Genomic DNA, 141,748 nt, shown 5'->3' with positions numbered 1-141,748 from the left:
TTACTATGCAGGGGAGAAAATTTGAGCCCTAGAGTGGAGAGCGACTTGCTAAAGGTGCTAGATCCTGTAGAGGAGCCCTGATCGGGGGCTCATTCATTTAAGAATAGAGAACCCCTCTTTAAAAAGGTACTTGCTTCGGGCTTTCCTGGTGGCGCAGTGGTTGAGAGTCCGCCTGCCGATGCAGGGAACACGGGTTCGTGCCCCGGTCCGGGAAGATCCCACATGCCGCGGAGCAGCTAGCCCTGTGAGCCGTGGCCGCTGGGCCTGCGCGTCCGGAGCCGGTGCTCCACAACGGGAGAGGCCACAACAGTGAGAGGCCCGCGTATCGCAAAAAAAAAAAAAAAAAAAGGTATTTGCTTCAGTCCTTCCAGCAACTGTCCAGGTTCTATTTTTCTCCAGTTAACAGTGGGAGAAACTGTGGTGCTCCAAGGACAATGGTGCTTCAAGGACAAAGAACGACCCTGCCTGAAAAAGTGTCAGCGTTACACCCCCTACTGGACTCCTAATCGCCCTCCCCACCATGTTGCGATGGTTACGAAATTTGTGAGACCACCTGGGCGATGCCTACCTGGGCAACGGGACCTGTCCCAAGTAATGAAAGGCATATGCCCTGTCCCACTCCCACCCTAAGAAGGAAGGTATATGTGCCTCGACCAATCAGTAAAGGAAATTTTCACCTCGGACCATTTCTTTTGTTTTCTGGCTATAAAAACTGATCAATAGCACATGTTCGGGCTTGACTCTCCCGGGCTATTAGGAAGTTGGCCCGCTGTTCTGGCAGTGACCTTTGCCTCTAATAAATTCTATCTTCTTTACATTCTGCCTTGTGTCTGGAAATTCTTTTCCAACCTGCGTTCGGACCTCGACAGAAACCTTATTAGACCAGGTGTTGTGAAAGTTAATTTCGAATCTTGTTTGATGGACTCCTGTGCGCCCGTTTGACCACTTAAAAGTTTTCTATTCCTCAAAATTTGTAAAAGAATACGTTTTAAAAAACGCGTTAAGTGACGTCTACCTATTATTTATAAAAACGCCTTTCTCAACTATTGATGTCGATTCCCTTTTCCTGCCCTTCTTTTGAGGAAGAGTGGGGATCCCAAGTTGTTTGTCATAACCAGAACCGTATCAGGAAAACTCAGAAAACTGGTTATTCATACTTCGTGGGTGGTGGAACCCTATTGAGATTCAACTGTAATGACTGAGATATGTCTACCTGGCAAAGACATCATCAATCTTGCTTTACCAGCCTAAAGGAAATAATAAAGGGCAAATACCGACGTTTAATTTGCATTTTTCATCTCACATTGTGAATGAAGATATAACGACTTCATTACGATTTTGTTGAGAAGTAGCACCTTGGAGAGCCCCAGGCCCTCCCTTTCCCTGTGAGCTTAATTGCTCCCTAGTTCTCTCGACTTTCCCCCCAAGGCGGATAAGGACCCACATTTGAAAGCCTGCCAAGTTTTATAAACTATTACACAATGACTCATTTCCTTCCTTTGAGACTTAAAAAAAAAGTTATTTTTTTAACCTCAGGGTCAGCCACTCGCTAACCACAAATTTTCATACACTTACCTTTAAGACAGCCTTTCATCTGGACTCATATCAGTTCCCTTGAATTCCCTTTTTTCACGGCTTGAAAGTATATTCTCTCGGAGCTCCTCTTCTGTCTCCTTTCATTTCCTGCCATCAATCTTTCTCCAGTGTTCTATTTCTTTTCCCTCCATGCTCTCTTCCTTGGAAGTCTTGCCTATTGTCAGGCTTAAATGTCTATGTGTAAGACATACCTATTTTTCCATCTACCTCATTCCTCCAAGGCTCAGAAATGGAATTTCAAGCTGCCTGAATAATGCCATTCAGGCAATACACGTTTGCTGAGGCAGTCTGCTATATCGGAGACGGTGCTAGGTGCTGGAGATAGTAAAATGAAACAGACACTCTTCCTATCCTAGAGGAGCTCACAGCTCAGTGAGAAATAAAAGTCCCAACAATTATGAGAGAGAGAGAGAGAGAGAGAGAGAGAGAGAGAAAGGTGAGATGAGATTAATACTTCCCTTGTGCCAGGCACTTTTTTTTTTTTTTTTTTTTTTTTTTTGCGGTACGCGGGCCTCTCACTGTTGTGGCCTCCCCCGTTGCGGAGCACAGGCTCCGGACACGCAGGCCCAGCGGCCATGGCTCACGGGCCCAGCCGCTCCACGGCATGTGGGATCTTCCCGGACCGGGGCACGAACCCACGTCCCGTGCATCAGCAGGCGGACTCTCAACCACTGGCGCCACCAGGGAAGCCCCTAGGCACTTTTCTAAGTGCTTTATAAATATGAACTCATTTAATCCTCACAACAATACTAGGAGGCAGACACTATTATTGTCTTCATTTAACAGATGCTATGGTGAAACTGAGGTACACTAATTTGCCAAAAGTCACTCAGCTAATAAATAGCGGAGCAGGATTCAGACTCAGCCAGTTTGGCCCCATTTCTTGTGCTCTTGAGTACTGCACCGTTCTGACTCTGCTAAGAGTGCTGTCTCTGAGTCCAACCTGAATTCAAATCTTGGTCTGTCATTTAATATCTCTCACTTTACGACTCTCTAAGCCCTAGTTTCCTCTTCTATAAAATAGGGTTAATAATAGTACTTGCCTTACATGTTTATTGTAAGGAAGAAAAGGAACTTAGTACACGCTTGGCACTCAGTCTGCATTTAAAAACTGTTAGGGGCTTCCCTGGTGGCGCAGTGGTTGAGAGTCCACCTGCCGATGCAGGGGACACGGGTTCGTGCCCCGGTCCTGGAAGATCCCACATGCCGCGGAGCAACTAGGCCCATGAGCCACAACTAGTGAGCCTGCGCGTCTGGAGCCCGTGCTCCGCAACAAGAGAGGCCACGATAGTGAGAGGCCCGTGCACCGCGATGAAGAGTGGCCCCCGCTTGCCGCAACTAGAGAAAGCCCTCGCACAGAAACGAAGACCCAACACGGCGAAAATTAATGAATGAATTAATTAACTCCTACCCCCAACATCCTCTTAAAAAAAAAAATTGTTAGACATCATCATCATCACTATTGTTGGTTGAGATACGAAATACTATATCTCAGTATTGGACCTGAGGACGTCAGAAAAGTTTACAGTGAGGTTGTGACGCGAGTTTTGAAGACTTAGAGCTCTCACTGAATAAAAACTGTCTCTTCCTCTGAGATCCTTAATCCTGCTCATGGCACCATTGTTTTCCTCGTTACCCAGGCTCCAAGCTTAAGCCATCCTTTTTTTTTTTTCTTTTTTTCTATCTAACATTGTTTACTTTAACACAAGCGAAATTAACACAAGTTGGATATTAAAATATCTCTGAGAACAATTTCTACCATTTATATTGTGAAAAATCAAGCAACCACTCTATAATTTGTAAAAATTTCACTTTCAGTTGAATGTTTTCTTCTAATAATTGTCTAAGAATGTCTAATTGGTCAACATTATGTGTTGAGTTTTCTCTTTTTTTAAATTAATTTATTTATTTTATTTATTTATTTTGGGCTGCGTTGGGTCTTCGTTGCTGCGCGTGGGCTTTCGCTAGCTGCGGCGAGCGGGGGCTACTCTTCGTTGCGGTGCGCAGGTTCCTCATTGCGGTGGCTTCTCTTGTTGCGGAGCACGGGCTCACTGCAGAGCACAGACTCTAGGCACGTGGGCTCAGAAGTTGTGGCTTGCGACATCTAGAGCACAGGCTCAGTAGTTGTGGTGCACAGGCTTAGTTGCTCCGCGGCATGTGGGATCTTCCTGGACCAGGGCTCAAACCCGTGTCCCCTGCGTTGGCAGGTGGATTCTTAAGCACTGTGCCACAGGGAAGCCCTTGCGTTTTCTCTTGAACAAAATTTGTATAGAGAGTATAAAACTTTAAATAAGTATGAATAGATATTAAGCTTAAAAATAAATCTGCCCTAAGTCTGTCTTCTGAGGTTTGTACAGAGGCCTAGAAGGTTTGTACAGGGTCAGTAGTGAGGTCCTCGTGGCAGTGTGTTCTCCTTTTTTTTTTTTTTTTTAATTGGAGTATAGTTGCTTTACACTGCTGTGTCAGTTTCTGCTGTACAGCAGAGTGAATCGGCCATATGTGTACATATATCCCCTCTGTTTGGGGTTTGCTTCCCTATAGGTCACTACAGAGCACTGAGTTTTTTTGGTTTGGTTTGGTTTTGGCCGTGCCCTGCAGCATGCGGGACCTTAGTTCCCCATCCAGCGATCAAACCCGTGCCCCCTGCAGTAGAAGAGTGGAGTCCTAACCACTGGACTGCAGGGGATTCCCCCAAACACAGTAGTTTCTACCTGATTTTTCTCCCCTAGCATTGAGCCTACTCATTCAGTGGTAAGTACCATTTCTTGAATGAATGGTGAATGGGTAGCTGATGCTGAAAGAAACGGGGACCTCCTAATAGAAATCGACTATCAACAAAAGAACACAGCTCTCAGACAAAAAGGAATATGATCACATCCTGCATTTTTTCTGTCCCCTTTGTTTTATGGACTTCATTATCTGCGGGGAGAAGAGTTCGTGACAGATGCTTGTATTCTTGTAACAGAGATATGAGGGAAAGTTTCCAAGCAGAAGCTGGAATCAGAAACTGTGTGAAGTCAGTGAAAACTTTACAGAGTCATCAAGTTCAGTATATTAACAGTGCTGACGCTTATATTCCACATACAGTTCCCGAAGTTATTCCACACTGGAACATTCCTATAAGGAAAAAACTCTAACTTCAATGATGAGTACTTTTTTCGGGGGGTGGGGGCCTCACCCTGTGGCATGCGGGATCTTAGTTCCCCGATCAGGGATTGAACCCAGATCCACGGCAGTGAAACTGCCAAGTCTTTACCACTGGACCACCAGGGAATTCCCCAATGATGGGTGCTTTAATAAATAGCTTTCAGTCATCAAAAATCCATCATTTCTTCAGCAAACATCTATTAAGTGCACACTTTATGCCAGGCATAATGTTAGAAACTGGAAATGCAAAGAGGAGCAAGGAGCTCACAGTCTATCAGGAGAGACAGACAACCAACTAACTGTGATATAACATACATGATATAGCAGCAATTGAAGTAGAAGTCTACGTAAGCCCAGAGAAAAGAGTTATTAATCCTGTTTGGCCTTGCAGGAGGCTTTAAGAAGACATGACATTTGCGATGGGTATTAAAGGATTAATAGAAGTTTGTTCAGAGGAGGAAGCAAAGGCTAATAGAACAGAAATAGTACTAATATCAAACTAAATTCAGATATTGTTTTCATCACAGTCAGCAAATACATCAACTTAGCCCAAAACTGACTAAACTATTTTGATACAGAATAATCAGGCATTTATGTTGATTTTATCTAGAGTTACCTGTATGCTTCTCTAGGGAAGAAATAAGCTGTGCTTATGCCTTTCTGTAATTTGAACAAGTACAGCATATGTCCAACAAGATCCGGTATAAACAGGTTGTTACCACACAGCCCTAGAAGACGTGAGAAATTCCATATGAGGCATAGCCGCCAATGCAGTTCTGGGTGTCTAAACTGAGCTATGTCTTAGCATCTGTGAAAATGTCTGAACAATAGTTACAAAAATCAGTTCTACTACCAAGACAAAAGAGAGAACAGAGGCAATGATCTAACCGAGCCTCAAAAAGTTACAAGAATTGTCACGGGCCTCCCTGGTGGCGCAGTGGTTGAGAGTCCGCCTGCCGATGCAGGGGACACGGGTTCGTGCCCCGGTCTGGGAGGATCCCATATGCCGCGGAGCGGCTGGGCCCGTGAGCCATGGCCGCTGGGCCTGTGCGTCCGGAGCCTGTGCTCCGCAACGGGAGAGGCCACAAAAGTGAGAGGCCCGCGTACCGTAAAAACAAAAAAAAAACAAAAAAAAAAAAAAAGAATTGTCACTGCAGTGACATGACTAAAACAAATGGTTTTTTCTCCTTTTTTCTTCCTTCCTGTTTTAGTTTGAATGAATGCACAGCAATTGTCTAAATTTCCACCAGTGAAAGGCCAGCTCATGTTTGCTCAACCAACTTAGATTCCTAGATGGGAGTGTTAAAGTTAAACCAAGTGTTTTGAAAAACATATTTGCTCTTGTCTTTTTCTGCCATATGCTTCTTGTATTAATTTCCTAGAACGTCCATACACATTACCACAAACTGAGTGGCCTAAAACAGAAAGTTATTCTCTCATGGTTCTGGAGGACAGCAGTCTGAAATCAAGGTGTCCACAGGGCCATGATATTTCTAAAGGCTCTGGGGAAGAATCCTTCATTCCCTCTACCTAGCTTCTGGTGGTTGTCCAAAATTCTTGGCATTCTTTGGCTTAGGGATACATCACTCCAATGGCTGCCTTCATCTTCACATGGCATTTTTCCTTCTGTGTGTCTGTATCTGCATCCACATTTCCCTCTTCTGATAAGGACACCAGTCATTGGATCAGTGCCCACCTGAATCCAGTATGACTTCATCTTAACTTGGCCATATCTGCAAATATACTGTTTCCAAATAAGGATATATTCACCTATTCCAGGTGCACATAAATTTGGGGGAGCACTATTCAACCCAGTACAGTTCCCTTACCAATTTGGGGAAGGAAATTTTGCTCTGCATAATAGTGCAAGCAGTTAGCAGCTAAAATTTTGATTTAAAAGTTAATTCTGGGCTTCCCTGGTGGCGCAGTGGTTAAGAGTCCGCCTGCCATTGCAGGAGACGTGGGTTCGACCCCTGGTCCAGGAAGATCCCACATGCCGAGGAGCAACGAAGCCCATGTGCCACAACTACTGAGCCTGAGCTCTAGAGCCTGCGAGCCGCAACTACTGAAGCCCGCGTGCCTAGAGCCCGTGCTCCACAGCAAGATGAAGCCACTGCAATGACAAGCCCATGCACCGCAACAAAGAGTACCCCCATTTGCTGCAACTAGAGAAAGCCTGCATGAAGACCCAACACAGCCAAAAATAAATAAATAAAATAAATTTATTTTAAAAATTAAAAATAAACATAAATAAATAAAAGTAATTCTGCTTGTCTGCATTCATTGAGGTGACGGCAGTGCAGTGTAATGATCGTATGTGTCCAGTCAAGTAATTGTTTTGTTTTTCCCTTCTTTATAAAAATGAACTCTGGGCTTCCCCGGTGGCGCAGTTGTTGAGAGTCCGCCTGCTGATGCAGGGGACGCGGGTTCGTGCCCCGGTCCGGGAAGATCCCACATGCCGTGGAGCGGCTGGGCCCGTGATCCATGGCCGCTGAGCCTGCGCGTCCGGAGCCTGTGCTCCGCAACGAGAGAGGCCACAAAAGTGAGAGGCCTGCGTACCGCAAAAAAAAAAAAAAAAGAACTCTAATTCTTAAACTATTCTACCAAAGATCTGATTTGAGTGTTGGATGAGAGATTTCTCCTGCACAACCTTTAGGTGACCTGGCATGACCTTGACCATTGTTCTTGAAATACTGATTAGCAGTTTGTCTCCACAGAAACATGTAATTACTTTTGCAGTTTCACTCTGAGTTCCTCAACATAACACTGTGCTTTTACTTGCAAAGCCTGTCAATGTTTCAAATAAAAGTCTTTAAGTAAAAATCTATTCATAATAGATCTTGAGGCTCCCTTTGAAGCTCAGGCAATGTCAGCTTCCTTTAGCTCTGGTAATGATTACATCCACAAGGGGATATGAATGAGCCTAAGGCATGTGACATTTTATGCAACCCTTAAGACTCTTGTGACCCACACGAGGCAAAAAGCCTCTTAACTTGTGGGAGTTAAGAATGCCATGGATGGCCAGTCCTGGTGTCTGAGTGATTCCCTGGGCCCAGCACAGGGACCAACTTTCCAGAGCCCTGAAGACAAGGGGTAACACCCCAAAATATGGACTCATTTTCCACTCTACCTTCATCGGCCGAGCAGCTGCCAAGAACAAAGGCCGCATCTCCCGACACCTGGCAAACAAGTGCAGTATCGCCTCACGAATTGATTGCTTCTCGGAGGTACCTACCAGTGTATTTGGGGAGAAGCTTCGAGAACAAGTTGAGGATCGGCTGTCCTTCTATGAGACTGGAGAGATTCCACGAAAGAATCTGGATGTCATGAAGGAGGCAATGGTTCAGGCAGAGGAAGTGGCTGCTGAGATTACTAGGAAGCTGGAGAAACAGGAGAAGAAACGCTTGAAGAAGGAAAAGAAAAGGCTGGCTGCGATTGCCCTGGCGTCTTCAGAAAACAGCAATAGTACCCCGGAGGAATGTGAGGAGACAAGTGAAAGACCCAAAAAGAAGAAAAAGCAAAAGCCCCAGGATGCTCCTCAGGAGAATGGAATGGAAGACCCATCTGTCTCCTCTAAACGCCCCCAAAAAAGAAATCTTTTTCCAAGGAGGAGCTGGTTAGTAGTGATCTTGAAGAGACAGCTGGCAGTGGAAGTCTTACCAAGAGGAAGAAATCTTTCCCCAAAGAGGAACCAGATAGTGACCCTGAAGAGTCAGGAAACAAGAGGGTCCCCAAGAAAAAGAGGAAATTCTCTTCCAGGGAGGAGCCTCTCAGCAGTGGACCTGAAGAGGCTGCTGCCAGCAAGAGCAGCAGCTCCAAGAAAAAGGAAAAGCTCCGAAAGCTGTCCCAGGAGAATTAGAATGGACATTTCCCTAGTAGGGCATAACTTACAGAGATATTTCCCAACCCATCCCCTATAGCCCAATAAAAATAAAAACAAATTCACGAGTCAAAAAAAAATGCCATGGAAAGAGGCTTCTTAAAGAAATCAAATTGAGAAAACTGGAGATGGGAAGGAGGGGAAGGACTGAGTGACAGAGATCAGAGACACCTCTCTGTGACATTAGACCTGAAGTATTTGCCCAGGTAAACAAGAAACCAGCTCAAGATTTCTGAAGTGGAGAATCTAGCAAATGCTTCTGTATTGAGTTTCTAGTGACTTGGAGATAGGAGGTGAGATCTGTAGTAGAGAAATACATGGGAAAATTCCAGTAGGTTCATTGAATCTGGTTGATTTAATGGTCAAAGGGATAGATTCACCTTGAACTTTTGCATTCCCACTGCTTATCTTGGCGCATGGCATTCAATATACACTTAATATATTTTTTTATAAATGAAATTTTAAAAAATAAATAAATTTATTTATTTATTTTTGGCTGCGTTGGGTCTTCGTTGCTGTGTGTGGACTTTCTCTAGTTGCAGCGAGCAGGGGCTACTGTTCTTTAGGGTGCGCGGGCTTCATTGCGGTGACTTCTCCTGTTGCAGAGCACGGGCTCTAGGCACACGGGCTTCAGTAGCTGTGGCACGCTGGTTCAGTAGTTTTGGCTTGTGGGCTCTAGAGTGCAGGCTCAGTAGTTGTGGCACACAGGCTTAGCTGCTCCGTGGCATGTGAGATCTTCCTGGACCAGGACTCGAACCCGTGTCCCCGGCATTGGCAGGTGGAGTCTTAACCACTGCCCCACCAGGAAGCCCCTACACTTAATATTTTTGAAAGAAAGAAAGCAAAACTGGGAATTTCTTTTCTATTCATTTATTTATTTATTTTTAATTAATTTTTTAACATCTTTATTGGAGTATAATTGCTTTACAATGGTGTGTTAGTTTCTGCTGCATCACAAAGTGAATCAGCTATATGTATACATATATCCCCATATCCCCTCCCTCTTCTGTCTCCCTCCCACCCTCCGTACCCCACCGCTCTAGGTGGTCGCAAAGCACCAAGCTGGTCTCCTTGGGCTATGCGGCTGCTTCCCACTAGCTATCTATTTTACATTTGGTAGTGTATATATGTCCATGCCACTCTCTCACTTCGTCCCAGCTTACCCTTCCCCCTCCCCATGTCCTCAAGTCCATTCTCTACATCTGCATCTTTATTCCTGTCCTGACCCTAGGTTCTTCAGAACCTTTTTTTTTTTTTTTTAGTTTCCATATATATGTGTTAGCATACAGTATTTATTTTTCTCTTTCTGACTTACTTCACTCTGTATGACAGTCTCTAGTTCCATCCACCCCACTACAAATAACTCAATTTCGTTTCTTTTTATGGCTGAGTAATATTCCACTGTATATATGTGCCACATCTTTGTCCATTCATCTGTTGATGGACACAGGTTGCTTCCGTGTCCTGGCTGTTGTAAATAGAGCTGCAGTGAACACTGTGGTACATGACTCTTTTTGAATTATGGTTTTCTCAGGGTATATGCCCAGTAGTGGGATTGCTGGGTCATATGGAAGTTCTATTTTTAGTTTTTTAAGGAACCTCCATACTGTGGAATTTCTTAACTTGTGACAAAGTGGTGTAGGTTATTTGCAATCACGTACTTATTTAAGGCTGGAGGTTGCTATGCTTTACACTTCAGTTGTTTTTGTTTTATAAAAGCAGCTTACCAGGCTTTTGTGGTATTTCAAGGAGGGAGAATGGTGGGGAAGGGAGCCTGCAGGAAACTTGTAGGGAGGATGTATAAGGGAGTCATCTTCAGAGGAGAAATTTTTTTTAGGGGAAGCAGAAAGTTATCCAAGAGGGAACCTTCAGTTGGATATTGCCTTGAGCTGTATTTCCATTACAAGTTTCTTTTTGCTTAGAGTTTTAGAGATTCTGAATACAAGTGAACAATTATTCCTGTTTAAAAAAATATACTTTGGGCCCTTAAAATTTTCTGGCAATATGAATAGCTATTGACAACACTGCATTTGAGTAAAATCTGTGAAGTAAGTGAAGTTTAGGAGCTTTTCAGTTAACTTCTATATGCCTCTCTTCTATTCTTTCATTCAATACAAGGTTTTGTGCTTGATATGACCCAGGCCTAGATACAGGAAATTGGACAAGGCCCTAACCTGAAGGAGCTCATAATCTATAATACGGATTTTATTAGTAATATATAGATAGTCCTATGGATGCACTGATAAAGGTATCACTAAGTATGCTTTGAAACCTTCTCAGAGGAGGGTTTCCTTGGTGGCGCAGTGGTTAAGAGTCCGCCTGCTGATGCAGGAGACACGGGTTCGTGCCCCGGTCTGGGAAGATCCCACATGCCGCGGAGCAGCTGGGCCCATGGGCCACGGCCGCTGAGCCTGCGCGTCCGGAGCCTGTGCTCCGCAACGGGAGAGGCCACAACAGTGAGAGGCCCGCGTACCACAAAAAAAAAAGCCTTTAACAGAGGAGATGAAATTTGAGTTGCCTTAAAGGATGAGCACGTGTTTACCTGTGAACAGCCTATGAACCTGGTCAGTTCTCTGACTGCATTGGGAGTGATTCCACCACTTCTCTGCAAATTGTTTCCTTCAAGACTGAGTTAAAGATCAATCTTTTAATAATGACAACAGTACACATGAAATTGCATGAGATATCACTAAAGTTGCACACAGAGAATGAGAAAAATATTTATAGCTTTAAACATGCTTATTAAACAGGAACAAATTAAAGTAAATTAAATAAGCATAACTCAACATGCTTTTTCCTTGCAGTTTCTGCAGGCCCCTCACTGCCGCAGCCCCTCCGCCTCGGAGCACAGGCTCCGGATGCGCAGGCCCAGCGGCCACGGCTCACGGGCCCAGCCGCTCTGCGGCATGCGGGACCCTCCCGGACCTGGGCACGAACCCGCATCCCCCGCATCGGCAGGCGGACTCCCAACCACTGCGCCACCAGGGAAGCCCCTTCCTTGCAGTTTTATTGAGATATAATTGACATAGAGCACTGTATAACTTTAAGGTATACAGCATGATGATTTGACTTACATACACTATGAAATGATTATCACAGTAAGTTTAGTGAACGTCTCATATAGATACAAAATTAAAGAAATAGAAAAAAAATTTTTCCTTATGATGAGAACTCAGGATATACTCTCAACAACTTTCATATATAGCATACAGCAGTGTTAACTATATTTATCCTGTTGTACATTACATCCCTAGCACTTTTTTATCTTATAACTGAAAGTTTATACTTTTGACTGCCTTCATCCAATTCCCCCTCCTTTCACCCCCCACCTCTGGTAACCACAAATTATTTTTGTGGTTCTATGTTTGTTTGGTTTTGAAATATAACTGACCTACAACACTATGTTAGTTCCTGTTATACAACATAATGGTTCGATAGCTTAGTATATTTCAAAATGATCACCACGAGAAGTCTAGTTAGGATCTGTCACCCTACAAAGATATCACATCGTTATTGACTATATTCCCCACACTACATTTCATACCCGTGACTCATTTATTTTGCAACTGAAAGTTTGTTCCTCTTAATCTCCCTCACCTATTTCTTTCCTCCCCATACCCTCCTCCCCTCTGGAAACCACCTGTTTGTTCTCTGTATCTGTGACTCTGCTTCCATTATATTATGTTTGTTCATTTGTTTTGTTTTCCAGATTCCACATATCAGTGAAATCATACAGTATTTGTCTTTCTCTGTCTGACTTATTTCACTTAGCATAATACCCTCTATGTCCATCCATGCTGTGGCAAATTGGCAAGGTTTTGTTCTTTTTTTATGGCTGAGCTATGTATCTATATATATCTATATAGAGATATCATATATGATTGACATATATATATATCTCACATCTTCTTTATCCATTCATCTATTGATGGGCACTTCCATATTTTGGCTATTGTAAATAATGCTACAATGAACGTAGGAGGTGTGATCTTTGCTAATTAGTGTTTCCATTTTTTCCAGGAGAGGAATTGCTGGATTGTGTGGTAGTCCTTTTTTTTTTTTTTTTTTGGCCACACTGTGCGGCATGTGGGATCTTATTTCCCTGACCAGAGACTGAACCTGTGCCCCCTGCAGTGGAAGCATGGAGTCTTAACCACTGGACGGCCAGGGAAGTCCCTATTTTTTAACTTTTTGAGGAATCTCCATACTGTTTTCCATAGTGGCTGCATTTACATTTACATTTCTACCAGCAGTGCATGAGGGTTCTCTTTTCTCCACATCCTCACCAACACTTGTTATCTGTTGCCTTTTTGATAATAGCCATTCTCACAGGTGTGACATGATATTTCATTGTGGTTTTGCTTTGCATTTCCCTGATGATTAGTAACGTTGAGTAAATATGTTCTCTGACCCTTTCTCTCTCTCTTCTCCTTCTGGGACCCCTATAATGTGAATGTTAGTAGGCTTGCTCTGGTCCCAGAGATCTCTTAATCTGCCTTCATTTATTAAAAATTCTTTTTTCGGGGCTTCCCTGGTGGCACAGTGGTTGGGAGTCCGCCTGCCGATGCAGGGGACACGGGTTCGTGTCCCGGTCCGGGGGGATCCCACATGCCGCGGAGCAGCTGGGCCCGTGAGCCATGGCCGCTGGGCCTGCGCGTCCGGAGCCTGTGCTCTGCAACGGGAGAGGCCACAACACTGAGAGGCCTGCGTACCGCAAAAAAAAAAAAAAAAATTCTTTTTTCTGTTCAGTTTAAGGGACTTCCAGTACTCTGTCTTCCAGTTTGCTGATTCATTCCTCTGTATCATCTAATCTATTGTTGATTCCTTCTGGAGTATTTTTTAAATTTCACTTATTGTTTTCTTCATCTCTATTTCGTTCTTCTTTATATTTTCTAACTCTTTGTTAAAAATTTCTAACTTCTCACTCTGTTCATCCTTTCTTCTCCTGAGTTCTTTTTGTTTCATTTTGTTTTATTTATTTGGCTGTGTGAGTTCTTAGCTGCAGCACGTGGGATCTTTGTTGCTGAGTGTGGGATCTTTAGTTGTGGCATGTGAACTCTTAGTTACAGCACGCATGTGGGATCTAGTTTCCTGACCCAGGATCAAACCCGTGCCCCCAGCATTGGGAGCTCGGAGTCTTAGCCACTGAACCACCAGGGAAGTCCCCCTCCTGAGTTCTTTGAGCATCTTTGAGCATCAGCCCGGGGGTACTGGGCTACTGCCAGCCTGCTGGTGTGTGGAGCTGGTCCTGGGGTCTCTGACTGCAGGGCCCTGTGGGTCCCAGAGTTGGTGTTGGCCCACTGGTGGGTGGGGTCAGGGCCCAGGGGTCCTGGGGCTGGTGCCTGCTCATGTGGTAGATGAGGCTGGTCCTGGGGCTAGTGCCGGCCCACCGGTGTCAGGGCTGGGTCCTGGGGCATCTGGGGGTCACAGGGTCTTAAGGAAGTTGGCCTGCTGGTGGGTGGGTGTATGTCTTCTTCTGGCTAGCTGTTTGGTCTGAGTTGTCCCAGTACTGGTGCAGACACGCTGATGGGTGGGTTGAGGTTCTAGTGCCAGTTAGCTAGAGAGAGGATTCCAAAATGGATCTTGCCAGCACTGGGGTCCTCATGGGAGAATGAGTTCCCAAAATGGCTGCCACCAGTGTCTATGTCCATGGGGTGAGTTACAGATGCCTCCTGCTTCTCTGGGAGGCTCTCCAGGATCAGCAGGTGGTTCTGACCCAGGCTCCTTTCAAATTACTGCTTCTTCCCTGTGTCTTGGAGGGTGTGAGATTTTGTGTGCACCCTTTAAGAGTGGCGACTCTATTTCCCACAGTCCTCTGGCTCTCCCAAAAGTAAGCCCCGTTGGTCTTCAAAGCCAAAATTTCCAGGGGCTCATCTTCCCAGTGCAGGAACCCTGGACTGGGGAGCCCAATGTGGGGCCTGGACCCCTTGCTCCTTGGAGAGAACCTCTGCAATTGTAACTCTCCTCCCATTTGTGGGTCACCCACCCAGGTGTATGGGTCTTGACTATACTGTGTCTCTGCCCCTCCTACCTGTCTCACTGTGATTCTTTCTTTATATATTTAATTGTAGAAGATCTTTTCTACTAGTCTTCGGGTCTTTCTCATCAATAGTTGTTCTGTAAATCGTTATAATTTTGGTCCACCCATGAGAAGAGGTGAACTCAGGGTCTTCCTACTCTGCCATCTTGGCCACTCCCCTCTCATGTTTTTAAAATTAATTAATTAATTAATTGGCTGTGTTGGGTCTTCATTGCTGCAAGCGGGCTTTCTCTAGTTGCGACGAGCATGGGCTACTCTTTTTTTTTACTCTTTTTTTTAAATTTACGTTTGGCTGTGTTGGGTCTTCGTTTCTGTGCGAGGGCTTTCTCTAGTTCTGGCAAGCGGGGGCCACTCTTCATCGTGTTGCGCAGACCTCTCACTATCGCGGCCTCTCTTGCTGCGGAGCACAGGCTCCAGATGCACAGGATCAGTAGTTGTGGCTCACGGGCCTAGTTGCTCCGCGGCATGTGGGATCTTCCCAGACCAGGGCTTGAACCCGTGTCCCCTGCATTAGCAGGCAGATTCTCAACCACTGCACCACCAGGGAAGTCCAGGGGCTACTCTTCATTGTGGAGCGTGGGTTTCTCTCTAGTTGTGGCGTGTGGGCTTGGCTACCCCATGGCATGTGGGATCTTAGTTCCCCGACCAGGGATTGAACTCGCATCCCCTGCATTGGAAGGGGGATTTTTAACCACTGGACCACCAGCGAAGTCCCTGTCTGGTTTTCTATATCAGCGTTATACTGGTCTCATAAAATGGGTTGGGAAGTATTCTCTTCTACTTTCCAGGAAAGATTATGTAGAATTGGTGTTAATTCTTCTTTATATGTTTGGTAGAGTCTCCACTAAAACCATATGGACCTGGATATTACCTTTTTTTTTTTTTAGACTTTTACAAAATAAATTTCTTTACAGTTATAGAGCTAGCCAAACTATCTATTTCATATTGGGTGAGTTCTGGTAGTTGGTACTATTTGAGAAATTGGAGTATGGAATATTTACTTAATCTCAAAATACCACGCTACAAAATACGCATGACAAAGAAGAAAAGAGTAACTTTATACTGGAAAAGTCTGAAAGACATCACCTTAACTGATCAAAGTTAACAGTACTAGCAAAAGGCAAATCAAAATTGTGTACCACCTGATAGGATACAATGAAAAGAACACAGCCTCTCTTTCATGCTATTCCTGCCGAAGGTAAAATCCAAAATCCAATCATGAAAAAAAAAAATCAGAAAGCCCAAATTGAATAATCTTGTGCAAAATAATTGTCCTGTAATCTTCAAAAACATCAATGTTATGAAAGTCAAGGAGAAAATGAGGAACTATTCTCGTGATTGAAGGAGACAAAAGAGATGTGACAACTAAATTCAAAGTGTGATCTTAGATTGGATCATTAAGCTATAAAGGACACTACTGGGACAAATGATGAAATTTGATAGGTTGCTGAAAACCAGACAGTGGTATGTATCAACATCAATTTCCTAATTTTGATGGTTGTACTGTGGTTATGTATCAGAATGTCCTTGTTTGTAGAAAATTCACACTAAAGTATTTGTGGGGTGATGGAACATCAGGATGCCAATTTACTCTCAAATGGTTCAGAAAAAAATAATCTTTTTGTACTTAAAAGAAACTTTTCTGTAAATTTTAAATAACTTAAAATTTTTGTAGGACTTCCCTGGTGGGGCAGTGGTTAAGAATCCGCTTGCCAATGCAGGGTACACAGGTTAGAGCCCCGGTCAGGGAAGATTCCACATGCCGCGGAGCAACTAAGCCTGTGTGCCACAACTACTGAGCCTGCACTCTAGAGCCCGCGAGCCACAACTGCTGAAGCCCGCGCGCCTAGAGCCTGTGCTCCACAACAAGAGAAACCATGACAATGAGAAGCCTGCGCACCGCAACTAAGAGTAGCTCCCGCTCGTCGCAGCTAGAGAAAAGCCTGCGTGCAGCAATGAATACCCAATGCAGCCAAAAATAAACAAATAGATAAATTTTTAAAAAAATTTTTGTAAATTACAGAAAAAAAGTTTCCAGATAGCCTCTTTCCATTTTGATCACTCTATTATTCTAAGGCTCTTAAACACTGATGGATATATCTTACTTACACTTGTGCTGGATATCATCTACTCATTTGGAAATCTTTATACTTCTTGTGCATCTGTTTCCTTAATGAGATTATTAAACACCCAAAGGACATAATTTTGCCTCTGTTTCCTTTATATTTCCTTGTGGTATCAAGTAGCTGCTCTTAATAACCACTTGTAAACACTAAAGGTTTTGGAGCATGAATTATCTGAATAGTTGAATTGCCTCTTTCAATTTAAGCCGATGCAAAAAAACTAAATCGTATCTCTTAAGTCATATGATGGATCCAGGAACCAAGTCTGTGCTGACTGCTCTTTCACACCAATCAATGGCCCCTGGGATTCAAAGAAATATGCATCTTGGTGGAAAAATGAGTCACTCCACCAACGCACAGATGGACTCTCACACCAGACCACAATGGAAATGTGGAAATCTGAGTGGAGCACAAGGAATCTACATGTAACAAGAGTTCACACTCTTCCTGTTCTGTTACATTGTGAAACGGAAACATTGTTTTCTGGGAAAAGAGCCAGATTCCACAAATGAAATGGTTTTGCCTAAATGTGCACAGCTGCTAAACACTTACTGTGCTTATTGAGAGTGTCTTGTTTTATAGATTTAGACTTTGTTCCAACTGCAATGTTTAAAGGAAGAGGGGTCCTATCGTGTGCAACAGAATGGGGGTTTTTTTGTTTCTTTTTTTTTTTAATTTTTTTTAAATTTTTGGATGCATTGGGTCTTCGTTGCTGCGTGTGGGCTTTCCCTAGTTGCGGGGAGCGGGGGCTACTCCTCGTTGTGGAGTGCGGGCTTCTCATTGCAGTGGCTTCTCTTGTTGCAGAGCACGGGCTCTAGGCGAGCAGGCTTCAGTAGTTGTGGCACACGGGCTCAGTAGTTGTGGCTCGCAGGCTCTAGAGCACAGGCTCAGTAGTCGTGGCACACGGGCTTAGTTGCTCTGAGACGTGGGATCTTCCCGGACCAGGGCTCGAACCCGTGTCTCCTGCATTGGCAGGCGGATTCTTAACCACTGCGCCACCAGGGAAGTCCTATCTATCTATCTAGATATCTATCTATCTATCTATTTATTTATTTATGCGACACGTGGGCCTCTCACTGTTGTGGCCTCTCCCGTTGCGCAGCACAGGCTCCGGACACGCAGGCTCAGCGGCCATGGCTCACTGGCCCAGCTGCTCCGCGGCATGTGGGATCCTCCCGGACCGGGGCACGAACCCGTGTCCCCTGCATCAGCAGGCGGACTCTCAACCACTGCGCCACCAGGGAGGCTCCTATTATTTTTTTTTTTTTAACATCTTTATTGAAGTATAATTGCTTTACATTATTGTGTTACTTTCTGTTGTATAACAAAGTGAATCAGCTATACGTATACATATATCCCCATATCCCCTCCCTCTTCTGTCTCCCTCCCATCCTCCCTATCCCACTCCTCTAGGTGGTCACAGAGCACTGAGCTGGTCTCCCTGTGCTATGTGGCTGCTTCCCACTAGCTATCTATTTTACATTTGGTAGTGTATATATGTCCCTGCCACTCTCTCACTTCGTCCCAGCTTACCCTTCCCACTCCCTGTGTCCTCAAGTCCATTCTCTATGTCTGTGTCTTTATTACTGTCCTGACCCTAGGTTCTTCAGAACCTTTTTTTTTTTTTAGATTCCATATATATGTGTTAGCATATGGTATTTGTTTTTGTTTCTGACTTACTTCACTCTGTATGACAGACTCTAGGTCCATCCACTTCACTATAAATAATTTCTTTTCTTTTTATGGCTGAGTAATATTCTATTGTATATATGTACCACATCTTCTTCATCCATTCCTCTGTCTATGGACACTTAGGTTGCTTCCATGACCTGGCTATTGTAAATAGAGCTGCAATGAACACTGTGGTACATGACTCTTTTTGAATTATGGTTTTCTCAGGGTATATGCCCAGTAGTGGGACTGCTGGGTCGTATGGTAGTTCTACTTTTAGATTTTTAAGGAACCTCCATACTGTTCTCCATAGTGGCTGTACCAATTTACATTCCCACCAACAGTGCAAAGAGGGTTCCCTTTTTTCCACACCCTCTCCAACATTTTAGCCAATGTTTTATAATTACTATACATGGAATATAACCTTTAAAAATTGTGAATCACGGGCTTCCCTGGTGGCGCAGTGGCTGAGAGTCCACCTGCCGATGCAGGGGACACGGGTTCGTGCCCTGGTCCTGGAAGATCCCACATGCCGTGGAGCGGCTAGGCCCGTGAGCCGTGGCCGCTGAGCCTGTGCATCCGAAGCCTGTGCTCCACAATGGGAGAGGCCACAACAGTGAGAGGCCCGCGCATCGCAAAAAAAAAAAAAAAAAAAAATTGTGAATCACTATGTTGTACACCTGAAACTTATATAATATTGTACATCAGCTATACCTCAATAAAAAAATAAATTTCCACAGAATAGCACAGGCTTAATACATATATCATCCAATCTTCTATAGTTTCTACATCTGTACTCCTAAATAATGAAAATTGTAATATTTTAGACTTCTCCCTTTCCCTCATTCTCTACATGTAATCAGTCACCAAGCCCTATTGATTTTCCCTCCTATAGAGTTCTCCCATCAGATCTCTTCCCTCTATGAACATTGTACTGCTTTAGTTCAAATGATCATCTTCTCTTATTGGGACTATTGCAGTAGCCTCCTGATAGATCTCCCTGCTTCTAGTCTCAGCCCCTTCCAAACTATCATTTACATTTCCTCAAATCAATTTTCTTCCTAAAATGCAAATCAGTTCCTCTCCCTCTTTAGGTTAAAGTCCTTAAATTGTGCCCTATAACCTTGAGGATAAAGTCCAGACCTCTTAGCATGATTTCCGGATGCTCTGTGATTGGACAACATTTCCTGTTCAGCCTCACCTTTAGCCTCTCTGCCTCCAAATACCTCATGCTCCAGCCTCAATAAGCTATTTTCCATAGGCACAGACGTCCTCATGCCTTTACCAAGATCTTTCCTCTGCTTAGAATCGTAACCCCCAGCTCCCTTTTTCTGCTTAGCAAATGCCTATCCATTCTTCAAGCCACAGCTCAACTCCTCTGAAATGTCTCCCGTGTCCCTTATGCAAACGTAATCACTCTTTCCCCTGACTGGTGCGAGGTGATATCAATGGGAGCTTAATATGAAATTAAGCTCCCATTGCTCCTTGTATATGTTGCCTTTTATGGCAGTTATCCCACTAAATTGTAATTGTTGAGCTACATATCTAGCTCCCATGTTACACTATAAGCTCCTGATGGCGAAGACCGTGTCTTTCCATCTTTGAGTCCCCAACTCATAGTACTAGAACTAGCAATTTACAGGTACTCGGTAACTAGTCGCTAAATGTTTGCTTGAATTAATGATGTTCAAAATGAACTTTTTCTAAAGTACTGTAAGATCCCAAAGGGCTTTCTGAGGTATCAGAGATTAGAATCACAGAGCCATAGAATATCAGAACTGGAAGGAATCTTAGAACTCCTATACAGATATCCTATATGGTATCCTAATAGATACTCCTACTTTTTTTCATTTGTAGATGAAAAAACTAAGAACTGAGAGAGAGGTGAAAGCTAAGAGAAGGAAAGTCATTCGCTTGAAATCACACCAATTTGGAGACAGATGTGAATAAATATTCTGTTCACCAGATGTGTAGTGTAAAATGGATTTCTCCTAGTCTAGCAGATTATGTACAATCTATTCTAATCAGATTATACATTCAATTAACCAATTATTAAATTAACAAGAGCCCTCCTCTATCTGTTTTGGATAAGTGGACTGTTTATTATAATTCAGTTTGAACTGGAATAAAGTTTTGCTGTTATCATGGTCAGGGAGGCTTATTTTCTTTAACTTGCTGGTAGCTCAGATTAAACTCGAGCAAGTCATTATCTCCAGTGTCTAGGAGATACTCATACTATGTGTTAATTAAATTTGTTAAACTCTCAAAGGATAGCTATATTTCCAAGTTATTTAGGAAAAACTCATTATTACCATCAGTTCTGCCTATAGATGACACTGGGCGCATTAAAAAAATTAAACCTGGGCAGAAGACCTAAATAGACATTTCTCCAAAGAAGACATACAGATGGCCAAGAGGCACATGAAAAGATGCTCAACAATGCTAATTATTAGAGAAATGCAAATCAAAACTACAATGAGATATCACCTCGCACCAGTCAGAATGGCCATCATCAAAAAGTCTACAAACAATAAATGCTAGAGAGAGTGTGGAGAAAAGGCAACCCTCCTAAACTGTTGGTGGGAATGTAAATTGGTAGAGCCACTATGGAGAACAATATGGAGGTTCCTTAAAAAACTAAAAATAGATCTATATAATCCAGCAATCCCACTCCTGGGCATATATCTGGGAAAAAAAAACATGGTTCGAAAGGATACATGCACCTCGGTGTTCATCTCAGCACTGTTTACAATAGCCAGAACATGGAAGCAGCCTAAATGTCCACCAACAGACGATGGATAAAGAAGATGTGGTGCATATATACAGTGGAATATTACTCAGCCATTAAAAAGAATGAAATAATGCCATTTGCAAAAACATGGATGGACCTGGAGATTATCATACTAAGTGAAGTAAGTCAGACAGAGAAAGACAAATATTATATGATATCACTTACATGCGGAATCTAAAAAAAATGATACAAATGAACTTATTTACAAAACAGAAACAGACTTAGAGAACAAATTTATGGTTACCGGGCAGAAGGGTGGGGGGAGGAATAGCTTGGGAGTTTGGGATTGATATGTACATACTGCTATATTTAAAACAGATAACCAACAAGGACCTACTGTATAGCACAGGGAACTCTTCTCAATATTGTGTAATAACCTAAATGGAAAAAGAATTTGAAAAAGAATAGATACATGTAAATATTTGTATAACTGAATCATTTCGCTGTACACCTGAAACTAACACAACATTGTCAATCAGTGATACTCCAATATAAAATAAAAATTAAAAAAAAACCTTTTTATAGAAGGATTTGTGCTAAGTATTGCTGTTACGCAAATAGATAGTTCTAATTTCAAATTCCATCTATTTGTTTATCACAGAAGGGTTAAGCATAATCTGTACTAGGAAAACTTCTGCGATCAGAGTAATTATACACAGCAGGAAATAATAAAGTTGAATTTCTTTTCAAAATTGTGTACTATTCCATAATTTAAACTCTACTAATTCATTTTCTAAAACGATTCACATTGAAGCAAGTTTCCATTTATGTACCCCACCCCTTCAGGCCTCAGTTTCCTCATCTGAAAAACATTTAATCAGATGATCCCTAAGGTAATTCATGATCCTGAAAGAACATTGTACTACTAAGATCCCTTACTGAGCCAACATTCCATAGTTCGCTGATTTCAAGCCATAATTCTAAACTGAGTGCCTTCTGAATATATCAAAATGTGCTAGGTGCTGCATAGATTTCAGAAAAGTCCAAGCCTATAAGAATTTAGTTGAAGAGAGCAAACAAACACAGAAAGAAATACTAATGCAAGAGATGTCTAAGGGGATGTTGCTCATGGCATGTCTTTGGAATAGGGTCTTTCAGGCAAACTGGAATAGCAGGAAGTTAATGTAAAGGAATAGAACGAATTAACAATAATAATCCACTTGTATTAAATTGTATAAAATCTGGCAGCCAAAAACGAATAAATCTCCACTATACTGAGTGGAGCCATAGAAGGTGATTGTTTTTTTGCCGTGCCACAGGGCTTGTGGGTTCTTAGTTCCCGGCCAGGGATTGAACCTGGCCCCAGCAGTGAAAGGTCCAACTCCTAACCACTGGACTGCCAGGGAATTCCCCATAAGGCTTTTTTTTTTTTTTTTTTTGCAGAGGGAAGACAAAAATCAAAGTAACTTTTTAGGGAGATTAATAGGCAGCGCTGTGCATGCCGGGTGAATTGGAGGGAAGAGATTAGAGACAAAGAAATGGAAATGACATGGACCTTGCTGGTGGTGCAGTGGTTAGGAATCTGCCTGTCAATGCAGGGGACACGGGTTCCAGCCCTGGTCCGGGAAGATCCCACATGCCGCGGAGCAACTAAGCCCATGCGCTACAACTACTGAGCCTGCGCTCTAAAGCCCATGAGCCACAACTACTGAAGCCCGCGCACCCAGAGGCCATGCTCTGCAACAAGAGACGCCACCACAGTGAGAAGCCTGCATACCACAACAAAGAGTAGCCCACACTCTCTGCAACTAGAGAGGGCCCACACGCAGCAAAGAAGATCCAACACAGCCAAAAATAAATAAATAGAATTTTTTTAAAAAAAGAAAAAAAGAATCCACCTGTCAATGCAGGGGACACAGTTTGATCCCTGGTCCGGGAAGATCCCATATGCCGCGAAGCGACTAAGCCCATGAGCCACAACTGCTGAGCCTGCTCTGTAGAGCCTGTAAGCCACAACTACTGAAGCCCATATGCCTAGAGTCCATGCTCTGCAGCAAGAGAAGCCACTGAAATGAGAAGCCTGTGCACCGCAACGAAGAGTAGTCCATACTTGCTGCAACTAGAGAAAGACTGCACGCAGCAACGAAGACCCAAGGCAGCCAAAAAAATAAATAAAATTTAAAAAAAGAAAATAGCATAATGAATAAAAATAGAAAAGAAAATAGCATGAATGTTCATAGAATTTTTCATAAGAGCCAAAAAAAAAAAAAAAGAGAAAGAAAACAATCCAACTGTCCATACAGACATGTAGCATAACTATACAATAGGATTTTATGCAGCCATTGTGTACTGATACACACTGCTTGTCCCCAGGGATCACTCGGAACAAAATGCTTATTATCAAAACTTTGCTTAATCTTATCTCCTTCCAGGCCCCTGACCTTTGGCCCACTCTGAGCCTGAGCCAACACACAACCCATCCTGAGGATAGGCTGGCTTCAGGGAAAAGCGTTCTCTGCTGTGCTCTCTCATCATGCCACCCTTTCATCCCATTCCCTCATCCTCGTTCTTTCTAGGCTTGTTTACTCCTCTCTATAAAAGAAAACCCCTTTTTGCCTACCCCCTGGGACACCTGCAGATCTTATGGTCACAGCATTCTCTTTATTACATTAGACCCCCTCCCCTGACTGCCATAGTCCCTTTCTTCCCCTGCAATAATCCTTTCTAATAAAGTCTCTCTTTACTAACTCTGGATTTGTTCTTTATTTGACAGGTTGTTTATTTTGGGGGTTATGAAACTGTTCTGAAATCGATTATGATTGCCACCTCTTCCTACTAAAAACCATTGAACTGTACACTTTACATAGGTGAATTGTATGGTATGTGAGCTATATGTCAATAAAGCTAGTCGTTGTCGTTTTTATTTTTATTTTTTGAGCGGTTTCAAAAGCTGGGGTTTTTTAAGACTATGAAAGAAAGAAAAAAAATGTTAGCAAGCGGGACGAGAAATACTGTAAATAAAAATAATACAGCCTCACAAAGGCCAAGAGGGAGAGTCTCAAGGGCAAATTGGTCAGCAGTGCTAAATCCTGTGGAGAGTTCAAGTAACTTTAGAAAAGGAGAGATAATTGGCAGAATATGGAGTTTACTGGTGATTTTTTAGTGCTCTTTTAGTAGAAAGGAAGCCACCTTTTTGGATTAACTGCAGAAATTTAAGGACTGAATTGAGGGTAAGGGATATGTAGCAGCAGTTCTAGAAAACAAGGAATCTGAACAGGAGAAAACAGGATGGACCCAGCCTTGGAAAGGCAGGAAGGTAAAACCAATTAAGACTGTAGTTTTGGTTTGTTTATGTTTGTTTTTTATTTTTAGGATAAGAGACCAGTGCATGCTGAAGGTAGAGGAGGAAAAGAGATTTTATGGCATTTCCATTCACTTATTTTCTTGACTTTTCTGTTTATCAGCCAGACTCACTGCTTCCCTGAGACTAAAATTCTCACCCTGCAGCAAATTCCCTGTGTTCTTTGAATGTTTTCAAGCACCACACTGTGCATAAATTAGCACTTAATAAATAATTCTGATTGTTTTCTGGTTCAGGAAAGCTACCTATATATTAATGTTTGAAGGAGAAGAAAGGAAGGGATTTTTGAGGAAGAGAAATATATAAATATTATAGGCACTTTTCCTATATGTCAGAGAAGCAAGAATAGTGCTTATAAATCTGGGGAGAAAAACATCTCTGCTGTCTTTGGCAGCTGTAAGTCAGCTGCTGAAGACTGGTTTTCCATTCGGGATGGTTTCTCTGATGTGACAACACATCATTCATCCCAATCATTTATTGTTAACAAAACACACTGTCTCCCTAGGGTCTCTTCCAGCACGAACCAAAACTGAATGGAACATACTGCACGCTGCACCCCTCACACCTTGTTGGAGGCTCCCTCAATGTAAGTTGGTAAGATTTAAGGCAGAACCTCGATAAGAGGTGAGAATGCCTGGCTGCTCTCCCACCCACCTGGCCTGTACTTTCACACCTCACGTCACTGCAGGAAGGGTAGGGGGTGGGGTGGGGAGGAAGGCTGTACCCTGTGAACCCTTCCCTATTCTCCCAGGAAGTAGTGGGAACCTTCCCAGAGCACCTTCCACTTTGTATCAGAAACTATTTGTGCATCTGTCTCCTCATGCTACGCTATGAACGTCTCAACAGGAGGGACTGGGCTTTATTGAAGTCCCCAGCCCAGTAGCTGGCTCCTGGTAAATAGTCACACTTTGCTGAACAAATGGATGGACAGAGGAACACGATAGAGAGCTGTGAGATTCCAGCTGCTGACAGGGTTGCATCCTGGTGTTCTTTTTCTGGGCCAAAGGGTTGTTTGTTTCCACCTCTCTATCCCTTTTACAGACCCTGTCTCACCAGCTGAAAGCACACAATGGAACACTGTGCCTTTCAGCAAATAGAGTGAGCAATGGAAAATGCAAAGCATCAGCCCTGAATACAAGCTATGGCATGCTGAACACAATTCCAAATGAAGAGAAACTGCTTATTTTCACTGAAATGGAGTGAAGTCCTCTGGGAAGGATTGTTTGGCTCCAGTTCTGGGTGTTGGTGTTGATAAAGCTGGTGCATCAAGGCTCAGCACTCCCCCTGTTGGATTTAGCTGGCATTTAGTAAGAAGAGGAACAGGAGAGAGACTTGTCTGGTGCAAACACTTCTCTTGGACATAGGCAAACAGGGAGGGTAGGGCTCTTTCTGCGAAATTCTTCTCTGTTAAAGAGGCATCAAATGAGTCAGAGACTCCACAAATACGGACATTCCTTTTTGAAGAATAGAAATACTTTCCTGATGGGAAAATCAGATGGCATGGACTTGATTCCTTTTAGCAAGCAAGCAACCACAAAAACAAATCAACCACTAAAACTCCTCTTCAGGACCCCTCCCCCACCAAGCGAGGTTTAAATTGTAATGTGTATATGTCCACTGATAGAGAACTGGTTAAATAAGTATAGTATCAATTCATCCCTACATTGGAAAACAAGGCAGCTCTGCATGCACTGATATGGAACAATCACCGAGATACATTAGTAACTGACAAAAAGCAAAGTGCTGAGATATATATATATATGTATATATATATATATATATATATATGGTGTGCAGAGACTTTATATGGAAGATTCCACAAGAAAATATAACAACTGTTGTCTCCTTGGCCAGAAAATAGTTTGCTGCAGGCAGGGATAGAAAGAAAACTTCTTTTCACTATATTTCTTTGTGTGCTATTTGCAATTTGTACCTTACGTGTCACCTATGAAAATAAATCTAATCAATTTTAAAAAGAACCTTATGAAGGTCCAGTAAGGTTCTCTACTGTCACTCTTCTTCCTCTCTAGAAGTCTTATCAATCCTCAGTGGAAGGAACTTAAACTGCTAAAACACATTTTCTCTCAAACTCTAAAATAAATTGGCAATCTGTCAGTTCTAGTATACAAATACATGTGATTTATATACCAGTTCATTCTATTTGAATCTCAGATAAGAAAGCCACCTGCTTCTGTGGAAACAGCTATTGAAGTGTCAGGGGAAATATTTTGTTCAATAGGTGTTGGGACTATTCCAGATGATCCCACGCTATCCCAGGCAGTGAGCTCTTCAGCACCTTTCTGGGTTGGTGGCTTCTCTGACTGGATTAATAGGGCCCAGGGTCCCCACCAAGCAGTTTTTCACTCTGCCTAATGATAATGCATGCCAGACTAGAACTGACCTTTTGCCAAGACCATCATCTATCCAGCTGGGGAAACCCAAGGTTGGTTTCCTAACCAGGGAAAAGGTTTGCAGCTTTTCTGGGGGAAAGGGGGCTGGTGCTGCTTCAGGGAACTCACAGCTCCAGTGCTGTGGGAGAGAGCAAAATGGGGGAGAACTGGCACTCTCTCTCCCCCGGACTTCTGAGCTAAGGGCCCTTCTTGATCCTGCTCAGAACTGCCTGCTCCTCGGTACCCATCATGGTTGAAAATATGTTTGTAGTTAAGCCTTAGGCCGACAGGCTGGCGGCACATTCGGGTGAGCGTCTGCTCCTCCCTGACCCAGTGAAAGATACAGCCTGCTAAGGTGGGAAGTGCAAGAGAGGAGTCCTGACACCTGGTTTGAGTGCCAAGCCAACGCTAACCTGCTGGTAACCTCCTGGCAAGTCACTTGCCCTCTCCAGGCCCTCGGTTTCTGGTCGTCAAGTGAGCAGGTGGCGTTTGATATCTCAGATTGCTGAGCGCGAGTCTCTGGGCTCCAGAGAGACGGATGACTCCCAGTCCTGCTCTCAGAGGTTAGTGTCAGCCAGGTCTCTGGGGCAGGCGGAAACACGGGGAAAGGTGATTTTTAGTGAGTAAAAAGCTTTAGCTTTTACTTTATTGCCCATCTTAATCTTCCTCTGTTAGAGTAATTCTAAGAGGAACCTAGAGGAGCTTGGCGGCCCCTCACCACCGCCGTGACTCTAACTTAAGTTCTCCCTTCCCTTCCGCAAACGACCCCAACCTTTTAGAACAGTGGTGGGTAACTTCATGGGGTGGGTAGTTAGAGGCCCTTTCGAAAAGATTGTGGAAGCCATGGATCCTTTCCCTCTCAAAAACTGGACACAGGCAAATACTACAATATTTTGCACGTAACTTCAGGATATCCTGTCCCACCTGACGACCTCATCTAGAACTTAAAAAGGGGGAGGTAGGTTAGCCGGGGAGCGAAAAGAGCGAGAGGGGAAAGTAGAGCAACGCTCTAGGACCTGTTTCCCTACCGCAGCTCACATTCCTCCGCCCCAGTCCCGCTCCCGCCGCCTCCGCTACCAGCGGACGCCCTAGCCTCCCGCTCCAACTATTCCAACCATCCTGGGAAGGGTGGGGCGCTCGGCTCCTGGGTCCCCCTGGATCGCCCCCCCCACTTCCCCAGCATCGGTCTCCCCTTCTGCCCCGGTCCCTCCCTTTCTGGGGCCGAGCCAGCCAATGGGCGACGAGACTCCGGGATTTGGCCTGGGAGCCGGGCAACTCACCGATCCCCCGCCCCACAGTTCTGGCCGCCATCCCGGTGCGCACGGACGCGGCTCGAATTTCCTCCGCTATCCGCTCTCTCTCGCTCTGCCCCCTCCCGCTCTTCCTCTTCTCCGGGTCTCCCGCTTCAGCTCCAGCTCCACCCGGCCGGCCCCGCACGGCTCCGGGCAGCCATGGAGGACACCCAGCTCCACATCATCGAGCAGCCGCTTCCCGGGTACCCCGACGCCGGGGACCAGGGGTCCTCCACCATGGGGGCTCCGGCGGCGGAGGAGCCGTCGGGGGCCGGCTCTGAGGAGCTGATCAAATCGGACCAGGTGAACGGCGTGATGGTACTGAGCCTTCTGGACAAAATCATTGGCGCCGTCGACCAGATCCAGCTGACCCAAGCCCAGCTGGAGGAGCGGCAGGCGGAGATGGAGGGCGCCGTGCAGAGCATACAGGGGGAGCTGAGCAAGCTGGGCAAGGCACACGCCACCACCAGCAACACCGTGAGCAAGTTGCTAGAGAAGGTGCGCAAGGTCAGCGTCAACGTGAAGACCGTGCGCGGCAGCCTGGAACGCCAGGCCGGCCAGATCAAGAAGCTGGAGGTCAACGAGGCCGAGCTGCTGCGGCGCCGCAACTTTAAAGTCATGATCTACCAGGTGAGCTGGCGGGCGGACCGCGCCCAGAGGCCCGCCGTCCCCCGCCCGGGGTTTGGGGTGGGGGGACCTACCCGAGGCGCGGCTCTCCCGCCAGCCTGGCCCGGCTCGGGGGACCCGCCCTCCTTCCAGCGAGCGTTCCTAGGGTGGAGTGGGGTGGGCGGCGGGCTCCTGGAGCGCACAGAGGGGCGCGCTCTGCATCCTGCGCTCCCTCACCCAGCCCCTCCCTCTGGTGTCAAACGCGTAGCGGAACCGAGTTAGGGGGCTGGACTCGGGGACACTGCCCCTCGCAGATCGCTCCCGACATGGCTCTGTCAAAAGTCTTCCTACTTGGAGGAAGTTTTGGGGAGAGCTGCGGTGCCTGGCGGCCGTTGGGGCCCGCTGTAAGCGGACACTGGCGGCGCGGCCCGTGTTTGGGGCCTCCGGCGCTGCCCGCCCGATATAGCGGGTGATTCAGGGCTCAGGCACGCACCGCAGGGGCTGCGCCAGGCGAGGGACGCGACTGCCAGCACGCCCCCGCGGACCCCGCATCAGCCTAGGCCGCCCACGCCGCCCCCTCGCTGCGATCTGCTCCCGCCTCGCGGCACTTTCGGCCCTTGTGGACACCCTAGCCCGCGGCGTGCCTGTACCCTCAGTCTGTTGGAAGCAGCCGGCGGGAGGGTGGCCCGCGGCCTGAGGAGTGCTAGAGGGTCTGGTGGAGGGGAGGGCCAGCCCCCCACACCCGGGGCCCCGCGAACTGGGCGCGGTGAGTCACCCCGCATGTCTGCGGGGGCGGCCGAGGAGCTGGAGGACAGGGGGCGGGAGGCTGGCGCGCCCCAGGCTCCGCCCAGACAGCTTGTTGCTTCCTTTGCACCTCTCCCCACTCCTCCCGCCTGGCTGAAAATGGAGTTTTTGTATCCTAACCCCACGTAAACCTGGGAATCTCAGCATTGCTGCTCCTCTCCAATCCCATTAGGGGTGGGTCTGAGCCGAGCGCTCCGTGACCTTTGATGGCGTGGGAATGTGCCCAGCCTTGCCTCCTCTCTGCTTCCCGCCGGCCTGGTTGATGTTCCCACCCAAGGAGGTGAGATCGTGGGGGTGGAAGCGTTAGTCTAGGTCCCCTCTTCCCCTTCCTGCCCCTACCGAAGGGAATGGAAAGAAAAGAAGGCCAGATTTCCCACATCCCCCCAGGGAGAGGACTTCTGTCAGGAAGCTGTGGTTTCACTGACTGCTCAGAGGCCCCGGTATGCTGGGTTCTGAGAGACCATCAGGGATGTGGTGAGGTCCTTGGCTTGGTCAGTGTGGTGGAGCTAAGAGACATGCAGACTGGGACAAGTTTGGGGGCAGCAGACATACTGAGCCGACACTTATCTGAGGAGGTGGTGGTGGGACAGAGGCTGATGTGGCGCTCCCCCAACCCGCCAGCGCCCAGGGACTCCTCCTGAGAGGTACTTGGCCTTTAAGCAGTTTGCTTCCCCCATATAGCACTACCTGATAGAAAATATTTGCCCAGAATTGTTTCTACTTAATTTAACTGCTCCGAGGAAGTAGGATTGGGTGTGTGTGTGTGTGTGTGTGTGTGTGTGTGTGTGTGTGTGTGTGGTGTAACTTTTAAAGAGAACTGCCTAGTGCTGGGGTACATCAAAGCAAGGAGAACAGGGCAGGGGTGTGGGGCAGCAAGCCAGCTCTGTCTTTTCTCCAGAGCCTGGTGTGGTAGAAAGGAGCCATGTAGGGCTTGGATGGGTGACCCTTCTCACTTGAAATGTCCCAGACCGCAGAACCTGGGAAAATTCTCAGCCTGGAGGTAAACCTCCTTAGGTCAAAGATGGAGATTCGGAGAGGACAGGTATGGAGAGAGACTTCTGTGCAGAGGCCAATGGCGTGTCTGTTACTGCCTCTCGGCAGTTGGCACAGATTGTGTGTCTGTATATTGTGTATCTGCCGTGGGGAGGGTGTCTAATCACAGGGTGGCTTTGACTGCATCAAGGCCAGTGGGGGACAGAGAGTTGAGGGAGAAGGAATGGCTCAAGCTGGGGACCCTGAGCCCCCAAACCACAGGAGAAATAACTAATACCTAAAGTGGTCCCAACCCACAGAGGAGCTCAGAGGTAAGGAAAAGATTCCAGCAACAGGGAATCTTCCCTGAGTTGCAAAGCAGATGTTCCAGGTGGGGGCGAGGGGGTGGCATACTCAGCTGCTGGAGGAAGTTGGAGGCTGCTCCTCCCTGAGATCTGCAGGCCTGGGAAGAGAATGAGGTAAAAATAGCTCTGGGCCTTGGCAGACCTAATAGGGAAGATTGGGGGCAGCAACATTTACGATAAACTCAGGCTGAGGGGGTAGGATGTTTGGGTGGCCAGGCAGAGAGATCTGGAAAAAGGCCTCCTGGGATGATGTGAGTTTTCCAGTGTGGGAGCAGGGGAGGTGGTACGGCATTCCCCACTGCAGATGTGGGAGGTGGTGATGTGGCAAGGCGGGGTGAGGTGGAGGGAGCATGAAAGGGTGGGAAGGCCTCAGCTGTGTGGATCACAGCCATCTGGCCTCCCACACCTTCTTCCTGGGGGATAAAGGAGGGAATCCCTTGTGTGACCCCACCCAGATTCAGGGAACTGCTAGACATAATGATTTCACGGGTTATGTTTGCATGACACCTCCCTACACAGACACACAGACACACGCACACACGCACACACACACACACACACACGAAATCCAGCCCTTCCCATCACAGGTTATCAGCGCCCTCACCTTGAACCCACTTCTGAGTCAGTACTGTCCTTCTTTGGCATTTCCCTTCCTGTCTCCCAAACGAAAACTAGCAGTTGGCATCCCATCCTGTCAGGCGACACCTCATTAGGCAACAGCTAGTGAACGAGAGAAGTGAATTCTACTAGTAGCTAGGGGTAGTGGCCTGAGAACTGCTGGGAAGATCAGGCCGGCTGTGGGCACCGTGCAATAGGAGGAGCTGTGCTCATTAAGGAGCCACTTCTCCCAGACGACGACTAATTTGGATATTGTTAGAGTTCTTCTAGAATCCAGAAAGGGAGGCTAAACATTTTCCGAAGTAGTTTTGATGAGGCGTGGGTCCTACCCATGGACCCATCAGACCTGCTCCAAGTGCTTGAGGACAGGACCAGGAAGCATTTAAGGGCTTAGGTGGCTCATGGGCATTAAAGGGGAGGATACCAGGACTGGAACGAGGGCCTGCTGGCTTCTCTTCCTCAAATCCTAACCCAACCTATAGCTCCTTCCTGGACTCAAAGCAAATCAGGGCTATCTGGTTCCAGAAGAACCCCACACTTTTGTCCAAAATTCTTCCCAACCTAGGGCTCTGGTCCCTCTCACCCCCTACCCCGGTGGCCTAGTGGAGAGAGTGTTTACCATACCCTTCCTCCAAAGAGCTAGCTTTGGGTTGTTTTTCCTGGTCACTGGATCCAAAGCAGGGAGCATGGGAGCATATTCTTAGACGTATTCCTAAGACCAAAGGAAATCATATTCTTCCCTCTGATTTTTTTTTAAAGCAAATAAAGTCTGACTATTGTAAAGGTCAAAATCAAAAAGGGAGGAGATGGCACAGAGTGGGCAACTGATAGGGAAAGGGAATATTGTTGCTAGGCAACCAACTGCAGAGATGAGTGGTGGTTTGTTCTATTATTTTGAACCATACCATTGTGAATATTTCATCATTCTGTCACTGTAGACTTTTTGAGCTGGAAGATGCCTTGGAGATAATCAACTTCAGCTCTTTTATTTTGTAGTGGAGGAAGCTGAGGCCCAGAGAGGGGAAGTCACTTGCCTACTGTCATTCAAGTGGCTGGGGGTCAAAGCTGGGGCAAGAGCCCAGGTGTACCCCTTCTTCTGCTACACTTTCTGCTCCCGGCCTCCCCCTTCTGTTCCCGGGCTGTGCAGAAGAAATCAGGGAGGAGGCTAGCCCTAAGCTAGTTCTGGCTCCTTCATCCTCTGAGGGAGATGGTTGCACAATCCTGGCACTGGGGCTGCTGCGTGTGTGTGTGTGTGCGCGTGCGCACGCACAGCGTTAGCTGAGTGGCTAAGGCTGGTGGCCATTAGCTGCTCAGCCTCGCAGTGCTGAAGCAGAGGCGATGTGTGGTCACCGATGGCAGTGGAGGAGAGGGGTGCAGGGTATAAGGGGTGGAGCTCCCTGGCCAGCAGGGGTGTCCCCTGGCTAAGAGAGGACCACATTGGCTCCTTTCTCCTCAGCCTCCCTGCCACTCACCCCTTCTCCCTGTACCCTACAGGGAAGGTGGGCACCTGCTGCTTTGGGTATTCGTGGCTGCACGCCTTACTCAACACTGCTGTCGCTGGAGTCTGGGAGTGCCCCTAAATATTCCTCTCCCCTGACATCTCCTGATTGTCCAAAGCAAGAGTGGCAGCTCAGCCACTCAGGAGGGAGAGTTGGGAGCCGCTGCTGGGTGCCTCAGGACATAGGCCCACTGGTTGTAAAAAGAGCTTGGTTTTGGGGGGCTTTTTTGGCCGTACCGCGCAGCATGCAGGACCTTAATTCCCCAACCAGGGATCGAACCCATGCCCCCTGCAGTGGAAGTGCAGAGCTCTAAGTACTGGACCGCCAGGGAATTCCCAAAAATATCAATAGCTTTGTCTTTGATCCTGATTTCTCTGTGCATCTGGGTGTCTGATGGCCTATAAGTGGGTGGGGGGATGGGTGGCAAGGGAGGCAGGAGGTGGGGATGCGGCCAAAGGGAAATAGCCAGGATGTCCCTCTTCCATGCCTCTCCCTCTCCTTATCCGGGGCGGCACCCATGCCCACCCTGCCCTGGGGAATAACGGGTCAGCAGCATCTGACTCAAGACAGTGAAGTTGTTTGCCTTCTCTTTTACTCCTTGGAGACTCCCCAGTTGGAGTCTAACAAGTGGCCTCTTAGAAAACTCCTTCCCCGCCCCCAGCAGCTTCTTTCCCCCATCACTGCAACCTCCAACAGCATCATCCCACGACCAGAGCAGGGTCGGGGTAGAAGGTAGGAGGCCAAGGATGGGACTGGGGAAGTCTCTAGAGGGAGGCAGGGAGGTGGTTCTGATTAAATTGTGGTTATTAATTCATGGGCCTGCGTTTGTCCCTCCCCTTGCGGCCCTGGGGCCCTCTTGTTGAAGCATTTAAACTGTGGTCTTTCCATCCTAATCCTTGTGTGCTCCCCTCCCCTCTACTCACCAGCCCCAACTCTGCATGCCAACCAAGGCTTCCTCCTCCCAACTCCGTCCACACCCACCCCAAGCCCCACTTAAACCCCTTTTCCTCATCTTAGCCCAAGAAGAAGCTGAATGTACCCTCAGACCTGGCCACATCCAAGATCGTGCCTTTTGACCTTCTGCCTGAGACTGAGCCTTTTGACCTGAAGCCTGAGACAGTGCCTGAGCTCCCACCCTTTGACCAGACACCTAGGACCCTGCCCTATTACCCAGAGCCTGGGCCTCTGCCCACCCCAGAGGAGCCAACAGCCGGTGGGAGTACTTAGGGTCTCCTGGGTCACATGGGGCTGTGGGCATGGGGTGTCACGCACCCGGTCCACCACCAGCTCACTGCTTAGCAGTGGCCAGTCCGGGGTGGCTGGTCTCTTCCAAGCCACTGCCCCTTGTGACTGGGTGATGGGTATTGTGAAAACACTCTCTCATTATGGGGAGTTCAGGCGATGGGGTGGGAGGTGATGGGAAGGGCCATCCCCTACGTCTTGGTTTCTGTCTTAACAGTAGATGCTCCAGACACCACACCTGAGCTGCACCCACTGCTGCCTGCATGAGATAGCCTGCAACTGCCCACACTTCTGATTCCCCCTCCCCTCCCCCTCTGCCTCGTCCTCAGGGACAGACCAGTTTGGCTCAAAGCCTCTTTGGAGAGGGCCCTCATGAAGCCCAGGCCTGGGGTCTGTGCTGTGCCCTCTCCACCCCCTCTCTACAGTTCGGGAAAACACTGACACTTATTTTTTTCCAGTTGTTTTTAGAAAATGTTTTGCAAAGAGATCCCTTATGTTTGCCAGATCCTGCCTTGGGTGGGGCACCCAAAAGCTGCCAACTCAGAGAGGCCAGAATGGGGTACATTTTCATTGGCTCTGGCCTCCCTATGGCACAGTGTTTCTCAACCTTTTTTATGTTTGTTTAATATCATTCTCCTAAGGAGTCCTTTTAGACATTTTTTCCCCTGATTGTCCTCTCCCCCATGAAATTTTTTTTATTTGAATTTTATTTTATTTTATTTATTTTATACAACAGGTTCTTATTACTTATCTATTTCCCATGAAATTTTAACACTACAGATATACTATATATCAGGACTCTTTGGAGCCCCACCAACTATTGCAGTATCTAAGATTTGTGCCCTCCCCTGCAAGAACCAATTTCCACCCACTTGGGGGCAACATGCCCCCTGTTGAGAATCATGCTATAGCAGAAAAGGAGGACCCTTCTACCTTTAGTGTCTTTCACCCCCTTGTCCTGGCAACCTGAAGTAGAGGTCCTGAGTTTCTAAGACTGCCCTCTCTTTCACGTCTCCCCATGTGCACCCTCCTCTAACATGGTCTCTGAGCAGATCCAGATCCTGGGTCTCTGAATGACCTCTGCAATGTCTTCTCTGGCCATTCGCAGGCAGTGGTTGGGGACAGAACTAAGTCAAGAGAGGCTCTACCCAGAGCCATATGACACCTGTCCCTTCTCCCTGACAAATGTGAAGTGCCTGGCCAAGGACCAGGCAAATAGTAGGTACTCAATTAAATTATAATAATATAAAAATCTTCCTAAGCCAGAGGATCTTAAGTTTATATAGCAGAGTTGGGGAGTGGAGAGGAAGGGGCCGGGAGCCATCCTAGGGCTCCTCTAAAATTCATCCTGGACTGGCGCTTTCCTGGGTTGGGGAGCTGTGTGTGCTTGGTGGGGGACAGGGGAAGCTGTGCATGCTTTTGTTCAGACCTGGTCATTAAAGGTAACTCTGGAAACCAAGCCTGTTGGGACTGGTGGTTTTGTTTAATAAAAATGTAGAAACAGAACAAACAGAGCGCTCTCTCCTTGCCACCCTGAGGCCCCTCCTTTAGCTTAGGAGCTCTACCAGGGAAGTAGGGGTGGCACAGGGGTGCCCAGCCTCTGTGCCCAGGGTTGGGGGAGGTGCTTTGGAATTGTGTTGCTGGTTGTTGTAGCAACAGGCCAACTGGGTGGGCCCAAGACAGCACTCCAAAGCTGTGAGTCATAGGGAAAACCTGGCTTGGAAACGGGGAGAAAAGACAAAATCCATTAATGGAGGCAAAAAGCTAAAGTCATGGTGGTATATCCTCTCCAGCGCCAATCCACTGGTTATTATCCAGGACGTAGGTCAAAACAGTTTCTTCCCCCATCCCCTGACCTTCCACCGAGAAGGCAGCTCCTCCGGTATAAGCCATCACTCTGGAGGAAGCCTACAATGAATGGCGTCCAAGTACCTTTCTGGACTGGGGGGAGACAACCTCAGATCCAGGAATAAACCTCCCCTCACTGGGACTGCTCCCTGATGTTGTATTTGAGACTTTTCATCAGGCACCAGGAAGACACGATTGGCTACAAGAAGTCTGGAACTCTCTCCCCAGCCTTGTTCACGTTCAAACTCAGCTGGCAAAGACCTTTATCTAGGAAGCCAGAGGCCAGGAAAACCAGCCAGCTCAGCCTTTACGGGCTGGAGTGGAGGAGAGGGGAGAATCACGGGTGCTGGGGTGGGGCCGGGAGACAACGCGGGTCTGTTTTCCAGCAGCAGGGACTGTTTCCTGACGATTTCCCACCCATCACGCTTAATCCTTCCCTTAATTCATCCACAGAGTCTGAGCTTAGTGAAAGAAGGCATTCTCCAAACGTCGGGGAGCGTGGGTGGGTTTTTAGACTAGGAGGCTATGAAGGAGAGATCAGAGCTGACATTTTTTGATACTAGGGCTGCCGGTAAATTCTGGGTGGAGATGGCTGAAGAAGTAGCCGGGAGTTTAGATGACAGAGAGTCCTAAAATGGTGTGTAAGAGAGAGCGCTCGGGTAGCAGGCAGGGAGAAGTGATTGCAAAAGGGAGACCCAAAGGGTACAACTGGGAATCAGAGGGACTGCTAAGAGAGATTGGGACCCTCCTACACTCAGGGCAAGGAAAACACCCCTTCAATGCCTCCATGAGTGATAAGAAGCAGAGGATGGACGGACTGCCGCAGGATGCCCGTGATAGTACCCAGCCAGCTGTGGCAGGTGGAGACTACAAGTCCCAGCATGCCCTGAGCCCTGGTCACCTTGCCTGCTGGGAGATGTAGTTGAGGAACGAGAGCTTGAGGTGGCTTGGTGCCCAGCAGAGCCGGTGCCCAGTTTGGGAGAAGAGGTGGAGCCAGCATTCCCTCTTTGTCCTTGCTAATAATATTGACAGGGAGGGAAGGAAGTTGGGAGGAGGTGTTCCTAGTTTTCAATGTAAACCAGGAAACTCTGTGGGGATGTGGATGGGAGGGAAGAGGAAAGAGGTTGGGGGCTGGGGAAGGAATTTCTGTAGCAGGTGGTACAGAGATACCAAGGAGTCAACGTATACGTGTATGTGTGCGCGTGTGTGTGTGTTCGCGGGACGGGTCAGCTCGTGTTGCCTCATTGTTTTCAGATGGGGTTTTCTTACAATTCTGCGAAACAATCTTCAGAAAACCCTTTAGAAAAACTACTGCCTATCATGCCTTTGCAGGAAGTCCCTAAAGAGAGTCTGGGCCAAAGAGGAGAGCCTGTCTACATTCTGGGTTATGTCCCCTTTTCCTGTCTGTGCTCAGTCTCCCCTACCTTCTGGTGAGAGGTGGTCCTGAGATTCTGAAATGTTGGTCCAGAGTCAGGATCTTGGAAAATCTTCCCGGAATGGAAAACGGTGCTGGCGCTAGGTGTTCCCAGGGGAAGAGGGAAGAACTGGCTCTGAGCTCCAGGATCTCTTGCCTTCCTACTCCTGGTCCCTTGAGCTCCTGTTTGGGGGGAAAAGAGCAAGAATGGAAAAGCGATTTCTCCCTTCCATTCCAAGGCAGGGACGTCAGAACCAGAAAAAACGTCCAGGTTGGGAAGAAAACATGTCCTTGGCTCCCAGCCAGCTTCCTCCTCTTTCCTCAATTTCTACATGAGGGTGGAGAATGTCCACTGGTGGAGCCAAACAGTATGAGGCGGGGGAGGGAGATGGGGCCACAGCTCTGCTTCCCTGATACTGGTTCTTCTGAAATGATACGAAGTCTGGGAAGCGGACTCCCTTTATGGTAAACTTGCCTTCAAGTTACCCTACTTGGGGGCCGCCTGAGATTGGCTGTGAGCTCATCCCCCTACCCGCACCCCTCAACCTAAACAGACTCTGCCCTTTGGTTTTTGGCTTGGCTTGGGCAGTGTGGGGCTCAGTGCACCAGAGGGCGCTCTGCCCATTTCCAAACTTAAGTTGTGGTCCCTGGGACGCAAAGGGTAAGGACTGGTTTAAAATGGGTGGTCGCAGGGCTCAAGGAGACGGTTGGAGGGCCGCAGAGATACTTAACTGAAGTGCGAAAACATAGGCCAGACTCCGATCCGAAGCTCGGTTCCCTCCTCGTCCTGTCTGTATAGTTACTATTCATTCAATACATATTTCTTGAGCGCCCACGAGGTGTCCAGCTCTGTGCCAGGCGCTGGGGATACAACGGCGAGCAAATCCAGGCCGATTTCACGGGTACCACGCACTCCGCAGGATCACGGGTGCCACCGCCCAGCCCCGGGTTCGCCCAGCGTCCCCCCAAGTCCCCGCCCAGTTCTCCGGCTCTGCCCCCTCATCTGTTCGCTCTGATCTCCCTTTAGGATGAAGTGAAACTGCCGGCCAAAGTGAGCATCGGCAAGTCGCTGAAAGAGTCGGAGGCGCTGCCCGAGAAGGAAGGCGACGAGCTGGCCGAGGGCGAGCGGCCCGAGGAGGACGCGGCGGTGCTCGAGCTGTCGTCGGACGAGGCGGTGGAGGTGGAGGAGGTCATCGAGGAGTCGCGCGCCGAGCGCATCAAGCGCAGCGGCCTGCGGCGCGTGGACGACTTCAAGAAGGCCTTCTCCAAGGAGAAGATGGAGAAGACCAAGGTGCGCACCCGCGAGAACCTGGAGAGGACCCGCCTCAAGACCAAGGAGAACCTGGAGAAGACGCGGCACACTCTGGAGAAGCGCATGAACAAGCTGGGCACGCGCCTCGTCCCCGCCGAACGGCGGGAGAAGCTTAAGACCTCGCGAGACAAGCTGCGGAAGTCCTTCACGCCCGATCACGTGGTCTACGCGCGCTCCAAGACGGCGGTCTACAGGGTGCCGCCGTTTACCTTCCACGTCAAGAAGATCCGCGAGGGCGAGGTAGAGGTGCTGAAGGCCACCGAGATGGTGGAGGTAGGCGCCGACGAAGAGGAGGGCGGCGCGGAGCGCGGCGAGGCGGCCGACCTGCTGCGCGGGAGCAGCCCCGACGTGCACACGCTGCTGGAGATCACCGAGGAGTCGGACGCCGTGCTGGTGGACAAGAGCGACAGCGACTGAGCGGGGCGCGGGGCTGTGCCCGGGAGGCCGCGCCGCCCCTCCTCTCCCCGCCCCCGCCCCGATTCCTTTCTCTCTCCGAACTTTCTCTTTCGCATTCTCTCTCGGCCCCATACGGGCTGGGATATTTCTAAATTGAGAACACCTCCCCTCAAGTAGCACCCCTCCGAGTCTTACGGCTGTTAAGACGGGAGGGGGAGGCAGCCTGCCCCATGGACAGACCCAGTTTAGGCATATGCTGGGTGGAAATGCAGAGGGCGGTGATGCACGTCCTGGGGATCCAAGTCGGGGGATCTTAGAGGAACTTGCTGTCGTTTCCATGATTGGGCCCCCCTTGGGCAAGCTGCCTTCCCCGCACTTCTCCGTAACACTCACACCCAGCTGCTGTCATTCCTGCTCACTGAGCTCTTCTTTCTCATCCAGATCCCTGGCGGCTTCAAAGCCAAAATTACCGTGAAAGGGAAGAGTGAATCTTGAAGAGACCCCTTGCTCACATGGGAGACCCCAGACTGGAAGGATGTGAAAGCAGCTTTGGGGAGCATCTGGGGCAGTGTCGGGGGAGAGAGGGCAGAGTGAGCCGTGACCCTGGATGAGGGTCTAGTACAGGCTGTATCTGCAAAAGGTCCCAATAAGGAAGGCTGGAGCCAGGCAGAGCCCTTGGGGAGCGGGGGCGGGGGTCACTTACTGTTTATGCATCTGCACCCAGGAGCACATGGCTATGGCTTTGAAAGAGAGCAGGAAATAGTAGAAGGTGGAAATGGGTGAAAAGAGAATGTCCATTAGCAGCGTGAGAAACACAGCACAACAATCCCATCTTACTGGGGTTCTCCGAGGACAGCAGGACCATTTTCAGGATAAGAAGGGAGGGCAATGTGAGAAATCCGAGATCCAAAGGAGAGGTAAGCCTCACGCCATGCCTCCACTGGGCATGGTGCTCCAGGGGCAGCCCATTTCTCAAAGCCCAGAAAATTAGGGTCCCAGAAGAGGGCAGCACCAGGCTGCGGAGAGCTGGTAGTTAGGGGGGAGACGGACTAGGAAAAGAACTAGGTGCTAAAGGCCAGGCCACCAAGCTGAGAGCTGGAGGGGAGGGGAGGAGAGTATAGAATTCCTGTGTGTAGAGCAGCCCAGACTTGGCTCACTCCTGGCAGTGTCTTCTCAAGATCCTTCCCTAGAGCTAGTTATAATAAAGCTGCAGAACTTGCCAAGACTTCCTTGGCCTTGTGGGTTCCTCTCCTGACTCTTTGGGATGAGAGGGGTGCTGCTTCCAGTCCAAAAGCCTGATTTCTGATCAGGTTCTCCTCAGGACACTTTAGTTCCCCTGTTCCTCCCCAGTAACGGTGGCTTGTCAGAAGCAAGGACAGATCCCCTCACCCCCAAGTCACAGCCGGAAGAGGAGGGCTGAAAGCTCCCTCGTTAGCCCCCTACCTCCTGTGCTTTATCTTCTCTGCTCTGCATTATAGAATTGCAGCTAATTGTTTTTAAGGGGTGGAGGGAGGGAGCCTGGGGACACATCTTTTTTACAATACAAAGCTTTGCTTTTTTTTTTTTTTCTTGTTGGTCCCTTCTTTCTTCTGGATGGTTGGAGACACATTGGCTGAGGGAGGATGGGGATTGTGGGACGAGGTCCCTTGGTGCTGATGGGCTGAAGGGGCCTGAGTTGTGGGCAGATACAGTTTCCTGTGGGCTCTGGGGAGCCTCTCGTGTTGCTGTGTCCTGGTGAGCAGCCCGACCAATAAACCTGCTTTTCTAAAAGGATCTGTGTTGGATTGTATTCTCCGAAGGCAGTTACATAGGATGAGTTCCAGAAGACAGGAGGGAACCAGGGAGGGAAAGAGAGAGAGAGAGAGAGAGGACCTTGGGTTTAAACGGGCCTCACTTGCCTGGGTGGGGAGTGGGGGTGGGGTATTGTTATCATCCCCGTTTAGAAATGGAAAAAGACACACACACACAGTGACTGGTCTAAGGTCATGTAGCTGGTAAGTTGTGCAGCTGGGATTCTAAGTCAGGCAGCCTGGCTCCAGTCTCTTTAACTGTGTCTGTAATCTTGTACTGTCTAGATCCGCTTCTCGCTGTCAGAGCTTTAGTCCTCCAGACCCACCCAGTTAACTCTACTCAGCCTGAGCTTCCCCCAGATTCACGCTGCCAAATCAGACCTAGAGGAGGCCGTCTAGGGGAGAGGAAAAGCCAGAGACCCTGACTCAGAGGCCTGAATGTCATAGAGAAGGGATTCCAGTGCATGGTATAGATGCCAGTCATAACCACACAGCATATTTAATTCTCCCCACAGCCCTAGGATGGGCACCGTTTTGTTTGTTTGTTTTTTAAGATTTATTTTATTATTTATTTATTTATTTTTGGCTGTGTTGGGTCTTAGTTGCGGCACACAGGATCTTTGTTGAGGCATGCAGGATCTTTTTGGTTGGGGCGCATGGGCTCGTTGTGGTGCGTGGGCTTCTCTCTAGTTGTGGCGTGCGGGTTTTTTGTCTTTTCTAGTTGTGGCATGTAGGCTCCAGGGCGCGTGGGCTCAGTAGTTGTGGCGCGCGGGCTTAGTCGCCCTGCGACATGTGGGATCTTAATTCCCTGAGCAGCGATCAAACCTGCGTCACCTGTATTGTAAGGCGGATTCTTTACCACTGGACCACCCCGGAAGTCCCTGGGCACCTCTTTCATTGTCTGTACAGCCTGTCTTCCCCATGAGCAGCCTGCCCTACCTGCCCACAAGTTACGGATTTCGTAGAGCAATGGACACACATCATCGTGTGGGTTCTGCCAGCATCAGAATCACCTGGGGAGTGGTGTCCCTAGTAAACACAGTGTCATTCCTGGGGCTGTATCCCAGCCTCCTGTTGCTACCTCGAACAAGCTGAGTCCTTCCTCGGGAGCCATACGTTTCCTTTGGACTCCCCTGCTGCCGCCCCCAGCAGCAAGCACAGCAGTCTCGCGTTCCAAATCCCCCAGAAAGAGTTGGCTTTCCTCCGAAAAACATGAAAACTAACACAACATTGTAAAGCAACTATACTCTGATAAAAATGAATTTAAAAAAAGAAATGAAATTATACTATACTATACTCTGATAAAAATTAATTAAAGAAATGAAAATTGAGGCTGAAAATTCAGAGCCTGGGAGCCAGGAAAGCCAGGAAAAACCCACTAAGGATCCTCCTTCCTCTGGGATGTAGAGGTGCAGCTGTGAGAAGCAGGGAATGACGTCAGCACCCCAGCAGCGGAGAGATAAGCCTGAGGGAAACGAGGAAGGGCCCTGGGATAGCAAGCCATTGTTTACTTCTCTCACCCACAGCAACAAGGCTCCTGGCCCCTCCCACTTTGTTTCTACAAGCTACCCCCCTCACTGGTCCACCACACTTTCAATACCAGCCAAGTTACTTTGCTGTAACTTCCCTACCCAGTTCTATGTCACAGCGTGGGGCCTCAGCCCCAGAAGCTCTCCCCACATCAGAAATTATTCCTTTTCTTCTCTTGCGACTGAAGGGAGTAGGAGGCTTTAAAGAAATAGCTGCCTACCGTCGACCGTTCCAAGGTCGCACTCCCACAAAGCATCTTTTTTACCAACCGGTCATGAACTTGCCCATCCATCATTAACACTAGTTCCATGGGTTAGAATCAGACAATAAACTAGGGGTATTTTCTCTCAGAGGATCCCATCAAATGTTACCTGTGTTGACCAAAAAAAAAAAAAAAAAAAAAAGCACAACCTAAAAGTTGAGTTATGTTTTATTCGGCAGACACAGTGAGGGCTTCAAGCCTGGGACACAGCATCTCAGATAACACTGAGAAAGTGTTCTGAAGAGGCGAGAGGGAGAGCCAAGATATACAGGAGTTTTGCAAAAAGGCCAGGTACTTGGAACATCAAAAGGTTATTGTTAATTAAAGAAATCCAGTCATCTCAAGTTAATGAAATTAGCGCTGTTTTACGTATGGGAAGATGCAAAATCTGGGCTCATTAAAATCATTCCTTTGATATGCACCTCAGCTATTGGGGCCAGTATCCTGTGTTTTCTCATCCTGAGTCTCCTCAGGGTGCACCATTGGGCGTGGCTGTAGCAGTTGACTGCAGGATGGCGGGCATTCTTTGTTTCTATCCTGAGTTCCCTCAGGGCTCACTGTTGGAGCAGCTGTAATATGGTGGCTTGATGGCTGCAACATCCTTTGTTTACTGATAATGGCAGGCAACGTTCTTAGGTCACACCGGGGATCTAAGGAAGTTCCTCTACAGCCTCAGATTGAGTTATCAGGTCTCTAAATGGTGCCTCCAAAGTCCTTATCCCTAAGAGGTAACTTTCCATTGGGGTCAGGAGAAGACAGCTGCAGCCAATCTTGGACTGGTCCAGACCTCATTTGCTCTCACTTGGAGTATTTGAAATGACTTTAGATTCTCTTTCCAATCCATTCCCCACATTACTGCTAGTTAGAGATGGAGATAGAGATAGATACAGATATAAATATAAATATAGACATAGATATTTATATAGATTTTTTTAAATGAAAACATACTTTACAGTTTAAATGTCTTCCTTTGACCAAAGGGTTAAACTCCTTGGCATGGCTCACAGGATCCCTTGAGAGTTTGGTCCCTGCCTTACTGTTCTTCAATATACTCTTTAAGAGTCTGCTGGTCAGAAATGGACCACAAGGACTTCCCTGGCCCTCCAGTGGTTAGGACTCCACACTTTCACTGCCGAGAGCCTGGGTTCAATCCCTGGTTGGGGAACTAAGATCCCATAAGCCGTGTGGCGCGGGCAAAAAAAAAAAAAAAAAAGAAAGAAGGAAATGGACCACACACTCTGAGGCCCGTGGGCCTTTGCTCAGGTTGTTACCGCCCTCTGGAATGGCCTCCCTCTTTCCACCTCCCTGCGTAAACCAACCTCTTCCCCAGCTCCACCGAAGCCATACTGATCATTCCCTTCCCAGGGCTTCCATAGAACTCTATGTCAATAAACATTTGTTGAATGAATTATAAGACTTTACTGCAAGTGTCATAAACTCACCTTAAACTGGCTTCAGCAGAAAAAACAAAATGAAACAAAACAAATGGCACATACGGTCACCTTATTTTTGATAAAGGAGGCAAGAATATACAATGGAGAAAAGATAGCCTCTTCAATAAGTGGTGCTGGGAAAATTGGACAGCTACATGTAAAAGAATGAAATTAGAACACTCCCTAACACCATACACAAAAATAAACTCAAAATGGATTAAAGACCTAAATGTAAGGCCAGAAACTATCAAACTCTTAGAGGAAAACATAGGCAGAACACTCTATGATATAAATCACAACAAGATCCTTTTTGACCCACCTCTTAGAGAAATGGAAATAAAAACAAAAATAAACAAATGGGACCTAATGAAACTTAAAAGCTTTTGCACAGCAAAGGAAAACATAAACAAGACAAAAATACAACCCTCAGAATGGGAGAAAATATTTGCAAATGAAGCAACTGACAAAGGATTAATCTTCAAAATTTACATGCAGCTCAATATCAAAAATACAAACCCAATCCAAAAGTGGGCAGAAGACCTAAATAGACATTTCTCCAAAGAAGATATACAGAGATTGCCAACAAACACATGAAAGGATGCTCAACATCACTAATCATTAGAGAAATGCAAATCAAAACTACAATGAGGTATCACCTCACACCACTCAGAATGGCCATCGTCCAAAAATTTACAAACAATGCTGGAGAGAGTGTGGAGAAAAGGGAACCCTCTTGCACTGTTGGTGGGAATGTGAATTGGTACAGCCACTATGGAGAACAGTATGGAGATTCCTTAAAAAACAAAAAATAGAAATACCATACGACCCAGCAATCCCACTACTGGGCATATACCCTGAGAAAACCATAATTCAAAAAGAGTCATGTACCACAATGTTCATTGCAGCTCTATTTACAATAGCCAGGACATGGAAGTAACCTAAGTGTCCATCAACAGATGAATAGATAAAGAATACGTGGCACATATATACAATGGAATATTACTCAGCCATAAAAAGAAACAAAATTGAGTTATTTGTAGTGAGGTGGATGGACCTAGAGTCTGTCATACAGAGTGAAGTAAGTCAGAAAGAGAAAAACAAATACCGTATGCTAACACATATATATGGAATCTAAAAAAAAAAAAATGGTTCTGAAGAACCTAGGGGCAGGACAAGAATAAAGATGCAGATGTAGAGAATGGGCTTGAGGACATGGGGAGGGGGAAGGGTAAGCTGGGACTAAGTGAGAGAGTGGCATGGACATATATACACTACCAAATCTAAAATAGATAGCTAGTGGGAAGCAGCCACATAGCACAGGGAGATCAGCTCTGTGCTTTGTGACCACCTAGAGGGGTGGGAAAGGGAGGGTGGGAGGGAGATGCAAGAGGGAGGGGATATGGGGATACATGTATATGTATAGGTGATTCACTTTGTTATGAAGCAGAAACTAACACACCATTGTAAAGCAGTTATACTCCAATAAAGATGTTAAAACAAAACAAACAAACAAACCAAAGCGGAAAACAAACATAGAGGGAATTAATGTAATTGAAAAAGTTCCCAGTGATAGGTCCGGGGTGTCTGGTTGCAAGTTCTGATGTAATGTCATCAGGAATTTCTCTCTCTTCCTGCCTCCTCTTCTCTGCTGTGTTTGTTTCATTAACAGTCAGATTTTCCCCATGTGTTGGCAAAGATGACCATCCATAGCTGCAGGCTTATGGCTTAACAGTTCAACAACCTCAGTTAAGAGGGTTTCTTTCCAAATCTTTCCAGAATCTCAGATATGGCCCTGATAGTTCACATATTCAAATCACTGTGCCTCTGACAAAATCTAGGTCATGTACCATTTCTAGAACCCACCTGCAAGGTGGAACCGAGAGTGGAGGAAGACTGATTTCCCAAAGGAAAATTGGGTTGCTGTCAGAGGAAGGAGAGAGGCTAAGGGGCCCGACAAAGCGACAGGTGTTCTTTCCGGATGATCTGTTTGTGATGCTGTGCTAGGAGCTGAGAGACTATGAAGACGACATATCTAGCTCTTGATCCGAAACAGTTTGCAATTAGTGGGAGAGGTAGATATTCAAAATAACTCCAAGTGATGACTGTAAGAGAGGTAAAACAAAATGCAACATCAGTACACCAAAGACAGATTCATCCGCTTGGGGCATATGGGGAAACTTAAGGAGAAAGGGGGCTTTTGAGTTACAATCCTTAACACAGGGTAGGATTTCAAATACTTGTTGCTGAAGGGCAGAGACCATATTTTACTTGATTTTTGTGTCACCAGAGCCTGTGTCTCATATACGATTGCACTGGTTAATGTTATTTGGTTGAAAGCATAAGAAAAGAACATTGGCCAAAAGAGCAAAAAGGAACTTATATGGGAAGGCTGCCAAGTTATCCCATGGACTCCAAGGCTGGGAAGAGTAGGAATCAGGGGATCTCCAGGGACTTCTGAGAGGGAGTTGATGGATGGCCCTCTTGAAAGTGCTGACATTAATGCAACTCAGCTCTAAGGGCTCCCAGGCTCTGTGTCTCTCAGTTTCAAATTCCAAATTCCTGGCATAGAGAATCTGATTAAACCAGTTCACCCCAGATTTAATAATCTATGGCCAGGAGGACAGGACCATGGAATACAGACATGGCTAAAGGGACCCATTCCAGCATATGATTGGGGAGTGAAGGGGGCAATTCCCACGAAAGGAGGGCTTATTGTGAGCCAGGCAGGACCCAAGAAATATCTATTGACATAGCAGGTACTCAATACATGTTAATTAAATATAAGTAGTGATGTGGGACAGGGAAAGTCCTCCAAGCAAAGGGAACAGTGTGTGGAAAGGCAAAGAGGCAGGAACGCTGAAGGCATGATTGAGGAACAGTTAAGAGAATTATGGAATGTTAGACCAAAAAGGGTTTTGTTTTATTTTTAATTTATTTTTTGGCTGTGTGGCTTGCGGAATCTTAACTCCCTGACCAGGAATCGAACCCAGGCACTCGGCAGTGAAGGCACGGAGCCCTAACCATTGGATGGCCAGGGAATTCCCAAAAGGTCTTGTTTTATAGATAAGAAAAAGTAGGAGTTGTTTTACAGAGGAAGTTCCTGTGGACCTGAGAAAGTAGTTTATCTGTACCTTATAAGACTCAGCATAAAAGAGTTATCAGAAGAGGGGTGGTCTTTGAAGTGCTAGGAATAAATGAGTTTGCCAAGGGAGGGAGGGAGTTACGGAGAGAAGAGGATGGATTTTACTTTATTTATTTATCTTTGTTTTTTAAATTTTTTTGAGGATGGATTTTAGAATTAAAGCAGGAGCACCCGCCTTTAGAGGATGGAGGGGGCTGGGGGAACAGCAAAGTAGACTGTGGGATGGTTGGAGAGGGAGAAGAACATCTTACTGGGTGCAGGGCACTTTCATAAACATTATCTCACGTAATTCAGATGTGTATTGGATGTCCCTCTGCTTGGAAAACACCTGCCCCCTCCCTCCAGGGCTTTGTCTCTGCTGGGTGACCAGGTCCCCTACCCCTGTCCATAGCTGCTTTGTAAAGGATGCCTGTCTGGGCCAATGCAATCCTCTCTGCCAGCAATTTAGAATTTTGAGCCTACATTTACCAGGAAATTGAATATTTAATTTCAGTCAGATGAATCAAATGAAAAAGAATGCTTGAAGTGGTAGCATAAAAACACAGGTGATTAAAAACATTTGGAACCTTTGCTTACCCTTCAAAGGCATTTGTTGCCATAGTTAGAGACTGAACATTTCAGTAGGAGCCTCAAGTCAAGTCATGACAGGGGAAGGGCAGAGTTTAGTGGGACTTCCACTAACTCCTTCTGGTGAGGTTCCTGGAATTGTCCTTTATAAGGTGTGGTTGTTCAAGTCATTATTGGAATTTGAGAGAGATCTCAGATTCTTTCCAATAAGTTTCTCCCACACTGCCCTTGTTTTTTTAGTGGTTTTTTTTTTTTGCATAAGATAATAATAGCTAACATTGTATTGAACGCTTTGCAGGTTACCTCCTTTAATCTCACAACAACCTGTGAGGTAGGTGCTCTCATATTCTCTGTTCTGTCGATGAGGAAACTGAGGCTCAGAGAGGTTAAGCAACTGGCCCAGGGTCACACTGCTGTGTAGGTGGGCTGCCTGAGCAGTGGACGCTGCCATGACCTGGCTCTTATTTGCCATGTTGTACACTTAATTTGAGAGTATCATCCAATCAAGAATGCTTTAATGCAAACTTACCAAGGTCAGAATTAGGTTCTCGGTTTGAAGATGAGGGTGCTGATTGCCCAGGGTTGCACTATTTATTCTGTGTCAGAGCCAGGATTCAAACTCTGTGTGTCTCACTTCAGCTTCCATCAGCTTTCTAGTTAATGCAATTGCTTCTGTTAACCATTGTGATGGTTGAGGGAGGAAAGAATGTCTAGGAGGGAGGAAGGGGGATGATCGGCAGTACCAGATTCTACAGCAAAGTTAGATAAAATGAATGACTGAGAAGAAGACATCAGCCATGATGGCCATGATGGGAAAGGAGGGGTAAGTTGAGGGTCAAGATGGGAAAGAAGGAGCATCTTCAGAGACAGAAGAGAGGGAATAAGTGGAAAAGGTCCGGAGGGAGAGGAGAACGGATAAAGCTCAGAGGGGGAGGGGTGGGACCAAGAGGACTTCCATTTAGTCCATGTGATTTTTGAGTACCTACTATGTGCCATGCACTGGAGAGATAAGGGAGCAGTAAACAGTCAAGATCCATCTCCCTGGAACTGACAGTATAATGAGGAAGACAGATAAGAAACTGTTAACAGGGACTTCCCTGGTGGTGCAGTGGTTAAGATTCCATGCTCCCAATGCAGGCAGCCCAGGTTCAATCCCTGGTCCAGGAACTAGATCCCACATGCATGCTGCAACTAACAGTTCACGAGCCGCAACTAAGGAGCCAGTGAGCCACAACCAAGGAGCCTGCCTACCACAACTAAGGAGCTGGCGAGCTGCAACTAAGGAGCCCATGAGCTGCAACTAGGGAGCTTGTCTGCCACAACTAAGACCCAACGCAACCAAATAAATAAATAAATAAATAAATTTAAAAAAGAAACTGTAAACAGATAAATAAAATGAGAATTATGATAAGAGTTCCACAGGAAACAGCACATAGAGATAGAGACTGAAGTTCCTAGGAGTAACCTTAGGTAGAGGTAGTTAGACAAGGTCTCTCTGAGCAGGTGAGACTAGAAGGGTGAGAAGGAACTAGCCACGCCAGAGCTAGAGAAGAAACAAGAAGGTCATGTGCGAAGGCCCTGAGGTGGAAATGGACTGGCTAGAATTTAGTAAGCAGGAGGGAGTTTGGTGGGGTAGGTGGGGCCTTGAAGGGGATGAGAAAGGAGAACTCCTTTTTCGTAAGCTCCATGGGAATGACATGGTAAGAATGATGTTTTAAGCAGCATAGGAAAAGCGCTTAGCCTTGAAAAATAGTGAGTAGGGAGGACGGTTGTTCAGACAAGAGGGAAGAGAGCTGCTTGCATGATGATGCCTGAGAAGCGTTTTTGCAGAGAGAAAGTAGGAGTCCAAGGAATTCACGTTGCACAGACTTGCTCTTCCCTGTGATTTGAGTGAGGGTGAGTCGAGCAGCCCTGTGTGAGCCTTTCTATTGCTGAGTCCCATGGGGGTCTCATCACCCACACAAGTTGCCCATTGCCCCCTTTGCCACCCCTGAGAGTCTTCTCTAAACCTTCTCTTCCTTGCCAGGCCTTCTTCTTTTTTGTTTTAATTTAATTTAATTTAATTTATGTATTTTGGGCTACATTGGGTCTTTGTTGCTGTGCACAGGCTTTCTCTAGTTGCAGCAAGTGGGGGCTACTCTTCGTTGCGGTGCACGGTATTCTCATTGTGGTGGCTTCTCTTGTTGCGGAGCACAGGCTCTAGGCACGTGGGCTTCAGTAGTTGTGGCATGAGAGCTCAGTAGCTGTGGCTTGCAGGCTCTAGAGTGCAGGCTCAGTAGTTGTGGTGCACGGGCTTAGTTGCTCCATGGCATGTGGGATCTTCCCAGACCAGGGCTTGAACCTGTGTCCCCTGCATTGGCAGGTGGATTTTTAACCACTGCGCTACCAGGAAAGCCCCAGGCCGCCTTCTTTTTTTTTTTGTGGTACATGGGCCTCTCACTGTCATGGCCTCTCCCATTGCGGTCCAGACGCGCAGGCTCAGCGGCCATGGCTCATGGGCCCAGCCACTCCGTGGCATGTGGGATCTTCCCAGACCGGGGCACGAACCCTTGTCCCCTGCATCGGCAGGCAGACTCTCAACCATTGTGCCACCAGGGAAGCCCCCAGGCCGCCTTCTTGAATTAGAGTTTTACTGCTAATTCATCAGTCTCAGTTCCTAATCTAGATTATAGTTCCTAAGTCTCTCTGAAGTGATAAATGGACACTTATCAGTTACCTATTGCTGTGTAACAAACCATCCCCAAACTTAGTGGCTTAACAATCCTGAGGAAAGAAATAACAAAGCTGGAGGTATCACACTTCCTGATTTCAAACTATATTACAAAGCCATAGTAATCAAAATAGCATGGTACTGGGGACTTCCCTGGTGGGCCAGTGGTTAAGACTCCATGCTCCCAATGCAGGGGACCCAGGTTCGATCCCTGGTCAGGGAACTAGATCCCACATACCACAACTAAGTGTTTGCATGCCGCAACTAAAAATCACACATGCCGCAACTAAAAGATCCTGCACACCAAAATGAAGATCCCGTGTGCTGCAACTAAAACCTAGCGTAGCCAAATAAATAAATAAATTAATTAATTAATTTAAAAATAGCATGGTACTGGCAGTAAAACAGATACATAGATCAGTGGAATAGAATTGAGAGCCCAGAAATAAATCTACACATATATGGACAAATAATATTCAACAAAGGAGTAAGGACATACAGTGGAGGAAGGACAGTCTCTTCAATAGATGATGTTGGGAAAACTGCACAGCCATGTGCAAAAGAATGAAACTAAACCACTATCTCATACCATATACAAAAATCAACTCAAAATGGATTAAAGACTTGAATGTAAGACGTGAAACTGTAAAACTCCTAGAAGAAAACATAGGAAATATGCTCTTTGACACTGGTCTTGGCAATATCTTTCTAGATATAACTCCTCAGTCAAGAGAAACAAAAGCAAAAATTAGCAAATGAGGGAATTCCCTGGTGGTGCAGTGGTTAGGGCTTGGCACTTTCACTGTCAGGCTGGGTTCAATCCCTGGTTGGCAAACTAAGATCCCACAAGCTGCATGGCATGGACAAAAAAAGAAAAAAAAAAAGAAAAGAAAAGAAAAGAAAAGAAAAACAAATGAGACTACATCAAACTAAAAACTTCTGCACAGCAAAGGAAAACATCAACAAAATGAAAAGACAACCTACAGAATGGGAGAAGATATTTGCAAATGATATATCCAAGGGATTAATATCCAAAACATAGAAAGAACTCATACATCCTTGTTGTACAACAGAAATTAGGACAGCATTGTGAAGCAATTATACTCCAATAAAGATGTATAAAAAAAAGAATTATGGAATCACAGAACATTGTAAATAACTATACTTCAATAAAATTATATATATATATATATATACATACATATAAAAAAATAAAAATGGGCAGAGAAGATGAATAGACATTTTTCCAAAGAACACATACCTGTTGATGGCCAATTGGCACATGAAAAGATGTTCAACATCACTAATTATTAGGGAAATGCAAATCAAAACCACAATGAAATATCACCTCATGCCTGTTAGCATGGTTATCATCAAAAAGGCAAAAAATAACAAGTGTTGGCAAGGATGTGGAGAAAAGGGAACCCTCATACACTGTTGGTGGGAATGTAAATTGGTGCAGCCACTATGGGAAAAAGTATGGAGGTTCCTCAAAAAATTAAGAACAGAACTAACATATAATTCAGCAATCCCACTTCTGGGTATTTATCCAAAGAATACAAAAAGACTAATTTGAAAAGGTATATGCACCACTATGTTAATTGTGGCATTATGTACAATAACCAGGATGTGGAAACAACCTAAGTGCCCATCAATGGATGAATGGATAAAGAAGATGTGGTATACACACACACACATGCTCACACACACACTCACACACACACTCTATGGAATATTACTCAGCCATAAAAAGATGAATTATTGCCATTTGCAACAACACGGGTGGACCTTGAGAGTATTATGCTAAGTGAAATAAGTCAGACAGAGAAAGACAAATACTAAATGATTTCCCTCATATGTGGAATACAATAAACAAAGAAAGAAACAGAATAAATGAACAAACCAAATGAGAACAAACACGCAGATACAGAGAACAGAGTAGTGATTACCAGAGCGGAAGGGAACAATGGGTAAAGGGGATCAACTGTATGATGATGGATGGAAAGTAAATTTTTTGTGGTGAGTAGGCTATAGGGTATATAGAAGTAGAAATATAATGTACACGTGAAACTTATATAGTGTTATAAACCAGTGTTACCTAAATTAAAGAAAAAACCAAACAAACAACTTAGTGGCTTAAAACAATGACAATATTTATTTTGCTTATGAATTTGTAATTTGGGTAAGGCTCAGCAAAAATGGCTCATTTCTGCTCTGTTTGGCCTCCATTGGGGTGGCTTGAAAAGTGGGGGCTGGAATCATCTGGAGTCTGGCTGACTCACAGTGGATGCTTGCTGTCAACTAGGCCTTAGCTGGACTGTTGGCCAGAACACCTTCACATGGTCGCTACATATAGCTTGGGCTTCCTTACAACATGGTGGCTAAGTTCCAAGGGTGAGTGTTCCAAGAGAAAGAGTCAGGTGGACACTGTATCACCTTTTATGACCTAACCTCAGAAGTCATGTAGCATCAAATCCATTGTATTCTATTTATCAGAAGGGAGTCACTGCTGATGTGGAATGAGAGTCTACCTTTAGATGGGAGAAGTGTCAAATGATTTGCAGACATGTTTATAAACCACCATGGGCTCGAATGGGCTGGGCTTCTGCACTCTGCCTTTATTCACTTGGTGGGTAGAGGGTGGGGGCATCATCTTTTCCCCTCCTTTAGACTCTTCCTTCTTTGGGGATCCAAAAGGAAGTTTGAGCCTGGAGATGAAGTCAAGGAAGAGCAGCTATTCAGGCTCTCCAATGAAACACACTTGGGGGCTTCCCTGGTGGTGCAGTGGTTAAGAATCCGCCTGCCAATGCTGGCGACATGGGTTTGAGCCCTGGTCCGGGAAGATCCCACGTGCCGCGGAGCAACTAAGCCTGTGTGCCACAATTACTGAAGCCTGTGCGCCTAGAGCCCATGCTCTGCAACAAGAGAAGCCACTGCAGTGAGAAGCCCGCGCACCGCAACGAAGAGTAGCTCCTGCTCGCTGCAACTAGAGGAAGCCTGAACGCAGCAACGAAGACACAACACAGCCAAAAATAAGTAAATTAATTAATTAATTAAAAAAGAAAAAACACTCTTGGATTTGAACCCTGACTGTCATTTACCAGCTCTGTGTTCTTGGGTAAGTCACTTAACCTTGGATAAGCCTCATTTTCTTCATCTGTAAAATCAGAGTATCCTCCTCATGGAGTTATTTTAAGGATTAAATGAGTTACATAATACATGCTCAGAAGCAGGGACGTGTGCATAGTAAACACTCCATGTGTTAGCTGTTGCTAATATGATTATTCAACACGTTTATTAATATTTCATTAACTCAGGCTTAGGTGAGTTCTGGGCTAGACGCTGGGATTACGAAGTGAGCATGAAAGGGTTTAGGCTTCCAGGAACCAGAAGCTTAGGGGAAGTGTTTTCAAGCATATATGGGCAAAGAGTCCAGGCTCTGGAGGCAGCCAGACCTTATTCTCATTCTGAGTTTGCCTGTAGTCTCTATCTGTGGGACCTTGGACTGGTCTTTCAACTTTCTCGGCCATAGTTTCCTAGTGGAAAATGAGAATTATAACAGTACCTACCTCAATGGGTTTTGGTGAGGATCAAACAAGATAATCTATGTAAAAAGCTTAGCACAGTTCCTGGAAAGTGGTGATTGTTTTATGAATGTTAATCATTAATTTTATTTATCAGGAAGTAGGCTAACAAGTGGATTCATTAGACTCCAATGGGGAGAATGCCAAACTGGATGGGGAAACAACCTGCTAAAGGAGTCCAGCAGAAGAGATCAATTTTGCTAGGAAGAATCTCAGAAAGCCCGGAGGCGGTGATGTGGGAGCCCGGCTTTGAAGACTGAGTAAGAGTTTTCAGGTAGGGAATGAGGAAAGAGAAGATATTCCGGGTGGAAGCAAGGAGATTTGCAAAGGCATGAAGTTACATAAGGCGTTGACATGTTTGGAGGAAGGTGATAAATTCAGTGTGGGAGCTTCAGGTGTGTGGGATGGAGGGGATGAGACTGGAAAAGGGAGTTCAGATCAAAGCATTGGCTCAAGTGAGAGAAACTGCTGAAGCCAAGGGCAGCCTTGGCGGTACGGAGAAAGACCAGTGGCTGGGCTGGAGGGAGGTTTTGTAGGTGGAACAGATAGATTCAGGGCTAGATGTTCCATGTGAATTGAGCGGAGGGCAGTGAGGGAAACAAAGGCCAGCTGCAGAGGAGTCAGGGAGGAGGGCAGGGTTTGAGTGGATGGAACAAAGTTACGAGATGTGGACTCTCAAATCCACTGCACCACCAGGGAAGTCCCAGACCCTATATTGTTAAGGAGATAGTCAACTGCATGGGAGAGCACAGCTAAAGCAGAGTTTAGGTGAAGTGGAAGGTGGGGGATATCTGTCCTGAAGTGAAGATTAAGATAAATGCAGCCACCAACACACACACACACTACGGACACATATAGCAATTTCCACGCTGGGCTGGGTCTACAGGAGGGCAATAGGAAACTCTCAATCCCACCATGAGTGACCCTACCATTTGCCCTATAGATGCTCTCACCTCTCACTTGCATATAAGGTGGTCCAAGGGTCTAAATTGGGGAACCAGGAGAATTTGTGAGTAAAAGCTCATGCTGAATATTTCTGGGACTAGACTCCATAGTCACCAGCAAACCCTCAGAAGTATCTATGATCCCCCAACGGTTAGGAGTCATTGGTTTTCTCATCAGAAATTAATAAGAATAGCTATCCTTGGGGAGAAGGATTGGTGGGGGAAGGGGGGAGATTTTCAGTTTTAATTTTTGACTTTTCTTAACTGTCTGAATTTTCTAACCACAAACGTGTGAGTTTCATTGAAAAAACTGTCATCAGGGTTTATTTGGGTGGTGAGATAACAGGCCCTTTTTAGATTTCATCTTACTACCTGTTTGTACTAAACAAACACAACAAACACAAACAAACACTAATAGCTGTTATTTTTTAAAAACCCTGATAGTCTTAACACACACACACACACACACAATCACAATATTATGCAAAGTACATCCTCTATTATGTAAGGTAAAATGTCTACATTTCCTATAAACTACTTGTTTTAATGCAGTAAAACTGGCATTCGAAGTAGATAAGGCGAAAAAGAAAAAGTCACACAATTTCAAGTATTTCAACTCAGACGCATAAAAACAATGTGTATATGTGTCATTCTTCATCTGTACTGTCTCCTCATTCCCTTGAACCGGCCAATGTGCGAGCCGTTGGCCTTTGATGCTCGAAGCGAGGACGGAACGCAGGACTGGGTTAAATCCACTACCCTCTCCCCACGCACTCTAGTAATTACTCTATTTCCACGTCATGTTTCCGGGTGTGTGTGTCCCGACTCACGCAAAAACTGAAGTTCAAAGCAGGCAGGAGTCACCCATGTTCTTTTTGCTGTCCCCAGAAACCCAATTCAGGCGTTGGGCCCCTAGAGGATCTGGCGATACCTGGGGACCGTCTAACTGGCTGATTCCCACGTGGTAAGTGGCTCCCGACCTCGCCCCCACGTGGTGTCAAGGGCCGGGAAAAGGGAGAGCAGGCAGAAGACAGCCGCATCAGGGGCATTTAAAGTGTCTTGACGTCACGCACTGCCAGGAACTCAGCTGAGTTTTCAGCAGGACATTCCGGTCATCTTCCCTCCCTCCCCCCGGGCCTCTCTGCCCAAGGCCTTGGTTCTTCCCCTGCTGTTGCGGAGGGAGGAGCACTAAGCCCTCGGAACAGCCAGGACAGGGGCGTTCCCAGCCTTCTATTGGCTCCGCCCTTTCTCCAAGAGGCTCTTCTTATTGGCCGGTGGGTGGGGCATCAGTTGTACAGTACACTCACCAGGGCCTCTGGGTGGCCGAGAAAACTGGCAGTCGCATGAATTATGCATGAGCGGCATGTCGCGGCCCGGCGGGGCTGGGCGGGGATTGGCTGGAGGGACTGTAATTCAGCGGTTTCCGGAGCTGGGGCAGCGTAGACTGGTAGGGGGAGCCTGGGGTTCCGACGTCGCCGCGGAGGGAGCGAGCCCGAACCGGATCCTTGACAAGAACCCCAGCTCGGCGCTCACCCCACATCTGCTAGGCGAGACTCCGCGGCCTGAGGGACCCCGCGGCCCGCACCCCGGCGCAAGCGCAGCCCCGGCCAGTCGGGCCTCAGCCCGAGCAGCAGGTGAAGGGGATTAAGGGTGGGGCTGCCCCCCGACGGCCTCCAGGCCTGGGCATCCCCGGACGGGGGCGGGGGGGTGGGCGCTGGGAGCCTCTGGGGTGTTTGGGGGAGTAGTGGATGGAAACTTCAGTGGGTCGGGGGGATACGAGGAGAAACGGCGGGTCGCTCTGAAGGGACAACTCCCCGGGATGACAGGAGCCGGCCTCTGAAGGGACAGGGTACGCTGGAAGGAAGTTTCGTTCTTTGGAGAAAGGGGAGACGCCGAGGAAGAGAGAGAATGGGCTGGAGGGGGAGGACTGTGGGGCGAGGGCACTCTAGGGTGGGGGGGGCAGGAGTGAGGGACAGCCCCCCAACTTCCTGCTCCCTCGGGCTGTGGGGACGTTCCGGCCACAGGAGCGACTGTCACGCCGGCGGAGATCTCCACAGAGGTTGGTGGGGCGGGTTGGCAAGCGCCTCCTCCCCGCCCCCCGGCGGGGCCCGGCGGCTCCCGGCTGAGCCACTTCCTCCGCCTTGCCCTGTTCGCGCTCCTTTAGGAGCCAGCTGTGCCTCCCTGGAGGAGATAGGAATAGGTGTCTTCCCCCTACAGCCTCATGGACTGGTTGGTTGTGGGTAGGATTATTGCATAAGAATCTAGTTTCCTGTAGGGAAATTAACAGCCTTGTACTCTTTCTAAATTCCCTCCCGTCTTTTTCCAGGTTAAAGTCGTGATTCCCTCCTCCCCCTTCTAAAAATACAGAATAAAACCCCATCAAGCCAGCTCTAGAGGGAAATAAACCTATTTCCTCCTTGACATTGTTCTTTTATAAACACCTGGTAGACTTGGCCAGAAGATAAATAATTGAGCCCTTGCGTTTACTGGATTGTGGTGTTGCTTAATTGCATAGGACGGAATGAACCAATCCAGAGTGGGAGTTTTCTGTCTCAGAGCCAAGATCTTGGGTAAATGCAGAGGAGAGGGAAACGAAGACAGGCTGGCCTTGGCAAAGTCATGTGTGCAAACTTTACCTGTGTTTGGGGGTGTGGTTGCACTTAAGTTAGCAAAATTCAAACCATCACCCAAGTTGTTTTTTCCATGTTTAGTCCACATCCCTCTGTGTTATATCAGGTGGATGTATGGTACTGACACACTTATTCTTATTAAAAATGTATGTAACGTGTCCCTGCTGGTTTTTATTGTGTGTGCATCTAAAGGATATATTTATTCTTTGTGTGGGTTGTAATTTTTTGGCTGGCTGGGCTGATACAGCATTGGTTTGAATAAATCAGAACAGTAAATTATCTCAATCTTTTATATGTGGATTTAGAATGTGTTATGACTTGATTCATCCAGTTTTCTGTTTTATATTAAATATATCTATTCCCTGAGTCAACACATTTATTTCCTTATTACATGTGCCAGACTGGGGTACTAGTAGAATTTTTGCAGTGACATTTGCACAGTGGGATGGAGGAAAGAAGTCTTCAAAACAAAACAAAACAAGACAAAAAATGTAGATGTTAGAGACTTGATCTTAATCTCTATATCTGCTAGCGTATCCACCACAAAGAACCACTAGAAAATTCATAAATCTTTTATATGTAGTTCTTTTGGGAAGAATAGCCATCTAGAAATATCCACAGTTATGACTTGACCCACAAAGGGTAGATAGTTCATATAACCATAACTCTGTTTTGTAGATAAGGAAATTGAGATCAAAGGAACAAAACACTTGCCTGGGGCAGCAGAGTGTCATAGTGGTGGAATTTGTACCTTCTGTATATTTTGTTTGCTTTTGACTATCTGTGCTTAAGTATTAGATCTTGATTTAAAGTGACTAGGCTCTGCTGGGAAAGGTGTCAGTGAAATTCTGACATATACCTAGACAATGAAATACCACCAGTAGTCTGTAAGACTCCAAGGGAGATATTTAATAAACAGGTGAAAAATGATGTACAGATGGGGTTTCCTTAGGTTTTTGGGTTTTGTTTTGTTTCCTATCTAACTGCTATGTCTAACTGGGGAAGTAACTTTTTAAAAAAATATTTTATATTGGAGCATAGTTGATTAACAGTGTTGTGTTAGTCTCAGGTGTACAGCAAAGTGATTCAGTTATACATATACATGTATCTATTGTTTTTCAAATTCTTTTCCCATTTAGGTTATTACAGAATGGTGAGCAGCATTCCCTGTGCTATACAGTAGGTCCTTGTTGGTTATCTATTGTAAATATAACAGTGTGTACCTGTCAATCCCAAACTCCCAATCCGTCCCTCCCCACAAGTAGCTAACTTTTTAGTGTGCATAATTTACCATCAGAATTTAGCTGTTAGCTAATGGAAAGAGATATTTATTTAGGCAAATTTGTAGGTGAAGGACAGTCATGACCTAAATGTTATTTAAACCAAAGTGCCTTGTGTCTTGATCAGTGGTCATTTGTGTCTCCAGAAAGTTGCTTTCTCCTCCCTGCCTCTGCACGTCTTGACATTCAGATGGTGAGATGGGGCAGAGGTGGTGGCCATCATTACAGATGCCGAGTCTGGCACCTTTTAATCTTATGGCTTTCTCAGAGGTGATGTCCAAATCAACAAATATTTACTTTTTACAACTTTGTGAAAGTTGCTATGAGGAACAAGACGCCTTGTTTACAGAACTTGAGGTCTACTGAGGCAGCTTTATAAATGCTTTATCCATGTAGTGCAACATGTTTTCCTCAAAGAGATGGTGAGACATTAAGCCTGTGCTGTCCAACAAGGTAGCTATTATATATTAAAAAACATATAGCCCAGATATAGGACATTTCCATTATCTTAGAAAGTTCTGTTGGACAGTGCTTCACTAAGCGCTACAGGTCTTCAGAAGAAGGATTGGTTATGAGGCTTGCAGTTGTCTAGAAGTCTTCTTGCTAACTGAGAGCTTTGATCTGGGGCCCAAATAATCGTTGGCATTTGACAGATATAAAGAATTTGGGGTGAGGAGGTATGGTGATATAACACAAACAAAATCCTGGTAGATTAGGAAGGTAAGTAGGGGAGAAGGGAGTGCCTGCATATAAGAGGTCTTGAATGCAAGACCAAGGAATTTAAAGATTTTTGAGGCTGAATACTGGTGTTTAATTATGGAGTGCCTACCCCATGCCTGACCTTGGTTAACTTGTACAAAGTAAGTTGGTACATATGGCCTCTGCCCTAGGGGAGTTGTCACTGAAGCTGACCTTATACACTGGGCCAGCACTCAAAAAGAGGGGTCCTGGGTGTCCCTGGTGGTGCAGTGGTTGAGAGTCCGCCTGCCGATGCAGGGGACGCGGGTTCGTGCCCCGGTCCAGGAAGATCCCACATGCTGTGGAGCGGCTGGGCCCGTGAGCCATGGCCGCTGAGCCTGCACGTCCGGAGCCTGTGCTCCGTAACGGGAGAGGCCACAACAGTGAGAGGCCTGCGTACCACAAAAAAAAAAAAAAAAAAAAAAAAAAAGAGGGGTCCTGACTTATCAGATTTGTGTTGTTAAGTGCAGAAGTGCTCTTTGAGGATTTTTAATTGGCTACAAATGTCCACTCACATTTTCTGTCTTCCATATTTAAAAAAAATTATCATAACTTTTGGGTCATGTGTAACAACCAGCCAAAGAGCACTTGAAGGACATCCCCAAATCCTGGAGAACTCCTGGTGTCCTGGAGCAGCCTTGGTGAGGTCCAGCAAGATGACATCCCTGGGCTACTTCACACTTCAGTCTTTGTTGGTTATGGTGAAAAAAATTAATATTGTGGTTACACATTTGTTGCAAGGAACCTTGGCTTACTACACGGGGCACTTTTGTCAGGAATGCTAGATGGTACTTTGGTGGTAAGTTGTTTGAAATGTCTCCAGTTTTTAAAAGGAATAGCATATGCAAGAAAATTTCTGTTACGGTCAGTTCTCCCTATATCAGTATTATCACAACTCAGTTCAGATAAGCAAGCATATTATATATTGAGAGCTAATTATTGTGCTAGGCAGGATCCAAGGATAATGCACTATGGTCCCTGTTTTCACAGAACCGGAAGTGGTGGTGTCGGGCTGGGGTATGTGCTGCGTCAGTATGGACTTAGGGTTGGGAAGATGACAACACAGTGGTTCAGAGGTCAGACTCTGGAGCCAGACACATCTGGGATTGGATCTTGGATCTGCCACTTGCTAGTCAGAATCTGAACCTCAGTTTTCTTATCTGTAAAAGGATAGGATAATAGTACTTATCTCCTAGGGCTGTTGAAGACTCCAGGAGAGAATGCAGGTAAAATACTTAGCATAATGCCTGGTACACATTACCAGGAGATTAACTCTTTTTAGGGGTGAGAGAAAGGCTTTATCACAGAGGGGTATTCACATGGGAACACCTGAAAATGGTTTTGTAGGATCGGTAGGAATTCTCCCAACAAAGCTGAGTGGTGGATAGTTGCATTCAAGGCCGAGGGAACGTGAGCGTGCAGAGGCTTAAAACAGCATAGTGTGTTCAGGGAGCTATAGGTAGAAGTTCTTAATTTAGGAGAACTGGGGGGAAAGGAAGCTACGGCTCTTAGCCCTTCTCTTATAATTGGGTTAATAATAATTGGGTTCAAGTGTCATTAAGTTGTTTTGTCCTGTTTATGAAAGTAATGCATGCTATTGTAAATAAATTTATATTTGTAGAAATATAAACTGTATATTTTATATATATGTCTTATTAATTTGGTGTATGTTTCTCCAGCTTTTTTGCAGCTTTTTCTACTTACCAATTTACCTTGGACAATTTTATTGCAAATGCCTTTTTAAAAAAAAAATAAATCTGGGCTTCCCTGGTGGTGCAGTGGTTGAGAGTCTGCCTGCCAATGCAGGGGACACGGGTTCGTGCCCCGGTCCTGGAGGATCCCGCATGCCGCGGAGCGGCTGGGCCCGTGAGCCAGGGCGGCTGAGCCTGCATGTCCGGAGCCTGTGCTCCGCAAGAGGAGAGGCCACAGCAGTGAGAGGCCTGCGTACCACAAAAAAAAAAAAAAAAAAAAAAAAATCTATTTATTTTTATTTTTTTTGGCTACGTTGGGTCTTTGTTGCTGTGCAGGGGCTTTCTCTAGTTGTGGTGAGCAGGGGCTACTGCTCGCTGTGGTGCACAGGCTGCTCACTGCGGTGGCTTCTCCTGTTGCAGAGCACGGGCTCTAGAGCGCAGGCTCAGTAGTTGTGGCGCACGGGCTTAGTGGCTCCGTGGCATGTGGGATCTTCCCGGACCAGGGCTTGAACCCGTGTGCCCTGCATTGGCAGGTGGATTCTTAACAACTGCGCCAACAGGGAAACCCCGCAAATTCCTTTTTAACAGCCTAATAAAAGAATAATAAGGAAGGCAGATCTGTCCCCCAAATAAAATAAGCTTGAGATTGTCTGGCTTTCCTTTCTGCTACCCCCCCGCCCCATCCATATGAATAAATGACTTTCCTAATCACTGAACTTTTCCCTGACTTTTTAACTACATCAAACAAGGAACTTATGTTTTGAGTTTTCCTAAGGTAACTGTAACTGTAGTGTTGAAATGTTTGGGCGGTGAGTTTGAGGGTTTCATGGTCCACAGTTGCAATAAGAGTTAAAAGAATGACGATGAGATCAGACTTCCTGGGCTTTAATCCCAGATCCAGCGCCTCTTAGATCTTGGGTCAGTTGCTTTAACTTCTCCAGGTTTCAGTTTCTCTGTCCATAAAATGCAAATGCCAGGTCCAATTGTAAGGGATTTGTGAGGATTGAGCAAGATTTGAAGCAACGTATATGAAGTACTTTGTACAGTGCTTGGGAGATAGCTAAAATTGGAGTGCTTAATAATTACTATTATTAAAAACTGCAGTATCTATCTAACTATAAAGTCGGGCCAGTTATGATTCACAGTAACCTTTAATGACCCAGAGGAAAGAAGGAGTAATCAGGAGATTCTAACCTAATAGGAAAAAAGCTAAATGAATAGGGATGAGGGGGATTTACACTGTGGTGGAGGAAATGAAGTCTATCACGTAAAAGGAATAGACAAGGCCAACCGTAAATTCCTGTTTACACAGATGCCCTTGTCATACATATGTCTCTTTGCATCTTCTGATTGGCCCATTTTTTTGAAGTAATATTCAACACATTAAATTTTTATGACCACTTAGGATTTGAACAGTCCCTTGGAGTTCTTCTTGATACCAAAAGTGCAGATAATATGAAAGGTTTCAGGGGTACGGGAGTCAGGCAAGGACGGTGGGACAGCATGCAGCTTGGGGGGGTGAAGCAGCATCCTAAGTAGAGTGAGTGATCCGTACGAGGCTGGGAAGTGATTTGTCCCTTCACATCTGTGTGTGTGTGTGTGCGCGCGCGCGTGTGTGTTTTCATTGGAGGAGTTGAGCTTTGCTTTCCTGTCTTGTAACTTTCTTTTGCAAACAAATACTCAAAACAGCCTTGTGGTTTAAGAAGAGCCACTCAGCACTTCCATGAAACGGGTTCTCTCGCACCAGCTCTCCAGTTTGGGGTCAGAGAAGGCTGGAGAGGAAAGGCCTCCCCGCTGTTTCTTGGCCGAATGTGGGGCAGGAGGAAGCCAGCAGAGTTTGAAAGAGAAAGTAAACCTTCTGGTAAATAAATGGCTTCCCTATTGTGGAAGGGGAGTGCAAATTATTAGGGGGATGTTTGGGTAGTTTTTGTTGAAGCCGTTTCTGAAGACTGATTGAGATTATTGAAGGTGAGCCCCATTTAGGAAAACCCTGCCTGGTCTGCTGTGAACCGACTGTTTTCCCGCTTTGTTGATTGATTTTATTAGTTTGTGGCAGCCTGACCTCTCATTCTTGTTATGAGAATTGGAGGATTTGAGTGTGACCTTGAGCACCTGCTTAGGTGAAAGCTTCTTAAAATGCATGTTTTCGCTTCTTTTCTAATGTTAATTTTGTTTTTACTTCTGAGCAAATGCTTTTCCTGACAGAGTCTAAAATCAGGAGACTTTCCTTTTGTTCTCTCCTCACCCCCACCCCGCAATTCACCCAAATGTAGTCCTCAAAACCTCAAACCCCAGATGTTAGCTGTGTAATTACCTCTCCTCTAAACCAAGCAAAGTGCAATCATCCATCGAATTAGCATTAAAATCGTTGGCCTTCGAATTTCTTTCTACTTGTGGTTTAGACACAATAAATATTTAATCTCAGACCGACTTTGCCTTTGGGCCTCTTTTTATCAGTAGGTTTAGGGAAAGCAAGTTTATTGAAACATTAACCAAAATAGAACGTAATTAGGATGGTCACTGTCTTGTGCACAGGGGCAGGTGGAATAATCAAAGCATTCTGAGGCCATATCTCAATATTTATTCTTCTGGGGATTTTTTTTTTGCGGTACGCGGGCCTCTCACTGTCGTGGCCTCTCCCGTTGCGGAGCACAGGCTCCGGACGCGCAGGCTCAGCGGCCATGGCTCACGGGCCCAGCCGCTCCGCGGCACGTGGGATCTTCCCGGACTGGGGCACGAACTCATGTCCCCTGCATCGGCAGGCGGACTCTCAACCACTGCGCCACCAGGGAAGCCCCACTGATCTTTTTTAATATCTGCATAGTTTTATCTTTTCCAGAATGTCATACAGTTGGAATCATACAGTATGTAGCCATTTCAGACTGCCTTCTTTCACTTGGCAACATTCATTCAGATTCCCCATGTCTTTTCAAGGCTTGAGAGTACATTTCTTTTTATTGCTGAATAATGTTCCATTGTCTGTATGTACCACGGTTCGTTTATCCATTCACCTATCGAAGGACATCTTGATTGTTTCCAAGTTTTGGCGATTAAGAATGAAGTTGCTCTAAGTACTCGTGCAGGTTTTTGTATAGACGTAACTTTTCAGCTCATTAGGGTAAATATCAAGGAGCAATATTGCTAGATCCTAATTGAAGGAAGGAGTAAGGATGGTGGGTTGGGGGGTCACCGAGTTGAGGGGATAGTGCTGTCGCCACCCTGCTCACCCTTTTCGTGGTATTGGACACAGCTGAGCATCTTTTTTTTCTTTCTTAAAACATTCTCTTCTCGGCTTCTGTGACAACATTTCCCCTGGTTTTTCTTCAGTCTTGCTGGTCTTTCCTGCTTGCCTTTCCTGGTTCATCTCCCTGAACACTAATGTTGAAGTGCCTCAGGCCTCTGTCTGGGGCTCTCTTTTCTCCTCTTTTTCTATATTCTCTCCATTGGTTATCTTATCCATTATTTTGACTTTATCATCTCCATCCTGGTGACTGACTACCAAGGGCGTATCTCCAACCCAGGTGTCTCCAGGCTCCCAATTCCTGTGTCCTGATGCTTAATTGACATTTCCCCTTGGACAGTTGTAGTTATCTCCTATATATCTTGTCTAAAACATAACTCTTTTTTAAAGAATTGAAGTAGTTGGGGACTTCCCTGGCGGTCCAGTGGTTAAGACTTCACGCTTCCAATGCAGGGGGCACAGGTTTGATCGCTGGTTGGGGAACTAAGATCCCACATGCTGCATGGTGCAGCCAAAAAAATAAATTAAAAAAAAATGAAGTAGTTGATTTACAGTATTGTGTTAGTTTCAGGTGTACAGCAAAGTGATTCAGTTAAATATATATATAAATATTTTCAGATTCTTTACTATTATAGGTTATTACAAGATATTGAATATGGTTCCCTGGGCTATAAAGTAAATCCTTGTTGTTTATTTTATATATAGTGGTGTATATCTGTTAATCCCATGCTCCTAATTTAAACCTCCCCCCAAGAAACAGAACTCTTAAGCTTTCTGACCGCAAGCTTGTGCCCTTTTCCCCACTCAGCTTTCCCCATCTAAGTAAATGGCATCATCACCTAGCCCATGGTACAAGCCAAAAACCTAGGAATAGCCTTAATTCCCCCTTTCTCTCATACCTCTGCTTCTCTTCAAATCATCAGCAAGTCCTGCTGCTGGTTCTACCTCTAAAGTTTTCCTAAATTCCTTTACTTATCTCGTCCTGACTTCTGGTCCTGCTCTATGGTAGACTAGATACCCTGAAAACCTCCCCTACAAAACACCAAGAAATGTTGGATACACTGAGCTCTCCAGGAAATTAGGGAAATCTTCAGAGGCAAAAATCAAATGGAATCGCACCAAAATAAGGGAGAAGTCAGCCTATGATGGGTGTGGGTGTGGGGGGCATTTCCCTATCTCCATTGCTAAAGATTTTTAGTTTAACAGCCCCTCTAGGCAGCAGACAGGGTCTTGCTCTTGGTGAGGAGTCGGCCAAGTCTAAAAGAATTCCTAAGCATAGGCCTGTCCATTTTAAGATTTGAATTTACACTCTCTTTGGTCCTGGAAACTCCAATCTGAGATTTTTAACATAATAAGGTTCCTTTTCCTTTAGGAGTCAGAATAAATAGCTTACATCCTTCCAGATGCCATATCTGAAGTATGACCCCAGTCACTCACTATCCTACATCTTTACTGCTCTTATCACAAGTGGTAATTATCATCCTCATTTACTTGTCTGTCTTCCTCCATCTCAAGGAAGGAAGAGGCCCGTCTGTCCTGTTCACCACTCTATACTACTGAAGGGTTTTTTTTTTTGCAGTACGTGGGCCTCTCACTGTTGTGGCCTCTCTTGTTGCGGAGCACAGGCTCTGGATGTGCAGGCTTAGCGGCCATGGCTCACGGGCCCAACCGCTCCGCGGCATGTGGGATCTTCCCAGACCGGGACACGAACCTGTGTCCCCTGAATCGGCAGGTGGACTCTCAACCACTGCGCCACCAGGGAAGTCCCTGAAGGGTTTTTGTATTTTTTTTTTTTTTAATGAATGAACAAATGAATGGGTCAGTGATTCGAGTAAGTAGGCTTCTTCTGAGAGAACATAAAATGATGTTGCATCAATTTTATTTTATTTTGGTACTAAGCATTTCACCTTAAAACACAGTTTAAATTTTTCTCCAGAGTAATGCATACAAATAATTTAGAACCTGAAGAGTATTGAAAGACTCATGTTGAAAACAATGGTCACCTGTCCCATCCATTCTCGTTTCCAAGTATTGCTTCCCAGAGACAGCTGCTTTGAAAGCATTTAGCTTTTTGGGGGGGGGGTATTTACTTCTATGCTTCTAGGCAATAAGCTTATGCTGCTATTTAAAAAAAAATTTTTTTGGAGTATAGTTGATTGACAATGTTGTGTTTCCGATGTACAGCAAAGTGCTCAGTTGTACATGTACATATATCCACTCTTTTGAGGATTCTTTTCCCATATAGGCCATTACAGAGTGTTGAGTAGAGTTCCCTGTACTCTACAGCAGGTTCTTTTTAGTTATCTATTTTGTATATAGTAGTGTGTATATGTCAGTCCCAATCTCCCAATTTATCTCCCCATCCCCTGATACACTACTCCTTTTGAAATATCAAATCTTAGACACCTTTTAACTTCCTTTTACCATTGGTGAAGGTTTTCTTTCACCACCGCTCTTCCTTCCCATACCTCACAATGAAATAATAATTTTTATTTTTTATTTTTATTTTTTTATCATCATAATCTTTAAACCACTTTAGTTAAACCACTAAATCATGCATTTTATTTTGACTAAATAAGTATTGTTCACTGATAAGCCAAGTAGTGTACTATGATTACATTTCCTTTCTCATGTAAATATTTGTTTTTTCTGGAGTTAATGTTTTTATCTTAAAAATTGGTTTAGTTTTCTTATACTTATTGCTAACTTTCCCCAAATGTTCCAGCAGTTCTCTCAAATGCCTGGCAGTTTACTTCAGATATTTAAACACATTGACAATCTACTCATCATTTTCTTGACATCCCTCTCACCCCATCATCCTGCTGCAATCTGGGTCTCCTTTTATTACTCTCCTATGTCAGATTCCCTTTTTCCTAGATCTCGCGTCTTCCTCTTTCTGGCTTGATTGCTTCATTTGCTGAACCACAAATTCTAGTAACACGCCATCAGGAAAAGGTGCCTGGGAAGTAAATTTTCTTTTGAACATCTGAAATCTCTTTATTCTTTCTTCACACTTGAATGATCGTTTGGGTGGGCACTGAATCATTTGTTCATCATTTCGAAGGCATTGTTGGCTCAGTTGGCTTTGAATCTTTCAGTGTCTGTGTTGAAAGTTTTTTTTTTTTGGCTGTGTTGGGTCTGCGTTGCTGTGCGTGGGCTTTCTCTAGTTGCGGCGAGTGGGGGCTACTCTTTGTTGTGGTGCGCAGGCTTCTCACTGCAGTGGCTTCTCTTGTTGTGGAGCACGGGCTCTAGGTGCACGGGCTTCAGTTGTGGCACATGGGCTCAGTAGTTGTGGTGCATGGGCTTAGCTGCTCCACAGCGTGTGGGATCTTCCGGGACCAGGGCTCAAACCTGAGTTCCCTGCATTGGCAGGCGGATTCTTAACCACTGTGCCACCAGGGAAGTCCCTGTGTTGAAAGTTTGATGCTGTTCTGATTTCTGATCCTCTCCAAGAGACCTGGTTCTTTTCTCTGGAAGTTTATATGACTTCTTCATTCCCACTGTTCTGAAATTTCACAGAATGTGCCTTCATGCGGGTTTATTTTCATTCATTGGATTGGGTTCTAGATGGGTCCCTTTCAATCTGGAAAGGGAAATTCGTATTATTTCTTTGATAATTCCCACTTTACCATTTTCCCCTTCTCTTTTTCTGTGAATCCTCTTGGTCAGATATTGGATCTTGTGGACAGATCATCTGAGTTGTGTTTTATTTCCCCTCTGCTTCTGTTTTCCATCTTTTTTGTTGTGGATTATATTCCAGGAGGTTTCCTTGGCTCTTTCAACCCATCTATTTAGTTTTAAATTCTGGGTGTTATTTTCAATTTCAAGAGTCCTTTCTCAGTTGCCATTTTCATCTTCATTTTTATCCTATTCCTGAGACATATATAATTTGTCTCTTTGAGGATATTATTTATAGTTTTGTGAAATTTTTGTATACGCCTAGTATTTTCTGATTCCTGAATTCCTCTTTTCTTTTGTTCATCTCTCTCTCTCATGTTGGAGGTTTTCTTCAAAAGTATTCTTTCTGTCTTCTGCTGGGTTCGGGGAAAGGTAGTTATCTGGAGGATCTAAATGTTTTTTATACAGATTTTTCAACCAATTCTCCTATTTTTAGCCAAACTTCTTATCCGTCCCTTCAACCATACCTACCGCCTCCAACTTTGAGCTTTTTCAGGGTTATACAGCATACACTTACTGTTCAGTTTTCTCAGCTGTGCTAGGCAGTTACCATCAGTCTGCTTTCTGGATTCCAGAATTTTACTGACATCTTTTGTCCAGTGTCATCTCATTTCCCATTCTTTGTCCTTGTGGGTTTGTACCCATTGCCCCTGCTTTACTGTCACTTTAGAAGGCCTGTGGGTCATGTTTAACCAGAAGATCTGTGTCATGTCCTCTTGAGCACCCCTGTGTTTGCACATGCTGGTCCCTCTGCTTGGACTGGCTATCCCTTCCTCTCTAGCATTACCAGCTCTCCTGCAGAGCTACTGTACCTTGGAAAGCCAGTGTACCTTGTAAAGTATAGCACCACTCCATTTCCATGTAATTACCTTGTTATTTGTCTGCCTTTCTTTCAAAACTGTATCTTCCTTGACAGAAGGGACGAGTTTGGACAAGTCCCAGGAAAACCATTCACCTTGTTATATGTACTCCTGGAGTTATCTTCCAGGAGTACACCCTGGACCTGTGCATTCCTCTCACTCTGGCAGAGAGACTATGAATTCTCCAATTCTGTGTTCCTTGGGGCTTAGCAAAGCGCCTGGGAAAGAGGCACTCAAATGTTCAGTGAACCACTGATACCTCTACATGTGGCCTTCTAAATGTCACAAGTTGGCTAGAAAGCCTCTGAGATGGAGATGTAGTGTATAGCATGATGACCATACTTAACCACACTGTATTGTATGTTTTTTTTTAGTTTGTTCATTTTTTGTTTGTTTTGTTTTGTTTTTAATTTTGGCTGCACTGAACAGCTATGCGGGATCTCAGTTCCCCAACCAAGGATTGAACCTGGGCCATGGCAGTGAAAGCCCAGAATCCTAACCACTAGGGCACCAGGGAACTAACTCCCTTGTATGTTTGAAAGTTGTGAAGAAAGTAGACCTTAAAAGTTCTCATCACAAGAAAAAAAAACTAACTTTGTGAAGTGATGGATGTTAACTAAACTTACTGTGGTAAGCAGTTCACAATATACACATATTTCAAATCACTGTGTTGTATACCTAAAATGAATACAATGTTATCTGTCAATTATAGCTCAATAAAACTGAGGAAGAAAATAAAAGAAAACCTCTGAGAAAATGATATATTTTGTTTCGGTGCATTTTTGTCTACTGAGGTCACAGTTATGTGATAAACTTTTTTTTCAGACCCCAACATATTCTTCAGAAGAATAGCAACTGTGACCCTTTTTTTCTGCCTGGATAGAAGATTTTCTCTTTGTAATCAGACTTTTCCCCACCATTCTAGTCGTATTTTTCTAGTTGTAAAATTGAAGGCTTGACCTACTCCTTGCCCTGTTTTGTGGTGGAAACAACACTAGACTGATTATTGGATGTTGTTCCCAATGGTCATGTCAGTGGTCTATTTCCATGCCTGTGAAGTGAAGAGGTTGGATTTTATATATTTTAAGAGCTCTTAAACAACAACAATAACAGTAACTATCTGCTTTTTGTTACTGAGTTGGAGCCCAAGTGTCTTGAGGGTACAGCGTTGAAAAGCAGGCACTAGATTTCCTGTGTAAAGAGGTTTACTACTGATTCTAGGTTGGGTCTTAGACCTTTCACTTTGGGAATATCTCAAAATACACTTACTCATCCGAGTGGTTTTATGTTTTATGAGATACCTCATTTCAGTGTCTATATGTCAGTATTGAGTTATATAATTGCTTCAGTTCTCCGGTACTACCAACAGGCTCATGTCATGTAATGTCCCCTTTTAGATGGTGGCAGGGAGCTAAAGTCTCATTATTGCGATTTAAGGAGTAACAGCTCTACTGTGTAACAGTTTAGCTTGATGGGAAAAGCCTTATAGTAAAAGAAAATTTTTGTGATGCTTACATTTTCATATAAATTCTTCTGTTGGGAAACTACATGTCTGCTTGGTCACTTACAGAAAATTTTTATGAATTATTGTACCTATTAGCTCATGCTTAAGGAAGACTAGCTTATGCCATTATGTGAAGTTAGTTAGCTGCTTACGGTATTTCAGTCTTTGTGCTAAAAGTATGTTACAGATTTTCTTAACTTATTAATTTTCATTCCTTTATTCAACAATTATTTGAGCATTCTCTAGGTACTGGGGAAGTAGCAGTGAACAGAAGAAAGTCTGTTCTCATGGAGCTCATATCCCTAGCAGGTGGTGATGGAGGAGAGAAACAAAAAAGAAATCTATGGCGTATTGGATGGTGATGAGTATGTGAAGAAAAATTCCGCAGGGGTAGATGTGCTGTTTTCGATAGTGGTGTCAAGGGACCTTTGCACAGAGACCTGAATGAAGTGAGGGAGAGAGCCAGGTAGCTGTCCAGGGGAAGAGCTTTCCAGGAGAGAGAAGAAGGTACAAAAGGCCTAGGGCAGAAATGGGTGTGGTGTGTTCCAGAAGCAGAAATGAGCAGTGGGAGAGGTCAGAGAGGCACCCAGGGCAAAATGGACTGGCTCTCTGGTGGACCATGGTGGGAGTTTGAATCTTCTTCTGAGTGGGTTTTGAGCAGAGGAATGAAATGATCTGACTTATATTTTGAAAAGATCTATAATGTGGAGAATAGACTGTAGCGGGACAGGAGTGAGAGCATCAAGCATCAGTTAGGAGTTTAGTACAGTAGTTTAGGTGAGAGCTGATGGCGGCTTGGATTAAGATTGTCGCAGTGGAGGTAGTGAGAATTGCTCACATTCTAGATATTTTTTTTTGTTTTTTAAAAAAATTAATTAATTAATTTATTTTTGGCTGTCTTGGGTCTTGGTTTCTGTGCGAGGGCCTTCTCTAGTTGCGGCAAGTGGGGACCACTCTTCATCGCGGTGTGTGGGCCTCTCACTATCGTGGCCTCTCTTGTTGCAGAGCACAGGCTGCAGACGCGCAGGCTCAGTAGTTGTGGCACACGGGCCTAGTTGCTCCGCGGCATGTGGGATCTTCCCAGACCAGCGCTCGAACCCGTGTCCCCTGCATTGGCAGGCAGATTCTCAACCACTACGCCACCAGGGAAGCCCTCTAGGTATGTTTTGAAGGTAGAGTCCACAGGATTTGTTAATGGATTGGATGTTGGGGGGAGAGAAGCAGAGAGGAGGAGGAAGAGGAGTCGGCTTATATTAAAGGTTTTTAGTGTGAGCACATGCAAGAGTGGAGGTGTCATTTGCTAAAATGGGGAAGATTGGAGGGGAAGTTGGGTGGGAGAGGTTTGTTTAAAAAATAAATTTATTTATTTATTTTTGGCTGTGTTGGGTCTTCTTTGCTGCACGCGGGCTTTCTCTAGTTGCGGTGAGCGGGGGCTACTGTTTGTTGCGGTGCAGAGGCTTCTCATTGTGATGGCTTCTCTTGTTGTGGAGCACGGGCTCTAGGCTTCAGTAGTTGTGGCTCACGGGCTCAGTAGTTGTGGCTCACAGGCTTCAGAGCACAGGCTCAGTAGTTGTGGCTCATGGGCTTAGTTGCTCCGTGGCATGTGGGATCTTCCCGGACCAGGGATCAAACCCGTGTCTCCTGCATTGGCAGGTGGATTCTTAACCACTGCACCACCAGGGAAGTCCAGGGAGAGGTTTTTAGTGAAAGGGTTAGTTTGGGGTACATTAAATTTGGGATGTTGTTAGACACCCAAGTGGAGATATTGAGTAGGCAGTGAGATAGAGGACTCGAGTTCATGGGAAAGGCTAGGGCTGGAGATGTAAATTTGGGGATTGTCAGATGTTATTTTGAAGGAGTGAGACTGGATGAATCATTTAGAAAATGCTTGCATAAAGGAAAGAAGAGATTAACTAGTGAAAGAGTTTTAAAAGCAAAGCCTTTCCCTTTAAAACTCCAAATTCCTTTCTCACGGAAGTTGGACTCTATCAAGATGGTATTCCATCACTATGTTAGTAAAAATGTTCTAGTCACCAAGTGCCATAAACCAACTGAAATTTAGTAGCATAAAGCAGCAACCATTTTATTGTGCTGACAGATTCTGTGGGCAGGGATTTGGATAGCACGGCAGAGATGGCTTGTCTTTGCTCCACAACGTCTGAGGCCTCACTGGGAAGACTTGAACATCTGGGGGCAGTTATCTTCAGGAAGCTGCTTCACTCACATATCTGATGGCTGGGCCAGGATGAATCAAAGGCTGATCTCAGCTGGGACTGTACACCAGCTGCCTCTGTGTGACCTCTCTGGCCTTGGGTTTCTCACAGGATGTTGGTTGGTTTCTGGAAAATGAGCTTTCTGAGAGAATTAGGCCTTTATAGTTGCATATCAATACTTCTGTTGGTTGGAGCAGTCATGGGTTTAGCTAGATTCAACGAAAGGGAACAAAGACCCCTTCTCCCAACAGGAGTAGTATGGGAGAATTGGGGGCATTCTAATGTGTGTGGCAACCACCACAAATGCCCTTTGAATTTGAGGTTCTGCCCCCAAACCATAGTTACTTTGAAGGAAGGAGTTCTAACACAGGATCCATGGATATGGATTATACGATGCTCCATGCTAAGTGACCAAGATTACCTTAATATCTCTTACAGGGAAAGTGACCTGAATAAATTGAAGAAAAGGTTCTTCCTTCTCTTCAATAAGTGTTGAACTATATTGGGGGTCTGTGACACTGAGATTTAGAAATTTAAGTTCCCTTTCTCTGCTTTATTTGTCTGTCTTAAAAGAATTTATTTCTAACTTACATAGCATTCTAGATCAATGGATGCTTTTTGACTCTTTTATTTGGGCTTTGACCAAAGATAACAGTACTCACAGGCTTTTTTTTCCCCAGCAGCTTGCCCTCCTCCTCCCTTTGTTGCCTTTAAGCCTGGAAATTTTGACATGATGGTTTGCTTGCCCAACTTAACAGTTGTTTCTCAAAGACTAAACTCCTGTTTGTAAAAGTTGGTAGCTTGCCTCTGATTCCTGTGAGGGTGAGTCCCTCAGCATTCAAAGCTCATTGGAAGGATGCTTTGCTTCTCTCTAGAAAACCCTCCAAATTCTAGGTAACCAATCATACAGGGTAGAGCTAATCTTGTTTTCCTAGATGCGGTTGCGTATTGGTGCCATACTTTTCAGTATTGTAGCCATCGGTGAGTGTTCAGTAGGAACTTTTGCAGTGGAGGTGGTGTTTATATGTGTGAGTAAAGGAAGCTATAAAGGAAATGCTCATTTGGTGTCTTAAATTTGGTATCAGAATGATATATGTGAGGGTCAGATGGAGGAGATGGAATCAAAACCAAAAAAAAGCCTCAGCCACATACCTAAGTACTGTGGGCATTCCGAGTTGAAGCAGTGGTTGGACTATGGGTAGGGTTAGGGAATGCCTCTCCAGCGGAGACAAGAAAGGGACATATAATGCCACCAAGGGGAAAAACATTTTAGGCAAGAGCATCTTTGAGAAAGGAGCAAAGTCTGTGGGGGTGGAGGCGAGGGCGAGGGGGAGATGAGTTGACTTGACATTTTGAAAGTCATCTTGAGGCTGGAGAGAGGAGCTGGAGGGGCCAAAGTTGGCTGAGGAGTTGGGGAGCCTTAGCCTGCGGTAAAGATTTTGGGTGGGACAGTGTGAAGCTGGTGTATGTATGTTTTTTAATTTTATTTATATATATTTTTAAATTTATTTATTTTATTTATTTATTCTTGGTTGTGTTGGGTCTTTGTTGCTGTGCGCGGGCTTTCTCTAGTTGCGGTGAGTGGGGCCACCCTTTGTTGCGGTGCGCTGGCTTCTCATTGCAGTGGCTTCTCTTGTTGTGGAGCATGGGCTCTAGGCATGTGGGCTTCAGTAGTTGTGGCACGCGGGCTCAGTAGTTGTGGCTCGCGGGCTGTAGAGTGCAGGCTCAGCAGCTGTGGCACACGGGCTTAGTTGCTCCATGGCATGTGGGATCTTCCTGGACCAGGGCTTGAACGTGTGTCCCCTGCATCGGCAGGCAGACTCCTAACTACTGCGCCACCAGGGAAGCCCTGGTGTATGTTTTTGAACTGGGAGAGTTGCTGTGGTTTTACTCTTATTGAAAGGTCACTGAAGGGTCATCCTTGAATTTTTCAAACAGCAAAACTGAGAGAGTTGGTCTGCTTCTCGGAATACTTCTTACTGGACACAGTGTCCTTGCCTGGGAGAACCTGGTGCAGTCACTGTAGCTGTAATTCATACCAGTGGTTTATTCATTCCATATGTTTTTTTGAGTATCTGTTAGGAGCTGGGCATCCTGCTGGATGCTGCAGGAGTGAAGGGGAGGACACACTGGTGATCAAAAGTCCAGGCTCTTCCTGTCTTCAGGCTGGCAGGCAGTCTGGCATAGAGGTTACAAGTGAAAGTTATGGAGTCACAGTGCTCAGGTCCAAGTAAGGAGAACATCGGGATCTTTCCCAAAGCAGTGTCTCCCCAACAGCAAAATCGGGGAAGTTTTAAGCTAAGGGTACACGTATATTCATGAAGGGGCTTGGGCAGAGAGGAATTCAGCATAGAATTAGGGCAAAGGTCCTCAGAGTCCAAGCTTTAGTTGATTGAAGTCAGGAGGGTCAACATCATTGTTCTATCCTTCACCTGGATGGGGGCCTTAGTTCCTGCAGAACTCAAAGATATATTGTCATGTACATCTCTTGAGGAGGAACTAGGACTCTGCCTTATTACTTCGCTGTTGTTTGACTGCCTTTTCTCAGTTCGTGCACTCCTGTGTTCTCTTAAAGATCATTAATTACTGAGACCTGTTCAAGGGCAAGCATTGCAGCCAGGCGTAGATCACAAAATGGCTTAGGCCAAAATGGCTTCTCTTATGTTGAGAAAGCCATTCCTGGTTCACTTTCTGCAGGGACCCCCTAACCCATCTGCTTACAGACTTGTCACTTGTCTGCTTAAAACCCTACTCCCCGTTACCCTTGGGCGAGAGTTCCTGTTTCTTCTTTTTTTTTTTTTGTTTTGCGGTACGCGAGCTTCTCCCTGTTGTGGCCTCTCCCGTTGCGGAGCACAGGCTCCGGACACGCAGGCTCAGCGGCCATGGCTCACAGGCCCAGCCGCTCCGCGGCACGTGGGATCTTCCCGGACCGGGGCACGAACCCGTGTCCCCTGCATCGGCAGGCGGACTCTCAACCACTGCGCCACCAGGGAAGCCCCCTGTTTCTTCTTATGGCTTACACCAGAGCCTTCTCCAGCCTCATCTCATGCCATAGTTCCCTGATGCAGTGTCCACAGGACTCTGCTTCATTGCAGCTGCCTGGACCCCATCCTTGGGGATGATTATTCAGTACATGTAGAGTAAGGACCAGCCTCCAGCATCTCAGAACCTCTCAGGTGATTGTGATGTCCATCCTGGGTGAGACCTGATTCTGCTCTTGTTCCAAGGTTCTCAGTCTGGCCACACCTTAGCATTGTCTGAGGAGCTTTAAAGTATTGAAACCTGGTTCCCACCCTCAGCAATATTCCCATTTGGCATCTGGTTTGGTTCCCGGGCATCTCTATTTTATTTTATTTTGTTTGTTTGTTTGTTTGTGTATTTTTTGCGGTATGAGGGCCTCTCGCTGTTGTGGCCTCTCCTGTTGCGGAGCACAGGCTCCGGACGCGCAGGCTCAGCGGCCATGGCTCACGGGCCCGGCCGCTCCGCGGTATATGTGGGATCTTCCCGGACCGGGGCACGAACCCGTGTCCCCTGCATCGGCAGGCGGACTCTCAACCACTGCGCCACCAGGGAAGCCTTCTATTTTATTTTTAAAAAAATATCTGCCCTTGTAATTCTGATCTGCAGCCAGGGTGGGGAACCTCTGCATACAGAGGGCAGAATCCAGGAGTAGATGTTGTGGGAAAACAGATCCTGATTCTGGAGTGATTCACCCTTTCAGATCTCCAAGTATTTGAAAAGCCACTCTTCCGTAATTTATATTTTTCTCTCCTAACCTCACTTCCTGCTCCCCAAGTCTTCTTCCTGGGCAAAACGTTCAAGTTCTTGGACTCCTCACACCCTGATTGCCCCTGCCTGAATGTGTTTGTTTTTTAATGCACCGTTTAAATTGTGATCCGATTAGAATATCACTAGGTGTGGGCCAGTTACAGCTGGACTGATAGATCCTTTCATTCAAATGCTATATGTGTCTGTTAAAATATCATTAGATCACGCTGGCTTGGTATTATGGTTGACTCATGCATTACTTAAAATCAGTGAAAACTCCCACTGTAACATTAAGTTCAGGAATTCTGAAAACGGACTTATTTGGGTTAGGATTCCAGCTTCATGCCTTTACTACGTGTCTGACCTTGGGTGAATCACTTAAAATTCTGTGCCTCACTTTCCTCCTCTGTAAAATGGGTATAAAAATTGTGTCTATCTCATAGGGTTGTCGTGAAGATGAAATGAATAAAGAAACATGTCAAGTACTTAAAAGAGTGCCTCGCACATAGTAAGTGCTATATAAATATTAGCAATAACCATTAGTTCTTTGGACTGCTCTTAAACCAAGATTCTTATTTTTCATCTTTTTCATTCATTTGCATAGCACTTGGTGTTTTCACCTTTAGTCTTTTTAGGACCTGGAGCTATCCTTAGGTGAACTATGGGTGGAGATATTTGATCAGGGCACCAACCTAACCCTCTCTCCCCTTCACTCACACCAAATCACAGCATTACTAACTCCTCCCTCAGGATGTTACAAAGACCCATTAAAATGCATGTAAGCAGGGAAAGCTGACTTTATCATTTAACAGGACTAATCCGATTAATTAATCTATGTTTCCCAGGGCATTGAGGAAATGGATTTAGTATAAGAAATGCTGATGAAAGGGATGCCATGAGGGGAAGGAACAATACGGCAGTGAGGTGTACCCAGCACATATAGGAGGGATGCTGTACATCTGTTATTTTTTTATTTTTATTTTTATTTTTATTTTTTTGTTATTTTTTTAAAACCTATATAACAATCCTTCAAAAGAGGGATACTTCCCCATTTTACTAAAGGAGAAGCCTGTTACGTAGTCAAGTAATATCTCCCAAACAAACAGCTGATAAATGGTAGGGAGGGCTTGCACCCAGGCCCATCCAAGGTCAATCTCTTGGTCCTTGGCTTTACACCACACCACTTCAGAGGAGCGTGTCTGGTTGGCGGAGGGGACGTGTGACAAAGTGGGGGGCCTCGTGATGCTCAAATTTGGTTTCTTTTGTGGTCTTTCTCTGGAGCTCAGACCTGTTCTCAGGCAACTTTAACCATGAACTTCGCACTCAGTAATTGACAAAGCGCATCTAGTTGTGTTACTTGAAGTTTAGAGGGAATTGTGTTTGTTTGTTATGCTCTTTTTTTTTTTTTCTTGTTCTTTTAATCTGAAATATTTGTGATCAAATATGCTGCCTATCCCAAATGAAGTTTGGAGAATATGTCCGTTTTTGTTTTTGTTTTTTAACTCCATAACACTATTAGATTTGAAATAAGAGGCCTTGACAATTCATAGTTTTCAGAATCTTTTTCTCAGAGGTAGCTGCGTGAGCACTAGATTTTGGGTAGTGCTTTTGGATTTGTTTTTAACATCCTGAATGTCCTTCATGGATCAAGGCACTAGGTTTTCCTTCCTTTTCGCTGTTAGCATTCCTGGTAGTCTCCACCTCTTACTCTTAACTGTAAACCTGATACATTTTATTCTCTGTGTTTCTGGATTTAAATTAGATAACTACACAAAAGTAGTGCTAGTGATAAGACTTTACACATGTCAGGATTTGGAATGGAAAAAATCATGTGCTCAGCACAAGATTCTTGAACTTTTCCAAGAATTAAAGTGAGATAAGAAGAATGAGGGATAGTAGAATCTGGGGGGTTGAGTGTGCTCCAGAGGATCATTAAAACTGTTCTTTCGCTTACTTCTCCGAGCTCTGCTGCCCAGTAATTTAGTACTTCTTCCTTGTATTCAGTTTTGCCACCTTAGTAGGGAACTATAATTCAAGTTCCCTTATATCTCAATGTCCATTTTTTGCAAAGAAGTGTTGGTTTCTGACATGAAAGCAAATCCTATTATTTGTAATTGAATATATTTGAATATTACAATGAGGATAGTTCACATTGGGCACTCAAGTGTTAATATTTTGTCTTTTTAGGAAATCAAAACTAGATCTCTGCAAAGACTTTTTATTGTTAAAGGCAAACATCTAGTCTTAAACTTTACAAAGGAACTATTTGGATTTGTAAGCAAGGAAATTACATATTTACTATACAAGTGTACTTATTTCGAATTATCTTTTTAAATTTGAAATTCCAAAGTCTTAATGTCTAGGGGAATTATCAATGGTGAACTAGTTAAGCTATAATATTTAAATGTGGACTCCCTGTCATCCGTTACACCTTTAATCCAACAGTGAAAATGTCATGAAGATTGTGTCTTTGTCTAGCATTAATTGCCTTTTAGTTTTTCTCATTTTTTTCTCCTCCCTAATTTAAGGAGTTTGCAGTTACCTCATATTATTTTTGGAATGTGGTATGGCAAGAACAAAAAAATTGGAGCTTATAATTATAAATAAATTCTGTGACCCTTAATGGAATTTTCAGGATTATATTGAAAACACTAATAGAAACCAAACAGTTGTTCTCTGGGCTTTAAACAGACATCCCGTTGTATAGAACATGTTTACTATAAAATAAGAGTTAAAAGAGAATAGAAAGCTGTAAAAATCCTATGATCCTAACTTCCAGAAAGAAATAAAAAATATATATACATACCCTGAGATAGATTAAGAGGAATTATATCAACATGTCCAACATGTCAATTGTAGTTCTAGATAGTGTGATGATACGATATGGGTGATTTTATCTTTTGGTTTTTGTTTTTGTATTTCTCCAAATCTTCCACAGTGAACATTATTACTTTTTTTTTTCCTTAGGCCATACCATGAGGCATGTGAGATCTTAGTTCCCCAACCAGGGATTGAACCCATGCCCCCTGCAGTGGAAGCGCAGATTTTTTAAAAAATTAATTTATTTTATTTTATTTTATTTTTGGCTGCATTGGGTCTTCACTGCAGCTTGCGGGCTTTCTCTAGTTGCAGCGAGTGGGGACTACTCTTTGTTGCAGTGTGCAGGCTTCTCATCGTGGTGGCTTCTCTTGTTGCAGAGCACGGGCTCTAGGTGCGCGGGATTCAGTAGTTGTGGCACACGGGCTCAGTAGTTGTGGTGCACGGGCTTAGTTGCTCCACAGCATGTGGGATCTTCCTGGACCAGGGCTCAAACCCGTGTCCCCTGCATTGGTAGGCGGATTCTTAACCACTGCACCACCAGGGAAGTCCCAAAAACATCTTCTTAAAAGGACTGGTTTCAGTAGAAATTAGTACCATTTCTATGTTATTTTATACTTTGGTTGCCTTAGTCACTGGACCTTTCCTGACGGCAAAGAGGAGCTTAGTGTAGGCAACAGATAATATACAAGTATGAATAAATATATTCTATTTTAAATGTAGGTATTTCTAATATAGAGTATGGCTAACACCCAAAGAAAAATCTTGGGACTTATTGCAAGGTAGAACAGAAATTATCTTTAGATTGCTTTCTGTTCTGGATTATTGTATCCACCTGGTTTTCGTCCCTCTCACTTTCACCCCTGACTCACTCACCCCTGTTGTAAATCCACTGGTGCTTGCATGTGAAGAACAGGTGTTAATTTAAAGAGATGTTTTATGGAATGATGTAATGAAGCCTTTTGTAAGTCGTCTTGACTTGTGGTTCTCAACACATCCCTTGTTTTCTTTAGATTGAAGTGTATAAATGAGAACTGTGACTTGGACAGACCTTTTTTTTTTTTTTTGTGATCTTTACAGTAATAAGTTCCCCGTTAGACAGTTGTCATTTGCCTTATGACTTCTTGTTCGTAAGTTATCCCCAAGAGGTTGAGAAATTCCTGTTTTGAAAAGTCCAGAAAGTCTTTGGTGACTTGCTGTTTCATTTTTATTGTCCTTTTCTTTTCGGTTGTAGAAAACAGGATCACACTCACCTTTCCTTTATCTGCCAACATTTACTATCTGCGAACCTTAAACTGAGTAAACGCCTGGAGAGAATTAAGAGAATGTATTGCCCTAAGCCAGCCACTGTATGGAATGAATTGACTTCTCTCCTCTGCACCCAGAATGGTGCTGGGCACTCACGTTGTTGTACAAATCGCTCTCTGTGTTCTGGAGTTCAGTGAAAGTGGTTATTAGGTCAGGCTTAGAATTATTCCACAGTTAAGAAATACTTCCGTTAGAATTTAGTAGAGTCCTTCAGATTAACTTGTAATTTGAAAAACCAGAATTGAGATTGTGAAATAAAGTGGGCTTAAAAAAAGTTTTTTTCCAGTAAGACAATTACCACAAAGCCAGTTGGCAATGGTTTTCCTAGACAATTTGGCTTTTGATCTCTTGAGAATCTAGGGTTCTTATGAAGAGCAATTGGTCTGATTGCCCTGTGGTTCCTGTTAGTTAAATATGGTTTGTAGCTAAGCAGCCGGTAAGGAAATCACTGACTGTTTGCCCATGTTCCCCTTGAAAATACTACCTGCTCTTTGGCTTTAATTTAGAATGATTTTTAAAAAAATATAGAATAGCTATTAAGTATTACCTACACTGATTAGACTGAGAAGTAGAACATAACATCAGTCATTTTTGGTCCCTTAATTTTATGGAAAATACTGTTAGCTGGTTTCTGGTTTAAGAAATAGCCCGATTATTATACTACTTACTAAAACTAACTAAAACCAAAACAACAAAAACTCTCTGAGTAATGGACTAGAAACAAATTGGCAAATTTTCAAAAACTTGTAAGTTTTTAATGGTATAGGAGTTTGAAAATGCAAATATTCATGCATGACTACATTGTTAATCCATAATTGAGCAGGTATAGTGTGATGCTGTTTTATAGTTTTAATTTGGAACTTCAGGGAGCAGACTGTGATGGCTCTACATTTGTATCCAAGATCAGTAATTAAATAATTAGTCTATTTTTTTTCTTTTTTTTTTTTTTTTTTAATGCGGTACGTGGGCCTCTCACTGTTGTGGCCTCTCCCGTTGCGGAGCACAGGCTCCGGACGCGCAGGCTCAGCGGCCATGGCTCACGGGCCCAGCCGCTCCGCGGCGTGTGGGATCTTCCCGGACCGGGGCACGAACCCGTGTCCCCTGCATCGGCAGGCGGACTCTCAACCACTGCGCCACCAGGGAAGCCCTATCAGTCTATTTTTTAATTGATTTATAACACGGGAGTTTATTATGAAAAGTAGGTGTCTATTTCTTTAAATCCTTTATTAGAACACGGCTTTTGGGTTACCTAATCTAGAGCAGTAGTGTCCAATAAAAATAGAATGCAAGTCACATATGTAATGTTAAAGTTCCTAATAGCCACATTAAAAGAAGTAAAAAGAGATGGGTGAAATTCATCTTAATATATTTTATTTGGGGAATTCCCTGGAGGTCCAGTGGTTAGGACTGGGCACTTTCACTGCCGGGGCCCAGGTTCAATCCCTGGTCAGGGAACTAAGATCCTGCAAGCTGTGTGGTGTGGCCAAAAAAATATATATATGATATATATATATATATATTTATATATATGTATGTATATATACACACACATATATAAGTAAAGTGTATATATATATAAAATTTAATCCAATATATCTAGAATATTAACATTTCAGTATTAGCGAGATATTTTACTTTTTTTTTGTACTAAGTCTTCAAAATCCAGTGTATATTTTACAGTGTATTTCAGTTTGAAACCAGCCACATTTCAAGTGCTCAGTAACCACATATGGCTACTGACTACTGTATTGAATTATGTGGGTCTAGAGTTTCCTACATTCACATGCAGTAGAATCTACATAAATTGGCATATTACGCAGATGTCTATGCAAATCAAGTCCTGAGAAACACAAGGCAGATCCTGATGCTTTTAGCCTAGGAGGCAGATTTTTTTTTTTTAATTGGGGTGTGGTTGTTTTACAATGTTGTGTTAGTTTCTACTGTACAGCAAAGTGAAGTAGAGTCCCCTGGGCTATACAGCAGGTTCTCATTAGTTACCTGTTTTATACATGTTAGTGTTTATATGTTAATCCTAATCTCCCAATTCATCCCACCCGCCCTTTCCCCCCTGGTGTCCATACGTTTGTTCTCTACATCTTTGTCTCTATTTCTGCCTTGCAAACTGGTTCGTCTGTACCATTTTTCTAGATTCCACAAATATGTGTTAATATACGATATTTGTTTTTCTCTTTCTGACTTACTTCACTCTGTATGACAGTCTCTGGGTCTGTCCACGTCTGTACAAATGACCCAATTTCGTTCCTTTTTATGGTTGAGGCAGATTTTTAACTTGGCCCTAATGTGGATATTGTAAGAGAGTTCTAATGGCCTTTGATTTCTTTTTTTTTTAATTTTATTGGAATAGAGTTGACTTACAATGTTGTGTTAGTTTCAGGTGTATAGCAAAGTGATTCAGTTATACATATATTTATTCTTTTTCAGATTCTTTATCCCTATAGGTTATTATAGAATACTGAGCAGAGTTCCCTGTGCTATACAGTAGGTCCTTGTTGGTTATCTATTTTATATATAGTAGTGCGTGTATGTTAATCCCAAATACCTAATTTATCCCTCCCCTCCACGTTTCCCTTTTAGTAACCATAAGTTTGTTTTCCAAATCTGTGTCTGTTTCTATTTTGTAAATAAGTTAATTTGTATCATTTTAAAAAATTAGATTACACATATGAGTGATATCATATATTTGTCTTTCTCTGTCTGACTTCACTTAGTATGATAATCTCTAGGTCCCTCCATGTTGCTGCAAATGACATTATTTCATTCTTTTTTATGGCTGTGTAATTCCATTGTATATATATACCACATCTTTATTCATTCCTCTGTCGATGGACGTTTAGGTTGCTTCCATGTCTTGGCTATAGTAAACAGTGCTGCAGTGAACACTGGGGTGCATGTATCTTTTCAAGTATGGTTTTCTCCAGGTCTGTGCCCAGGAGTGGGATTGCTGGATCATATGGTAGTTCTATTTTTAGTTTTTTAAGGGACCTCCATACCGTTCTCCATAGTGGTTGTAGGCCTTTGATTTCCTGTTGAGAGTAAAATTCGACATGGTTACAATGCTTCAGCGTGTAGCATGAGCTTCAGTTACTGCTTTCATTAGCCAATGTTTAGCATACATGTACCACTGCCCAGGTAGCATCGCATTGGTCCTGTGGCAGGTTAATCTTGGGGGTGGAGATGGGGGGCTGGGGGTGTGACTGCAAGAGAGTGGTAGCTGAAAATGCTCGGGAGGTGCCTAAGACATTGTTAAAAAAAATCCCAAGCACCTAGGAAACTTAACTTATTCCCCTCTAATGTTGTTGGAAGATTTAGTTTATTTATGGAAACATATTGGCCTGACTGGGGCAAATACCTCATCCTGACATTCTCATCTCTTTGCTTTACTGAACTTTTTCACCGGTGGAACTTAAGCCCTTGGTACTTGAGGAGGGAAATACTTTAGATCTGTGGCATAAGTGTAAAGCATACACTGGTTTAGAAAACTTAGTACAAAAAGAAGAACGTAAAGTATCTCATTAATAGTTTTTGTATGATCACATGTTAAGATGATAACATTTTGGTTATATTAGATTAAAGAAAATGTATTATTAAAGTTAATTTACCTCTTTCTTTTTACTTTTTAAATATGGCGCCTAGAAAATTTAAGATTACATATGTGGCTTGTATTAGATCGCTATTGGATGGTGCTGCCTTCGTTTTTTTTTTGCTGTTCGCGGGCCTCTCACTGCTGTGGCCTCTCCCGTTGCGGAGCACAGGCTGCGGACGCGCAGGCTCAGCGGCCATGGCTCACGGGCCCAGCCGCTCCACGGCATGTGGGATCTTCCTGGAACGGGGCACGAACCCGCGTCCCCTGCATCGGCAGGCGGACTCTCAACCACTGCGCCACCAGGGAAGCCCAGTATTTTTTTTTTAATTAATTAATTGATTGATTGATTTTTGGCTGTATTGGGTCTTCGTTGCTGCACGCGGGCTTTCTCTAGCTGTGGCGAGCAGGGGCTACTGTTCGTTGTGGTGCGCGGGCTTCTCGCTGTGGTGGCTTCTCTTGTTGCGGAGCGTGGGCTCTAGGCACACGGGCTTCAGTAGTTGTGGCAGGTAGACTCAGTAGTGTGGCTCTCGGGCTCTAGAGCTCAGGCTCAGTAGTTGTGGCGCACAGGCTTAGTTGCTCCGTGGCATGTGGGATCTTCCCAGACCAGGGATTGAACCCGTGTTCCCTGCATTGGCAGGCAGATTCTTAACCACTGCGCCACCAGGGAAGTCCCTGCCTTAGATTTTTAATTGTTCAATTAAAGACTGCCATGAGGGGACTGACCCTGCTTTCCTGAATATGTGCTTGAAAGCTTGATCAATTGATGCCATCTTTGCAGTAGCAAGGGTGTATGCTGTTTCTGTCCCCCCAAGAAAGAGAAGGAGAACAGCAGCACAGCCCTCTTGAATTCTGTAAGGACCCCAGATTCTGAACAGCTTGGTGATCATTTAACTTGCTGCTCTGAAAACACAAGACCTGTCGGTTTTGTCACCAGTTCGCCCAGTCCTTTTTATGAAAGGACCAGTAATTAGGTGTTTATTCATGCCTTCTCCAAGAAATAAATCAAGCACTCTAGTAAAGTGTACGTATTTGTATGTATTCTACCTTTCCGTAAATGTTCTCACTGTCCCAGAGAACCATCTCAATATACTTTGATCCATATATACTTTAGTCTTTGACTCCTACTCATAGTTATTTTTTACAGCTTCTTAAGACTACTTGGTCTGTATTGCTATTTCCATGACCCCAAGCTATTCAGAAAGAGGACTCAAGGTGGTTAGCTGGCTTGGCTTCTCCTTGAGCATTTCCCTGGGGTGTTTATGAACCTGGGGACAACCTGAATGCCTGGTTTTTAGCTTCTCTTCTTTCTCATCCCAGACTGAGGAATTTTAGAAACAAAATTACTCTTTTTTTTTTTGAGTGGGAGAATCCCAGGCAGGTCCTTGCTTATGTGTTTAAACCTGTAGTCTTGGAATTAGCTCTCTGCCTTCCCTGAACACCCATATCCCACATTTTGTTCTTAAAGATCAAACTTAGGTTTATTGTGTTTCTACCTCCCAGTCCACCTAAAAGGAGTGTAAAGTGGAAAGAAAGGAACTCACATCTGTTGAGCATGTGTTGTGTGCTAGACCCTGGGCTGGGTGCTCAAGAAATACTATCTCAGTAACCCTGAGGGGTGGGAATTATGACCTCTGTTTGATAGAGGAGGAAATGGAAATCTGGAAGTTAAGTAATTTCTCAGCTTCACATACCTCTGAGAGATAATGGATTCTAGAACGTGACGTCATGCCCACATTGTCATCCTGGTTTAGGAGAAAGAAGCTGCGGTGTGGTTCCAGAGGTAGAGATTTGAATGTATATGTATTGTTCTGAACTGGGAGAAACATGGAAGATCCTTTCCAAAGCACCTTTTATCCCCAATCACAGACCCGATGCCTGTGTTGGATAGATTGTTTCCCCTTACTGGGGCTTGTAGTGACCATATAAACCTTCGGTTTGCAGTTGTGACCCCTGATTCCAGCAGAATGGCCCAATGGAATCAGCTACAGCAGCTGGACACACGGTACTTGGAGCAGCTTCATCAGCTGTACAGTGACAGCTTCCCGATGGAGCTACGGCAGTTTCTGGCCCCTTGGATCGAGAGTCAAGATTGGTAAGTCCTTCTTGAGAAACTCCCCGAATTGTTAGGTTTTAGTTTGAGACAAGAGACATGATCTGCTCTAAGTTAACTCTTTGCTAACTATTTCATTGAAAAGCTTATGGGTACAGGTGATGGGATAAAAGAGAACAGAAGATAGAGAGGTCATTTTAGTCCTGTAACAACATTTTCTACATTAGAAGGGCATCTGGGCAGCTGTCTTTTGGCACATTGAAGCAGCCTGCTTGGTGGTAGATGTTTTGAAGCCTGACTTTAATCTCATTTGCTTGATGAGATGCTCTGTGTGTCCTGACACTTCAGGGACATGCTATAGATATACATAGATATATAGATATATATATTTTTTATTGGAGTATAATTGCTTTACAGTGTTGTGTTAGTTTCTGCCGCACAGCGAAGTGAATTTTTTTTATCTGAATGAGAATTCTGTCGTGGGGAAAAGTTTGGGTTCGTACTTCTGATTCCCCTTTCATTAAGGGAAAGAAACACAGAGTCAGAGAAATAGACTCGTTCATAGAGGAGATAATGGTACAGAATCCCAACAAGTATTTCCTTCACTTTTTTTTTTTTGATATTTATTTATTTTATTATTTATTTATTTTGGCTGCTCCAGGTCTTAGTTGCGGCACACGGGATCTTTAGTTGCAGCATGCGGGATCTGTTCCCCGACCAGGGATTGAACCTGGGCCCCCTGCAGTGGGAGCATGGAGTCTTACCCACTGGGCCACCAGGGAAGTCCCTCCTTCACTTTAATGTATTCAGATCCACCTATTATTTTGGTTTAATTCAGGCCCCTGACCTAGTTTTTCCAGAATTTGGTAAGGGGCCAGAGAGGTGATTCAGAGATGTCAGAAATAGGCCACCCTAGCTTGGGATTGCTTATTTGCTACTAAAAGTCTGACCAGAGTTGACTGAGAATTTAAAGCAAAACAACATACCTGTTCACTCAAGTATTTGATAAATATAGAACTATGACAGTGGCTAATAGTATCTGGAATAATTGTTGATAATTTTTAAATTGATGACATTTATGGTTGCTGAGCAAGATGCATCTAAAATGATGAGTGGGTTATAGCATCAGGTTTGCCTTGGGTTTTTTCCTCCTTGATGGTGATTTCTGCGTGCATGCATGTGTATGTGTGTGTGTGTAGGTTTCAGAATCATCATTCTTTATCCTCTTCCTTTTCCTAGGGCATATGCGGCCAGCAAAGAATCACATGCAACTTTGGTGTTTCATAATCTCTTGGGTGAAATTGACCAGCAGTATAGCCGCTTCCTGCAAGAGTCCAATGTTCTCTATCAGCACAACCTGCGAAGAATCAAGCAGTTCCTTCAGGTGTGATGAGAAACTGAACCCGCAGAGGAGGGTTTTATCTTTCTTTCCTGAAAGTCTCTTTTCTCATTTGGCTAAATAATGAGAACGTATCTTGTACTTTAAATCCAAGGAGAAGTAACTAGCCCTTTGAGTATCGTTGCCTGAAATTCACTTCTTTGGTTCACTGAAATAATAATGTGATTGCTATGTTAATCTTATTATGTTAGCATGTTAATAACATGGTTGTGATGAGGGCAGGTGACTAGGAAGAGGACTCTTACTTTTCAGTGTTAAAGGTTCGACCATAAATGGATACTCCTTGACAAAGTCAGTTGCCTCCCTGTAAGACTGGGATAACACACTGTCCAAAGACACACGACCAAGCCTTCTCTCAGTGAAGTACAGCTCCTCATGACTGCCTTTCTTCCTCTTTTCTTCCCTTCATCTCCCACTGATTGCAGCCAGGCTCTGAGGCCTTTGCTGTGTTGTTTCATGTAGTAAATGTCATGCTTTCCCTAATTTATGAGGAAGTTAGCAAAGTGCAGTCCACATCTCCTTAGTCTCCTGCCACTTTTCATTCTCTTTCTCTCCTACGTACAGAGCAGATACCTTGAGAAGCCAATGGAGATTGCCCGAATTGTGGCCCGGTGCCTGTGGGAAGAGTCCCGCCTCCTCCAAACTGCAGCCACTGCAGCCCAGGTGAGGCCTGGGAAGAAACAAAGCACTGTTGAAATGTGCTTCCTTCGTGTGTACAAAGATGTGCTTGCTCTTCCAGGGTCTTTAGGACGTGCACTGACCTATGGGGAGAAGTGGGTGTTTGGGGTTTTTGGGTTCTTTGGTTTTTGTTGTTGTTTGGGGGTTTTTTTGGTTATTTTGGCCATGCCACGTGTGGCATGTGGGATCTTAGTTCCCTGACCAGGGATCGAACCCACGCCCCTTGCGTTGGAAGCACAAGAGTTTTAACCACTGGACCACCAGGGAAGTCCCTGGGTTTTGTTTTATACAATGAAAATAACTTTTTTTTCTTGCGTATAAAATGCATTCTACTTTTTAAGAAAAACTAAAACATTACAGAAAATTACAAGAAAGTTAAAAAACAAAGATCTGAAATGTCCCTCACTCTTTTTTTTTTTAACATCTTTATAGGAGTATAATTGCTTTACAATGTTGTGTTAGTTTCTGCTGCATAACAAAGTGAATCAGCTATATGTATACATATATCCCCATATCCCCTCCCTCTTGCGTCTCCCCTCCAGCCTCCCTATCCCACCCCTCTAGGTGGTCACAAAGCATCAAGCTGATCTCCCTGTGCTATGCGGCCGCTTCCCACTAGCTGTCTCTTTTACATTTGGTAGTGTATATATGTCCACGCCACTCTCTCACTTTGTCCCAGCTTACCCTTCCCCCTCCCTGTGTCCTCAAGTTCATTCTCTATGTCTGTGTCTTTATTCCTGTCCTGACCCTAGGTTCTTCAGAACCTTTTTTTTTTTTTTGATTCCATATATATATGTGTTAGCATACGGTATTTGTTTTTCTCTTTCTGACGTACTTCACTCTGTATGACAGACTCTAGGTCCATCCACCTCACTACAAATAACTCAATTTCGTTTCTTTTTATGGCTGAGTAATATTCCGTCGTGTCTATGTGCCACATCTTCTTTATCCATTCATCTGTCGAGGGACACTTAGGTTGCTTCCATGTCCTGGCTATTGTAAATAGAGCTGCAATGAACATTGTGGTACATGACTCTTCTTGAATCATGGTTTTCTCAGGGTATATGCCCAGTAGTGGGATTGCTGGGTCATATGGTAGTTCTATTTTTAGTTTTTTAAGGAACCTCCATACTGTTCTCTATAGTGGCTGTATCAATTTACATTCCCACCAACAGTGCAAGAGGGTTCCCTTTTCTCCACACCCACTTCAGCATTTATTGTTTGTAGATTTTTTGATGATGGACATTCTGACTGGTGTGAGGTGATAACCTCATTGTAGTTTTGATTTGCATTTCTCTAATGATTACTCACTCCTCTCTTCATTGTCTCTTCCCAGGAATCCAACATTAATAGTCTGATATATATCCTTTCATACCTTTCTCCAGGCTCCCATAAACTATAGAAAATACACACACACACATTATATTTAAATTGGTTTACTTTTCTGCATCTTGCTTTCTCATTTAATTATGTCATGTAAATCCTTCTAAGTCAAGTAGTATAAAGCTAACTCACTTTATTTGCTGCATAATATTCTGTGGTATAGATCTGCTATAATTTACTCAATTATTACCCCTTTGATAGACAGTCACTTCTTTCCGGGTCTTTTTTTTTCCTCCACTGTAAATATTAGTGCAGTGCCTTCCTATATATCTTTATATATTCATGCTTTGATTTCTCTACTATGGATTTCCAGGCATGGACTTGTTAGGTCAAGGGGTGTGTGTGTGTGTGTGTGTGTGTGTGTGTGTGTGTATAAAATATATATAAATTTTTTATAGATAGTTCTGGATTGTTTTCCCCAAAGGCTGTAACAGTTCACATTTGCACCAGAAGGATATGACAGTGTATTATTTTTGGGAGCCACCTGGGGGGATGGTTTGGTATTGAATCATTCAGGTTCATACGCATTTCTCTTTGTGGTTAAGTTTGAGAATAATCTCACTAGAGCTAGAGATACAATTAGTTTAGGGAATAGGGATTATGTGATGCTAACAGGCCCATCGGGGGAACACATATTGATATATGATAGTCATATCTATCTATCTAGATCGTCTAATCTATTATGTGTATATGTGTATGTGTATCCTACTGTGTGCTGGTTGTTATGGCCCCCTGCTTTAGAGGAGGTTGTGGTCTGGGAGAAACAGAAAATCAAACAACTTTATAATGCAGTAAAATACAAATTATTAAAATATACTGAAAAAGATGAAAAAACTTAATTAGATCAATAACCATAAAAATATATTGAAAAAGACTTTAAAAAAATTACACACCCAGGGCCCAAATCCCACCAAAAAAGCCAATAGGCCAGATGGTTTAAAAGTTTTAACAAACTTTTGTGGTACAAATTGTTCCAGTATCATTTAAACTCTTCCAAAGTGTAGGGGAAAAAAAAGAGATGTTTCCAGCTTATTTTATGAGGCTAGAATAATGCTAATATCAAGACCTAAAAAGACAGTGTAAGTAAAGAAAAGGTTAAGATTTTTGCATCCTGCTTAGTATACAAAGCATGGTTTATATTCTAGGAATGCAAGGGTGGCTTAACATTAGGGATTCTATTAATGTAATTCATTAAATTAGTAAGTTAAGAAGAAAAGTTGTATTTTTGTTAGATGACAAAATTTAGTGTCCATTCTAGATTTTAAAAATAAGGAACTTTCGGGCTTCCCTGGTGGCGCAGTGGTTGAGAGTCCGCCTGCCAATGCAGGGGACACGGGTTCGTGCCCCGGTCCGGGAAGATGCCACATGCCGCGGAGCGGCTGGGCCCGTGAGCCATGGCCGCTGAGCCTGCGCGTCCGGAGCCTGTGCTCCGCAGCGGGAGAGGCCACAACAGTGAGAGGCCCGCATACCGCAAAAGAAAAAAGGAACTTTCTTAACAAAGAAAGAATATTTGTCAGAAACCAAAGGGAACATGACATACAGTGGTGAAGCACTAATCTCATTAAAAACAGTTACAAGATTGAGGGTGCCTGCTGCCATTGATATTTTTCTGACAGATCCAGCCATTGTAATAAGACAGAAAAAGGGAGTGTTAATGTTGGAAAGCAAAAGACAAACTTTTAAGAAAACAAAACACAATTATTGGAAGTAACAAGGGTTCAGAAAAGTGATTGTGTTCAAGATAAATGTTTTAAGAATCAGTAGTTCTCTTATACAATAGCAACAATAACCCTCCATTACATGACACTGTAATGGAAGCAAAGATTGGATTCATAACAGGAAAGACAAATGTATATGATACGCATATATTATTGACATGTATGATAAAATGTCTAGAAGGATATATACCGAAGCATTAATGTTGTTGATTACAGGAGACTTCTTTAGTTTCCCTGAGGTGTTTTCTTTAATATCCTATAATCAGGGAATTTTTTTTCTTTTTTTTCCCCCTTCTTTTAATAAAAATATGGTAGAGTACACATAACATGAAATTTACCATCCCTTTTTTTTCTTTTAGCTGTGCTGTGTGGCTTATGGTTGGGATCTTAGTTCCTCGACCAGGGATCAAACCCATGCCCCCAGCAGTGGAGGCGTGGAATCCTAACCACTGGTGCGCCAGGGAATTCCTGCATCTTAACCATTTTTAAGTGTACCATTCAGTAGTGTTAAGTTCATCACGTTGTTGTGAACCAATCTCCAGAACTTTTTTCATCTTGCAAAACTAAAATTCTATATCTATTGGACTGTAGCTCCCCATTCCCCCCGGACGCTGGCACCACCATTCTAACTTCCTGTCTCTATGAATTTGACCACTCTATGTACCTCATATAAATGGAATCATACAGTATATGTCTTTTTGTGACTGGCTTATTTCACTTAGCATAAAGTCATTAAGGTTTATCCATGTTGTAGCAGGTGTCAGAATTCCCTTCCTTTCAAAGGCTGAATACTATTCATTGTGTGGCTCTGTCACATTTTGTTTATTCATTCATCTGTTGATGGACACGTGGGCGGCTTCCACCTTTTGGCTATTGTGAAGAATGCTGCTATGAACATGGGTGTACAGTTTTTTCTTTTTTTCTTTTTTTAATTTATTTTTGACTGCGTTGGGTCTTCATTGGCACCGGCTTAGTTGCTCCGCGGCATGTGGCATCTTCCCAGACCAGGGCTTGAACCCGTGTCCCCTGAATTGGCAGGCGGATTCCCAACCCCTGCGCCACCAGGGAAGTCCCCAATTTTTTCTTTTTAAAGACAAAAATGTAGCAGGGACAAAGAAGAAAGAACACCTACGTCTAATTGAAAGAGTCAGGAACGGCATCATACAGAAAGGAGAGGTACTGTTTGAGCCGAGACTCAATGCTTATTGTATGGGCATCAGGCAGATGGTAAGGAGACCACAGTGTAGAGAGAAAGAAGATGGTGTTCAGACAGAAACAGGACTGCATGTCTTCTTGGGAGCCAAGTGTAGAAAGTTCAGCATCTGACTGGGTAAAAGGAAGATAAGGTGGTCAAGGGCCACATCATGACAATCTTCCTAGTTACTCATGCCTGGCAATTTGGCCTTGGAAGAGCGGTTTACCACAAGGGCCTTGGGCCCAGACCTCCTGGGTTTGAACGCCATAGATCTGCCGCTTGCTGTGTAACCTCAGGCAAACTGTTGACTCTCTCTGTTCCTCCACTGGGAATAATAATAGCACCGACTTCATAGAATTAAATTAATTCCTGTGTGTAAGATGCATAGAACAGTACCTGACACATAAATGCAAAATAAATGTTAACTGTTTTCTATTGCTGCTATCATCCTCCTCCTCCTCCTCCTCCTCATCATCCTCCTCATCCTCGTCCTCACCACATCTGTAGGAAATGGGGACCAACTAAAGAATTTTAAGCAGAAAGCTGATAGGCTCGGATGTGGATGAGGGGGTAACTGATAATCCTCACTGTTCAAGACTCGGGCGTCAGGGAGGTTAGCCAAATGGCACTTGTCTGTGTATCACTAGAGTTTGCTGTTGTGGAGAACCTTTATGTTTGCATCCTGTTCCATAAGATAAAAATAATCAATTTAAGCCCATTTGGATAGAGACACCAACTTTGCCATGAGAGTTAGAAAAGCCGTTAAGTCCCAAGAATGGTCCCAATCGTATTGATCAGGGGCTGGCGAACGACACGCAGGGCCCAAATCCCGCCTGCTGCATGTTTTTGTAAATGAAGTGTTTTTGGAACACAGTCGCACACATTCACTTATGCACTGTCTCTGGCTGCTTTCATGCCGCAGTGGCAGGGCTGGGTAGTTATACAGTCATACAGACTGTATGGCCGACAAAGCCAAAAAATACTTACCACCTGGCCCTTAGACAAAAAGTTTGCAGCCCGTAATGCAGAGCTACCTCAACCCAGGCCTCACTGTTTTGTCTGTTTACATCATCTGGCATATTCCCACCTGCCTTTCGTGGGTAAAGCCCGAGGAAACAGGAAGACAAGTGAGCGTGATCCCTTGTCTCCCAGGGCTCTCAGTCTAATTGGGTGGTAGGTGCACAAACACTTCAAGGGAGAAAGACGTAGAGGAGGAAGTGAGTACTTTTGCTTAGGGAAGTTGAATAAGGTTTCACAGGGGAGCAAACATTTGCGCCGAGTTTGAAGGTGAGTGAGTTCCGCTGTGCTAGGCTGAGTGGACGGGGGTGGGGAGTCAGTGTGGAAACACATTGTGTGTGGGGAAGGGTGGGTAGTTTGCAGTGACTCAAGCACAGGGAGGGAAGGTTTCAGTTGTTGGATTGTCTGAAACATCTGTCTGTGCTGGGCTGAGACGTTTATACCTGGAAGCAGTGGGGAGTCAATAGATTTGACTAACGTATCAGAAGCAGGTTTCTGTGGACAATGACTGATCACATCTATTTTCTCCCTTTAAGTGCAGTACCAATTTAGAAATAGACATGGGAGTTGAATACAGATTAAAATATCAGCTGTATTGTTGGTAAACAAGACCAAATACATGACTTGGATGGGTGACCATGGAGGCTTTATTTATCTGTCTATCTACTTATATTGTAGTGTAGTTGATTTATAATGTTTCAGGTGTACAGCAAAGTGATTCAGTTACACATGTACATGTATCTATTCTTTTTCAAATTATTTTCCCATTTAGGTTGTCACATAACATTGAGCAGTGTTCCCTGTGCTATACAGTAGGTCCTTGTTGTTTAGATACCTGTCCCCTGGGTCAGGTCTTGGGGTGACAGACTGAGTTTGCAGGGGCAGCACTGCCCCAGTCATCCTTATGGAACTTCAAAGACCACTCACTAATGCCCACTGAAGAGAGACATAGGTCCCTAGAACTGCTTCTAGAAACCAAGCCCTCGCTTCTGCCCCAGGAGTGCCCCAGGAAGGCAAGAGTGGGAGGAGAGAGGCACCAGCTTAAGTGCTGGGCCCTTCGAAGATCTCCATGTGCTAGAGTCTTTCTCCCAACCTCACTCATCCGATGAATCACTCCCCCTGTGAAGAGAGTAAGGGTGGAGGTCGCCTTCCCAGAACTTCTAAGGGAAGTCTGTATTCTGTGGGCTTGGACAGGGTCCACTGGAAAAGGAGAGTATGGTTCCCTCTAAAGCTGGCATGTTTAGATCTATTTTGGAGACTTCTGGCAGCAGTGTAGAGAGCAGATTGGAAGTGAGCGAGATTAGAGGCAAAGGGATCAACAGTCGGGGCTTGAACTGAGCCAGTGGGGCTAGAGATCAGTTGGAGAGATTACGGAATATAGAGCCAGGAAGATTTGGTGGCTCAGTGTGAAATCAAAGACAACCCAGAATTTCTAGTTTGGGAAACTGGGTATATAATGTCTTTCTTGGACTCTCAGTTCTGTTCCATTGGCTGATATCTCCATCCTATGCCAGTAGCACACTGTCTTGGTCACTTGCAGCTTTTACATGGTCTTTTTTGTCCGAAGACGTCCTATTACTTTGACAAAACTTATTTGTAAGTTTCATGTGCAATTCGACCTTTTCAAGGCACCAGCCTCCCCCTTCTCCCCTGAGATAATATTTCTTTCTTTCTTTTTTTTTTTTTTTTTTTGCGGTACGCGGGCCTCTCACTGTTGTGGCCTCTCCCGCTGTGGAGCACAGGCTCCGGACGCGCAGGCTCAGCGGCCGTGGCTCACGGGCCCAGCCGCTCCGCGGCATGTGGGATCTTCTCGGACCGGGGCACGAACCCGTGTCCCCTGCATCGGCAGGCAGACTCTCAACCACTGCACCACCAGGGAAGCCCTGAGATAATATTTCTTGATAGGGAATTTCACCCTGGGACAGACTGTTTTTTTTATTATCCCACAGAAATGTACTGGACACCCCCGTGCTTTTTTTTTTTTTTTTTTTTTTTTGGCCGCACCTCCTGGCGGGCGGGATCTTAGTTCCTCGACCAGGGATCGAACCCCTGCCCCCTGCAGTGGAAGCATGGATTCTTAACCACTGGACCACCAGGGAAGTCCCCCTGCCCAATGCATTTATTTATTATTATTTTAAAATTTAATTTTTATTTTATATTGGGATATAATTGATTTACAATGTTGTGTTAGTTTCAGGTGTACAGCAAAGTGATTTAGTTATACACATACATATATCCATTCTTTTCCGGGATCTTTCCCATATAGGTTATTAGAGAACACGGAGTAGAGTTCCCTGTGCTGTACGGTAGGTCCCGCCCGATGCATTAAAAGAGGCATCTAGCATCTGCTGTCATAAATTGTTCTGAATTTTCTTATATATATACTTACCTAGAATGAGTTTTCTGAAGGCGGGCACTGTGTCTTAGCTGAACATGTGGTCTCCTAGTGCAATACGTAGAGTGGGTTTATAGTATGACCTAGAGGTAAAAAGCCAAGGATACAGGTAAAAGTGGGAGAGCTTTCTTGGCACCAGACGGACAGCACCTGGAGAGCACCGGCTGCCATGTAACCACCTTGCCCCTCACAAGGGCAGCAGCAGCTCAGGCCAAGCAGGAAGGGTAGTGGGGGTGGATGGGGACTAGACAGAGCTGTTTTTCTCCCCGTACCTCCAGCATTCACGTGTACATCGGCTCCCTTTTTTGGCAGCAAGGGGGCCAGGCCAACCATCCCACAGCCGCCGTGGTGACGGAGAAACAGCAAATGCTGGAGCAACACCTACAGGATGTCCGGAAGCGTGTCCAGGTGAAGCAAGTCTAGGGCAGGAAGACTTTCCTTGGGGAAGTTGCCTGTGGGTCCTGCGTGTATCTTCTGTGAGGTTTTTAATCCTATTCAGAAACTTCCTTTTCCCTCTCCCCAGGGAAATCCTTTTTACTTCTGTTTTGGTTTGTTTTAAACAGGATCTAGAACAGAAAATGAAAGTGGTAGAGAATCTCCAGGATGACTTTGATTTCAACTACAAAACCCTCAAGAGTCAAGGAGGCAAGTGAATATTAGAGACGTTAAAATCTCCTGTAGAAAGTGAGTTTGTACTACTTGAGTCTCAGGACTTGCTTGTTCAGACTCGGGGGAGTGGGTGCTCAGGCGCTGCTGGCACTTAAGGGAGCCTCGTTACTGAGGATAGGAGTATTCCGTCAGCTCAAGGAGTTTCTCCTTCCTTCTCAGATATGCAAGATCTGAATGGAAACAACCAGTCAGTGACCAGGCAGAAGATGCAGCAGCTCGAACAGATGCTTACTGCGCTGGACCAGATGCGGCGAGTAAGAGCAGTGGACACCTCCGCCTGCCTGTCGCACTCACGTGCAGGGCTTGGGCATCTCAGGGAAGAACTTGCTTGTTTTCTAATGGGTTCCTTCTCTGGAATTGACTAAAGACTGGTGAGAGACGGTCTGAGGAAATGTTTTCTGACTTTGTTTTTGGTTTCCAACCAGAGCATCGTGAGTGAGTTGGCAGGGCTTTTGTCAGCTATGGAGTACGTGCAGAAAACTCTCACGGATGAAGAGCTGGCGGACTGGAAGAGGCGGCAGCAGATAGCTTGCATTGGAGGCCCTCCCAACATCTGCCTAGATCGGCTAGAAAACTGGTAAAACAGAAAAGAGAAGTTTTTCCTTTCTTTCTAGAAAGCTGTGCTAAATTATGGTCAGAACTGCAGGCCCAAAGAGTTGCTACTACATTTCAGAGGTGGGGACTTTAACATACTCAAATTTAGTCTAAGGGTTAAAACTTTTACTTTATTTGGACAATTTTTTTTAATGAAAATGTACTTATATTGCTATATTTTATTTTTTTTAAAACAAATTATTTATTTATTTGTTTGGGGTTTTTTTGGCTGCATTGGGTCTTCGTTGCTGCACGCGGTCTTTCTCTGGTTGCAGCGAGCGCAGGCTGCTCTTCGTTGCGGTGCTTGGGCTTCTCATTGCGGTGGCTTCTCTTGTTGCGGAGCCCAGGCTCTAGTGCGTGGGCTTCAGTAGTTGTGGCTCACAGGCTGTAGAGCGCAGGCTCAGTAGTTGTGGCGCATGGGCTTAGTTGCTCCGCAGCATGTGGGATCTTCCCGGACCAGGCCTCGAACCCGTGTACCCTGCATTGGTAGGCGGATTCTTAGCCACTGAGCCACCAGGGAAGTCCCTATATTGCTATATTTTAAATATATTTGACTAATTGAAATAAAGCTTTTGGTTTAACTGTATTTAACACGTGGACTAAATTTTAAATTTTAGTTACTTTAATACTCTCAAATGACATGCTTTCTATAAGGGAAAAAAGTTCAAATACAGGATATTAATAAAGAGGAGAAAAGACTTTAAAGATCAAATCATGCAGAGGTACTTAGAATTAAAATTTTGGTCACTGTCACTCTAGACATCTGTTGTATATATAAAGATAGAAATCTATACATTTCACATTCGTAGGATCATTCTTTATATGCTCTTCTATAATCCGCTCTTTTACTTTCATTCATTCAGAAAATCTTGATGGAGCACCCTTGATGTGCAAGGCCCAATGATGAATATGCTGCACCAGCTTAAACTGGGAGAAACTTAATATGAAAGGGACCCCAGATACACAGAGCGTGAAACTGGAAATTTAGGACAACTCTACATGAGATGCCTGTTTGTTCATATCCTCACTAACCCTGAGCTTTGCTGATTTACTGAGAGCAGTTTTAAATGCTTCCTGATCAGGGAACCAAAAAACTTAAGTTCTGGGAATGGAGAATGTAGATGCCAGAAGGGAGTCAGCGAGCTCAGAAGTCCTGGTGCCGTCCTCCCCCGCCCCTTGCCTTCCACCTTCTCTCTTTGGAGTCTTTACTAAACTAGTGGGGGGCCATCACAGAGAGACACTGATATTCTCCATTCTTGGGGACAGACTTAATCAGCCTTTGTCTCCCTGTCTACTTTTTCTATTGCATGGTATCAATATTTTGAAACATAATGTCACATCCTTTGATCCATGGTAGGTGAGGTTGAAAGGGCTCCTGGGGATCATGCAGTTCAACCCCCCATCTCTCAGGCAAGGGGACACCAAGGCCCACGAGAGTGAAGGGACCTGGCCAAGTTTGCACAGATAGTGAGGGACAGAGCTGGCTCAAACCCATCTTCTTGGGCTGTCTGATGTCCTGTGCTTCCCCAGGCCTCACATTTGGGTACAAAGACAAGTTAGGCTGAGGAAAAGTGAGCATCAAATTCCTTATTTCATGTTCTCCATATCTGGGTTCTAATGTTTGTCACTTTCCAATGGTAACCCGATTAATGCCTCCTAGTGGCATAAGTTTTGACACTTCTTCCTCTATGCCTGCCTTCCTCTTTGAAATGTAAAATTTTAGGAAGGCACTGTTTTAAAAAGGCAAAATAGGGGGCTTCCCTGGTGGCGCAGTGGTTGAGAGTCCGCCTGCCAATGCAGGGGACACGGGTTCGTGCCCCGGTCCGGGAAGATCCCACGTGCCGCGGAGCGGCTGGGCCCGTGAGCCATGGCCGCTGAGCCTGCGCGTCCGGAGCCTGTGCTCCGCAACGGGAGAGGCCACAGCAGCGAGAGGCCTGCGTACCACAAAAAGAAAAAAAAAAAAAAATTAAAAAGACAAAATAGGGAATTCCCTGGCGGTCCAGTGGTTAGGACTCATCACTTTCAGTGCCAGGGACCAGGTTCAGTCCCTGCTCAGGGAACTAAGATCCTGCAAGCCACACAGCATGTGCAAAAAAACCCCCCAAAAAGGCAAAAATAAGTTTCCCTTTTCTAATCTAATGCTGCTGAACTGTACATTTAGAAACGGTCAATTTTATGCTATGCATATCTTCCCACAATGAAAAAAAATGCCCCTTTCTTATGTCAGGGGACTGTGTAGAGGTGTTTATACCTGTGGTACTCCCTTCCCCACCTCACCTGTGTACACCCACTTAGGTAACTGGTATCTTCCTTATTTTATTGGCAGGATAACCTCATTGGCAGAATCTCAACTTCAGACCCGCCAACAAATTAAGAAACTGGAGGAGTTGCAGCAGAAAGTTAGCTACAAAGGGGATCCCATTGTACAGCACCGGCCAATGCTGGAGGAGAGAATCGTAGAGCTGTTTAGAAACTTAATGAAAAGGTAGCTTAGAGTCCCTGTCCCTTTCCCCCATCACCCCCGCCCTCCACCCACCCTCCGCAAAATGTCACTGAACAAGAGATTGGCTGACTTCCGAGGAACAGGACAGGGACTGGCCCACTGAGTTGTGTGTGAACCACTACCCTTCTCTTTCCCTTCCAGTGCCTTTGTGGTGGAGCGGCAGCCCTGCATGCCTATGCATCCCGACCGGCCCTTAGTCATCAAGACCGGTGTCCAGTTTACAACTAAAGTCAGGTGGGCCACAGAACCTCCACTTCTGGCAGATATTGTATCAAGGGTCACTCTCAGGGCCAGAACAGAGTTGGTGGCCAGGGTGGTTCTGTATAGGCGTCGCAGGCAGTACCATGATGGATATGGAATTTGTTGGCATAATATCAGCTTGCTCTTTGATTCTCCTGTCAAAAGCTAAAGAATGGTAATCTCTTTGAGGTTACCTGGGCATATTCCTATGATTCAGGCCCATTGTATTCCTAAGATTCCAGGCCTAAAGTCTTAAGCCATAGAATCTCCATCTCTCCTGCAAAAGAGGCAGAATAATGCCAGTTATTTTTTGTTCTTTGAGCCTACTTTTCCCTGAGGATCTTAAGGGAAAGAATAAAGCTTAGTGATAATAGAAGCTAAGAGGCCACCGGGCAGATGGGTGAGGGGCCTGCAGGTGGAGCGTTACTTTCACATTCAAGTCAGAACAGGTAAGCTGGGGTTTGCCGGTCTGCAGTGAAATTTCCCTCCTCAGAAAGGTAGTATGGTGTTAGGTTTCAGGTTTAATAGAAAGAATACCACCTGCAGAGCACGTATTCCTGTAATATTTTTCATGAAATGGCTTTCATTATCCTTTGGTGAATCTCTCACAACTTTATCTAAGTTCCTAGTTCTTAGGCTTTCTTTCAGTCCCTTTTGGCCTGGTGCTTGACTTAAGGTCAAACCCAGCACCCATGGGAAGAGGAATTTGGGATTATGACTTACCTCTTTAGAATTGAAGAGTTAACGAATTTTATATTACTTCAACTAGAAGTTGCTGGGGGAGCCTAGTGACTTTTTTTTTTTTTTAATTGGATGTTTTTTCTTTGCTCTGAAACTTTTTTTTTCTTTCTTTCTTTTTTTTTTTTGAAATAGATTGCTGGTCAAATTCCCTGAGCTAAATTATCAGCTTAAAATTAAAGTGTGCATTGACAAGTAAGTACTCCTTATCTTAGCTCTTTTTTTCTTTTTTTCAATGAGGGACAGAGAAATGGGAACTTTGACAGGCATCATGTGAACTTAGAGGCTTTATCTTCGTTCAGAGATCTTCGTTTCTTTAAAAAGTTTTCAGAAGCCTTGCTGTGCATTGTCATTTATGTGCCTGAACAAAACCACGAAGCTAGCGGTACAGATTTGAGTTGCGATTGCTATTGTGACCTCGAGTTCCTCTTTTTCTTTTTTCATTTTTTTACTTATAAATGTAATGTATGCATATTATATGAAACTGAGACTATATGGGAAAATTGATTTTTGTTGCTGTTTCGCACTTTACCACATAATGGAATCCTCTTCAGAATTTGACAGTACCTTTAAAAAATTAAAATACACTTACCCTCTGAAAAGATTAAAAAAGAGAAAATGTAGGTGATATAATTGTTTATCTGGAAATTTCATGAAAATGAATTGGAAAATAGTTACTAATGAAATTAGGGACTTAGGACGGTGGTAAGTTTAATAAATAAATAAATAAGCAAAAATTGATTACTTTAACCATAAATTAGCATCAACCAGTTAGAAATTATAATAGAAAAATGATCTCACAATAAGCAACAAAAATAAAAAATATATGGTGATAAACTTAACAGAAATATTTAAGACGTACTTGAAGGACACTGTGAAATTTTAGCAAGGAAGTGGCTTTTTAAAAGTGAGGCGATAAGTCATACTTCTGGATTGAAGACTTTTAATTTTATTATAAAGATGTTGATTCTTCCCAGTTAATATAGAACCAACCAAAACATGAATAGGATTTTTAAAAACTCTTGACTTGCTTTTCAAGTTATATCTTAGATGAAAAAAATAAGCAGAGATAGTTTTTAAAAAGGATTTGTTTATTTTTAATTGTGATAAACATAAAATTTACCATCTTAGCAATTTAAAATCTTGCCCCAAATGCTTCTTTAATATCATCAAATAGCCAGTTACTGTTCAAATTTACCTCATATTTTTTCTTTTTTCTTTTTTTTCTTTTTATTTTTTTATTGATGTATGGTTGATATCAACCGTTTGTAAGGGTGCAGTTCAGCAGTGTGGAGTATATGGACATTGTTTTGCAAGAGATCTCCAGAACTTTTTCATCTTATAAAACTGAAACTCTATATCCATTGAAGAGCAAATCCCCATTTACCGCTCCCTCCAGCGCCTGACAACCACCAGAATGGTGGTTCTTTTGCTATTCACTTTCCAAAAGAATTCTTTTAACAAATAAAAATTATGGGGGGTGTTATGGGAAGCTGCCTTGCCCAATATTAAAATGTATCACAAAGTTTCAGTTGCTAAATGAGTGTGTTACCAGGGCAGGAATAAACTGATCATTGAAGCAAAATCTAAAGTCCAAAAATAGACTTCAGGTTTATATAAGGAATTAATATACTTTTTTTTTTTTTTTTTTTTTTTTGCGGTACACGGGCCTCTCACCGCTGTGGCCTCTCCCGTTGCGGAGCACAGGCTCCAGACGCGCAGGCCCAGCGGCCACGGCTCACGGGCCCAGCCGCTCCGCGGCACGTGGGATCCTCCTGGACCGGGGCACAAACCCGTGTCCCCTGCATCGGCAGGCGGACTCTCAACCACTGCGCCACCAGGGAAGCCCAGGAATTAATATACATTTTAATTGATATCTTAAATTAGCGAGGGAAGGGTGGATTATTCAGTAAGTCGTCTTAGGGAAACTTGGTATTGGGGGGATTTGAGTAAGAAGTTAACTTTTCACTGTCCATCAGAATAAATTCTAGATATACCTTAAAAGTACAGGCAAATGTATAATATAATGGTGGTAAAAATGGCAACCAGTTTTGGAAAACAATTTGGCAGTTTCCTAAAAAGTTAAACATGTACCTACCCTATGACCTAACCATTCCACTCCTAGGTATTTACCCAAGAGAAATGAAAGCATATGTCCACACAAAGGGTTGTACAGGAATCTTCATTAATAGACGAGTGTCCATCAACAGGTGAATAAACAGTTGGTGGTATATCCATGCAACGGAATATTATTCACCAACAAAAAGGAATGAACTATTGATACCCACAACACAAGGATAAATCTCCAAATTAATACACTGAATGAGAAAAGCCAGACCAAGAAAAAAACAGTACATACTTTACATTGTCATTTATATAAAATTCTAGAAGTGCGAATGAATCTGTCATGACTGAAAGCAGATCATTGGTTGCCTGGGGACAGGGGTGGGCGGAGTGTGGGATTGGGGAATGGGTCACATAAGGGCGTAGGGAAACTTGGGGATGCTGGGTATGTTCATTATCTTAATTGGGCTGATGTCACAGGTGTGTATAGTATACATATATCAAACCTTATCAAATTGTGCATTTTATATATGCAGTTTATTATTTGTCAATTACATCAAAGGTATACCAAAAAAAATAATGTGAAAAAAGAAAGTAAATATAGGCTAGACATGAGGGAAAATTTTCTGATAACGAGGACTTTAAGTTCTCAAATGTGATATATGGGGAATTCCCTGGCAGTCCAGTGGTTAAGACTCTGAGCTTTCACTGCCGAGGGCCTGGGTTCAATCTCTGGTCAGGGAAGTAAGGTCCCACAAGCTGCATGGCCAAAATAAATAAATAAATAAATAAAAATGTGGTATATGGAAAGGTATCTTCTGAATGGTTTAAAAGTTGATCCATTTTAATCTGTAAACTCCCACAGAATGTACTGTTTAATAAAGAGTAGCTGTTTTTCTAAAAGCATAAGTGAGTATATAGCAATGAGAAGGACTTTTTAAATGGAACTAAAATAATTTTAGAAAGAAAGGAAGACACTGAGAAATGGTGACTATATAAAAAATGAAATATTCAAAAACACAGGGAACACACTGGGAAGAATATTTCCAGCGACATCAGTGGGATGCTCTGAGTTACAGGTAACAGTAAACCTCTGCAGAAAACCCAGTGTGGCTTAAAGAATAAGGAAATTTGCAACCCAGTTTACTGGAAATGCAAAGTTAGAACAAGTGTCTGACGGTGAGATCAGTGACTCAATTGATGTCATCAAGGACCCAGAATCTTCCGTCTCTCTTCTCTGCCACCATAAGTGTCACTGGCATTCTAGGGTTCCCTTCTGGGTTGCTGCATGGTTGCTTGTGGTAGTTAAGGCCACATGCCTCCTTGCTCATGTTCAGCTGAAGCTATGGAACGTAAGTACAGCCTGAGAGAGAATCCTTCCCAATCTGATTGAGACAGTGAAGGTCCTGTCCTCACCCCTGGACTGCTGCCCTGTGGGCATGCTCTGTTCTGGTGAGCTTAACGATCAGGATCCCCTGGAGGTGGGGATGGGAAAGATCCCTGACAGAGTCAAGGTTCTGTTAGGAAGAGGGTAGGCAGCCAGCTGTGTCTACTACTTCAGCATGTATAGGATTGTTAATTTCACATATAAAATGTAATTGAGTCACTTACAGAAATCCCCAGGAGAACAGCAGTTCTTCCATCAGAATAAATTATAGGTGTTCAAAGTAGACTTCTGAAGAAACTCAGGGCCTTTTTTATTACCACTGGTTTGTGTTCTTAACAGAGACTCCGGGGATGTTGCAGCTCTCAGAGGGTAAGTGCAGCCTGGAGGCTTCCTTGTGTTCCCGTTTAATCTAACTTTGTCCTCTGACCACTCGCTCACCTATGTGGTTGGTTTTTTTCTCCTGTGATTCAGATCCCGGAAATTTAACATCCTGGGCACAAACACGAAAGTGATGAACATGGAAGAGTCTAACAACGGCAGCCTCTCCGCAGAGTTCAAACACTTGGTACACGGGAGAAGCCCGGACTCACCTGCTCCCAGGGTCTCTGGCAGGGGGAGGGGTTAGGGGAGAGCCTCAGGTGACAGGGGATGCTCTTTGCTTTTCTTACAGACCCTGAGAGAGCAGAGATGTGGTAACGGGGGCCGAGCCAACTGCGACGTAAGTTTTGTTGGGGATGAAAGCCAACTATAGGAGAGTTTTCTTTGAGCAGGAGAGAAAAAGAGCCTTCTTACTGCCCAGAAGTAGAGACACCTGACCAGCTGCAGTCACCACAGGCCAACAGGACACATCAGGAGTCACTCATGCCTTGGAGTACTCGGGCTCGGAGCATTTCCTTGATTGTCCTGGGAGTTAGCGCATCATTAAGGAGTGGAAAGTCCCTTGCCCACACCCACGTAGTGGAAAAGAAGCCTTCCACCTTGCCTGGGACTTTCCAAATTCCCCTTCCAACTTCTGTGCGCTGACATGGCTTGGCTCAGCTTTGGGTGACCTGTTTTGGTCACTGAGGTGGGATGGAAGGTTTCAACAAATCCGAGTTAAACATTTTACCAAAAGAAAAAGAACAAAACAATACAAATCCCCTTATTTCTCCTCTGCCTCCCATTTATTCAGATTATTGGACTCTTAGTGTCAGGAATAAACTTAAGGGACTTCCCTGGTGGTCCAGTGGTTAAGAATCAGGGCTTTCACTGCCATGGGCCTGGGTTTGATCCCTGGTTGGGGAACTAAGATCCCATAAGTCATGTGGCGTGGCCAAAAAAGAAAAAAAAAAGAACACACTTTAAAAAAAAAAGGTAAATGTGACCAAAAACTAGTTTTAAATATTTTTTATAAAACTGTGACACCCTATTCTTTTTCTGATATTTGTCCCCTGAGCTATTCTTACCCTCTTCTCTAGAACGTAGCAGGCCTTTTGAAAAAAAAAAAAAAATTGAATTTATAATACTTGACAGCAGTTAAAGAGTGAGGTATGCAATGATACAAGAAAATGTATGTGGCATATTTATTTAGGAAAAAAAGATGCAAAATAATTTGAGTAGTATATTAGTATATTTGTTTAAAAAAACTTACACTGTATTTTGTCTATTCATGTCTGCATTACAGAATTCTAGAGGAATATCTACCAAACAGTGCTGCTGTTCTTATCCAAGGCTACTCTGTACTCTCTCTGTAATATTTGCATTTAAACTGAACGTGTATTACTTTTGTAATTAGAAAAAGAGCATTTAAAATATGAATTGGAATTTCTAATAATTCATTGGCAATTCTCATTCAAAATAATGTCACTATATTGCTGGTGGGAGTATAAATTTTTACAGTCACTTTGGAAAACAATTGGGCATTTTTTTTTTTAATTTTTTTTTTATTTTTTTTTTTTTTGCGGTACGCGGGCCTCTCACTGTTGTGGCCTCTCCCGTTGCAGAGCACAGGCTCCGGACGCGCAGGCTCAGCGGCCATGGCTCACGGGCCCAGCCGCTCCGCGGCATGTGGGATCTTCCCGGACCGGGGCACGAACCCGTGTCCCCTGCATCGGCAGGCGGACTCCCAACCACTGCGCCACCAGGGAAGCCCAACAACTGGGCATTATAAAAATGAACATACCCTGTAAACCAATAGTGCCACTCCCAGGATTTAACAATAGAGGAATCATTGCACGTAGGTAGCAGGAGATATGTACAAAATGTCAGAGCAGCCTGATTGTAAGCCCTAATACAAACCAAATGCCATCAGCACTAGAGTGGATAAATGGTCTGCAGTATAGTCGGGTGATGGAATACTATACAGCTGTGAAAATGGAGAGATTGCAGGTGCACACAGCTACGTGGATGTGAAAAGCGAGTCACAAAAGCACACACAGCGTGTGATTCCATATGTATCAGATGGAACTAAACAAACCAAATCACACATACATTGTTGAGAGGTGTAAATGTGGTAAAACCATCAAGAAGAGCTAGGAAATGATGAACTCAAAAGACAAAATAGCTGTTACTTCTGAGGGAGGAGGCACAGGGGTGGATGGGGTTGGGAAGGTGCCCAGAGAACCTCAGTAGTGACTGTCTTTCCCTTAAACTGGGTGGTGGGTATGCAGGTGTTCACTGTTTGGTCATTCTTTGTGCTTTACCCATTTTATACATAACCTATTGGATCTCCTTAGTATCATAATAAAGCTAGTAGGAGGTCAGGTTGAGGACTACAGCACTGGAGAGTGATAGGGTTGAAGAGACCATGTGCTCCAGTTGTGTCTGTGGCCACCTGGTGGATTGCCCTTCTGGATGGCGTAGTGGTGGCGTCAGGACGGAATACCATCCTCTCTGAGGAATAGCGTCCTTCTCCTTCTTGTAGGCCTCCTTGATTGTGACTGAAGAGCTGCACCTGATCACCTTTGAGACTGAGGTGTATCACCAAGGCCTCAAGATCGACCTAGAGGTGAGTTCTGTGACAGAACTGGGTAGGGCTGCACGCAGTGGTAATTCAGGACAAGACTTCTTCTAGTTGAGGTTTTTACTCCAGAATGTGGAATGGTGACTCTTTGCTAAGCACTGTGTTTACTTTTGCTTCTCTTCCTCCCCCAAATCCTTAGTATCCCACCTGAGAGTAAAGTCTTGCCTGAGTGCTTAGAAGATACATGTCTACTCAGCTTTCAGCAAACTTGATATAAAAACTCATATTTAGACATTGATCAGAGCCGACTTTATAAAGTTTGCGCAAAACAGTCTTTCAACAACCAATGTCTTTAGTATACAGACAGTCATGGCATTTACATGCTCTTTCTCCAACCTTCTTGATCTTTAAATTAAAGATACACCGGAAAAAGCAGGAACCCTAGTCTTTGATCCCTGGGACCTATCTGCTTAATGGGCAGGTTCAGCTTCGATTAGTGGAGGATGCCTTGCAGGTGTTATAAATGGGGAATCCATGGACTGTGAGTCCACCGTGAGCAAGTTAGCTTTACAAGTTCCTGGTGATGTTCAGACAGCCGCCGAGTTGGGCATTCTTTCTGCTCTGGGTGTTGAGCTGACTCGGCCCCACTCCTCCCTGAGGGCTGGAAGCAGGTGTGCTCCACGGCCTGTCCTTTATTCCAAACCCTGCGAGATATGCGTGAAGAGGTTTTGGAAGCCACGAGGGCCCTCTGCCTCCCCAGCTCATCCCACGCTCCCTCCACAGACCCACTCCTTGCCAGTTGTGGTGATCTCCAACATCTGTCAGATGCCCAACGCCTGGGCATCCATCCTGTGGTATAACATGCTGACCAACAACCCCAAGGTGAGTCGGGCCCCCATTTTTCCTGAGGCTTCTCGGTGCCTCGGGGCTGTCACGGTACCTAGCGCAGCTCATCAGGCACCGCCCTCTCATCTAAAGGAGCAAATGTGTCATTTCCAATAGAACGTGAACTTTTTCACCAAGCCCCCAATTGGAACGTGGGATCAAGTGGCCGAGGTGCTGAGCTGGCAGTTCTCCTCCACCACCAAGCGTGGGCTGAGCATCGAGCAGTTGACAACGCTGGCGGAGAAACTCTTAGGTCAGCACTTTACCTCTTCTCCCCTCACCCTCCTTGGAAAGGAATCTGGCCCATGGGGCTGTTCATTCAGAAGAGTTTACTGAGCAAGATGCTGTGCCGGGGCCAGAATACATGTGCTCCAGCAGGTCAGGGAGTCAGGATACAGAGGAGGTGTGCATCCTGGGGGTCGTTTTTATGAGGCGGGAGGCAGATTTCTTGTCTCTTGGTGGCTGTCTCCCTCACCCTTCCAGGGTACTACTTTATCCAACCATCGGAAGATATTTTAAGTGCGTGTTAGAGCTAAGTAAAGGCTTGGTATCCCTGTTTGTTTCTTCAAGAAACTGTAGGCTTGTTTTTAATTTTCTCCCTGGAAAAAAAGCCTTAGTAGAATGTTTTGCCTGCTACCTATGCTGTGTCCTATGCTGCCACCAAATGTGACCCTGTAACTCAAGCTGTCAGCTTCTTAGTGTGTGCTGCTGGTCCCCGGACCACCACACGAGGCTAGAAAGGGCAGCTGGGCTAAACAACAACTCGGGGGGGGGGGGGTCAAATGATGGGGTCGGTGTGGGGCGGACGGGTGCACCATATGCACACAACAGTGGCAACATTCAAATACATGAAAACCAACGGTTTCAGGGTCTATCGTGGGGCAGTTGTGCACGTGTTCTGTCTGAAGAAATAAGATCTTGATTCAAAACTGAAAATTATACTACTTTATTATTTTTTTTCCTTCAGGACCTGGTGTGAACTATTCAGGGTGTCAGATCACGTGGGCTAAATTTTGCAAAGTAAGCAACTGTGTGAACTCCGTGTGGCTGCCTCCCGGGAGGGGGAGGGGGAGGGGTGCTTACCTGCTGGGAGGTCGTGGAGGACGCTGGGCCTGAAGGCCCTAGGCTCTTGGTCCAGCGGCCAGTAGCACCTGCCTGAGGCTAGATGGGCCTGAGGATTTTGGTGGCACCTCACCCCTAGGAAGGAGAAGCCTGGGATGGTGGCGGACTTGGCTTTCTCATTATTCTTTTCTCCAGGAAAACATGGCTGGCAAGGGCTTCTCCTTCTGGGTCTGGCTGGACAATATCATTGACCTTGTGAAAAAGTACATCCTGGCCCTTTGGAATGAAGGGTAGGTTGGAACTCTTGTGTCTGGCAGGGTGCGCAGGTGTGACAGGTCCCCCGCTCTCCCCGCAGGCCAATAGCAGGGCAACCCTCAGCCCAAATCTTGCTGTTGCTCCTCTCTGCCTCCAGGTACATAATGGGCTTTATCAGTAAGGAGAGGGAGCGGGCCATCTTGAGCACCAAGCCCCCAGGCACCTTCCTGCTGAGATTCAGTGAAAGCAGCAAAGAAGGAGGAGTCACCTTCACCTGGGTGGAGAAGGACATCAGCGGTAAGCTTGGCTTTTCCCCACCCCACCTGGTGGTGAGCGCCGCTGCCGCCGGCGCCTCTGCTGGTTTCAGACACGTGCTGCCCCCTCGTGGGCAGAGATGGCCTCGCACCCCCCTGCCTCAGACTTGTAAGGCACATTTGGGTGACTTCTTTTCTCTAAATTCTACCAGCTGGAGGACTGGTTTGCCAGTTTTGTTTTGCTGGCTCCAGGGACTAATATTTCCCTATTTAAATTTCATTTTCATCTCCTTTCTTTCCTACCCTGTTGATATATCTTATGTAAATAGTTATCCAAGTGTATTACCTGTGGCCCAGCTGGATAGCCTCTCCCGAAGCCAGCTGAACATTTCCCCAGTGCCAGGCGACTGGGCAGGATATTGAGGGTATCGAGCGCTGGGTTGGCATAAGCCTTTCCCCCTTGCGGGAAAATAAATCAGGTAGTTTTCTCTGAGATCACCTGAGTCTTCCCTTCCCATTTCCCCTGACAGGTAAGACCCAGATCCAGTCGGTGGAACCATACACCAAGCAGCAGCTGAACAACATGTCGTTTGCTGAAATCATCATGGGCTATAAGATCATGGATGCCACCAATATCCTCGTGTCTCCGCTGGTCTATCTCTACCCTGACATTCCAAAGGAGGAGGCGTTCGGAAAGTACTGTCGGCCAGAGAGCCAGGAGCATCCCGAAGCTGACCCAGGTAGTTGTTGATTTTCCACGACAGCCATTTAGTTCTGGGGAAAAGTGGGAAATTGTAGGATCCTGGGAGGACAGATAAGGTAAATGCCTGAAGAGCCTGGTGATCTTTATTCCTCTTTCTGGGAAAGAACTTTGTCGTGAGTGCCTTTGGGGGTGGCTGATGGGGTTAGAGAGAGGAGAGGAATCAGTCACCAGGCTCTGCCCTACAAGAAGCACCAGTCTCAAGGGGGAAGCAGCATGCACACACCCAGCCATACCTAAAACACCGTGGAAAGAAAGCGAGGGCAGAATTCTCTAGAAACAGGATGCCCAGCCAGCACAGCACCTCTTACAAAGCAGATGCTGGAAGGTTTGCGATTCAGACTTCAGTCCAGCGTGTTTCCTTTTCCCCATCACGGAACAATGTGAGCAGCGCCAAGAGGGATGAAGAAAGGCTTTCTGGAGGAAATGAACGTTAGCAGCGCTGGAACATGGTTTAGGAGCACAGGAGTGGTGACTGAAGGGGAAGCCAGCAGCTGGTGGGAGGGGCGTGGCATTGGTCCTTTGAATGTGCAGCTCTTGAAGATAAGATGTTTTTTAACGTGCAAGAGCCCATGTGCTTCTGTAAGTTACACATACATTTTCCACACTAAAGCCTCGCTCTCCAGCACCACCGCCACCGTGGAGGGCAGAGCCCCCTAGTCTGTTCCCATGGGCGTCTGGGGCTCGGACACTGGGTTCTCTGTCCAGATCCTGATGAGAACACTATAATTTGCTGTTCTTTGTTTTTATTTACGTTTTCTTAATCACAGAGCCAGTCGTGGTTTAAAGGGATCCTTTGAGGTTGGCTTCCCTGCCCCAGTTGCTTTGGAAAAAACTGTGTTTGTACAAAGAGCTCTCCCACACACAAACACAAACTCACCAGCTTCCTTCCCACTTTTTCACAGGAGTTCCCTGTGAGGGATCTCTTGGGGTGAGAAGAACTGAGACTTGGAAGAGGGAGTCGGGGCTAATTGGCAATTGACTTTCCTTTTTCCTTTGTTCTGGGGTTGAGTCTCGGCCACACTCTAGGCGAGCGTAACTCTCACTTCCTGTCTGCCCCTTATCTCTCCTCCCACGTTGTGCTTCGGTTGGGAGATCTGTTTATCAGCCCCCATCACACTACCCTGTTCCTTCTGCAGAAGGCATTTAGGTCCAAGTGCTGGGCCCTTGACTAATTTTGCTTTCAAGGTCCAAGTTCCAAGTCTGAGGCTGCGCCCTCCCTCAAGCCTCCTGTGTGACCGGGATGCAAGGCCCTTTCCTGCCTGGAGGCCTCAGTGTTTCCTCAGGGCCAAGACGGCAGTCACAGGAAGGGAACTAATGACTTGAGTGCTTGTCTGCCTCCTGGGGCTGGGTGTGAGCGTGGCAAATGGGTCAGCAGGTGTGGGGCACCGGCGGGCTGCATGTGGGGTCCTCCAGAGTTGAGCAGCTGACCATTTCCTCTCTGTTCCCATCCTGGAGGTTTTTTTTTTTTTTTTTAAGTATGAACCCATTTTTAGAGAGCTTGTTAGTTGCTCCGCGGCATGTGGGATCTTCCTGGACCAGGGCTCAAACCCGTGTCCCCTTCATTGGCAGGCGGATTCTTAACCACTGCGCTACCAGGGAGGTCCCTCATCCTGAGGTTTTTATTGTCTCTAGGAGATAAATCTTGTCTCTAGGAGATAAATCTATCTCCTAGATTATCTTCCCAGGACTCTTCCCTCCTTCTTACTCAGAAGCTTACACGTATTTCCTCATGGCTTGAGGGAGACATTCCTCTGTAGAAATGACAGTTCCTTATCTTACAAATTAGATAAAGTGCATTTACAACCTTGTACGGAGTCATAGATCAGCTTTTAGTCTTAGTTCTCCTTTGCTTCTACTGTGGCATCTCAGGCCGAAGGTGTTTTTCTCAGCAACGTTGATCACTTAGGGAATTAAACCCTTTTCTGTCTGGGGTGTCAGCTCCCCTCAGGCCTGGGCCAAAATGGATTGATAAGACACCAGAACCCTGCTTCGATAGCTTCTTTGGATTCGGTACTGAGTTAACCTATTTCTTGGCCAAAAATAAACTCAGATGGGAGCCTAAGGGCCCCTCGGCAATGCCCTTTCTCAGGCTGTCATTGTACCTTCTGATCCTCGGTTTCACTGTAAGCCCCAAGCTTTACAGCTGTGCTTCTCTCAGCCCACCCCACCCTGCCCCGTGCCTCCTAATTGGTTTGTTCACCTGAATCCCCCAAATTCCATGCCAGTGTCTCCAGGGCTCTTTGACCTCTTGCTGTAAGCATTTAGCACTTAAAATTCATTTATTTCGGTCTTCACATTTCTAACTGTAGAACAAGAATCATAAATGACCAAGAGGGGCCCCTCCCTCTTCCGCCTCCCTCTTATTTTATACTCGAGAGAGAAAAGCCCTTGGCCGGATCTCTTAGCTGTTGAAGACATAAGGCCTCCTGTCACCCAGTCCAGAGCCATCCTCCCCGTGGAGGGGCTCTTCTGTGAGATGTAGTTATCCAACTGGGGAGTTACTAATACCCTCACCGAAAAATGTAATAGAGGCAGATGAGTGCTGATGGGAACAGAAGGGGTCACCCTCAGCTTTGGAACTGCATTAGCCGTTTCCACGTTCTCTTAAAGACTCGGTGACTTCGGTATCTGAGCAGGACGTGGTGCCCAGACTGCGTGGGCTCAGTCCTGCATGCGGGGAACTCAATCTAAGAGATACAACCAGGCTAGAATACAATACTCAGTCCACATACAGGCAGTTAAAGTCTTTACATGATCGAGGGTAAGAATGAGCACAAGGCTGGAGCTCATCTGAGCTCAGGCGGGACCAGGGTCGGCTGAAAAGTCTCAGGAAGGTTTGAGGGGAAGAACCGAGCTTCCAGCTGCAAGCACTGGACCATCAGAGTATACAGTGAGGGAGGGCAGCCCTGAGGGGAGACGGAGGTTCCAGGCAATCTCTGGTCAAGGATGGAGTGAGTTTCAAGTCAGCCCTGGGGAGGCAGCCGGCTTCCCGCTGCCTGGTACCCAAGAGTGGAATCACAATCAGTAAGCCTGAGTTTTCTTCTACCCAGGTGCTGCCCCATACCTGAAGACTAAGTTCATCTGTGTGACACCGTAAGTGGCTTCCCTTCCCAATTTTGCCTCCATTTCTAATGTCCTCAGTTATCCCTGGGAACAGGACACCGGGTGAGAGTTCTCTTGTGAAGGGTTGGAGCCCTCCGAGCTATGTTCAGTACTCAAAGTGACCTCGTGTGTTTAAAAAGCTTGAGCTTTTGTTTTTCTGTTGGAGACCAGAGTTTGATGGCTTGTGTGTGTGTGTTTTGTTCTTTTTTTTTTTTCTCCATTGTGTCTTGTCAACCCGGCCCTTTCCCCTCCTGCTGCTCCCCATTTCCTACAGAACGACCTGCAGCAATACCATTGACCTGCCGATGTCCCCCCGCACTTTAGATTCATTGATGCAGTTTGGAAATAATGGTGAAGGTGCTGAACCCTCAGCAGGAGGGCAGTTTGGTGAGTATCTGGTTGCCGGACTCTGTCCCTGTGAGGGAAGTCAGTCCCCTTGGTGTGATGCTCCCATGTGCACAGCCAAGCGAGGGGCACCTGGATTGGTAGAAGGAGTTCTCGAACAGCGCTATCCTATAGAAACGCGCACCCCCATGCCAGAGTAAATTTTCTAGCAGCCACGTTAAAAAACAGTGAAAAGGAACAGGTGAGGTTAATTTTACAAATGTATTTTCTTTAGCCCAGTAAATCCAAAATAGTGGCATTTCTGCACGTTAGAAAAAAATGAGTGTGGGATTTCCCTGGCGGTCCAGTGGTTAGGACTCCACGCTTGCACTGCATGGGGCACGGGGTCGATCCCTGGTCGGGGAACTAAGATCCCCGCAAGATGCACGTGCAGTGTGCAGCCAAAAAAGAAAAAGAAAAGAAAAAAACAAATGAGGTTTTCTTTCGTACTAAATCTTTGAAACCTGCCCCGCGTGTTATAACCACAGCCTATCTCGGTTGGGACTAGTCACATCCCAAGTGGCTCCAGGCTGCTGCGTTCAACAGGGCAGCCTTAGAGCTTCCGTAAACCTGGAGAGTTGGGAATGAGTTAAGGTAGGAAGGAGGCTGAGCCCTTCCAGAAGGGAAGGGAGAGAATCTGGATTCTCTGACCTCATCTTGACGACCAAGGGGCAGGAGCAGGAGACTAGATGGCAGTGGCAGCCTGAGCCTCTGTGCCCCGAAAGGCTAGGGGTGCGGGCCCCGCCAGCTGTAGGGCTCAGGCGACTGAACTGGCTCTCCCTGTGTGTCCCCCCAGAATCCCTCACGTTCGACATGGAGCTGACCTCGGAGTGCGCTACCTCCCCCATGTGAGAAGCCGAGGACGGAAGCTGCAGAGAGAGGTGACAGAGGCACCGACCCGTGTTCCACCAGCCCTTAAACAGCCCAAGCCCAGATCAGCTCAACTCCCAACTCTGTGGTTCCAGATTTTTTTTTTCGTCTCTCATTTCGGTTATCTTTGAGCAATCTGGGCACTTTTTAAAATAGAGAAATGAGTGAATGTGGGTGATATGCTTTTATCTAAATGCAAATAAGAATGCGCTCTCTGAGGCTCTGATCAGGGGGTGTGGAAGGGGTGGCGAGAGGGAGAAAGAGGAAATGTCTTTTTTTGCCCCCCTGCCTGCCTTTCTCAGCAGCTTGTTGTCATTGTCAGACAAGTGCCTCTGGTGCCAGCGGTATCCCTCTGCCTATTTCTGTAAGCTGATGCCACAGCTGTCTCTAGCTACATCCTCCTGGCATTGCACTTTGAACCTTGCTGACGTTCAAATAGAAGATAGGACTTTCAAAGCCCCTAGGTTTCTTTTTAAACTTAAAAAAAAAATGTTTTTTAAAGGACAAAAAAACACTGTATCAGCATAGCCTTTTCTGTATTTAAGAAAACTCAGTTAATTTCCTCCTTGGTGCTTTAGGCATTCAGCTTTCTTCAGGCTGATAATTTATATAAACCCTGACACGAGCTTCAGATCCAGCCCTTAACAGACATCTGAAGATGTGGCTTGGCCTTTGGTTTTCATATAGGAAGGTTGAAGGAGACCCTAAGCATTTTAGACTTTTTTTGATAAACAAAGTTTTTATTTTCCCCTTTCACCTACTGGCCTGTTAGTAGGTGAGGCTGGGCAGAGGGGCACTTTCAACCTGCTCGCCTTTCCTCCCCGGACTCTGCCCCTGTTTCCGAGCCTGCGTGGTTTCTGTGGGTGCCTTCTAAGGGATGGGATGATTCTTCCTCTCCCCCAGTTTACCTGAGCCGCTCTTGTGGCATGGCTCCTTCCCATGTCTAAAGGTCCCTTGCCCTGTTTGCTTTAGGCATCCTGGTCTCAGGACCTCCTGGAATAAGAGGGAGAGAGTTACAGGTCGAACATGAGTCAGACTGGGGGGCCCCAGTCAAGGGTCTAGTTGAGCTCAGGGAATATGGTTCCTATCCCAGCTTCTTGGGGATTTCCTGCGGCACCTGTAATCACTTCTTCACTTGGTTAAGCCAGGGGCAGAGGCTTAGTGATAAGCTCGAGGTCTGTCCCTCACGTGAGGGAGTGTACACCCCAGCCTACCCCCAGCGCTGGTGACCGTCTCCTCCACATGGGGGCCCCCGCGGTGAAGCAGGACCACTCGCGTTTTCTGTGCATCTCAGAACACTTAGCGGCATGAGAGGTGGTCTCTGATATGGGGCCTCCTCAGACCCAGAGGCACGGCCAGATTGGGTGGTCCGTAACTACCTTGTCTCAGTCGACCGGAGTTTCTAGGGAATGCTATGCGTTACACCCAAATTCGCCAGTTTTTGAAGGAAGGGGACGAGACCTTCTCTCCAAGACAAATGGGTTTGATAGGTGGTACGGAGCAACCTCCCTTTAGCCACACTCTCTAGATCATAATCAGCTTAATTCGAGGGACCTCGGGTGAGGATCCCGGCTTCGCTGGAGCAGAAACTAAAACCCCGTGGCTTTTAGGTCGCATGTGTTTCTGGTTTTAACCCTGATTGTAGCAAAAGCCCTGAGAGGAGCTGATACTTGTTTTGGCCCCTCATTTAAAAAAACCCAGTCCTCCAGGACCTGCCTGCCTGACCCCTGCCCAGCCTAGAGATTCCCATGGATGCCTGAGCTACCCACACGGTGGTTTGTGAGATGCTGTCCTGACCACTGCATTCAAATTACAATGTATACTTACTTAATAGTGTAAAAATTTATATTATTGTGGGGTTTTTCTTTTTTTTTTTTTTTGTATATTGCTGTATCTACTTTACCTTCCAGAAATAAAAGTTATATAGCAACCGTCTGCTGGCACGGCAGCTCTGTCTGGCTGGAGGCTCGGGGTGGTCCCACTTCCCCTGCTTCAGTTCTGAAGGGGTCTTACAGGCTGAGCCTGGGTCTTGAGAGGAGGTGGTTGACCCGGCCCCGGCCTGGTGGCCTTAGCCTCTCCTGCCCCAGTAGACGCAGGCCCGCCTCTGGGGCACCGAGCGCCTCCCATCTTAACATTAGCCGCCAGCCTCCAGCTCAGGGATACCTGGAGGAGCCAGGGGTCCGACCCCTCCCGCATGGAGGCGGCTTGAGTGGAGGCCTTCCCGCCCCCTCTTTCTGCCCTCCTCCGCCCTCCCTCCCGGGGCCTTTGCAAGCCGCGGTGTCCTGTCTGGGGTCAGATAAGCTACCTAAGGGGGGTTGGGGCGCAGACACTCCCACCACCCCAGGCCTCCCCTTCCACAGTTGGCTCCATTATCACTTCCCCTTCAGTTCGCTCCGTGGGGATGATCGTCAACACTTAACGGGCCGCGGCTGCGGGCCCAGGGCCGTGGGTGGTGATAGTTCACAGACCGCGGCGCCCACTCGCCTGGCTCCCCCTCCCCCCGCGCCGAACACCATGGAGACGAGCGGGTGCGGGAGATACGCGCCGCCTCCCCCTGCAGAGATGCAGCTCCAGATTAGCGCGCTCCGGCTCGGCGGCTGCCTCCCCTCCCGCCCACCCCCGCCAGCCCCGCGCCGGGCCCCTGCGCCTCTCCCGGCGGGCTGCGAGCCCTTCCTCCCTCGCTTTGAGCCCTGAAGAAACCTTGTCATAGGCTCTTGTTCCCCGCCCCCGCCCGGGCCCTCGGCGACAGCCCCTGGATTCCCGATGCCAATGGGACCAAATGCGGAGACTGTCCTCCTCTCGCCCCAGCCTCCCTCCCAGGCTCAGGCCGACCGTTTGAAAACGCAGGGACAGGGGGATGGTGCCACCTGCTGGTCTCTGGGAAGAGGCCAGGGGAGGAAGGACCGTTGTGAGGCTCCTGCAGCTTCCCCCCAGTCTTCCATCCCGAGGGGTTGAGGATGGTCTGGGCGCTGGCACTCAGCTGCCACCTTGGAGACTGCTCATAGCGGCAGCTGATAAGGAGAGGCAGGGACCAAAGTTCGCCCCCCCCCCGGTAACTCCTGCCCCATCTTTTCCCAGGACCTCAAGTTCTCTAGTCTTCTGAGAGGCACTGAAAGTACTGGGGTGGGGATGGCACCCTTAAAACCACAGAAATGGGAGCAGACTGGCAACTTCAAGCTACACCTTAACAGCACCAGCTATGCGGAAGGAGAGGAACAAAACGACTCCAGCGGTCCCCATGACCCAGGAGCCATTCCAGCAAATTTATGAAAAAAAATATTTTATTCAGAAACACTGTTTACACACATGAGTAGCCTTTGTACAAAGAACAAAAGAATCCTGCTTCCCGTCCCCCCCTTCCTCGGGAGATGTTTCAACCTGGGACTCCTTCTGGGACTCCTTCCACTGTCAGCGGCCCCTGGCTGCGGGTGGCAGCTTCAGAGGGAGGGGGGAGCGTGTGAGGTTGGGAGCGAGGCCTTCGCAGACCACAGCCAGTTATGCAACTGTGACGAGGCCTAGTCCAGGGTCTACCTCCCAGCAGAGTGGGCCTGGCTCGATCAGCTTTTCCCCCTCCCTCCAGACCCCACAGGCGAGCTGCAAGCCCGACGCTGCCCCTTGCTGCAGGTTTGTTCCAGGAGGGGTTAGGGGCTCAACACTGCGAGTCCTGGGCCTCCTGTTCACCACATCCTAGACCAGTGCCTCCCCCACCCCCACCCCCCCACCTCTTCCATAAGTAAGCAAGGTTGCAGACAGAGAGGCGAGGAGAGAAGCCTGGGGCCAGATGGAGGGCAGGGGATATGGGATGGAAAAAGCCGGAATGTGGGCAGCAGCATTCTACACTCGAAGCTGGAGCCCCCTGGCTGGGGACCACGAGGCCAAGAAACTCCATCCTCAGAGCAGCTCTGACAGGCCCGATGCAAAAGACCCATTGGCTGCCGTGTTAGGGACATGACCGCGGATGGCCTAGATAAGCTCTCAGTTTCCAAAAAGCCTGGAGTCCATAGTCATTAGATAAAGTATAAAATATCACTCAAAACTGGTCTCTTGGTTCTTCCAACCTCCATCCTGAGGGGAAGAACCAAGAGACCAACGTGTGTTGCTCTGTATGCGAGCAGATGCACGTATATATATGCACACACACTTGGGAGGCAAAGCATCTAACTCGGGAGTAAAACTTGAGCTTAGAGACGTGACCTGTCTCCTTTCCCTTCTTGAGTAATTCCATTCAAGTAGCTACTGAGCAGGCAAAGGCTCTGGCAGGAATAGGTTTGCCTGCCTGGCGTACCTGCAACTACAGAAGCAGCTCAGTCTCTTCCACAACAGACAGACCCAAAGGGCTCCTGGAATGCCTCCATCTGAAGAAAAAGGCAGCCACGTGCCTAGGACTGCAAAGGCGAGGCGGGCGCACCTCGTACACAAACGTGCGCATATGCATGTGGACACGTGCCTGCAAAGGCCTCAATATGCACAGCGATACAGAAACAAAATCACAATGAATGTGAACCCTGCACGTTTCCAAAGGGAAGTGCAGGGTTCAAACAAACATTCACGAGAGCGAGCCCCTGGCAGAGGTGAAGAGACCAGTAGGCGGGGAGAGGCGGGGGTCCAGACTGTCCATAGGGCGGCGTAAGAGTTCCTCCACGTGCCGGGCCACATCCATGGTCTCATCCAGGTCGAATTCTCCATCCTGGTCGAGGACGGGGTCAGGGCTGGTAGAGAGAAAGGGACGTCAGAGGGAGCTGGCATGCCTCACAGCCCCCAAGCTCCTGGGGGACAGCGTCCAGCCTGCTCCCCACTCAGACCAGAGTCTCATGGCAGCAGGACCCGCTCTGGCTAGACTCACACCCCAAGTTGAATGAGTCAGTCACTGGCCTTTTGAGAGACACCCCAGTTCTAGTCTCATCGCTCACAACCTCATCGATCTCAGGGCAATGAGGTAGTTGGGTGAACGAGCTGCCCATGAAACCCCAGGCACCATTCACTGAGCACTTACGAAGGCCTGGGCCTTTCAACCATGTCACACCGACCCTCACAGCCACCCATAAGGCAGGTATTTACTCCACGTTATAGAGGAGGAAACTGAGACTCAATCATGTCAGGAAACTTGTTCAGGGCCACCTGGTTGGCAGGTGGAGGCAGGATTGGAATTCCGGTCTTTGTGACTCGCAAGCCTTCGGTTGTCCCACGGCAGCAGGCCACCCACAGCTTGCAAGAGAATTAATTCTCTTCTCTGGAAACTCCAGAGAGGAGCAATTGACACCCTGTTCCCACACAACTCCTAAGAACAACTACCCCATCCATAGCTACCCTGTATCAAGCCCTTGTAACAGTCTCACCTGTGCTAAATGCTCTACCTGCACTCTCTCACTTAATCCTGACCTCAGTCCCACGTGGTAGGTCTTTCTGCCTCCATTTTACAGATGAGGAGACTGAGCATCAGAGAGGCTCAATAATTTCCCCAAGGTCACACAGCTAGTCAGCACCAGAGCAAGGACCCTGCTATGTGTAGTTTCAAAATGCTCTATGCTTTTCATTGGCTGATCTCACCCACCCTGCACCTGGGCATGTGCCAGAGCCCGGCCTGGCCTGGGTGATCTCAGACCTAGAGGAGCTCTGGATTTCTTACCCACCAGCCCTCCGGGTGCCCAGCCTGAAGCCAAGTGCCCAGTTCCTCCCCACGGAGCCCCAGGAGAACACAACCTACTTCTGTGGGTACATGTTATAATGAGCCTGGGGGCACACGGCTGGGGAGGGGGCCTGGTCCATGTCGGTGGCGCTACTCCCGGCAGAGTCCGCAGAGGCGTTCACAAACCTGCGAGAGGAAGCAGAGCGCAGCCTCAGCGGGGAGGGGCTCAGGGGCCACCTGAAGAGAGGAGGAGACCAGAGCTGGACCCGGGACACTTACTCAGGGACCACTTGCTTGATCTGTGGCTTCACGTATCCGTCCACTGCTTTAGCTGCCAAGGGCGGGGGGAACGGTGATGAGAACCGAAGTCTCTGGGAGCTCCCAGGGGAGTGGAAACCCACCTGTGCAGTCTGCCTCCCCCCACAATGCCATGGGGCCTCAGCAGGGATGAAATTTCCCACAGACGCCCCATAAACACCCGCTGACAATGAACACCACCCAGGCCCTGGCTTCAGTCTCATCCCTTCTCCTGCTTCCTTTTCTGGCCTGTTTGCTCTCTCTCTCCTCACCCCCACCCCTGCCAGGGAAACAGAATCAACACCAAGGAACCAACCCAACCAATGGACTGGGGACAGGTTGAAGAGGAAAACCCTGTCATTTTGCTTCCTACACTCAACTTGAGGGTAGGTTTGAGGGTGGAGATTGGTGAGGGCAGCTGATCAAGATGGGAGTCGTGTACTTTCTGTGGGTTTGCATTATGGCCCCTCCCCCAGCACTGCGGCCTCTTCCTCCAAGGGCACAGAAGTGAGTCCCACTCAGTGTTTTGCTTTGCAGGGAAGAAGGCTGGGTCAGAGGTTTTGCTTTCCCTTTCTTCAGTGGTGAGCCCTGAAATCCTCTCCACGTGCCTTGCACCATCCCACGGACAAAAACCCACAGGGGAAACGGCCCCTCGGCTCTTCTTGGGGCGTGCCCACCGCCTAGCCCCGGGGGTATCTGGGCAGGACGCACCGAGCACAGGAGTATAGTACTTGGAGAAGACCTCATCCTTGGGCCGGTCGGGAAACACGTAGATGAGATAGCTCAGGTCCCCGAGCCTGTCAGCCAGGGACCGGATGGAGAAATCCCGCGTGGTGAACGGCTTCAGATTCCACAGGTTACGGTCAGCTGTGAAAAGGCCAAGCTATTCCCACAACCCACCGCCCTCGGGAGGAGGATCAGAGCTGGGGGGCTTCACGGCAGGCTTGCAGAGACATCGGAGCTTTCACTAGCCTGCACTGCAACCCCACCCCTGTGCTCCTCGGCATAGGGCAAGGAAATGACCACGGGCAAGCAGATACCAAGAAGGCTGGGTCAGGGCAGAGAAGGACTCGCCCGGCAGTTCTGGAGTCCAGGAGGCCAATGATTTTAGGTTCTCCCCAGTGGAAAACAACAGAGAGGGAATGTGCTTCTGAGCAACACTCCTCCCACCCTCCAAGCTCAGTTCCCATCTCTCCCACCGGATACCTTCTCAGGATGCAGGCCTGATGGAGAATAGGGAACAAGGAAATGGAAGGCAGGGCCACTGGGGCTAGCGTGTGGGCACGTAGGGAACTCACGAGAGTCAAACTTCCAGGCAATGGTGATGCCCCCTATTTCTGAGTCGCTAAAGCGCAACAAGAAGGTGCCGTCGGGCTTGTTGATGAGCAGGTCATGGGCCTGTTGCTTATTCACAAAACCTAGGATGGCCCTGGGTGCATCAAGCATACAGTGTCACTGCTGGCAGCAGCCACTGTCCCCTGAGCCCATGACCTCCCAGACCCCATTCCTCACCCGTCATTCCAATGGGGCTTGTGATGTTTCTTCAGCACCTCCATGACCCCATCGAACCACTGCCAGAAGGTGTAGTTCCAGCCTGGCAAGTTCTCCTGAGAGCCCCCAGGAAACCCCAAGTCAGGGCTTGTGCCCCCGTCGTCACGGGTGGTTCAGGGAACACTCAGTGCCCTCTTGTCCTCACCCAGACCTTCTCCCAGTTCCTCATCCGACTTGCCCCACACTCCAGCAAACTGCCACAGCCCCTGCTCATATCCTAGGGAACCAGAGAGTACACTGGCTTCTTGCCTCGCAGACACAGGGGTCCGGGACAATCCCACGGGGTGGGGGGCGGAGGTGCAAAGGATTGTCCAAGCTGGATGAGACCTCCAAAGTCATTCCCGCCCAACCCCTTTGCTTTACAGATGGGAAAAGCGCAGCACAGAGGAGGGAAGGGGCCTGGCGAATTAGTTAACACGTCGAGGGCTAGAGCCCAGGGACCCTGGCTCCCAGCTCTGGGTTCCTTCCATTGTCCTGCTTCGGCTCTCATGGCTGCCTGCGTTCCTTGGGGTACTAGCCCCTGTCTCTCCTGGTTGTAGAAGAGGGGGGTGGGGGTAGAGGGGGACCACTGACCAGGGGCAGTAACCTGCGTGTGAGGTGGGGGAAGGGTGGCAGGGTGGTCCCAGGCAGGCAGCGGGCGGCGTCCCTCACCCTGTTGAACTGGGACCAGGACACGGACATGCCGTTGTAGTCCTCGAGGTGGCTGCTACTGCTGTTGAACAGCTTCTGCGCCAGGAACACGAGGTTCTCCTTGGTCAGGCCCCGGTTGCTCTGCACTTCGGCCTTGAATTTCATGTTGAGCGCCTCGCACAGCTGCGGCCACAGGACTTTGTCAGGCACGGCAAACGGCACCCTGCCCTGGTGGGGAGAGAAAAAAGGAAACAAAGGCAGATGGAGGGAGTAGGAGATAGTTACACACACACAGATACAGACACCAGGAGACAGAGGGGACTGAGGAAGGTCCAGAAAAGGGGACCAAAATGCAAGGGAAAGAAAGGCTGGGGGGCAGGGTCAGAGGGGTGGGCATACAGGGATGGAGACCCAGACCAGGACCCTGGGGAGAGGGATCAGGGACCAGAGCCCCAAGACCACGCTCACAGACCTCGGAGACCCCAGTCCTGTGACCCAGAGCCCAGACAGAGCCTAGGACATGCCGAGGGCAGGGTGTTCACACCAGCTGCCCCCTGACCTCTGGTCTGGCCCTAGGGTTGGGGAAGACCACTCAGCAGGGGCCCTGGGGTTGGGGCTGACCCTGGGAAACTCCGAGGGGCCGCGGTGAGGGTCTCATGGGGACTCACCGGCTCAGCAAAGGCATTGTCCCATAGCACAGTGGCAGTAGCGTTGTGGTCCTGGCTGCCGTGAACAATGACAACCACAGGCAGGGACAGGGTCTACGGGAATCCAGGGAAGGGGGGGTAGGGCATGTGACCACCGTCTTGCCCTCCTCTCGGGGGAGACTCCCAACCCTCGTTCCTCAAGCCCCTCCCAGCAAAACTAAAGCAAAAACAAACAAAACAACACAACATATTTCTTCTTGGCCCACGGCCTAAATTCTGTGGGCTGGTGCCGGATTATGACCTCGCAAATGGGCACCAGCAGAGTGAAATTAGGTTTTCTGAGAGCATCATGGGGTAAATGGACTGAGCCTGTGTGAGGATTCAAGTCTCTGGCTTTCCCAAGCCAGCCGGGTGGCCTGCAAGGGGACGGGGGAGCCGGGTCTCACCTTCACCTGGAACACAAGCTCATTGCTGCCAACACTGAACTGAGACTCAAACAGGACCGTGAACTTCTCCTCCGTCACGGACTCTGCGCCTCGCCGGTCAGCGCGCTTGATCCTCTTTAGTGACTGCAGGGTGGGAGGTCAGAGGGGAATGAGGAGAAAGCTGCTGGTTAAGGACTCGGCTCTGGGCGGGCCTCCCTCCATGGGCGGGGCCCTGTCCTCACCATGTTCCTGAAGTGAGCGCTGAGGGTGCCTGTGGCCTGGTGATACTCCATCACACAACAGTTGTTCAAGATCTCTCCACTGCACTCACTGCGAAGCAGAGAGGAACCCATCTCCACTGGGCCCAGGCCAGGAGCACCATCCTGTCTGCACCCTGGGCCCAGACTTCTCCAGAAAGCCCTGCCAGCAGCCCCTGCCCCTCCCCTAAGAACATTTCTCCGAGTGTCCCTGGGCTCACTTTCTCATCAACCTGAGAGCACCTGAGCAAAGTCTCCAAGGGTGGGGCCTGTGTCTCTATCATTAAAGTTCCTTGGGTATCAAGATTGATGTGGGGACTACTGAGCCCGCAAGCCACAACTACTGAAGCCCACGTGCCTAGAGCCCGTGCTCCACAGCCAAGAGAAGCCACCTCAATGAGAGGCCTGCGCACCGCAACGAAGAGTAGCCCCTGCTCGCCGCAACTAGAGAAAGCCTGCGGGCACCAACAAAGACCCAACGCAGCCAATAAATAAATAAATGAATGACTAAATAAATAAATAAATTTAAGATTGATGTGGGGGCCTTCGGCAGTTTCTAGCGTACTTGAGATAAAAAGCATGACCACAGCCTACAAAGGTTCCCGAGATCAACCCCTGCGCACCTCCCTGGCCTCACTCAGGACAAGCGAGCCCACTGCCTTGTCTGTTTGCTGAACACGGACGCTCAGCATCTGCCTCGGGACTTCTGTACTCGCCCTTCCTATCTCCCCAAACACTCCTGACCTTCTCCTTCAGGTCTCCACTCAAATATATCCTCAGAAAGGCCCTCCTTGACTACCCTGGTATTGCAGGCGCTGTGATATTGCTTTCTTTTAATTTTCTGTCTCGAGATTAGGCAGGGACATAGCCAGGTTCTATGTGGATCACAGCTGTGTCTCAGTGCTCAGCACAGGTCCTGGGACACCCAGCGGCGAAATCCTTGTTGATTGACTATGTCTGCGAAGTGTACGCCAGGACAGACACAGTGAACTGGAGCGACACGGGACCACATCGCAATGCAAGACAAAGGGTTTCAGAGAGGGAGGCCATGCTGTCCCCATCACCCAGGACGCCTGCTGTAGAACAGAGGCTGAGCTGAGGGAGGGGCAGATGGGAGCAGGGCAAGTACTTGCGGGTGTTCTCGTTCTTGAGCAGCTAATGGGGCTCCTACAAAGGAATAGCCAGGCCTAGAAACTTCCTAGAAGGGGGGATCCCTTTCCTCCAATTTCGAGGGCAACGTACTTGCGGGTGTTCTCGTTCTTGAGCAGCGACTTGGCCTGCTGCTCACTGATGATGGTGGCCTTCACCTGGGGGGGGTTCATGTGCACGTTCAGCTTCCCGCCCACCAGCAGGCGCACGGTGGCTGCGAACTTGGTCTGGGTCTTCAGGACCTGAGGGGGCTGCTTCTCGATGATGAACGTGCTGCGGGGACACAAGTGACCAGGGGACGCCTCAGAGGACAGCGCTCCGGTCCCTCCCTCCGCGTGGCGAGGCCGCCTTGCACGGGGCACAGCAGGCGAAGGAAGGGCTTGTGGCACAGCCCCCGGTCCCGGGGGGGCCACTGCGAGTCGGGGAAGCTGGCAGGAGGGGAGGCAGTGAGGTGAACTCCACAGCTGAAACGGGCTGCAGGGAACAAGCCCATACAGTGTCCACAAGAGAAACTGGGCGAGGTCGACAGCAAGAGGCCACGGCAACAGGCGACAGAGGGGGATGGGATGAGGGCGTGAGGCAGAGACGGAAGGGTTTAAGCCAGAGCGCAGCGCCCTGTCTGTGAAGACCCTGCTGCCCGCGACCCAGGCCAACCGGATGGGGCCTGGGCGTGGCCAAGAGGCAGCAATCACCTGGTCACCAGGGCTGAGATGATGTCTGTGATGGTGGCGTTGACCTCAGCCAGCATCTCCTCCACGGGGCCGGGGATGGGCAGCTGCTGGCAGAGGTGCTCAGCTCTGCGGATCTGCTGCCGGTTCTGCCAGATGATCTCCGCCAACTTCTCACACCTGCACGGGAGCCCCGAGGCCAAAGGGAAGGACAAAGGCTTCACCCACTTCCTCCAGGCCAGAAGCCAGAAGGCGCCCAGGCTGGGGGGAAGGCCCCGACCCAGCTCCTCCCCGAGGAAGGCTCGGCGCCTTAGCCGCCTGGCCTGTCCACTGAGCAGAGCACGGCTGGCCTGGCTTCCAGAAACACAAAGAAACACACAGGAGGAGCGACCCTGACTTGGGTCCAACCAGCCTGAGCGTCACTCTGCACACCTGGTCCCACCCCACTCCCTCACCCAGGGGCGCCCCTCCCGGGGGAGGTGGCACAGGACGGGGGCACCAAAGTCTGCATCAGGAACCAGACCACTGGTGAAATAAGACCTGGGCCCCGACAGAGGGAGCCGGCTGCGCACGTAAACGCAGGAGCAGGACAGCAGCCGGTGGCGCCCTGCTGAGCCCCTGCCGCCCCCGCCCGGCCCCCCACACCCATTACCAGGATTGTAGCACGTCCAGGCTGCCCTCGGGGGGCCCTCCGTTCCCCGCCAGCTGCTGCCGCCGCTTCCACTGGATCAGCTCGTCATCCAGAATGATGGTCTGCTGCTTCCGCAGCAGCTGCAGGGTCTTCTGGTGCTTCTCGGCCAGCTCCTGAGGGGCGGGCGGCGGGGGAGCGGCCCTTCTGGGCTCTCAGAACAGCCCCACATGGTCTCCCCTCACCCCTTGCCGACCCGCTCTGCCCTGCGTGCCCACACAGCGGGGAAGGCTCTGGCCTCCTGCTCTGCTGCGTCCCGCTCTCTTCCTGGCTCTCTCCCTCCCTCAGGTCCCCGGGACGGCTCGGCTAGGGGTGTCACCTCCACGCCCGGGAGCGGGGGGACGCAGAGCCCACTCACCACGCGGTACTGCTGCAGCGTCTGGGCCTCGCGCTGCAGCCAGGCCTCCAGGGACACCTGCTTCTGCTGGAGGGCCGTCTCCCGGCTCAGACGCTCCTGGGGGTTCAGCTGGGCCAGCTGGGCAAACTGAGCTGGAGGAGGGGACAGGACACCCACGACCATGACCTCCCCGGGTCCAGCAGGGAGTCCGGCAGAACTGCACTCACCTGTTCTGGAGGCAAAACCCTGGAGGGGACACAGCTGACAAGTGGCCAGTCAGGGTTCCACAGCCATGGCGCCCAAAGATGAGTGGGCTCCGTCCCCTGGCCCCCCGACTCTGAGCTCCCCTTGGGGAGTGGGGAGACGGAAGCTTGGGGTGCAGCTGAGGAGGAGCCAGCCCATGGCCTCCCTGCCCACCCAGCCCTCCTCTCCCCACGCGGGGTCCGGCTTAGAGCCACCCTGCCTGCTCTGAAGTGTGTCCTCGCCATGTAAAAGGTGGGTGAACTCGGGCAAATCACCTCACTCTCCTATGCCTCAGCTTCCCCAGGTGTAAAATGGGAGAATCACGGCACCTGCCTCAGTGGCTGCTGTGACGTTACATAAGCAATGATACAGAAAATACTCAGGAAGCTGCCTGGCACCATCAGCTCCAGGTGAGAGTCAGTCCTCATGGCCAGTGGGTTACAGGACAGGATTAAAGGCTGACGGAGAAGCTCTCAGCCCCAACCTCACAGGACGAAGCCTCATCAGGAAGGCCCTGCTCCGCAGGGCTGAGCGCAGCAGCCTCTCCTCGGGGAAGGGGCGGTTTCTCCAGGTGCCAAAGGGGCCTAACATGTTTGTCCAGGTTGGGTCACTGTGAGCTCAGCAGACCAACCGGAAGAGGGAGAGACACAGAGTGTCCAGGGCCACTGGGGACACGAAAGCAGCAAGATTCTCTCAAGAGAGGGAGGCAGCTCCTCTCCACACCAGCCGTCAGGCGTCTCATCGAGGGCGGGAATAAGGTAACGAGGCCTCACCGACGAGGCCTTTTCAAAAAAATCTCTCATATGATACTTAAGACCTAGGCAAGTGCTGATAGAAAGGATGATACAAGGAACACCCGTGTATCAAGAAGCCAGCTTAAGAAAGTAAACATTTCCACAGTTAAGCACCTGTACACCCTCCCCTGCTGGCATCCCCATCCCTCCCTCCACAGGCAATCACCATCCGAGATGCTGGCATTCCTACCCCCACCAATAGGCTTTTGGAACGTCCCACGGTTCTTACTGGGGCTGAGTCAAGAAGATGAGAGCGTCAGTCAGCAGGTCTTGGTCAAGTTCCTGGCAGGCCTCTGAGGGCCATGTCACACTGACCGAGGCCCTGCCCTATGGATGCACAAAAGCAACTAAGGACACACTAAAGCAACCCTAGACAGCCAGGAAAGCCCAGAACTAGAAGAGAACTTAGAAATATGGCTGTAACATGACTGCGGGGGACTGAGCAGGTACGGAACAGAGCAGAATCATCTGGAGAGCCACCTCGGAACCCGGCCACCCACAGGGAGGTGGTGGGGATCCCAACACCAGGCCCAGCCTCCTTATGCAAGTGACCCACTTAGGTCTCTCCTGGAAAATTGGAGAAGCTTCTGGGAAGGACGCCAGGAGACTTGAGGCAACTGTCGGCTCCACTGGAGGGAGCTGAGACTTCCCTTGCACAGGCAGATCAGTAGTGTGAGTTTCTTTTTTTTTTTTTTTTTTTTTTTTTTCTTTTTGCGGTATGCGGGCCTCTCACTGTTGTGGCCTCTCCCGTTGCGGAGCACAGGCTCCGGATGCGCAGGCCCAGCGGCCATGGCTCACGGGCCCAGCCGCTCCGCGGCATATGGGATCCTCCCAGACCGGGGCACGAACCCGTATCCCCTGCATCGGCAGGCGGACTCTCAACCACTGCGCCACCAGGGAGGCCCTGGTAGTGTGAGTTTCTGATGGGTGCACTTGATAAATGAGACTGAACTGACATTGCACGATGGGGACAAACCCAAACCAGAGTCGAAACCCAACCTCACAAATAGGAAACAGAAAACCCCAGAATAGGATCATCAGTACTGTCAACAAGTCAACGGCCTTGGGTAGAAATAATAGCCTGAAATGTCCTGCTCCCTAATCTAGCAGGAGGGCCTTCCTTTCTTTCGGGTCAGTCTGGGATGGATTCAGATCTGAAGAAGAGCTGCTAGAATTATCCCCCCAACATTTACTCAACACCTGCTATGATTCAGGCAATGTGCTAGTCTCAGGGTACAGAAAACACTGACAGGGCAAGGTAGGAGGAAAGCTTAAGTAGTTAAATTAAAATAGAATCTTGGGCTTCCCTGGTGGCGCAGTGGTTGAGAGTCCGCCTGCCGATGCAGGGGACCTGGGTTCGTGCCCCAGTCCGGGAGGATCCCACATGCCGCGGAGCGGCTGGGCCCGTGAGCCATGGCCGCTGAGCCTGCGCGTCCGGAGCCTGTGCTCCGCAACAGGAGAGGCCACAACAGTGAGAGGCCCGCGTACCGGAAAAAAAAAAAAAAAAAAAAAAATAGAATCTTAAAAAATTTAAACAATTAAAAGGAAGGACAGAGGAACAAATACTGAAAAGGGACAAAACAAAATAAATATTAACATGTGGACCTCAATTGCTATGGAAGAACAGAGGAACAAATACTGAAAAGGGACAAAACAAAATAAATATTAACATGTGGACCTCAATTGCTATTACATTAAATATTAATGGACTAAACACCTTAATTAAAAGCAAAGATTGTCAGAATAAATAAAAAAGCTGGACTCAACTATATGCTGTCTACATTTCAAATTTTAAAAAGCATGGATAAAAATATGTTTCTGTTTAAAAATAGAATAAGAAGGCTGGAGGAGTAATACTAATATCTGATAAAGTAGACTTCAAGGCAAAGAGTGTTACCAGAGCTCAAGAAAGATATTCCATAAATATTAAGGTGTCAATCAATCAGAATGACATAATACTTCTAAATGTATATGCATCTAATAACAAAGCTTCAAAAATACATAAAAGGAATATTTACATAAATAATTGGAAAGTTAACACAATACTATAGGAGATTTTGATACCTTTCTTTCAGCATCTGATAGAACAATTAGGCAAAAAATCAATAAAGATATATCATTGATTCTCAAAGTGTGAACCAGTGATCCCTGAAGGGCTCCTAAGACCCTTATAGGAGGTCCACCAAGCCAGAACTATTTTCATAAAGTCATAGGACCTTATTTACCTTTTTTTCTCTTAGTCACTTATAAGCATACAGCAGAGTTTTCTAGAGGTTACAAGATATGTGATGTTACAACAGATTGAAAGCCAGCTCCAGCTATCTCCTATTAAGCCTAACATTAAAGAGATTTGCAAAAATGTAAAGCAATGCCACTCTACTCACTAAATTTGCGGTGGGTTTTTATAACTTTATTATGTTAACATTATATATTATGTTATATATGTTAACATTACTGAATTTATTATTGCTATTTTAAAATAAAACAACTTCAGAACATACATTCAAGTCCACAAAATACATTCACCAACACAGAGCATATGCTGGGGCATAGAACAAGTCTCAATAAATTTACAAGAAGAGATCATATAGAGTATGTTCTCTGACAACAGTGGAATTCAACAATGAAATGAAAATGAAATCAATAAAGATATGACATCTAGAAAAACACAAAATATTTGGAAATTAAACAATATACTTCCAAATAGTATGTGGGTAAAATAATTAATCAGAAGAGAAATTAGATAATATTTCAAATTGAATGATAATGAGTATACAGCATATCCAAAATGATGAGATGCAGCTAAAGCACTGATGAGAGGGAAATTGATAGCTCTGAATATATACATTAGAAAAGAAGAAAGGTCTAAAATCAATGACCTAAGGTTCTACCTTAAGACACCAGAAATAGAAGACCGAAGGAAAAGGCAGTTTGATACTTCTTGTTCTCACTAGGATGGGGTGGTACAGCTCTGGGAGCAATTTGAAGTGAAGGAAGATGAGCCACATTGCAAGACTCTTGTAAGTGTACCTGGGGTGAATTTCTTCTGAGTTAATTTTTCTTTCCCTGCACCCTTATCATGGCAGTCACTAGCAAATTATAGACCTAGGAGACAGGAGAATTTTCCACTGTCACCTCCTCCTCCCATCTTTACCTCCTATTAGGCTCAAGAAGGGGCATTCCTGGAGTTCCACCTCTCCCCAGCCTGGTTCAACCACGGGACTCCCAACCTAAGTCCTCCCTTTGACTGGGGAACACTTTGTCCATATTCATTCATTCATTGATTCATTCATTGATATACTCACTGAATATTGGTTAAAATATAGTGATTTTATGACATATCTCTAGTTAAGGTCCAGTTCTGCAACTTTCAAGAAACCCAGGCAAGGGCTTCTCTGGTGGCGTAGTGGTTAAGAATCCGCCTGCCAATGCGGGGGACGTGGGTTAGAGCCCTGGTCCAGGAAGATCCCACATGCCGCGGAGCAACTAAACCCATGCGCCACAACTACTGAGCCTGCGCTCTAGAGCCCGTGAGCCACAACTACTGAGCCCGTGTGCCACAACTACTGAGCCCGTGTGCCACAACTACTGAAGCCTGGGCACCTAGAGCCCGTGCTCCACAACAAGAGAAGCCACTGCAATGAGATGTCTGCGCACCACAACGAAGAGTAGCCCCGCTCTCTGCAACTAGAGAAAAGCCCACGCGCAGCAACGAAGACCCAATGCAGCCAAAAATAAATAAATAAAATAAATTTAAAGGAAAAAAAAAAGAAACCCAGGCCAAATTACGTGTTCTCTTTGAACATCAGTTTTATCATCTGCAAAACAGGAATGATACAACTACCTAGTTTTTAGGGCTGCTGTAAAGGTTGTAGTGAATAATGCATGCAAAGGGTTTAGCCTGGAGCCTGGCCCATAGCAGGGGCTCCATCACTGGGAGCGTTACTCCTCCCAAGCTTTGGATAAGGTTCTGGGGAGACAGACGTGGATCTAGCCCCAACCCTGCAGGAGTTCACAAAGTGGTCTCACTCCCATCCCCCAGACACACGCTGCCCTCTTACACCAGCCTCACCCTGGATCCTCAGGCTCTCTTGATATTGGATGATGAAGTACTCTTGAGTCTGCTGCAGCTTCTTCAGCTCATTCTCTGTGTCCTGTGTGACCAGTCGCAGCTCCTCAAGTGTCTGGTTGATCTGAAGGTGTTTCTGGGACATGGCATCAACCAGGATCCCAGAAGAAGAACTACCCTGGAGACATATCAGGGGAGAGTGTGGGCAGCGGTAAGCTGGGCAGTGAGGATGGGAGAAAGCCTCAGGCCCTGGGGAACGCCAATACTACAGACCCCAAATGCCAGATCTAGAATAAGAAGGAAGGGTACTTGGAGTCAGAAGGAGAGTCATTTGCCAGAATGGGGGTGGAGAGGGTAAAGGAAGAGAAACAGGTGACCTGGCAGACTACGGCATCTTCATAAAGCATGGAAGAAACTTCTATTGCAGTTCTGACCTCCACCAGAGTAACCCACACAGGGTCCGTCGGGGTTCTCTCTGGAGAGACTAGAACTCAACATGTCCCAGGAGTTACCTGGGTTTTCCTACTACTAATGATGATGACCCCTCACTTCATAGTCATTAACTGACCCGATGCCACGATGCCACCTGTGCTAGGTGCTGGGGACACAGTGGGGGACAAGGCTGTGTGAACACACATCATCTGTGTCCTCACTCGAGACCTTCTTGTGACTGAGAAAAAAGTGTGAACCGCTCACAGGTGGCATCCTGGAGACCCCAAATAAAGTGACAGGGGAGGCATCCACAAGGGCCTTGTGGATCCAGCCACTGAACTGCCCTGGTTGGATCTACTCCTTCAACCAAGTCTTTAGGGCCTTTCCAGTGACCTGCTCTCAGAATAAAATCCAAACTCCTCCCACACCCTCCACGGCCCTAGCCCATAGCCTCTGCCTACCCCACCCACAGCGCCACTGCTGCCCAAGCACACCAGCTACTTTCTGTTCCTGAATACATAAGCGTGTTCCTCCCTCAGGGCCTTTGTATTTGTTGTTCCATCACCCTGGAACAGTCTGGCACCAAACCTTCCTGCTGGCACTTCCCCTGGCACCTTTTCAGAGTGACCCTCTCTGATGAGCCAATTTAAAATAGGACCTCCCTTACTGAAGGTGTCTTGTTCTTGCACGTTCTTTCTTTCTTTTTTTAAATTTATTTATTAATTTGCTTTTATTTTTGGCTGTGTTGGATCTTCGTTGCTGCTCATGGGCTTTCTCTAGTTGAGGCAAGCGGGGGCTACTGTTCCTTGCGGTGCGCGGGCTTCTCATTGTCATGGCTTCTCTTGTTGCAGAGCACGGGCTCTAGAGCGCAGGCTTCAGTAGTTGTGGCGCACGGGCTTAGTTGCTCCGCGGCATGTGGGATCTTCCCGGACCAGGGCTCGAAGCCCTGTCCCCTGCATTGGCAGGCAGATTCTTAACCACTGCACCACCAGGGAAGCCTGCATGTTCTTTCTTGTCTTCCTCCCTGCACTAGGATGTGAACTCCCTAAGGCCTAGGACCTTGTCTGTCTTGTGCACCACAAAATCCCCAAGGCCCAGGACATCAGAGGTGTTGAAGAACAGCTTGATGACTGGGAGAACAATTATTTCCCCCCAACCATGACAACACCTGCATCGTAGGCCCGTATTTCTTTTTTTTTTTTTTTTTTTTTTTTTTTTTTGCGGTACGCGGGCCTCTCACTGTCGTGGCCTCTCTCGTTGCGGAGCACAGGCTCCGGACACGCAGGCTCAGCGGCCATGGCTCACGGGCCCAACCGCTCCGCGGCATGTGGGATCTTCCCGGACCGGGGCACGAACCCGTGTACTCTGCATCAGCAGGCGGACTCTCAACCACTGCGCCACCAGGGAAGCCCAGGCATGTATTTCTTAATTGGAGCCGAACTCATTTGTACATTTACAGATAGCTCTGTAATTGCACCAAGTCAAGAGTTGTACCAGTTGACCCTTTGTGACCTGGCTTCTGCCCAGTTGGCTCCCTTCTCCCCAGTAGCACTGAACACTTACAGTTCTTCGAACGTCATAAGGTGGCTCGTGCCTTCCTGCCCTCACATATACTGCTGTTATTTTTAACTAGAAAACTCATCCTGCCTCCTTCCTCCCTCTTTCCCCACTATAGTTTGGGCATCCTTTTCCTCAGGACACCCTCCCCTCCACCAGCCAGCCTGCTCCAGTCTGAGTTGGATCCTTTTTCCAAAGAGGCCCGCTTAGCCCTCAGCTGACACCTAAAGAATCTATCATCGCCTGCATTCCCTTTAGGTGGAGACCAGGACTTTATCTGTTTTTCCCATCCGAGTCCAGTGTCAGATGCACAGCAAGACCTCAATAAATATTTACTGAATGAACGCTCAAATTCTTGAAATCAGTGTCCACCACAAGTAAATAATAAATATGACTTCGCTCCAGGCACTGGTCTGTGGTCTTTACCTATGGGATATCATTTTATGAAATTCATTTTGCTTTATTGCAGATAATATACCATTTGACCCATTGTCCAAGCAACGTCTGATGCCTTTATGGTTTCAGAACATGGGGGACGAGTCCCTGCTCTGCCTTGCTAGGCCTCGCTTCTCTGAGCTTGCCGGGTTACTTCTTCTGACATAGACCTCAGCTCTGTTTCCCCTCATAGACCACACCAGAGGATATTTCTTTTTTTGTCTCCAGCCCCATTTATTGAACGACAAATCTTTTCCCTGGTGATTTGTAATGCCATCGCTGACATAGACTGCATCTCCTGATGTGTATGTGTGTTTTTAAGGCTTCCTTTTCTGTTTCATTTGTGTTTGTCTATCCTTTGCCCACATAGTATCTCACAATAACCCTACAGGGTAGATACGATGACTGTCCTCATTTATAATAGAAAAAGACAGAGGCTCAGAGAGGTTAAGTAACTTGCTCGAGTCACACAGCTAGTAAGTAGTAGAGCCAGGGACTGAAGCCGGGGAGTGGGGGTCGGGTGTCAGTGTACACCTGCATGTGATGCTGCCTGTCACGCTTGCTCATGTCTTTTATTTCTTTGGTGCTTTCTCATGCCAGTGTTTATAAAACATATAAAAGCAGGTAGAAGGACTTCGCAAAACCTCTCCCCAAACCCATGGGACACTCACATTGTTGGCTTCTCGGACCAGCCTTTGTTCATTGTACAGAATATGGCGGATGCAGCGCACCAATTCCATGGGGCAGTGGTCATACGTGTTCTGAAAGAATCCAACAGCAGCTGCCAGTGGCCATCCTCTGCTCCCACCATGACCATTGCAGTGCCACGCCCACCCCTTCCTCTCCTCCAGTCCCTGCCTCAGCTTCCCCTGGGAAGCCTCAGGAACTGTCACCAGACCCTCTCTCTCTCCTTGACTTGATTTCCCCTCGCAGATCTTCATATTTGGTTTGCAGTGCATTAGAAACAGTTTACAAAGCACTTCCAATCTGCCATCTCCTTTGACTTGTGCATCACAGAAACCCTATGACATAAGCAGAAACTGTTATCCTCATTTCACAGATGAGAAAACTGATGCTCAGAGAGATTAAGTACTTGTCCAGAGGCAAACAAGTGAGTGAGCAGATGACTGAAGACCCAGGGCATCTCATGGCAAGGTCAAGGGACTTCCACTATAGTCCTGGCCCTGGGTTCCTAGTTTGCTTCCCTCTTCCCACAGGTTTCTCGTGTTTCCTGCCTCTTCTGGGATGGACTTTTTATTCTCCTGGCTGCTTGTGTTTAAGAAGGGCTCTCTAAATCTTCAAGTGAGTTCCAACAAATGCTCAACTATGATCACCACCCTCACCCCTCTCCTGCTGCCACAAAAACTTCCTCTCTCCCTTATATTCCTTCCCCCCGCATCCTCAGGTGAAGGAGAAGCTACACCTTACATCTAAAACCTTAATTCAAGGCTCCGGGACAACTCTGTTCCTCTTGCACACCACTTCAGCAGCTCTTTGAAAAGCCTTTAAAAGAGCCCCAAGAGGGATGCCTGGCTGCCTCGTTGCCTCATTTCTAGAATCTGTCACTATTCCTTTCTCTGACAATAGAATCTTGACTTGGTCTACCCCCATCCCTTCTGCTTCGTCTGCCCAGAATGCAGTTTCACCCATCCCCCTTCTCTTGGGGACAAACACGCCCCACCTCTTGCTTTAGAATATGCTAAGGGGAATCTGACAGGTCTGATTTAGAAAGAGGGGGTGGGGGAAATCGAAGCACAGAAAAGTTGCCGATAAGCTCAGGGTCATACGGTGAGTCAGTGGCCAAACCAGGGAAAAAAACCCGGGGTTCTGGTGCTGGAAAGAGAAGGCGGACACTGCACCCTGCAGGTGGCCCAGAGCTCACACCCACCTGGAGCTTCGTGGCCCCAAGCTCATACCCACCTGGAGCTGCGTGGCCTGGAGCTCATGCCCACCTGGAGCCTCGAGGCCCCAAGATCACACCCACCTGGAGCTGCGTGGCGTAGTGCCCCAGCTTGATCTTCAGTAAGAACCCATCTTCCCCTACTTGGTGCTCAGCCTTCTTCTGCAGCTCCTGCACCAGGCCCTCCAGGAGCTGGGTGGCCTGGGGTCGGTCCTGGGGATTGTCCAGGTCGATGGCATCCCTTGGGGCAGGGCAGGAGAGAGAAGCCTACTATGGCGCCTCCTTGGGCATGGAGGTCAGGCACCAAGAGTGACGTGGAAATCCAAGGCTCGTGCCCACCAGACTTGTTCCTGGCAGTTCCACAGGCACCAAAGTCTAGAAACATTCCCTCTCCAATCCCAGACTCCCATTTCCCTGTTCCCCTTTTCCAAGGACACCGCCTCTTCTGCACAGAGCGGGACAGACAGGACCAGAATCTCACCAAACCACAAAGAGGAGACTTAAAGGCCAAGGGGCCTGGATGGCACCAGGCAGGGGCACCTACCACGGCTGGCTCTCGATCCACTGCGCTAAGTAATGCCGGACCTCGATGGGGAAGTGCTGCCCATACAGCACCTGCATCTGGCGAAGCGCATCTCCCTGCAGCTGTTGGGCCTGGATCCAGCCCGCCATGTCCGTTCACCTAGCACGAGCAGAGGGCTGAAGAGGCGCCTCCTTGTTAGAGGCGAGGGCTGGGCCTGCCTCTGGCCCTGCCATGCCCACCCATCCCTGGACCGCGGTCAGGCCCGGCCCCTCCCCTCCCACAGACACGCTTTCCTGTGCGAGAAGAGAGACGGTGAGGAGGGGAAGGCCGGCCTTCCCTCCAGCGAGGAGCCCGCTGAGGCTTGGGGAGGGGCTCCCGAAAGTCAGGTGCCCTCCCCCTCTTCCTCTCCCCTCGCCCCACCGGGGCTTCCCCGGGGGGAACAGCTAGAAACTGAAAGAGAAACTTGATGGCGGAGGCCCACGGGCCCTCTGGGGAGGGCTGCAAGAATCCCCCCACCCTGCTTCGAACCCCGAGTCCCCATTTCTGGGAACGGGGGATATCCCAGCCCAACGTTTGAGCAACGCCACCGACGGTTCCCACTGGACAGCTCTGTCACCGTAAGCACGTGGCTGGGGTTAAGGAGAGAGGGCTGGGGAGACAGACACTCCCTCTCTTGGGCTGCGTCCCCCAAGCTGTGCCCCGAGGTCTCCCACTGTCCAGTCCGACAGCGCCCCCTGCCCTCTGCCGGCGAGGATGGCGTCCACCCTCGGCCCCCTCCCTGCATCAGCGTCCCGCGTCCCTCGTCTCTCGTCCGCGCTGCGCGCTGCTCCGAAACTCCCTCTCGGTCCCGGGGACCGTCCCCTGCACCCCTACGCCCGTCGGGCTCCGGGTCCCGCGGTGAGGGGGCCGGGGCAGCAGCCAGGGGCCCCCTCTGGGCGCGCGCCGCCGGGGACGCGCGGCCGGGCCACCCACCTGGTCGCGCAGAGCAGTCCGGCTGCGGGGCTGACGCTCGCTCCCGGCCCGGGCTCCTGGCGGCGGCGGAGGCGGTGGCGGCGGCTGTTACTACAGGAAGGAGCCGAGAGCAGCGATTTCCTCCTCAAAGGTCAGCTGCCTCTGATAGACCATACACAGCGCGCGAGCTCTCGCCAACACCCCTCCCAGCCTCGGTCGCTCCCTCCCTGCCTCCGCCCTTGGTGGCTAGCTCTCCGGCGAGTGCACAGCGGCGGCGGCCGCGGCCGGGCCCCAGGCAGCGAGGCGGGGCTGGCGCCGAGCACAGGGGCTGCCCCGATGGCCGGGTCACCGGGGAGTCCCAGCCAGCCCTCGCCGGCGGCCCCGCGGAGCTGCCGCGGACCGTGCTAAGCAAGAGGCGCAGGAGTGGCTGGAGGATGAGGGTGGGAGGGCTGGGAAATCCCGGGCTCCGGAAATCCCAAAGCAGGGCCTCAGTTTTCTCATCTGTAAAAAGGGAGGAGGGAAGGGTTGGAGCAGCCTTCCAGCCCTGGCGTTTGTCGTCTTTTGAGTCTCTAGATTTAAAAAGTTTAGTGTGTGTGTGCGTGTGTGTTTGTGTGGGTTGGGGACACAGCTTTTGTAATCTCAGAGACAAAGCGTATTGAGGGGAAAGACTGGGGATTCCAGAGAAGGCCAGGGGGCCTTCACCAGGGGGCCCCCCCTCACCCAGGGGGCCCCACCGCCCCTCCTTACATCACTCCCGCCACTGTGCACCCCCGCCTGCAGTAGAAAAAAGAAAGAACCCTGGCAGGCAAATGTTTCCACCCCCTGAAATTATGCAGATAAGAAATGGAGTCCAGAGAGGGGAGGGGGCTTGCGTAGGGTTCCACAGTGGGCACAGGGCCTAGTCCACAGACTATGGTTCATACATGATCCTGCCTCTCCACTCACCCCAGCCCAGTCACATCTGAGGCTGGTCCTGTCTTCGGAAAGTCCAGGGAGGGGTGTCTTGAATCCTCCCAAGCTCAGGACTGCCTATAAGCCTTGACAGAGCAGGGAACACCTTCCCTGAGCCTTGCCTGGGTCCCAGCCCCCTCCCTGAGAGCCCCCCTACGGGGCCTGTGGAGTTGGGCAAGGCTGCCCTGGAAGCCTTCCATTCCCTTTACCCAGCTTCCCTCTCCTCTGGGGCCGCCCCCGTGCCTGGCAGCTGGTCTTGGCAGCACCAAGGGAGGGGCCAGTCTGGCAGCCCACTCAGGGCTGGCTGGGCCAAGACCTCATGTACTGGGGGCAATCATTCTCCTCTCCCTCCCTCCCGCCCTAATTCCTTCTTGAATCTGCCCTTTTCTCTCCATTCCTTCCCCCCCTCCATGTGCCCCCCCATCTTCTTACCGCTCACTACTTCCCCACTTTCATTCTCTCACTTCAGAGAAAACCCGAAGTTTAAAGCTGTAGAAGCTGGATTGTCTCCCCTTCCCACCCCCAGCACACCTCCATGTGTGGTCACGGTCTCAGTGGGCAGAATCGCAAGGAAAGGAATTGAAAACTGTAAAGGGGTTCAAGGGATTGGGGAAAACTTGCTCTAGGGAGGAGGAAGCACAATGCCTCTCCCTCTTTCCTTCCTCTACGCTGTGCAACGGATCTGGTAGGGGAGGGTCTGACACACAGCTAGGGGCTTACCTGGAGTGACAGCCAAGTGTCAGAGCTGGAAAAAAAAAAAACGTAAAGATGATTTTACAAATGGGGAAACAGAGGCTGGAGAGGGGAAGTGACCCGGTCAGTGTCACGAGGACACAGTGGGTGGGCCCGATGTGGCACCTGTGCCCTCCAGCCTCTCACTGTGAGCAGGTGGCTAAGTCAATCAGTGGGAGCAGACTCCTTGAGTTTCCAAGTCCTCTGAGCCACGTCTGGAAGGCAGAGGACCACCCTTGCCATGCAGCCGCATCTGGGCATCTGGAAAGGGTGGGATGGGGATGCCAGCTTCAGAGTGGGGGCCCTGCCTCCCCACTTCCAGGCAGTCGCCCCTCCAGCCTCCTCCCCAGGGCCTGCTGGGGCCTGCTGCTCCAGCTGGCAGCCCTGCGCACCAAACATCTGGTTGGATGGGACTGGGCTTGGCTAGGGGGGTGGGTCCTCCTGGGTCCTAAAAAAAAGCTAGCATTGGGGTGCCCGTGAACAAAACTGGAGGGATTGGCCTAAAAGGGTGTACCCCAGTGCCTTCAGAGCTCTCTGTTTGATTCTGCCTGGGTTGCTCTCCATTTCTTTGTGCCTCTGTTCTCCTTTTGAGATGCAGTGGGAGGGGAGGAGCTCTGGAGCTTTCCCAGGATGGGCAAAGGCCAACCAAGAGAGTGGAGGAGGGAAGGGTGTCAGCGTTAGGCTGGGGGCAGAGGTGACTGTGGTTAGGGCTCCGGATAACGCAACTACCCGGAACTGTCAAATTTGGGGTTTCTTTTTGCTTTCAGTCCCCTGGTTTGGTCTCTGCTATTTCCCACCACAAAGCAAAGCACCCTGGTGGTTTTACGGGCCCGGACTATAGAGGAGAAAACTGAGGCGTAGAGAGTGGGGGGTTCAGGAAGATCAGAGACCTCCTCGCGTCTAGACTGAGCTGGGGTCTTAGGCTGCCGCCCCTAACTGCCTCTCATCCCCAATTCCAAGTCACAGCATTACATGGGGAATGAAGAAGGATTAAAAAAAATTCTCACAGGAAGACATTCCCCAAAAGAAGACTGGCTGCATTTTAATAGGAATCATAATAATCCCTAGCCTAGTCTGTAGTTCACACTCTATGCACATATCTTGAACTGAATCATGGCATATTCATGTACAAACGTGGTTGAACTCTTCAACTCAATTGATCTTTGCAACAGCCTTGAAGGTAGGCAGAACCAGAATTTTCCCCTTTGATTAGTCCAGGAAAGAGTCCTGTCCACAGCAGTCTGGCCAGTCAATGCACAGCTGGCACCAGGATCCAAGTTGCCCGGCTCTGTGGGCAGGATCTCCGTACAACCTTTTGTAATTTTCCCTACCCCGAGCACACACCGTAGTCTTCACTGTAGCCCATGGTTGTTTTGTGGCACCAAGCGTGGCGCCTCCACCTCTGCGCTGGTCCCTGCCCCTACTCTGTTGAATGAGGCAGTGTGACCTGTGTGTTACACAGAGGTGGGTTTGACTTATACAGGAAGGGAACAATGATCCCAAGTCCTGTTTCTGGCCCTTGGAGACCAGGTTAGCTGTGAAGGAGGCCCTGCTGATGCCCCTACCTTGGGGAGAACGGATTGAGGTCACCTTGACCTAACCATCCCTGGGGGCGGGGGAAGATGGTACAGAGATGCCTTTGTCTTCTCTGCTCCAAGTCCCTTCTTCAAGGAGAGTTCCTGTTGTGTGGGAGCCAGAGGGGAGGTGGGGGGTGAAGAGCCTTCCCAGGAAAGCTAGAG

At 46.9% G+C, this 141,748-nt stretch overlaps 3 protein-coding genes across 9 annotated transcripts; 2 read left to right on the top strand and 1 right to left on the bottom strand.

Moving 5' to 3' along the window:
• Positions 1-28,214: 28,214 nt before the first annotated feature.
• CAVIN1 (caveolae associated protein 1) lies at positions 28,215-41,080 on the top strand. Of its 2 annotated transcripts, none has more exons than XM_082604953.1 (2): positions 28,215-28,861; positions 34,113-35,776. In XM_082604953.1, exons 1-2 carry the CDS (start codon positions 28,391-28,393, stop codon positions 34,320-34,322), a joined length of 681 nt encoding a protein of 226 aa, XP_082461079.1. In that variant the 5' UTR covers positions 28,215-28,390; the 3' UTR covers positions 34,323-35,776. The 2 variants fall into 2 exon arrangements, with proteins under 2 accessions (XP_082461079.1, XP_082461078.1); XM_082604952.1 differs by lacking the exon at positions 34,113-35,776 and adding an exon at positions 38,627-41,080 and having other exon boundaries at positions 28,220-28,861.
• Positions 41,081-56,177: 15,097 nt separating this feature from the next.
• On the top strand, positions 56,178-117,082 carry STAT3 (signal transducer and activator of transcription 3). Of its 5 annotated transcripts, none has more exons than XM_082605050.1 (24): positions 56,178-56,233; positions 86,543-86,693; positions 87,891-88,035; positions 88,615-88,713; positions 96,749-96,844; positions 97,000-97,081; positions 97,265-97,359; positions 97,531-97,682; positions 100,026-100,184; positions 100,344-100,436; positions 101,316-101,375; positions 104,971-105,000; positions 105,103-105,196; positions 105,302-105,349; positions 107,534-107,617; positions 108,356-108,454; positions 108,575-108,710; positions 109,425-109,477; positions 109,715-109,809; positions 109,932-110,071; positions 110,559-110,771; positions 113,842-113,884; positions 114,168-114,280; positions 115,074-117,082. In XM_082605050.1, exons 2-24 carry the CDS (start codon positions 86,566-86,568, stop codon positions 115,127-115,129), a joined length of 2,313 nt encoding a protein of 770 aa, XP_082461176.1. In that variant the 5' UTR covers positions 56,178-56,233; positions 86,543-86,565; the 3' UTR covers positions 115,130-117,082. The 5 variants fall into 5 exon arrangements, with proteins under 5 accessions (XP_082461176.1, XP_082461175.1, XP_082461173.1 ...); XM_082605049.1 differs by lacking the exon at positions 56,178-56,233 and adding an exon at positions 56,625-56,903 and having other exon boundaries at positions 110,559-110,768; positions 114,218-114,280; XM_082605047.1 differs by lacking the exon at positions 56,178-56,233 and adding an exon at positions 56,625-56,903 and having other exon boundaries at positions 110,559-110,768.
• Positions 117,083-118,410: 1,328 nt separating this feature from the next.
• On the bottom strand, positions 118,411-138,533 carry STAT5A (signal transducer and activator of transcription 5A). Of its 2 annotated transcripts, XM_082603248.1 has the most exons (19): positions 138,348-138,533; positions 137,397-137,551; positions 136,937-137,093; positions 135,624-135,713; positions 132,532-132,706; positions 127,444-127,574; positions 127,050-127,201; positions 126,422-126,577; positions 125,823-126,002; positions 124,566-124,653; positions 124,345-124,467; positions 123,920-124,012; positions 123,273-123,479; positions 122,583-122,677; positions 122,369-122,499; positions 121,782-121,937; positions 121,053-121,104; positions 120,852-120,959; positions 118,411-119,856 (listed from the first exon to the last, which is right to left on the bottom strand). In XM_082603248.1, exons 2-19 carry the CDS (start codon positions 137,522-137,524, stop codon positions 119,694-119,696), a joined length of 2,385 nt encoding a protein of 794 aa, XP_082459374.1. In that variant the 5' UTR covers positions 137,525-137,551; positions 138,348-138,533; the 3' UTR covers positions 118,411-119,693. The 2 variants fall into 2 exon arrangements, with proteins under 2 accessions (XP_082459374.1, XP_082459375.1); XM_082603249.1 differs by lacking the exon at positions 123,920-124,012.
• Between the last annotated feature and the right edge of the window lie 3,215 nt (positions 138,534-141,748).

Source organism: Mesoplodon mirus, assembly GCF_964341445.2.
Source record: "Mesoplodon mirus genome assembly, chromosome: 18".
In the NCBI taxonomy this organism is placed as follows: Eukaryota; Metazoa; Chordata; class Mammalia; order Artiodactyla; family Ziphiidae; genus Mesoplodon; species Mesoplodon mirus.
The sequence above is the reverse complement of the archived record's forward strand: the minus strand, read 5'-3'. Positions and strand labels throughout refer to the sequence as shown.

Bases quoted from the DNA above. Each gene is read 5' to 3' on its own strand.
- STAT3 (XM_082605046.1), top strand. From the start codon at position 56,633: ATGTCGCGGCCCGGCGGGGCTGGGCGGGGATTGGCTGGAGGGACTGTA. The intron at 56,904-86,542 runs GTGAAGGGGATT...TTCGGTTTGCAG, and splicing joins GGCCTCAGCCCGAGCAGCAG to TTGTGACCCCTGATTCCAGC. The intron at 97,360-97,530 runs GTAAGAGCAGTG...GTTTCCAACCAG, and splicing joins CGCTGGACCAGATGCGGCGA to AGCATCGTGAGTGAGTTGGC.
- STAT5A (XM_082603248.1), bottom strand. From the start codon at position 137,524: ATGGCGGGCTGGATCCAGGCCCAACAGCTGCAGGGAGATGCGCTTCGC. The intron at 124,468-124,565 runs GTGAGGACAGGG...CCCACCCTGCAG, and splicing joins GCGCTCACTTCAGGAACATG to TCACTAAAGAGGATCAAGCG. The intron at 123,480-123,919 runs GTGAGTCCCCAT...TCTCCCCACCAG, and splicing joins ACAATGCCTTTGCTGAGCCG to GGCAGGGTGCCGTTTGCCGT.
- CAVIN1 (XM_082604952.1), top strand. From the start codon at position 28,391: ATGGAGGACACCCAGCTCCACATCATCGAGCAGCCGCTTCCCGGGTAC. The intron at 28,862-38,626 runs GTGAGCTGGCGG...ATCTCCCTTTAG, and splicing joins TTAAAGTCATGATCTACCAG to GATGAAGTGAAACTGCCGGC.